General features: G+C 44.2%; 1 protein-coding gene across 1 annotated transcript; it reads right to left on the bottom strand.

Annotated features, from left to right (window-relative positions):
* Positions 1-64,091: 64,091 nt before the first annotated feature.
* On the bottom strand, positions 64,092-118,307 carry LOC138742119 (uncharacterized). The gene is made up of 6 exons (XM_069896305.1): positions 118,065-118,307; positions 116,858-117,018; positions 112,954-113,190; positions 106,841-107,083; positions 100,952-101,028; positions 64,092-64,279 (listed from the first exon to the last, which is right to left on the bottom strand). The coding sequence occupies exons 1-6, from the start codon at positions 118,305-118,307 to the stop codon at positions 64,263-64,265; spliced, it is 978 nt and encodes a 325-aa protein (XP_069752406.1). The 3' UTR covers positions 64,092-64,262.
* Between the last annotated feature and the right edge of the window lie 9,358 nt (positions 118,308-127,665).

The following is a 127,665-nucleotide window of genomic DNA, read 5'->3' as shown; positions in this document are numbered from 1 at the left end:
CTGCTTGAGTTTCCCTGGGTTTCCTCCCACTAAAACATACCAGAGGTGTAAGTCAATTGGGTGTAATTGGGTGGCACGGACTCGTAGGCCGAAATGGCCTGTTACTGTTCTGTATGTCTAAAAAAATTTTAAATCCTCCAAATGACTGTTAACTTTTAATTAAGGCTGAGCTTGAAAGTTTCTAGAGCATTCTTTAAATTGAGGAGTAGGGCAACTGGAAATTGACATTGGTGTGGAAGCTGAGATGATGAGACTTAAGAGAAAGAATTAGCTATTCAGCAGAGAATACTGGAAATACTCAGTGGGTCAGGCAGCATCTGTGGAGGAAGAGAAATCACATAAGAAATAGGAGCAAGGGTTGGCCATCTGGCCCATTGAGCCTGCTCCACCATTCAATGTGATCATGGCTGATCTGATGATAGCCCCATCCCCATATCCTTTAATTCCCCTTCTATGTAAAAATCTATCTTACCTTGTCTTAAATATACTTACTGAGGTTGTCTCCACTGCTTCAATGGACAGAGAATTCCACAAATGTACCACCCTCTGGGAAAAGCAGTTCCTCTTCATCTCCATTCTAAATCTACCTCCCTGAATGAGACTATGACCCCTAGTTCTGGTCCCTCCAACCAATGGAAACAATAAATCATGGTTCAGGTCAATAGCCTCTCATCTCTCTAGTCACCAAAAATCTTTCATTAACTAATTAGTGGCTGCTACAGGCAGGATGATGTGTTTTGAAAAGTTTGGAAATGGCCAGATATGGAGTCTGATGGATGATGACCACAAGGTTACCATAACTACTATTTGGATCACACCATGGACAGACTACTCATGCCGAGAAATTAGCTATTGATGAGTTGTTGTCTCAAGAAGCACAAGGACAAGGTGAATGGGGAGTATGTGGGGCATTATTTTCCTGTGTCAGCTGCACTAAACGTAGTTTGCAACTGATATTAGTGTAGAAGACAGAACGGTATGGCAGGAACAGGCCCTTGGGTCTGTGACTGTGCTGAATCTGATACCCAAATTAAATTACTGCAGTTTTCCTGTACATGGTCCTTATCTCCCCACTCCCCCATGCCTTGCTTCATACAATGCCTGTCTAAATACAGCTGAACCCCTCTAGTAGTATCTACTTCCAACACTACTCCTGGCAGCCCGTTCCAGGCAGAAAGCACTCAAAACTCCTTTGAAACTCTTCCCTCGCCTTGAACCCATGCTCCCTCGTTCATGACATGTCCACCATGGGAGAAAGACTCTCAGAATTTTATAAACCTGTCAGGTCTCCCCTTCACTTCTGATGCTCTGGATAGCATCAGGAACTTCAATGAGGAAAGTTTGGGAGAACACGATGCAGGACTAAGAAGGTGGAGGCAGAAAAGAGTGGGGATGAAAGCTCAACTCCTGTTTCCACCCTGACCTGTCCATAGTCAGTCAGCTCACTGCCAGGGTGAAGCCCAACACAGTTGAGAGGAAAAAAACCCTCATGTTCTACCTGGGTGGTCCACACCCCCAAATGGATTCTCCAGCTTCAGGTAACCTGCACCTCCTGTGTTCCGCGGTCTCCTCCAGATCCACCCAGGTTCTCGCATCCACCCCACCCCTTCTTCCTAACCAGCCCTCCATAACCCAGCTACTTTGTCTTCCTCATCTGGTTGTATCTGCCCATCACCCATAATCCTGTCTCCTCCCCGCTGTTCCCATCTGCCTGGCCCATCTGGTTCCATTTATTATTTCTCACCTTACTTTCTCATCATATTCTTGAATCTATGGCCTCCAACTTCACCTCCTAACTTCTTCCCCTCCAGCTCCATCTGCCCACCTTGATCCACCCATCACCTCACAATAAGAATTTATTGTCATGAATACCATAAAATTTATTGTTTTGCAGCAGTTTCACAGTGCAAACATTTTATATAAAACACCTTGAAAAATAAATAAAAATAGTGCAAAAAAACAATTCAAAGTAAGCCAGTGACTGGTACATTCAAGAATCTGATGGCAGCAGGGAAGAAGCTGTCCTTGTGCCACTGAGTGCTCGAGTTCAGGCTCCTGTTCCTTTTTCCCCGATGGTAGCAGAGTGAAGAGGGCATGGCCTGGGTGGTGGGGATCTTTGAGGATAGAGGCTGCTTTTTTAAGACACCACCTCTTGTCGATGTCCTTATTGTAGCGAAGACTGGTGCCCATAATGTTGCAGGCCGGGTTAACGATCCTCTGAAGTTTTTTCTTGTCTTGAGCTTTGGCACCTCTCTACCAGACAGTGATGTAACCATCCAGAATGCTCTCCACAGTACACCTGTAAAACTTTTTTGGAAGCTGGTGAGCCTTCTTCATGATTGCATCAACACAGAGGTTCCAGAACAGATCACTCGAGATGTTGACACCCAGAATTTTGAAGTTCTTGACCCTCTCCACTACTGAGCTCTTGATGAGGACTGGTTCTTAAATGTTAAAATTGAGCCCGCATTCACCACTTCAGCTGGCAGCTCATTCCACACTCCCATTACTCTCTGTGTGAAAAGGTTCCCCCTAAACTTTTCTCCTTTCACTCTTAATCCAAGTCCTCTAGTTTGTATATCACCTATCCTCAGTGGAAAAAGCCTGTCTGCATTTACTCTGTCGATCCCCCTCATAATTTTAAATACCTCTATCAAATCTCCCCTCATTCTTCTATGCTTCAGGGAATAAAGTCCTAACTTATTTAACCTTTCCCTGTAACTTAGTTCCTGAAGTCTGGGCAGCATCCTAGTAAATCTTCTCTCCACCCTTTCCATCTGTCGTCCAGGTGATCCAAAGCTGAGTGGAAATCCGATGATATTGCATCTGCTGTGGAGTGATTGCCAGCACCTCTCACCTTTACACAATCTAGTTTCCTTCCACGCTGCAGGATCTCGATCCAAATACCAACCATCCCATTGCCTCCACAAATGTTCCTCAATAAATGCTGCTTGGTAAGTTAGAGGTTCTTATTGCACAATTCTTCCATAAAGCATGAAATAAGCCTTGAAAACATTCTGTGAGAGATGACATGACTTAGAGATGAATTGGAGGTTCTACTGGGCAGATATTGAATCACGGTAGATTCATTTAATAAACCACTTTGTTAAATTTATATTAGGAATTTTAAAAATGAAAAGGTAAGATTAAATGTGGTTTGAAGTCTGCTGACACCTAGATATGATATGTTCATGTGGTGGCTGAATGCCGGCACCCTGAACCTCCTGTGGTTTGTAAAATTCTGCTTGGGATTTGAACCTGTGTTATTTGATTCAGCAACAAATGCCACCAGTTAAATACAACTGTCTTGATCTCATATCGAAGATATTCTGTATCATTGCAGAGCATTCACCATAACCGCACCTGAGAACAATGATCGTTCTCGAACCTGAGACGCAGAGGTCAAAGGGAGACATTGCTGAGCTGAGATTAATTGAAGAAGGTGAGGTAGGTGATGTGGTATAGATCACCAAAGCTCAAATAACCTGAGTGTATAGCACAGTGTATGAAATAAGTATTATCACATATAAATGTGGAAGAAAAAAAATATCCATTACATGTTGTCTATTTTAGGTCTAACACATCACTTAAGAATATTAATGTGAATACATCAAACACAATAAGTATTAAGCCTGCTCCACTTGGTCTTGTTTGAGTCTGATCTGGAATGTGTTTCTATGGCAATAATTGCACCAAATAAATGAGAGAAAGCTATTACCGAACATTGAGATGGCAACATAATTGTGGCACACACACTTAACAGGAAGGGCCACTCCACGCATAAAGTGTGACTGCAGTTCAGAGATACACACAATACAGATGTTCTACGTAATGCCAAGGTACTGACCCATGAGAATGCAATGTAGAAATAAATCAGTGAGAGGGTACTGTCGTTCAACTGTGAAGCGTTTCTGTTTCCAAGGAAACAGGAGACGCAAATACTATAAACCAGAGTGGTTAGAGTGTTCAATCCACAAAATCTATTTTCTGAGTGGAGGCTAAGAGATAAAATAATGCTTTGCTTTGGTTCATAATTATCGTTGGGAGGGATTTTTATTTTGAATCTGGTTTGTAATCTTGGGTAGAAGTTCAGTCCTTTTCAGCCCTGTAATCCCTGACGTGTAATTTCCAATGTCGTGAGATGGAATTATATGGTGAATGAGTGGCCAGGGGTGGGGTAAATGTCCTGGGTTTGCATTCCCTCTACAAACACTAGTACATAATTAAACCATGTCAATCAGGCCAAGGTAATGCAAATATAAAATATTACAATTTAGAGATGAATAAAATAACAAGATGGAAATAAGTTGTTCCAACCTCTACGTTTGTTTCAACTGTCGATTCTATTGAAGCCAAACCTGTTCTCACTGTTCATCTTTGCAAGTAATCCAGCCAGATAACAATCTGTAAATTCATCTCTGATGGCTGCAGTTGATTAAGAATGGAGTCCAGATTCAAGATCCAAGATTCCTTTTAGTGTCATGTAATAGTACGGAATATGTACTATTACATGGAATTGCCTTCTGCCTGCCATAAGGCAGACAGAATCACCATGTGTCACCTGGCACCCCTTACAGTAAGAGAGAGAGAGAATCAAAAGAAACTTTTTTCAGAGTCACTGAGTGTCCATGGATTCACTTCCAGTGCTCCTGATGCCGCTGCAGCCAAGCAGACTCCAGTTCAAACCTGAGCTCCAGATCCAAACCTCCGATACAATCAGGAAGCCTTCAGCTCCTGAGGCCCTCAGGAAACTTTGCCTCTGAGTTTCTTGACATCTGCCTCTCTTGTGTGCTACAGACTGCCAAGTTTGTGGTCAACACCAGTTAGTTCATCGCCTTAACAGTGCCAGCGATTAGGACTGGTGTTCAAATCCTGCGCTGTTTTTAAGGAGTTTGTACATTCTCCCCTGGTTGTGTGGGTTTTTCCCAGGGGCTCCAGTTTCCTCCTACTGTTCAAAATGTACCAGAGGTGTGGGTTAATTGGGTGTAAATTGGGCAGCATGGACTCATGATGTATGTCTAAATTTAAATCATCCATCAGCTTTCCCTTCCATTATTTCAAACAATTAAATCAAATTGTCCCAGCCATTTTCCTCATGTGAAAGGGTCCCTTGATTTGAGCTGTCAATGTCTATAAAGGACTTTTATCTACCTATTGAGCTAATGCTGGTCCTCTAACCCAGCGCCAGGGCCTCTGTGGCCAGCTACAAGGCAGACGAGAATGGACAGAGTGTTTTGTCCAACGTTAGTAAAAATGTACCACATCCCACAGCAAGGACCTGTCCTCGCGGTTTAATCCTGAGAACATTCCAATTCCCTCTGCAGTTTCCTGTATTGCACTATTTATTTTCTAAATTATCCACTTTTCCATCTGAACACAGGTGAGCACAATCCTCACTCTGGCATACATGGGACTGCAGCAAGTGTAATCCCTTGGGAAAGTAAAGTCTTCAGTCTAGGGCTGAAAGGTAAAACACTGAACTACTTCAGAAGACAAAACTTGTGGCTTGTTTTGGATAATTATTTGGGTTCCTTGAAGGTGTGCTTCCTTCAGTGCTGCCCAAAACTAAGCCTATCCACAGCAGGGATGGGCAGGCCATTGTAGCTTGGTGAATTTGTGGATGACACACTAAATATTGGAGCAAAGTTGGGTCAGATTACTCCCAGGGACACAGGCTCCTTTTTGGGAGCTGCCTGCACTTGCACTGAGCTCACTTCGATAAGTTTTTCAGGATATATGATTCTGTACTGGATGATTTGATTCCATCTCTGCAGAGCTCCCAGTGCAACCTGTCACTCTAATTTCTGTGTATTTGAAGACTTATTGATCCTTTAGTCTCAGTAGTTATATCATGAGATCTAAAAGGTTGAACTAAGCTGAAACAAGGCAATGGATTGGAATGAGAAAATGCGTGAAATTTTGGTACTGGATGGGTATTGATTCTTAGACCTAAGGATTGATCCTGTTCCTTATATTCCCTTCTTGTGACCTAAGCCTCAGAATTATTACAGTTCCTGGTAATCCTCTTTCTTTATGTCCATGTCTTCATTCTTTTCACTTTTGAATTAGAAAGGGTTAAGTAAACCATTCTGTGTACTGTGAACTTCCTTTATCAGATTATCTGTAGAGCAGAGATTCACTTGAACCATTTATTGTGATGCATCATTTGTCAAATTTCAAGCATACTTTTTGTTGTAAGAGCAGCAAAGCATTTGTAAAATGCCAACTATTGATGCTATTCTCTACGGGCTGTTCAAATATATTTCCTTCATACTCCAATGAGGAGCTGAAATGATGAGGCTGCAAGTTATTTTGGCTATAATTAATGATGTTTAGTCATTATTAGAATGTGTACAGTGTGCATGGTGGCTTATGTTCCATCCCTGCATCCCATGAATATAATTCAGTTGATGTTTGAAAAACTGGAATTGAGGGCTCTGGGAACTGGGAGGGAAGAATGAGCAGACATGGCTTGGTCCGATGTCCCAGTGCTTCTTCTGTAAACAAGCAGAACAATTTGTGCATGACAAGCATTTCCTGAAATGTCAAGGCTCTTCTGCACAACTAAAGGGCCGGCTAGATAGTGAACTAGTAGATGCCCTCGAAATAGCACATTACCCGCCACTAGGCATCCGACATGAGACCCAAAGACCAGAAAACAAAAGAATAGAAGTAGGCCATCCAGCCCATCGAGTCTGCTCCATTATTCTATCATAGCTGATTTACTCTCTTTTTCAACCCCATTTTCCTAACCTTCACCCTGATCACATGAGTAACTTACACAGAATGACATGAGAAACTTTCAGATGTGAGGGTCTCCGAAGGCCTGACCTTCCATCTCAGTGTGGAAAGAGAGGTCCAAGGCAGCATTTCAATGAAGGTTGGGCCTTTCACCCAATTCCCTGGTTAATATTTATCCATCATCATGCCAACACAACAACACAGCTAGTAGAGACATTACCTCACAGCACCAAGTGCTGTCTGTGTGGAGTTTGCATGCTCTCCACATGACTGGTTTCCTCTCATAATCCTATATTTGGCTACTGTAAATTTCTTCTAGTATATGGATCAGGGGTAGAACTTTGGGGAATTTATCCAAATGTGCAGAGACTAAAAGTGGAATTAATGTAGAGGTGTCGATGGGGTGGGACAAGAACCTGTTTCCCCACCAAGTGACTCCATGGGTACCAGTGTCACATTGCCAGAGCTTTCAATGTAAGCTGACAGCACCGTGCATCTGACAGTACCAAAAACAGCACTTGATCATCCAACAGGATGTCCTGAGGTGGAACACGAAAATGAAGAAATGCAATGCTAAAGTTCTTGCTGATGATCAGCAACCACTGATTCTTCAAGGTGTGGGAATGCCCAGCCAGTGGAGAATGGGGCTTGCCCTCCTCCAGGGCTCCAGCTTGTGTGAGGAATGTCAGGGACGGAGATAGCAGGAGCTGTGAATGCCACCGAATAACAGCCTGTAGCAAATTAATGCTGCAAGAATGCAGAATTATTTCACAATGCCTGGGGCCATAAAGTTATAACTGAATGATTCAAATTCCATTTCTATCTATGGTTTATGCACTGATTTCCAGAACGCTTGCATTTTTCTCAGAAAACCACAAATCAGCACCTATTATTACAGCATCTTCACCACAACATTATAAGACCTTAAGACAAAAGAGCATAAATAGGCTATTCAGCCCATCAAGTTTTTTGCTTCTTTTTCTCTGATGGTAGTAGGCACCCAGCAATTACAGCAGACTAAAGCAAATTTTGTATACTATTATATCCGTTTTATTACATGGCAATAAAGGAATTTTGAATCTGTCCCCCCATTTAATCATGAGCTGATTCATTCTCCCGCACAGCCCCACTGCCCGGCCTTCTCCCCATAACCTTTGATGCTTGTCTAATCAAGAACCTATCAAGAATCTCAGGACAAGAAAGGACTCCGGAAGGTTGTTAACTCAGCCTGCGACATCACGGGCATCAGACTTCACTCCATCGAGGTCATTTACAAGAGGTGGTGACTTAATAATGCAGCCTCTATCCTCAAAGACCCCCACCACCCAAGCCATACCCTCTTCACTCTGCTACCATCGGGGAAAAGGTACCAGGATTCTAAAGACAAGCACTTAGTGGCACAAGGACAGCTTCTTCCCCAATGCCATCAGATTCCTGTGCACATTAATTTCGTGCACTGTTTTGTTTATTTTTAATTTATTGTTGTAAAAGTGATTTATATTAATGTTTGCTCTGTGATGCTGCCTCAGAACATTGAATTTTGTGACTTGTTATTGACTTTAAATTCTGATTTTGATTCAAACTCTGCCTTAAATACACTCAATGACCTGGCCTCCACAACCGCATGTAGCAACAAATTCCATAGATTTACCGCCCTCCAGCTGAAGAAATTCCTCTGCATCTCTGTTCTAAGCAGATTCCCTTCAATCCTGAAGTTGTGCCCTCTGTCTTCGACGCTTTCTCCACCCCCCCCCCCACCCCACCCCCATGGAAAACAACCATTCTGCATCTACTCTGTCCAGGATAGAGCCATAAGAGCAAAATTATTGGGGAGATAAAATGATAATTTCCCCATTGTGAAAACCATAGATTGAATTGATGATCCCTAACACTGACTCTTGGATCATTAAATGGGTGAAATATTGTTCATCATTGTGGAAACTATGGGAGAGAGGAAGAAAGGATTCTTCTTGCACCTTGAACACTCTCAGCCAGAGTCTCATGGAGACAAACCAAAGATCCAGAGCAAAGTTAGTGTCAGAGGACATGAATTGTAAGGGTGCAGAAAGGAAAGGAGTCTCCGTGGAGAAGCCAGCCAACTCAATGCTTGATTCTACAAGTGTACAGCTTTGTCTTTAATGCATGGTCAACACCTCATACCATCCATTCTCCATCCATGTAGTCTCACCCATGAGCAAAGATTTCCCCACAGTGACAGCTCCCACCATCTGTGGGAGTGCACATCTCAGCGAACTAACAGCCAGGCTCCAAATCATTGTTGGGCTCCTTTATTAATGAATTATACAGCACAGAAACAGGCCCTTCAGCCCATCATCTGTGTTCTTCTAATCCACTTTATTCTCCCAACATTTCCATCAACCCCCAGATTTTACCAAGCACTGACGCACCAGGGACAATTTGCAAATGGCCAATTAGCTCATTGTTAGGTTATGGGAGGAAACTCAGGCCATCAAAGAGAGAATATGCAAACTCCGCACAGCACCGGATCAAATCCAGGGCCCTGGAACGCTGAGGATTCAGAATGAGTGAACCTTTGAGAGTTTCCCACACAGCTCGGTTACTAAACACTATCCCCAGACATCTACAAACATCATTTGATAATATGAATCCGTGTGAGGTCTGAGCATGTTGGGGGAGCAGAATCTGCCACAGCATCTACCTTCCCAACCCATTGGTCACCCTCTCTTCCCGTTCCCCCCACCAATGGCAGCTCCTGCAGGTTCCCACATTGGTCTCATCAGACTGCAGAGGAAGCAAGTTCTCTCGACCTCCAGCACTGTCCGACAAGGAGAAGTGAACAAAGTCCTCAGACACATGAGGGACCCCAGATACTGGATTCTAGAGCAACAAGCGATCTTTGGAGGAACTCAGCATATCGTGATGAAAGGTTCTGTCTCAAACTGTTGACAATTTTTTTTCTTTCCCACTAGGATTAACTTTATTTCAGTCTATGTTCATTTGTCTTAAGGTACCTACTCTAGTGAGAAAGGTTCTGCTCAATTCACTGAGTTCCTCCAGAAGATTGTTCTTTGGTCCAGAGTAACTCCTTGCATGGGTTAATCACTGATGGAAATCCCACAACAGGAAGTCCTGAACACTTTTCATTTCACTGCTCAAACATCATTTGAGAGTTTCATACCTCAATGAAAGGAATTTAGATAAAAATACACAGGAAATCAGCCAGTTTCACAGTGTCCACAGGAGGTAAAAGTATATTACTGATGTTTTGGGCCTGAGTCCTTCTTTAAGGTACCTGTACAAGCAAAAAGTAGGCGGGCATCTCAATAAAGACTGGGAGAGAAGGGTGGAAGAATTGTCATTGGAAGGGGTACAGACCAACAAACAAAAGGTGTTAATTGGATATGATAAGAGAAAAGGTGAGGATTGATTTTGTCTCTGTGAAAAGAGATAGAGGGAAAAGGGAAGAGAGAGAGAGAGGCAGACAGGCAGAACTAGAAGAAAGGAGGCATGGGGACTCTGGATGCTTTTCACAAATTTGTATTAGCTAACTTTCATATCTTGTTTGTTAGATGTTTCTTTGAACTTCCCTTCCCTGACACCCTCTGCACAGGGCAATGACAAGACTATGGGTTCAGTGTGACTTGTTCAACCTGGTCCCCTGAGCACCTTGCTCTGGACTGTAGCACAGAATTCCTGCAAGATCTTCAGATCTGTGTTGGCCAGTAGCCTCCGAAGGGAAGGGATTGAATTAGATATTTAGCCTAGTCTTTTTTTTATATGAGATTTGGTAATACTTTAATTCATTGTTATATATCTTTGGAACATTTATTTGATAAAACCAATAAAAATATCGAAAAAGAAGATCTTGGGAGAATCCCCGGCACAGGAGCTGTCTCGGAATATTCTGCTCCCCTTATCCATAGATATTGAGAGCTCAGCCACAGCACCCTGTCCCCACCCCGGCAGAACTGTTGGCTCACTTCAAACCTTGGGGGTAAAGATTTGGAAAGAACTAGTTCCATGTGCATAGAGTAATGAATATAAGCTGTATTTATACTTGGTAATGGGGAAATATTCCAGAGTCAAACAGGGATGTATTTTATAAAGGATCCAGTGATGGGAGTAATGGGAGATTTCAAGACAAAGTTTCTTTTGAGGTGCATTCATCTGGTAGTGGATATACTATGAGGGGGAGGGAGGGTTCAAGCAGCAATTCCGTTGCAGAGGAACTGCTCTGCTCCCTCCCACCCTCACCCCCCCCCCCCCCCGAGAGCTGCTCCCTCCTAGCCCCTCCCTTGGAAGCTGATGCAGTCACTGAGTGGGGAAGATGAGAACTACTCCTGTTGGTGGTTGAGGCTGGAACTAGCCCTGTTGAGGGGATGGGGGGAACTGCCCCTGTTTAGGGGGTGGGGATCTGCCCCTGTTGGGGACAGAGAGAGTAGGGAACTTCAATGCTTCAACGGGCAGCAAATTCAACAGATTCACACCCTATGGGAAAAGCAGTTCCTCCTCATCTCTGTCCTAAATCTACTACCATGAATCCTGAGGCTGTATCCCCTTTGTCTAGCTTCACTCACCACTGAAAATAACTTTCCTGCCTCTCTCTTATCCCTTCCATGATTTTATATCTTTCTATGAGATCTCAACTTGGTCATTTGAATTCTAGCGAGATTGTGCCAAGCGTCTCGCTCTCTCCTCAGCAGCTAACTGGCCTCATCTCTGGGGAAATCAACCTAGTGAACCTCCTCAGCACTGGCTCCAAAGCCAGAATATCCTTAATTCATGAGCTGAAAGAAGGCCCCAAAATCTGGGTGGTTATAGGCTGAGGTGATAGAAAGCAGCCAGGGAGCCACTGGAGCATGCAAGAGATGAAGGTGTAGGTGAGAAGAACAATGCAAGCATGCGCAGACCGGAGGCGAGATGGCAACCATTTCAGGGCCACACTGACTTAGGACAAGATGAAATGTCTGGCCCATTTCACTTCCTTGAGGCTTTGGAAACATTCAAGCATGCAGCATCAGGAAGTGTGTTCTCTGAGGCCATCAGTATCTGGAATGGGGATATCAGTAACCATTATCGAACTTAGCACATACACTGGTCACAACTGTGATGGCTCAGCAATCTTTATTTCAACGCCACATAATTCAAAATATACTTTTTTTTTAAAAATGAAATGCAGTGATGTCTATTTCCAGGAAGATTTGTGGCATCTCAGCAATTCCGCCAGGCTCTTCCTGGCTTTAATCTTGTCGAGTGTCTTGTAGAAGAAATTGGACTGTGTTGCCCTGTGACTGATCAATGATACAAGATTCAAAATTACATTTCTTGACATGCACAGAAGCAGGAAACCTTAGAAAATTTCAGAAATCAGACAATGCTGGCTGAGGGAAGAATCCAGACCATGGGTCCTCTACCGGCATCACCTACAGCTCCTAGAACGCTTCCACCAGCGTTGTCTCTGGTCCATCCTCAGCATTCATTGGAGCGACTTCATCCCTAACATCGAAGTACTCGAGATGACAGAGGCCAACAGCATTGAATCCACGCTGTTGAAGATCCAACTGCGCTGGGTAGGTCATGTCTCCAGAATGGAGGACCAGCGCCTCCCCAAGATCGTGTTATATGGCGAGCTCTCCACTGTCCATCGTGTCAGAGGTGCACCAAAGAAGAGGTACAAGGACTGCCTAAAGAAAGCTCTTGGTGCCTGCCACATTGACCACCGCCAGTGGCCTGATATCGCCTCAAACCGTGCATCTTGGCGCCTCACAGTTTGGCAGGCAGCAACCTCCTTTGAAGAAGACCGCAGAGCCCACCTCACTGACAAAAGGCAAAGGAGGAAAAACCCAACACCCAACCCCAACCAACCAATTTTCCCCTGCAACCGCTGCAACCGTGTCTGCCTGTCCCGCATCGGACTTGTCAGCCACAAACGAGCCTGCAGCCGATGTGGACATTTACCCCTCCATAAATCTTTGTCCGCGAAGCCAAGCCAAAGAAAAAGAAAGAAGGAGTAATAGAGAGACTGCTACATTCGGCAGGAATCGGCGATAAAAATTCATCATGCCTAAAAAATGTTGCAATTGACCAAACGTGACAGGTGTAGGAAAATCTTGACTCTCTCGCACTTCTGATTCATCAGGCAAAATACCATGTTGTGTAACTATGTCCTAAGAATATAAGATCAGCAGTGCCAAAAAACACATTTACTGGGATTGATCACAGTGCCAAACTCATCAAGCCTCTGAAATAATGAGATAAGGTGACGCTTGGTGCTCCTCTTCAACCACACATGCAACTAGAATATCATCAATATAAACAAGCACAAAATTGAGGCCGGCAAGTATGTGGTCCTTAAACCACTAGAATGTCTGAGCTGCATACCGTAGGCTGAATGGGTCTTCCGGTTGCAGCGCGGGCTTGTAGATTATCCCTAGACTGTCTTAAAATCATAAAATCAGAATTCGAACACATGCATAATCTGTAGATATGACACCTGCTGGGCCTCACCGATGTATATAGTTCCAAAAAAATCTCCTGGGGATTGGTGGCCTTGTGGTGATTATCATGCCCTGAACAATTCTACAGTGCCTGACTGATACAACATTCCCAATTTACAAGACTTCTCAGCAAACCTCCACAGCAAACATATATTTTTAAGAATAGATCTAGTACTTGCTTTCTATCAGTTGAGCCTTCCAATGTCGCAAAGACGACAGTGATTACTCTTTTTGCCACATTTGAGTTTCTGTGAATGCCATTCGGTCTACGATATGCAGCTCAGATATTCCAGTGATTTATGGAGTCTGTCTCAACAATGTATGATCTTGGTGTTTCAGCTTCTCTGATGACCTTTGCTGGGTGAATGGGGGAAAAATACTGGCAACAGTCCCTGTGTGGCTTGGACATAGCCCTGGGTATGGAATGCTTTTCCTTCCACACAGCCTGACCAGCCGAGTGCTATGCTCTCAATTGTCAGGCCTGGTCCTCACCCACACACATGCTGACTGGGCTCTCTGATCCGAAGGGGGTCTGGTGGTAAGTAAAACATGGAAGTCTACAGACACCTTTGTGGAAGTAAAGACACAATGCTGGAGAAACTCAGCAGGTCAAACAGTGTACTTAATATACCAAAGATAAAGATACATAACTAATGTTTTGGGCATGAGCCCTTCATCAAGGCATAAGCAAAATGTAGGTAGGCATCCAAATTAAAATGTAAGGGGGAGGGTAGGGGGAGGAGCATGGACCCAAAGGCAGGAGGTAATAGATAGAGAAGGGAGGGAGGAGAGAGAAGCGAGCAGGGGAGGAGGAAAGGCTGGGTGAATAGAGAGGGAAGGAGATGGCGAGGTGACGGGGGAAAGGAAGGGAGGGGGAAGAGGAGAGCAGATTAGCAGAAACCAGAGAAATCGATGTTAATGCCATCTGGCTGGAGAGTGCCCAGACAGAAAATCACCTGCTTTTCCTCCAATTTGCGGGTGGTCTTGGTGGGATAGTACATAAGGCCATGGTCAGACATGAGAGCATGGGAGTGTGATACAGAACTGAAATGTTTGGCTACTGGGAGGTCTCTGTCTCTGGTGCGGACAGAACGAAGGTGCTCAGTGAAGCGATGTCCCAGTGTACGCCCCGTCTCTCCGACGTAGAGGAGGCCACAAAGGGAGCACTGGATGCAGTAAATCAATCCTGCAGATACACACATGAAGTATTGCTTCACTTGAAAGGCTGGTTTTGGGCTACGAACCTATGGTGAGGGAGGAGGTGTGGACGCAAGTGTGGCGCCTCCTGCTGCCACAGGGGAAGGTGCCAGGGGATGGTGATTGGTGGGGAGGGATGAGTGCATGAAGGAGTCACAGAGGGAGTTCCCTACAGAAGGCAGAGAGGGGAGAAGAGTGGAAGATGTGTCTGGAGGTGGGATCATGTTGTAAGTTCTAGAAATTCTAGAGGATAATATGTTGGATGTGGAGGTAGGTAAGGACAAGGGGAATCCTATGTTTCTTGCGGTTGGGGGCAGAGGGGGTCAGGGCAGATGATTGGGAAATAGTGGAGATGCGGATGAGGGCTGAGTTAATACTGATGGAGGAGAAACCACATTTATGGAAAAAGGCAGACATTTCAGGTGATCTGGGCTGGAAGACCTCATCTTGAGAACAGATACGGCAGAGACGGAGAAATTGCGAGAAGGGTCAGGGTGTGAGGAAATGTAGTCTGCACAGTTCAGTGTTTTACTTACAAGGGTCTGGTTGTATCTGACATAGCGTTGGGGCACGATGAAATTTGCTGAAAGCACACACCCAATACCTGTGACTCTGGGAAGATTCCTGAGCCACAATGACTGGATTACAGTCACCCAGTAACCTGCTTCCTGCTGGAATGGAGTAATGCAGTCCACACATGGACTTAACGCTTCATGCACTGAAGGACTGCAGACCTCACTGTCTGTAGGTTGACTGCTCTCAAGTCAGAGACCTGCAGCTGGTTACAGCATCACTCTCCTGTATTGGCTGGGAGCAGCAAATCCTGCCCCAATGAGGCATAAAGACTCAAAGACTTTATCTCTTTGTGGGTGTGGGTGGGGGTGGCAGGTGGGGGGGGGAGGGATTGGGGGGAATGCTGTTCCTTCAGCAGATTGGCTTCAGATTCCAGCGTCCAGTCTCGTGAATATCTTCAATCAATGGGCTCTGTTTTCCTTTCCTGAGCATACCACCATCAGTAGGCTTGATGATTTATTTGGTTTGGCTATCAATTCAAATAAAACTGACTTCGACGTGAAGATCCCATTGAAATGATGCTGAGGATCCTTTTGTTGGCCATTTGATAAGGTGGGTTTCCTGTGGCCTTTTTACTCCAGGAATATTATTAGTACTACACAAAATATAAAAACCACACATGGAGAAAAAGAATGGATGTGTTCAAGGGAAGCCAGTTTGTCTACAAAACCCTCTGGTTGGAGTTCCCTAGTGCACCAGTGTAGTTTGACTCTTTCCTAATACCTATACCTTTGGCATTCTGACCTTCAATGTCACTGCATCTGGTGTAGTCTGGGGTATTGTCCAGAGTTCTCACTGTAGGGAGATGAAGGATGTAATAAATCAAAGTATTGAGTACAGCAGTTGGTAAAGTTGAAAAAGACATTGGTGATGCCAAATTTGGAGTATTGTGTGCAGTTTTGATCAACTAACTACAGGAAAGATATCAATAAGATTTTTTAAAAGTGCAGAGAAGATTTACTAGGATATTTCCCAGACTTTGGGAACTGAGTTACAGGTTAAGACTTTATTCCCTGGAGTGTAGAAGAATGAGGGGAGATTTGATAGAGGTATTTAAAATTATGAGGAGGATAGACAGAGTAAATATAGATAGTCTTTGTTTTTCCACTGAGGGTAGATGATTTACAAACCAGAGGAAATGGGCTAAAAGTGAAAGGGGAAATGTTTAGGGGAACATGAGGGGGGAAACCCCTTCACACAGAGAATTGTGGGAGTGCAGAATGAGCTGCCAGCTGAAGTGGTGGATGCAGGCTCAATTTTTACATTTAAGAATAATTTGGACAGATACATGGATGGGAGAGGTATGGAGGGCTGTGGACTGGGTGTAGGTCATTGGGACGAGGCAAAAAAAATGTTCAGACTAGAAGGACTGAAGGAGCCTGTTTCTGTGCTGTAATGTTCTATGGTTCTTACAATGGCCATGGCAGATGCCAATCCCTTTCAATGCAACAGATAAACTCTGACCCTGACAGTTCTGGGGAGAATGGACACTGGAGCCTATAGAGTGAACTTTCCAAGTGACACAACCCAATATCAATAAAGTGGCCCAAGGAGTTAGCAATATGATTGGTTTTCTCACATACCTGTCAGTCCACCAAATTCCGTCTAGTATTGCACTCAGAGAAAGACACGGAACAGAATCAAATTTGGCAATAATGATTTCATTGCAATGAATAAATCCAATGAGTTGGTGACAAGCTTGGACAGGCACCTTGCCCATCTGAACCTTAGGTTCAGTAATCTACTTGTAGTAAAAAGCAACAAGTGCAAAATCTTTGCATATTTTAACACAGGTCTTGCTGGGCAGTGTTCAGCATTGATCGTTGGAGATATTGCTAATGCAGTTGTTCCATTCAACAGTTTTCAATAACAGATGGAAATTCTTAAAAATTTAATTCTCATCTAAAACCACCCAATCTTAGGAGATCAAGTTAAAGACAAATACAAGGCAGAACTGCATGAGGCTTTGATTTTGTAAATTAAATATGAGGATTTATTCTTTCAGATTTTAACCCTTTTGTTCCTTGAGAAGAACTATTAGATCCTGCTCAGTACGCGTCTCAAAACATGATCTAAACTCTGCCTCAACCCACCAGGGAACATTATGGAAGCAATGCATTACTCCTGAAGAGAGGAAATGATGGACACATGTGCTGATATGAACTCATGCTAAGAATTCCTGCCCTCTGGCATTACATTTGCAACCACCTATTCCCATTCTAAATATCACATTTCTATGTTGAACATTTCATGAATTATGACTGTCACAGTTGGAAGAGATGGCTGGAAGGATGGAGTTGACCTCAAGGAGTGGGAGGTGATGTGTCAGGTTTCCAATGGCACAAAGTAGGTGGAAGGATATATCGTGTCCCTGAAATGGGGTATCAATAGATTGAGTGACTGGGTGAAAACTTGACAAATGGACTTCAAAGTTGGGAAGGGTGAGCTCTGATATGAGGATAATTACCTGGGTGATTGTGGTGAAGGGAAGTGCAGGGATATCCTTGGGCAGGAATCACAGAAACTCAGCAGACAAGTGCAGCAAATGGCATTTAGACTTCTTTTACAAAAGGGTTGACGTTTAGATAGATGGATGTTTTGTTCCTGTTGGTGAGGCCCCACCTTTGGTGTCCTTAACCATAAAAACATGAAACCAATAGAGGCAGTTGGAAAGAGATTCTCCAGGCTAATTCCTGGCATGAGAGGGTTGTCCAATAGCGAAAAACTGGTCAGTTTATGTCTGTATTGCTTGGATTTTACAGGAATAAGGGGTGACTTTAGTCAAACATAAAATTCTAATGGGGCTAGACAGAGTAAAGGTTGAGATGTTTCTACTGGGGAGAGTATCCAGAGTGAGGAGATAAGTGACAAGTCATTTAGGATTCAACATTTTTAGATTCTGGGCAGCACGGTTGGTGTAGTGGTTAACACCACACTGTTAAAGTGCCAGTGATCGAGATCAAGGTTCAACTCCAGCGCTGTCTTTAAGGAGTTTGTATGTTTTTCCCCGTGTCTGCGTGGGTTTCCTCTAGGTGCTCCAGTTTCCTCCCACCCTTCAAAGAAAACGTACCTGGTGATGTAGGTTATTGGGTGGTATGGGCTGGTGGACCGAAATGGCCTTATTGCTCTGCTGTAAGTCTCCATTTAAAATTAATTTAGATATAAATTTTAAAATTCCATTATTGTTTTGTGCACAAAATACACAAAAAGTTTTCCTTTGTCTACCCGGTAAAGGCACACACAGCGGCACCACTTGTCCAGCACCCCTCCCCAGATGAAATAAAGAATCAAAAGAGGCATCAAGTGTCTGTGCATCCCACCACCTCCTCCAATTCCCCCACCTCCTGTGCCCTCATAACCTCCGTGGCTGTAAGTCCTCCTGTCCCGTCCAGCGGTGACCCTGGCTCCTGGCATCTGAGTCTTCCTCCTTGGTCCCTGTTCCCAATCCCTGATGCAATCAGACTGTCAGAGCCTGAGGCCCTTCGGGAGCCCTGCATGTCCTCGGCACCCTCACCAGACCTGCTCCCTGGTTCCCAATGATCAGCTGCTCTCCAGCCTGGAATGAGGCCTTCACCTGCCAAGCCCTTCGCTGGTCTGCTGCTGTGATCTCCTTCCCTGTAGGGTCACCTCCCTGGCTCCTCCTTCTCTGCTCACCCTCCTCCTGCCTTCACTCCCGTTTCCTTCCCAGGACGATATGACTGGTTCCTCCCAGGAACACAGGATGCAGATCACGGAAGACATAGCCATGACCATCATGGGTTCAGACCCCCCCTGTCCATAGAATCTTTTTTTTTCTTTTGGCTTGGCTTCGCGGATGAAGATTTATGGAGGGGGTAAATGTCCACGTCAGCTGCAGGCTCGTTTGTGGCTGACAAGTCCGATGCGGGACAGGCAGACACGGTTGCAGCGGTTGCAGGAGAAAATTGGTGGGTTGGGGTTGGGTGTTGGGTTTTTCCTCCTTTGTCTTTTGTCAGTGAGGTGGGCTCTGCGGTCTTCTTCAAAGGAGAATACATAACCATCCAGACCTCTTCCATCCATGTATCTATCCAATCTATTCTTAAAACTCAAGATCAATCCCGCATTTACCAAATCAGAAAGCACGTTTTCCTCCTAAATCTCCATGACACTTGTTTGTTTCCCTTCCTTCCTTATTCACTATACCAGTTTCCTGAGTAAATACTGATGAAAAAGAACCATTGACGATATCCATGTGAGACGCTGCCTCAAAACACCCAATATAATAAAAGACCCCCCATTCCCCAGGTCACAACCTCTTTTCATTGCTACCTTCAGGCAGAAGGTACAGAAATCTAGAGTCTGGCACTTTTAGGTTCTAGGACATCAGGCCCTTGAACCTTTCCATACTACCCAACCATAAACTACTCTGGGACCACTCAAAGATCTATCAGCATTGCTGACTCATCACAAATCTAACTGACAAGTATGAGGAGTTGCAGTTTGAGGAACTAAACCAGGAGGACTTATCTGTTGAATGGCAGAACCCTGTACACAGTCCCCTGAAACTAGTGACGTAGGCAGACAGGGCGGTGAACAAGACATCTGGGCACTCTTGCCTTCATCAGACAGAACATCAAGTAGAGCAGGGCCACCATACTACAAATGTACATGATATCTTTGAGATGACTCCTGGAGTATTGTGTGCAGTTCTGGTCACCCAGCTGTAGGAAGGATGACACAAAATTGGAAAGGGTGCAGAAAAGATTTACAAGGGTGTCATTGGGACTAGAGGGCTGGATAAAGGAGGCTGAAGGGTTAGATTTAGATAATCATGAGGGATAAGATTACAGTCTTTTCCCCAAGTTTGGAAAATCTTAATACTAGAGGCACAGGCTTAAGGTAAGAAGGAAAAGATTTAGAAGAGATATGAGGGCACAGAAGCTGGTAGGAATGTGGAACAGAGGAGGTGGGGACAATTACACAATTTAAAAGACATTTAGGCCATTGGAATGGAAAGGTTTAGAGGAATATGGGCCGAACGCAGGCAAATGGGACCAGCTCAGGCATGAGTTGGGCCAAAGGCCTGTTTCCGTGCTGTCAATCTCCATGATAATAAAACAGGAAATGCTGAACTTAGACTTCTCTTCACTGGTGAATGCAGAATTTGGAGCATAGTTTCAGAATAAGCGGTCACCGTTTAGCTGGAGATGAGAGGAGTATCATCTCCCTGAGGACTGTAAATCCCAGGAATTGTCTACCTTTGGAGAGTAGCCGCAGTCAGGTCACAGAGAACATTCAAGGGCACAATAAAGGTTCTGAGACGATGGGAATTAATGATGAGATTGATGGAATTGAGGCCAAAGGTCAGGTTAGCTGTGAACGTATCTAATTGTGGAATGGGTCAACAAATGGACAACTCCATCACTGTTGAATGTGTCTGCATTTTTTTGTTTCAGTACAATTTTAATTTTTCATGGTGACTGCAATTCACAGTCCTCAGGGAGATGATATTCATCTCATCTCCGGATCAACTTGGGACAATTTCTCTGACTATTTCTAACATTTCCTATGTTTATTACAGATAGATGTGTTAACTACAGACATTACTAGATGATAACCATTAATGACAGCAGGGCCTGAAGGAGATTGTGGCATCTTCTTCCTCCAACCAATTGACTTGTTTTATTGTCGTGTGTCCTGCAATACAGTAAAAAGTTTTTTTGTGTGTCTGCTATCCAAGCACTCAACTCATACAAGGTTGAGTTGTATGATATACAGTAAAATCCCCGTTATGTGGAATTCAAGCAACTGGACAAAAATAAAATCACTGAAAATAAATGGATTAAAAAAATAAGGAAGTTTAAAATTGGCACCCTAGTGGTTAGTTCACCAATCCATGCAAAACACAATCTCAAGCAACTGGAAAATTCACTTATCTGGCATGTACCAATCCCCATAGTTGCTGGATACTAGGGGTTTTACTCCACTCATACAACTCAACAACAAATAAACAATTGTCGGGATTAGTGGAGTTAAATAACAGAGGGGATGGAGAAATGTGTGGTTATTAAAAGCAGGGCAAGGGCAACATCCTTTTCCTCGTGAGGCCCATTTAATAGTCTGATAATAGAAGGAAAGAAACTTCCCTTGATTCTGGAGGTTTGTGTGAAAATGGGGGCAGGAGTAGGCCATTCAGACCCTCAAGCCTGCTCCACCATTACAATCATTACCTCAGTACCCTATTCCTGCTTTCTCTCCATATCCTTCAATCCCTGTAGCCACGAGCCCTTCAATATTTCACCAGTTTTCCCGAGACAGATAGAATTGATTGTGGGTAGGGGGGTTTGTATGATTGTTTGTGCTGTGATCTGAACTCTGCAGTGTCCTGGGTTCTTGGGCAGAGCAGCTTCTGTTCCAAGCTGTGATGCATTGGATGGGATGAGTGAACTCGAGGACAAAGACTTTTGGGAATGTGATACTTTGAGGACATCATCTTTTCCACCTCCTGTGAAACCAAGGACCAATGGAGGTTCAGTAGCAAGGAGAAATGTAATCCTGAGACATGTCAGAAATATGTGGGTTCCTCAGGATGCCTTTCCAAAGTTTATAAAGTGTTTACCAAAATATTGCTAAGAGAACATGAGTTGTATAATGCAAAAATCCATAGGACTCTGTCCAGGAACACTTGCAAGTTCCTGGAATTTCACACATCTACAAAACTCAGAAATGAAAACGAGTTACCAATCATAAATGATGCAACTCTGCACCATTCCTGAAATTCCACTCAGAGCTGAAATTTCTGCCATTCTTCTCATTCCCAACACTCCAAATATAGTTGTCAGCACAGGCCTTGCATTGACTGGGGCAGAGAAGCAATTATCTGTGTGCTGACATGCATTTATGTCTTTCTGTACACACGTGTCTCTATGTGTGTATGTATATACATGCATATGTGTGTAAATATGGTGCATAGACACGTGTGTGTGCTTCATGTTTGTGTGTGTGTGCATGTGTGTGTGCACTTGCATGTTTGTGTGTGTTTGCATGTTTATGTGTGTGCATGTGTGTGTGTGTGTGTGTGTGTGTGTGCTTGCATGTTTGTGTTCACATGTTTGTGTGTGAGCTTGCATGCACGTATATGTGTGTGCATGTGTGGAGAAAAATCGCGAGTTACCAGTTTGACAGAATGAGGGTGCAATCTTTCCCAACCTCCGACAGATGAAACGGGATAGGTCTGTGGTGAATGTTACAGAACTTCCTTTATTCCGGGAAATGGGAAATCCTTGTAATGGTGACCTTTGCTGATCAATCCTGAATCATCTTCGTGGAATTGACAGACACTGAAACAACCTGTCTTCCACCTAGAGAAACAAAAGTAAATTTGCAAAGAGTTCAGGTGAAATCCCACCAGTGGTTTAAGGAGATGTAATATGTTCACAGTATGCATGCTGAGGATTTGTGTAATTGGAGCTGGATGTAATTAACAAAACAGGAGAGCCCAGCTTGTTCACCTGGGTAACAAGCCTCATTGTACACTCCCTGACTACTGACCATGCAGGGCCAGTTCAATGAATTAGCCACAGGTTCAGATCTGCATCACTGCTCTCTGACTGAGTAGGAGAGGATGAGGAAATGGTCAGTGCAGCAGCTTGCCAGACTGATGCAGTGTGTTCCACGTGGTCAATCAGCAACTCCAAGAGCATAAATTATTATCGTATTGAGTTTTGGGAGGTCTTGCTGTTGTTCTAAAGTTACATTCCTTGTTGTGTGATTGAAATGGCAGGTTAAAACATAAGCCTTTTCTTCAAAAGTAGATGTAAAGAGTTAACTCTCCAAAGTGTGATGTATGTGTAATGATGTGGTTTAGTGTATGTACTGGCCAGTACAGGCACGGGCTGGCCCACCCTCCTAATGACATCTTCTCCTAGACTCCTCCTTGGACTCCTCCCATGTGACCCAAGCCATAAAGGTCGAGTCATCTCTTCCTTCCCTGGCACTTCCCTAGCTTGGACCTGGGCCAGCAAGTCTCGTGAGTAATAAAGCCTATCGTTCCCCTCAGTCCTTGATTTGTGATCATTGGGTCAACTGGTAGTGCCCAACAATATGAAAGGTGTCTCCTTTAAATCCAGAGTAAAGGGCTCTAGCCTGAACCCACTACCATGGTATCACTGGCAAATTTGTAGATGGTGTTATTGTCATACCAAGCTACATAGTCATAGGTGTAAAGCGAGTAGAGTAGGAGGCTAAGAACACAGCCCTATGGTGCTCCGGTACTGATGGAGATTGTGGAGGAGTAGTTCTTACCAATCTTCACTGATTGTGGTCTGGAGGTGAGGAAATCCAAGATCCAATTACACGGTGGGGTGTTAACTCCCAGGTCTCGGAGTTTGCTGATCAGTTTTGAGGGGATGGTGGTGTTAAATCCCGAACTTTAGTCAAGAAAGAGCATCCTGATGTCTGCATTTTTGCTATTCAGGTGTTCCAAGTTTTTGTGTAGAGCCAATAAGATGGCATCCATGATAAGGAAACTGGAATGGATCCATGTCACCGCTCAGACAGGAACGGATATGCTTCATTACCAACCTTTCAAAACACTTCATCACTGTTGATGTAAGTGGTACTGGTTGATAGTCATTAAGGTAGGTTACTACACTCTTCTTGGGCACTGGTATAGTTGACCTCAGTTTGAAATAGATGGGTTCCACGCTCTGCTGGAATGAGATATTGAAGATATCCATGAATACCTTGGTAAGTTGGTCAGCACAGATATTTAATACTTGGCCACGTATTCCATCCAGGTTGGATGCATTCCTTGGATTCACTCTCCCAAAGGGAGCAAACATGTCATCCTCAGATATGGACAGGATGGGATCATCAGGAGACATGGGGATGCGGAGGGGTAGTTCTTTGCTGATACTGTCGTCAAATCAGGCTTTGAAAGCATTGAGTTCCTCTGGGAGAGAAGCTTTGCGGTCAGCTACTTTACCAGATTTGGTTTTGTAACATGTTATGGCATTTAGGCCCTGCCACAGCTGTCGGGTGTCCCTCGATGTTTCTATTTTCATCCAAAATCTCCACTTCACCCAAGAGATAGTTTTTCGGAGGTCATACCTGCTTCTGGTATACTGATCTGGATCTCTGGACTTAAATGACTGCGATCTGGCTCTCAGCAGGTTCCGGATTTCATTGCTCATTGAGGGCTTCTGGTTGGGGAAAACACTGAATGATTTTGTGGGGACACACTAATCCACAGCTGTTTTGATAAAGTTACGCTTTGTCCTGCAGGTGAAGAGAGAACTGAGAACATGGCTTCTTGCCAGCATTTCTTCTGACAGTACTCCCTCGTGTTCAACAGGCAGTTTGGGCAATAGGCAGAGAAGCCTGCTCCAATCACTCTCAGACATCTCAGGTGCCAAAGCAGGTACAACCCCGCTGTGATATCCACTTCATCAGTAATGTTCCAGTGAAAAGGTATGCTTTCTTATCGCATTCCTTTTGTAGGGTATGTGTGTAAAATCCTGATATTATTTTCACTTTAATATTTTTAAATGACCTCTCTAGCGTGAAGCTTTATTAAAGACTGGGGACTGCAATTGGCAATCCAGGAATTTAAGCCTTTATAATTTTTTTTTTTAAGAGAGGCCATGAACTGGGTGCAGGTTAATGGGAATAAGTTGAAAAATGGTTCGACATAGACTAGAAGAGCTAAAGGGGAATGTTTCTGTGCTGTAACGTTCTAATGTCCTATAGATGATGCACCAACAGTTCTTGTTTTAACAAGACAAGACTTGGGTTCAAGATCCCTTTATTCCCATGTACATAAATAAATACAAGTATATAAATAAATTCCCTTTCTTTGCCTTGCAAGGGTGCCACTAGTCCAGTGCCTCTATCAAAAAGGGAAAGAAGTAAAAGAGAGTCACTTCAGACATATTGAGTGTCCATGGCTCCCACCATCTCCTCCAATATCATTGCTTCTTGCACCCCCAGAACCTCTGTACACTCACAGCTTCCTGTCTAGTCCGCCAGTGATCCCCGAGCTCCAGGCATCCGAGTCTCTTTCCTTGACCGCTAATTCATAATCCCCGACTGTCAACACAAGAAAACTGTCAATAAGAGGCCCTTTAGAAGCCCTGAAAGGCATTGCCAAGTTTGGTGGTAGAGGCTGGTACAAGAGGGACATTCAAAAGACTCGGACAGGCACATGAATGTGAGAAAACTAGAATGTGTGAGGTTGGAAATGATTTATTTGACGTGGAGTAGGTTTACATAGAATGCCATTGCATGGTGGGAAGGAGGCCCTTGTACTGATCTACATCAGGGGTGGCCAAACTTGCTTAACGCAAGAGCCGCATACCATAAACTTCAGATGTTTGAGAGCCGTAGCAATCACGCGATCGCAAGCCACACCCACTAACACTATCGTTATCCCCTTTCAGGTGGTCATAATACCTGAATATAAAGGTGCCCCTGCTCCGATGTCCCGTGCCAGCCGCCCCAGCCCCAGGAGCTGGCATTTGCTCTGTGGCACCTCTCCCCACTGCGGACCTTTCAGGTGGCAGAACAGCACCTTCAGCTCTACCACCTGAAAGGTCTGCACCCACACCCGCAGCTGGCTCTGGAGCTGCATTTCCCAGGGAAAACCACCTGAAAGGGGCTCTATTCAATGGCACGTAAGGTATTGCCGTGAGCCGCACATTACACATCAAAGAGCATGTGACTCGCGAGCCGGGGTTTGGCCACCCCTGATCTATATCCTAATTCAATCTATTGCACTCTATGGCTGTGTATTTCCAAACCCAGTCGCTCACTAGGTCTGCATCACACACACAGAGCAGACATTGCACTGCTTGGTCTGCAGTTCACCACAAAGTTTCCAACCCTCATGACCTGACCACAGTCCAGATTGAGCTGACCTTCATAAATCTCCTCCTTATCATCTGTTAGCTGCACTTGGAATACTGTGAGCAATTCTAGTCACCTTATTACAGGAAGGAATGTGGAGGCTTTGGAAAGGGGTCAGAAGAGGATTCCCAGGTTGTGGCCTGAATCCGACGATCAGTTATGGGGAGAGGTTGGACAAATGTGGGTTGCTTTCTCTGTAACATAAGGCACTGAGGGAAAACCTGATAGAAGTTTACAAAATCATGATGCAATAAGATGGACAGTCAAAATCTTTTCCCCAGGATAACAGTGCCATCCAGGAGAGGACATGTGTTTGAGATGAGGGGGAGGAGGTTTAAGGGAGATGTGTGGTACAAATATTTTGCACAGAAAATGATGGGTTGCCAGGGGTAGTGGTAGAAAGATACAGTAGTAGTGTTTAAGAGGCTTCTATATGGATAGGTGAATATGAAGGGGGTGGAGAGATAGCTACCAGACAACATGTTCAGCACAACACATGGGCCAAAGGCTAATTTTCTGTGCTGGATGGTTCCATCACCTTGGTGAAGTATGATCTGCCCTGAACATTGTTGTGTGAGAAGGGAAACAAGTTTGATAGGTTTATAGAACATCAAGTCAGGACAAAGGCTGACCACAGGAAGGATCTTTATTAAAATACAAGTAAGGGGATCACAACAGGGATAACACACACTAGTATTCTCAATCACACAACAAAGTATAATCAGTCACATTGGACTCTACACTACCAACACTAGCATCTGCTTACACTCATACAAACATGGTACAACTCAGTCACATTGATAACAATGATTACCAATACTAGCAACTGTCTATACAGACTTATATCACAACCAAAAACTACAATACTCTACCTGCCATTCCTTGTCTTGTGTGAGCACAGCTCATCAGATGCTTATGAATGACTCCTCCAGTGTTGTCCACAGTTCATGACCTAGAGTGAAGCAGGATTCATCTCAGAGCCAAAGAGCTGCCTCCGTGTGATGGGCTTTATAGTATAGACAGCTGGAAAGTTCAGCCTAGGTAATCACTAGGTGATTAAAAGGGCCATTGGTCAGATGTGGACTAATGAGTGGGTGGAGTCCAACCTTGATTGGCAGGTGATTCAACTTCCAACTAGCTATTTGTCGGTAGAGTCACGTGACAGATGAGATTCTGTACACTACAGCATACCCATTTACCCAGTCCAGGGACACCTCGTTCCCTTTCCTTTGTCCACATCATATGCACCTCATAAGGACATGAACAACAGGAATAGACTATTCAGCCCTTCGGCCTGCTCCTCCAATCAGGATGCTTGGGGTGAGATTTTACCTCAGCGCCATGTAGCTACATCAACCACATGTCCCTTTTCCTGATAAAAACCTAATAATGCCCTGACCAGTCCTTGGATCTGGAGCTGTTGCAAACCTTTAAAGTTTAGTCATGAGATTATTGAAATTTCCACAACACTGGTCAATCTACAGCTCCACCTGGCCTCCAGTGTTGTCTGCCTGGGGTTTGCACGTTCTCCCGCATGGGTTTCTCCCAGGTGCTCCAGGTTCCTTCCCTATCCCAATGAAATGCAGGTCGGTGGATTAATGGGTCACTGTGATTTGCCCCCAGTTTGTGGGTGTAGAGTAGAATTGGGGGAAGTTGATAGGAATGTGGGGAGAATCGAATTAGATTAGTGTAGGATTGCTGTAAATCAGGGCTTGGGATTGTTGGATGCAGGTCGAGCAGCATCTGCAGAGAGAGGAGTTAACTTGTCCACTTGTGGCATTTCATCTCCTCCCAACATGTGGTCAGTTGAAGAAAAGAACACTACTTCTCAGCTAAGGTTATTTCAAAAGTTAAGAACTACCAGTAATTTGGCAGCTTATTGTTTTATATATATATATATATTTATATGAAATTAAATGACATGTTTTTGTGTGGGTGGTTGGCCCGGAACTCTGTAAAGGTGAGAATGTTGTCAGTGATGTCAATGTATTCTCAACACTGGTACAGCCAAGTTGGACCGACCCTCAGTGCTGACAATGCCCGTTCTGTGGGATCAGCCCTCACCACCGACATTGCCCACTTTGTGAGTCTGCCTCTCATCACTGGGATTGCCCTTTCTGTGGGACTGGCCCTCAGCACTGGGATTGCCCACGCTGGGACAATCCCTCAGCACTGGGATTCCCTGCTCTGTGGGACAATCCTTCAGCACTGGGGTTGCCTACTCTGTGGGACAATCCTTCAGCACTGGGGTTGCCTGCTCTGTGGGACCGGCCTTCAGCACCGCTCTGCGATACTGGCCCTCACCACTGGGATTCAGAATCAGATTTTATTGTCATGAACAAGACATGAAATTTGGTGTTTTGCAGCAGCATCTTAGTGCAAACATTCATAATTATGAGCTATCTTACAACAATAATGTACGAAAAATAAAAAATAGTGCACAAAAAGTCTTTGGTTCATTGATTATTCAGGAATCTGATGGCGGTAGGGAAGAAGCTGTCCTTGTGCCACTGAGTGCTTGTCTTTAGGGTCCTGTACCTTTTCCCCGATGGTAGCAGAGTGAAGAGGGCATGGCCTGAGTGATGGGGGTCTTTAAGGATAGAGGCTGCTTTTTTAAGACACCACCTCATTTAGATTTCCTCAATGGAGTGTAGTCTGGTGCCTGTGATGTTGCAGGCCGAGTTCATAACTCTCTGGAGTTTTTGCTTGTCATGAGATTTGACACTTCCATACCAGACAGTGACGCCACCGGCCAGAATGCTCTCCATGGTACAACTGTAGAAGTTTTAGAGAGTCTTTGGTGGCATACCGAATCTCCTCAAACACCTCACAAAGTATAGCCGCTGGCGAACCTTCTTCATGATAGCATCAACATGGAGGTTCCAGGATAGATCATCAGAGATGTTGACACCCATGAATTTGAAGTTCTTGACCCTCTCCACTACTGAGCCCTTGATGAGGACTGGGCCGTATTCTGCCGACTCCCTCCTGAAGTCCACAATCATCTCCTTGGTTTTGCTGATGTTGAGCACAAAGTTGTGGTCATTACACCATTCAATGAGCTCGTCTATCTCCCTCCTGTACACTTCCTCATTGTCGTTTGTGATTTTTCCAACAACTGTGGTGTCATCAACAAACTATTAGATGGCATTGGAATTGTGTCTGGCCACACAGTCATGGGTGAATAGTGAGTAGAATAGTGGGCTAAGCACACATTCTTGGGGTGCGTCTGTGTTGATAATCAGCGAGGAATGACTGGGGTCTTCCAATGAAAAAGGATCCAGTTGCAGAGGGGGATGTAGATGCTGAGAGTTTCTAGCTTCTTGACCAGCACTGAGGGAATAATGGTATTGAAGGAAGAGCTGCAGTCTATGAAGAGCAGGTGTATGTATGAATTGCTGTTTTAGACAATAGACAATAGACAATAGGAGCTGGAGTAGGCCCTTCGGCCTGTCGAGCCAGCACCACCATTTTACAGATCATGGCTGACCACTACCATCAGTACCCCTTTCCAGCCTTATCCCCATAACCCTTAACAAGGTGATCCAGAGCTGAGTGGAGAGCCAGCGATATTGCATCTGCTGTGGAGCGATTGTGACAATAGGCAAATTGCAGTGAGTCCAGATCTTTGCTTAGGTACAGTTAATTCTGGCCATGATCAGCCTCTCGAAACATTTCATCACTGTAGAGGTTTGTGCTACTGGGTGACAGGCATTGAGGCAGTTCACACTACTCTTCCTGGGCCCCTGGATAATTTATACCCTATTGAGGCAGGTGGGAAACTCTGACTGTAGCAATAAGAGGTTGAAATGTCCGTGAACACTCCGGCTCTGTGGGATCTGTCCTCGTCTCCGGGATTGCCCACTCTGTGGGACCAATGATGCTTCATTTATGTGGCCTCTGTTCTCTGATTTGCCCATTACTGCTCCTACAGTTACCTCCCCCTCCCCCATATACTCCCCCTCCCCTTCTGCTGATCCCCACCCCCAGTAACTTACAGATATTGGTGGTGTTGCTAAGAGAGGGGACATCAGAGACAATACTAGGTTAGCAGTGAGAGTGACCAGCCCCCCCCCCCCCACCCCATTTTGCTGCCTGCACACTGGCTGTGGAATGCAAATACATGTCACTTGAATGCAGACGTTTCTCCTCTGAATTTGCCTTCATTCTATTGGCTTGCGTGTGGGTCAGAGCAACTGCGAATAAATATTCTCCATCTGCAATGGTTCAAATTACCAGGTCTCCTCCCCCCACTGAGAGCACAATGAAGCAGCAGGGGATTGGGGTGGGGGAAGGGAGGGGAAAGTCTCTGGGGTCCATATTAGGGCAGTCCTGGCTTTCACAAGCAGGTAACTCTCCCCAACCTTGGAGACTAAACTTGATTGCAGGCACAACAGTACGAAATCTTCAAAGATCAGATCCCCTCCCCCGCCTGTTCTATTCTCCATTGCTCCCTCCTTCCCCCAACCCCCTTTCCTTTCCCTGAGGCAGCCTTTCGTGGGACAGCCCCTCTCTCATTCAATTCCTTTCACACAGATGCTGCCCCTAGCCTCCAGTGACAGTAATTTATTGGTCACTGAGTTGAGAGCAGGGCTGTGCTGGGGCTCAGAACCCATGGCTGCTTCATAGGGGAACAATGCATTGGTGCTGTAGGGCTTGTTGGCAGGTGGCAGCTGCCTACCTCTTCCTCAGGTTGTTCAGAAGGCACCAACAAGGCAGGTAGAGGAGACAGAAAGGATCACAAGCTGCTCCCCAGGGCTGCCTCCCACTGGCTCTGCTCAAGTGAAATGAATCTCCTGCTCTTGCAGGACGTTTTTCAGGGGCCCTGGTTCCAAGCTTCCAGCCTAATGTTTCTCAGCCAAATCTGCAAAACATTTGTCCTTTATCCGAAACTCTCACTTCCTGTGATGACGTTGTGTTTGTTGTGAGTTGGCCTGGTGTGCCTTTCCTTCCCATCTGCCTCTGCAGCTGCGTTGCCATGGTGGGAAGTGGTAGCTATCGAAGCTGACGGTTCCAATGACCTACTTCTTTTTGAATTTATTTCCTTGTGTTATGTATCACAGCCCCTCCCCTCTGCAACTACAGGCTCAGCAGCCATTGCAGGTCCATGCTAGGCCTCTGTACCCTCTCTGCAACTGGGTCTTTGACTTTCTCATCGGAAGACCACAGTCAGTCCTCACTAATTATCAACACAGGTGCATTCCAAGAAAGTATGGTTAGCCTGCTGCTCTACTCATTATACACACATGACTGTGGCCAGGCATAATTACAATACCTATCTACATATATGCCGATGACACCAGAGTTGTCGGCAAAATCACAAACGGCAATGAGGAGGTGTACAGGAGGGAGATAGGTCAACTTTTTGAATGGTGTATCGACAACAACCTTGCACTCAATGTCAGCAAAACCAAGGAAATCATTGTGGACTTCAGAAGGAAGTCAGGGGAACACGACCCAATCCTCATCGAGAGCTCAGTAGTGGAGAGGGTCAAGAAATTCAAATTCCTGGGTATCAATGTCTCCAAGGATCTGTCCTGGAGACTCCATGGTGATGCAATCACAAAGAAGGCTCTCCAGCAGCTATACTTTGGGAGGTGCTTGAGGAGATTTAGTATGTCACCGAATCTCTCGAAATCTCCTAGAGGTGTACCGTGGAAAGCATTCTGGCTGGTTGCATCACTGTCTGGTATGGAAGTACCAAATCTCAGGTAAGAAAAACTCCAGAGTGTTGTTAACTCGGCCTGTGACATCACAGGCACCAGACTCTGCTCCATTGAAGATATGCACATAGACAGTCATCTTAAAAAAGCAGCTTCTATCTTCAAAGTCCCCCACCACCCAAGCCATACCCTCTTCACTCTGCTACCATCGGAGGTACAGGAGCCTAAAGACGAGCACTTAGCGGCACAAGGACAGCTTCTTCCCCGATGCCATCAGATTCCTGAATAATCAATGAACCAAAGACACTGCTTTACTTTTTGTGCACTATTATTTTAATTTTTTAATTTATATTAATGTTGTAAGATGGTTATAATATGAATGTTTGGACTATGACGCTGCCACAAAATATTGAATTTCATGACTTGTTCATGGCAATAAATCCTAATTCTGATTCTGCTGAAGATGTAAAGCAAGTCAAGCAGTGTTGGCCAAGGGAGAATGCAGCTCACGATTCAATGTCCGGATTGTCTCCTAGGTGCATGTGGAGAGGGTGATTCCAGTTGTTCCAGAACTGAGGCAAGGAGACTCTTTCAAATTGTCTTCCTCCAATGGAGATGGAAGCAGAATCTCTAAGTATTTTAAGTCTCTAAGTAAATCCAATAAAAACCAAAGCACTCAGGAGGTATGGTAAAAAGGAACAGGGTTTCAGTTTAGAGACCTTTGATAGACCCTTGTTGAGCAAGGAGGTCGTCAGCAGAGGAAGCTCTGCTAGTTGTCATTCGATGTCCATTCATCACAGATGGTTTGACACCCAGTGTGAGATAGTGGAAGGTGGCAGGCAAGGTCAAGAGCCAGCTCTGCCCACTCTGGGTCACAGGCTATGCTTTCACTGAACCCATTACTGCCACACTGACGTTTCAGGGCAGTTTTACCTTAGACTTTGCAGTTTAATTTTAACATGCCAGATGCTGCATCTGATGCATGCCAGCGATACAGTATACAGACAACAGATTTCACTCACACAGACCATAGAGAAGAAGACACAAGTCCTCCAGGTAATTCTTCTAATGGATCACAGTTAAATTCTACAGTAACACAATTCTCCTTGAAGGGGCTCAAGCTCAAAACGTTGATTATGCTTCTTTACCTTTGTTATATAAAGTTCACTGTTGGACCTGCTGAGTTTCTCCAGCGTTGTGTTTTTATTACTATCGGAATCTCCTCGGCCTCTTGCTTTCAACTGCAATCTCCTGAAGTTTGGTGTCAAACTGACTGTGATAAGAGGCGCTAACCTCAGCAGGGTCCTTGACTGGACAATGAGTTCTGTCAGCAGGCATCTCCAACATCTCATGTCAGTAAACACTACACTGCAGAGGATTTGCGAAACACCTGTCCTCAGGTTCGCCTGGACTGAACCAGTGCTGTGCAGCTGATGACAGCAGCTTGTTCACACCTCTGAATGCAGTACTAATTGTTTTGTATCCATTTAGAGTTGCCTTCTTGAACATTTCATTCCACTTTTACATCCAAAATTATTTCTCCCTTAACCTTTCCCTGTACACAATTTTGCTGCCTGAATCCTGAAGACTGATCATCTCTAAAAGCTCAAAGTTGTTACCCTGAAAGGTCATCACGCTGTCAGCTCTCCTGTACGTCAGTGAATGGAGTGGTCAGGCCTCAATCAGACAGCCTTCCTCAGCTCTCCATTTTACTAATGGATAATTTCATTACCGTGCATACTGTATAAAAGTTGACCCCGCCCAGCCATCAAAACTCCTGACACCTCAAACGATGCAGGTACTTACTGCAGTCAAAAGTAGTAGGCAGGTAAGAATTGACCCCCTCAATTTAAAGTTTAAAAACAGTCTGAAAAACTTGAGTTTTACATGAGTATATACGGTATTTATTTGATACATTGTTCATTTTAATCCAGATACATGTTTGGTCGTCAAAGGGTTAATCCAGATTCATGTGTGGTTATCAAAGGGTTACAGCAGTCTGGCACTCACAGGGTTTGTTTGCAGATGCAGATTAGTCTACAAAATATGTTCCAATCAGAATTAAAAAGGTTTGGAAGCTGGGATAAAAGGGATTAGTTTTCTGGGTGTTTCTGTGCAGCACTGAAAAACATCAGTTAACCTTATTATCGACAGTTCTGGACTTTGTTTACAGACACTGAGAATAATTCAGCATCAAATGACAGCATTCGATTGACTTTGCATTGTGGATTTTGCGCAGCTGTGTCATTTAATAGAAGTGAACCTATTTGAGTTGCTTGATGAGGGCAGTCTTTTGCTGAAAAGCTGTCCAGCTGAAGAAATGAAGACCCACTGCCCAGGAAAATGCTCACTGGTTGGTGTGCTGGCACTCTCTGGATGTGCAAGCACTCAGACTCAACATACTCACAGCCCACAAAGACGCTGGAGTCCGTTCAATTCAGGGGCAGCAATGGTCCCAATGAACTCAGCTGCTGTCATTGAGAATTATTATTCATATTGTGGGTGGCACGGTTAATGTAGCAGTTACAGCAGCAGGGACCCAGACCGGCATTCGAATCTGCCGCTATCTGTACGAGTTTTTATGTTCTCCCAGTGTCTGTGTGGGTTTCCTCCAGGTGCTCTGGTTCCTCCCACCCTTCAAAACATACAGGGTCTTGGTTAATTTGGGTAAAAGTACACAGAAATGCTGGAGGAACTCAGCCAGTCTTGCAAAGTCCATTGGAGATAAAGATATATTACCGACGTTTCGGGCCTGAGCCCTCCTTCAAGGAATAAGCAAAGAATAAGTATTTTGATGTGTTTTTAGTGCAATCCTAGCATCTACAGACTTTCGTGTTTCATTCAGTTAATTGGGATAATTGGGTGGCACGGGCTCATGGGCCGGAAGGGCCTATTACCGTGCAGTATGTCTAAATTTCAAAAATCAATAAAAATAAATATTGAAATACTGTTCTATGTTATACCCGAGTTCCAGCTCCCTTGTTTCCCAGCTGTGAGAACTTCAGGGAGGTCTGAAGGGTGACATGTGGGTGAAACAAGAGCTAAGATGTTGATCCAGCCATAATCTTCTCAGCTAAGATGACAAATGTAAAAACATCTCTCATTCAAATGGTCTGCACACTGTCACTATCTCCCTTCCCGTTTGCAAAGGCTGCTTGGAGCTGCTTCCTCCCCCATTGGGATGTCAGGGCACCTTCTGCATGATGTGGACATGTGGGAAAGGGAAGCCACAGGCACTGGCAGACAGCACCCTGCCTGCTCTGGTCCCTCAGCTCTCCAGCTGTCACACCAAGACAGACACATTGCAGATGGGCAGTCTCCTCTACACGCCTCCAGAGCCGGTTGATAGCAGGCTACAGTTACACTATTGTCCATAAACCTCACACGATTATTAAAGCCTCTGCTCCAGATCAGGTTCCAAGAGCCTGTTGCTGTCTTATTAATCACTGATTCCTTTTGTTGCTTCATGAATCATTTACGTTAGTATGTAATTTCTCTCACTCTTCAAGCTGTTGAATCTTTTTCCGGACATACTGTATTAGTTGCATTGTAGAACTGATTAAATTTGAAAAGTAAATGATGCTGATGTTACAATAATGTCTCCTTAAGGCTAGAATCTATTTACTGACTTTCACACATAACATATCTGAAGGTGCATTAAAAGATGTAATATTATGCTGGATATTAAAGGAGAGACTCAGAATACGAGGGTCTTTATAAATTAAGTGACCTACCGCTGGCTTATAACAGACGTAACTTTGTTTTCATCTGCATATCATTGGGGCTTGATCTGTCTTGGAGTGAAACAAACATCTCAAGTGAAGTCAAGTAAAACACAAAAATCTGTAGGCACTGTGGCTGAAGTAAAAACACACAATGTTGGAGAAACTCAGCAGATTAAACAGTGTCCTTTATATAGCAAAGATAAAAAATACATAACTGACATTTCGGGCTTGAGCCTTTCATTAAGGTATGGATAAGTGTCGGCAGGCGTCTGAGTAAAAGAGTAAGGGGGGTGTGGCCACAAAGGCAGGAGGTGACAGATGGAAAAGGGAGGATGGGGACAGCAGTGATCAAGGGGAAGGGAGGGAGGAGATCTGGAAAGGGGATGGGAAGGGGAAGAGGAGAGCAGGTTAGCAGAAATCGGAAAAGTTGATGTTGATGCCATCTGGCTGGAGAGTGCCCAGATGGAAAATAAAGTGTTATTCCTCAAATTTGGGAGTGGTCTTGGAGGGATAGTACATAAGGCCACTTAGATAGTACATAAGGTGTAGGGGAGTAAGGTAACGAGTAGTGAGGTGGGTGATTATGTGGGATCCAGCAGTGAGGTTGGGCCTATTGTTGAAGTCTATATTGGGAGACATGTGGATGAAGTCAGTGTGGGAAGCTGTGGCCCGAGATGGCATCAGCATTGGGATCTCCTGCAGAGTTAATGCTGGAGTTGGCGGTCAAAGCAACAGGGGCTGTTGGGTCAGCAGCTGTAGCCATGGTCTGGGCCAGCGGCTATAGTGTCAGGAACTCCGGTTAGTCGGCGGATAGGGATAAGGCTGGAATTGGTGGCCATGGTGTCGGATGCATCATTGGGTCGGTGACCAGAGTCAATGTTCATGTCGGTGGCCATGGCATTAGGATCTCCATTAGGTTGGCGGCTGGGGTCAATGTTTATTGGGTTGGTTGCCTGGGTCAGTGTTCGTTTCAACAGCGTGGAGTCGGAAGCTCTGTCAGATTGACGGCTGGGGAGAGGGCTGGAGTTGGCAGCTGCGGTGTTGGGAGATCTGCTGGGTCGGGGCCAATGTTCAAATTGGCAGCTGAAGCATTGGGAGCTCCGTTGGGTCAGCAGCAGGGGCCAGTGTTTATGTTGGTAGGCAAAACGTCAGGAGCTCCGTTGGGTCAATGGCCAGGGCTGTGTTCAAGTTGGTAGCTGTGGTGTCGGGAGCTCCATTGGGTCAGTGGGAAAGGCCAGTGTACGGGTCAGCAGCTGAAGCATCGGGAGCTCAACTGGGATGGCAACTAGGTCCTGGGCTGGAGTTAGCGGCTGAAGCTGAGGATCTGGCGGGCTGGTGGACGTGATACCAGTTGGAGGGAGCGGAAGCATAGAGAGATCTGGAGGGCAGGAGACCAGGGCCAAGAAGGGGACCCACGTTGAGAATTTCAGAAGCCGTAGTCTCTAGAGAGTGAAGCTTGATGGATTGCACAAGTACAACCTGATGGTGCAGCGTTCTCCAGTCCTCGGTGCAAAATATGCAGATACACAAACAGACATAACACACATACAGACAAAAATACACAGGACAAGTATTCTTCCATGCAAACAAATAAATAATGTTTTGTAAATATGAGAGTCTTGAATGGTTAGTGAGAGCTGTTCCTTTGGTCCGTCAGCATTCTCACTGCCCATGGGAAGAAGTCGTTCCTCAGCCTGGTGGTGCTGGCTCTGATCCTCGGTATCTCTTCCCTTACTAGAGCTGTTGAAATATACTGTGTGCAGGGCGTAAGTGGTCCTCTACAATTTTGTGAGCCCTCTTCAGACAACAATCCCGGTACATCCTGTCGATGGTGGGGAGCGCGATGTGGGAATATGACTGGGCATGCTGCCTCTGAGTCCCACCGACTTTCTGGAATACCTGTGTCAGACCCGAAACTAGATGAAGATATGGAAACAGAAGTAGATATTGTCCTTTCTTCCAATGATTGTAAATAGCTATTTTAGTAGTGAATGGGTAGCTGTTGTGCTAAATCACCATAAAGCTTTTGTGATTTATCTTGCTTCTGGGATTGTAAAGGGAAGAAACTCACATTCACAGCAAATTCCCTTTGATCTTCCTCTGCTCAGGTGGCTAAGAGGTTGTGAAGCTGAGGAAATGACTGATGGATTTATGACCAGAACAGTCCACAATGGTTCCCAAATCTCTTGCCCATAACCACTCCTCATAGACAGTCCAGCTGGGGTTGATCTCCTCCATATCAGGAAAGCACAGCCCTGTGTGAGCAGTTGAAAGACTAAATCAGCTCCCAGGTTTTCTCCTCACCCTTGCCCTGCCCCATCCCTGGAAGAACCCATGGCCTCCTTCCTGTCCTCATCATTTACTCAGTGCCCACAGAACCAGAAAGAGCATAAGTCAGCTGTAATGCTGACAGACTCCTGAGAAATTGGCTTGGTGTTACCAGCATTCCCAACTTAGGGCATTAATCAACTGCAGCTTTCAATCCTATCAACATAAATTGGAATGGATTTAATTTGTCAGATAAATATAACATTTGTTGTTTGGGGTTTTTTAACCTTCTTGGTAGCAGGCTTGGAGAAAGGTTGTTCACCTGAATAACATTTGTACCTTTGCATAAATTAACACTGTGCTCCTGACTGCCCCTCATTTCCCCCCTCCAACCCCACCCTCACACTGTCCTACCCCATTTCCCTCCACCTTTGTCCAAAGTCCCATCTGTTCAGCCTGGCCTCACCCTCCATTCATATTGAGATGCCTTTAGCAAAGATTGCCAGGAGGGAGAATTCTTCTGGGTTCCGCCTCTCAGACCAGAATTCCGAATATTACAAGGGATGTAGATGAGATAGATATGGCCAGGAGACCAAAACTAGAGGTCACAGGCTAAGGTGAGTGGCGAACGATTTGGAGACTCTCTAAATATTTTTGACAGATGGTGGTGAACATCTGGAGTGAGCTGCCAGATGATATGGTGGCGGCAGCTATAATATCAATGGATAAAAGGTAAATCGAGTGATGCTATCTCCAAGACCCAAAGACAACAGGCACAATATACATTTCTAATGATCATATAATATTTTGTTTGATATCAGAAGTTTGTTCTCACAAAACAAAACACTGCAAGAGCAGTAAATCTGAAATAGAAACACAAAGTTCTGGAAGGACTCAGCAGTTGGGCAGCATCTGAGGAGGAGGAAGCAGAGTGATGACTACATCCATGTCTCTGATGGGAGGTCAGGAAGCTGTTTCTCCCTCTATGGATGCTGAGACCACATCTGGAACATGATCAGCAAAATATAGGAAAGACATGATCACCCTGGAGATAAGTGTTGAGGAGATTGACCAGGATGTTGCTGGCATGGAGTACTGTCAGAATACATTATCAACAGAGCTCACCAACAACTCTGGAGACCTTGCTTGGGTGGGATTTGGGAAAAATCTTTGGTAGATTTCCTGCATACTTGGAGTCACATCACTGCCCTCAAGACGGTTGTGGTAGGGATGAGACAGTAGTTTACCCTTTGTGAATTGCGTGTTTGTCAGGGGTATGTGGCAAAGAATGCAAAGGTATTGACTACATTTGCTCATCCCTTCTGTCAGCCATCATTCTGTCCATCTGATTTTTAATTCATAAATTGTAACAATACTGAGTGGTAGAAGCTGATTCTGGCCATTGAAATCCATGCCGCCTAATTACACCCCCACTTAACCGTCCAACCTAAGGTTTTGGAGGGCAGGAGGAAACCAGAGCACCTGGAGAAAATCCACACAGGTTAAGGAGAGAAAATACACACTCCTTGCCCTGTGAAGGTTTGTTCCTGCCCTTCAGTCTGCTTACCTCCCTCAATGACACCACACAGACACACAGACCTTGGCTGGGCTGGCATTCCTGAGGATCATTTATACTCAGAATTCTCAAGGATGCATCAAGCAACAGCGTTAACTCAATGTGATTATTTTTTCCTTCTATCAGGTGGAGTGTGAGCCACATTGCGTCTTGCAGAAATGTCACTAAGTTGCTTGTTTATTCCATGGCTATTGCCTCTTACTGTGGCGAAGTGAGGCCTGCCTAATGAGAACATCTCTCTGTGCAACAGATCAGGTCACGTAGTGCTTGAAAATTCCAATCAAATCACAAGTCAATCTTCTTTGTTTGGGAGTCTCAGACAAATTAATATCAAATAACCCATTCGAGGATCTAATTTCAGTAGAAGAATAACGTGATGCTTTCCAGGGATGCAAAAATGCAGTGCTGACTTAGGTCCCAACAGCTCAATCACCCAGTCAATATGGTTTGAGCTCCTACAGTGGGATGTTGCCACTCCAGATCCTGCATGGTTTCAAGCTCAGACCCACCATCTGACACAGAGGATCCCTCTGGATGCTCCACTCTAGGTGTGGAGTGTGTTTAACTGTACCCAACGTGTCCATCATGAGCAAGGTCAGTACTTGGAAAACTCTGTTCCAAGATTTGAAGGGTAATTGAGTTGATAACTTTGTATGTTTTCCAGGTGGTGTATTGACCAAACCTCGCTCAATGTCCTATAATTTTGAGATTTCAGAACACCAATGACCAGTTTTAGGTTTGCAATTTCTCATCACCTCTCACTGGTATTGTACTGGAGAAACACAGTACCACCCTGATACTTTCTATAAAAACATAATCTGAATAGAAAGAGAAAGCTTTTCAAGAATCTTCCATGATCATTGATTGCCAATTCCAGATTGAATTTAGAAGCAGGGAGATTCTGCTGCAACTGTATAAGGTACTAGTGAGACTGCATCAGTAGTTACTGCGTGCAGTTCTGGGCACCTTTCTTGGAAAAGAATGTACTGGCTTTGGACATGGTTCAGAGGAAGTTCCCCAGGTTGATTCTAGAGATGAGGGGGATGGTCTATGAGGAGAGATTAAGTCAAATGGGATGATTCTCAGAGAATTGAGAAGGAAGAGAGGGGATCTTATAGAAACTTGTAATTATGAATGAGATCGACAAGATAGAGGCAGGAAAGTTGTTTCCACAGATAGATGAACTAGAACTCAGGGACACAGCCCCAATTTTCAGGGGAGTAGATTTAGGGTGGAAATGAGGAGAACTGCCTCTCCCTAAGAGTGATGAATCTATGGAATTCTCTGCTTAACAAAGCAGTAGAGGATCATTAAATGTATTTAAGATAGAGTTAGACATATTTTTGCTTAGCAGGAATATTAATGTTATGGGGAAAAGGCAGGTAAGTGGATGAGTTCATAGCCAGATCTCCCCATGTCTGCATGTGTTTCCTCCGGGAGCTCTGCTTTCCTCCTGACCTTCAAAAATATGTACTTGGGGTTGTAGGTCAATTGGGTGTAATTGGGTGGCACGGGCTCATGAGCTGAAAGGGCCTGTTACTGCTGTATGTCTAAATTTAATGGCAGAGCAGGCTCGACAAGCCAAATGACCAACTCCTGTTTCTGTTTCTTATCTCAGTGAATCTCCTCTGCACTCTCTCTAGAATCCTTACATCCAGACCAATCTAACCAAACTTTTATAATTCAAATTAAGTCAAGTTTATTGTCTTCTGATTGCACAAGTACAACACGATGAAACAGCATTCTCCGGTCCTCATACAGACACACAACCAGATATAACACACAAATAGACAAACAATACATAAATAAATAAATATTGTTTTGTACAAATGGGTGTCTCAGATGGTAAGTGTGAACAGTTCCTTTGGTTGTTTTGCATTCTCACTACCCGTGGGAAGAAGCTGTTCCTCAGCCTGGTGGCTCTGATATGCCTGTATCTCTTACTGATGTGAGTAGCTGAAAGATGCTATCTTCAGGGTGGAAGGGTCCTCAATGGTTTTGTGCACCCTATTCAGACAGCGATCCTGCTAGATCATTTTGATGGGGGGGGGGTGGGTGGAGGGAAACTCCAGTGACCCTCTTTGCCACTCTTATGGTCATGTGGATTGACCTCTGATTCAATTCTTTGCAGCAAACATACCAACCACACTGTGATGCAGCCAGACTGAATGCTCTTGATAGAGCTCCTGTAGAAGGATAACATAATGGTGGCCAGTACCCTTGCCTGCTTCAGTCTTCTCAGGAAGTGCAGTCACTGTTGCAACCTCCTGACTCCTTCAAGCTCTCTGGTCTTGTACTCTGACCCCTTGGTTCATCAATTTTCCATGAGACTCCGCCATTCATGGTGTACTCCTTGACTTCACCTCATATTGATCAGCATTTCTCAGCCCATTTTACCAGCACACAGGCATCACCCCACACCCTCTGACTGCCCTCCACACTATCCATGAGTCAGCCAATTGTTGAGTTATCTGTAGACTTGCTCTTTGTGCCTCTCACACCCACACCATTCATGTATGTAACAAACAGCTGTAGCCAATGGAAGGAATTTTGAGTGCAGATTTCCCAAAGTGCCTCTCTAGCAAGTGCATAAAAAACAATGCCAATCAGAGATTAACTTGGAAATATAGTAATTCAAAATTTAAATTTTATATTTTAAAATTCTCTAAGCACTGAAAGAGTGTTTGAACAATCATTGAACTCCACAAAGTGGGCAATGGTTTCATGTCTCTGCCACATGTCACACTGACCACAAGTCAAATTGCATCACCCCCGTCCGTGCTCTGCTATCAGGTTTATTTTATGATTTTTCAGTTGGCTTACGTAGGTCAGCACAACATTGTGGGCCAAAGGGCCTGTACTGTTCTGTAATGTTTTATGTTCAAATGCTACTAGCGGAGAAAAGGCTTTGTCTCACTGGGAACAGATAAATAGGGTGTGTATTATTAATTACTGCTCTTGTTAATCTGACCATTCATTTTCTCATGAAACTGGTCTCTGTGAGCACAAAGCAAGGGTCAAGAGTGGGCCGAGCTCAGGGTCTTCCCATCTCCAACAGCACTTGTTTCTATTAAAAGAAAAGCTTTAAGGAAGACAACCCTCGGTTTGCCCCAAGATTCGACTTGCGTGGTGGATGGTGTCAGTCCCTGCAGCTAAGAGAGGGGTGAGGACAAGGAGAAAATCTGGGGACTTTCAGGACTTCTGAAGAGATGTACCTCTCTGGAATGACATTGCCAATTACTTTTTGTCTATGTACTTTTACTGGATAGTCATATCAAGAAACAATAGAATAGTTTTGTATCATTTTTATCTACTACCACAAATCACTTCTGTAATTTCCCCATTTTAAATTTGAAAATACCATGTTTCAAATGAATAATTTCAGCTTCATGTTTTGAAATTAAATGAAAGACTTTCAGAAAATCTGCTCCAGGGAATTTATCGCACAACCAGCTGATTTAAAACAGGTAGCAAGTGGCGGTTGTCGCAAGCAATTGACTGCAGGGTTTCAGTTAACACATGGTAACTTACAGCTAGGCCAGTGAAGGCAGACTCAGACACTCTCCTGGCACAAATTGTTCAGATAGCAGGAGGAAGTTTACCACAGCAACCTCTGCAGAGAGTGAGTGAGGTATGTGAGGAGAGGATCTCAGGGAGCTAGAAGCAGAGGCAGAGAACACAGGACAAGTGTAAAGCCTAGCGCGGATGACTGAAGGAAGTACAGATAAGCTGGCAGCTGGAGGGTTGGAGGGAGAGGGAAGTGATTGGAATGAGAAGGAGAGAGGGAATAGCAGAGGAAAGAAGCAAATAAATGAAGAAATGAGGGAGAGGAAGAGAGGAATTGAAGGAGTGTGAGAGGTGAGGAAGTGAGAGGGCAAAGGAGTTGATTTTGGGAGAGGAGTGATGGAGCGAGGGTGTGGATTGGTATTAGGGAGTGGAGTGAGGGAGAGAGGGTGTGGAGTGGTATTAGGGAGTGGAGTGAGGGAGAGAGGGTGTGGAGTGGTATTAGGGAGTGGAGTGAGGGAGAGAGGGTGTGGAGTGGTATTAGGGAGAGGAATGATGGAGTGAGGGTGTGGAGTGGTATTAGGGAGTGGAGTGATGGAGAGAGGGTGTGGAGTGGTATTAGGGAGTGGAGTGAGGGAGAGAGGGTGTGGAGTGGTATTAGGGAGTGGAGTGAGGGAGAGAGGGAGTGGAGTGGTATTAGGGAGTGGAGTGAGGGAGAAAGGGTGTGGAGGAGCCTCCCTTTTCACCAATTGCTAACGATGAAGCAAATATTAGTGAAGAATGAAGTCATTTTATTTTTAAATCTCAGATAAATTAGAATCGTTTAGCATCGATTACTGCGGAACTTTGGTTCTACAACGTTTAGCAATGGGAGCTAAGTGTTGCTGAAAACGAGCTATAACACCAAAATTGCTAGACTGCCTGCTCTTGTAGCCTTTCACAGAGACCATTCACGAAGCTGCCAGCATTTGCTATGTCTCTGGGATCCCCTGCATTCCTGGTAAAAGAATAACAAACAATGACAGGTAGCGAACTCTCCAGCCTTTGGTTCATTTGAATTTTTTTGGAGGAAACATCACAGTAATGACATGACTCAACCAAAATCAACCTGTCTGGTCTTGTCACAATCCAAGGTCCAACTTTCAAATGCAATTAATCAAACGTCTGGTTCATACGGGGAGCTTCATTAAAAATCTGGTAATACTCATTTCTGTCTAGGCTGTTTCACCTGCCTTGTGTTCTCCTGAATGTTCTAACTCACCACCTTCAGCATCCCTGACTGTGCAACTTGCATTTTTGAGTACAAATATTCATTAATTTGTCTCTAAAATGTCCCAACACTGGCAAGCTAGTTCGCCCTCTTCCTGCCTTAACCAGGATTTCCCAGTCCTCCACCTCCATTCCATGCCCAGGGAACAGCGGTAGGAGGTGAGACAAGAATCAGCAACTTCCATACCTGGAGCCCCAGCCTGTCCCATTTCCGGACAAGACTCCTTAAGTCATTCCTTCCTGGCCAATTGCACTGCAGATTTGGAAAGAGAATAAAAACATTGAGTTTTTTTTTCAGTGGGAAAAATCTCCAGCCTCTTTCTTGCGATAAGATCTCACTGGCATCAACATGAAGTATGCTCACGTTCTCATGCTTTCCCTGATGTGACCATGCAACATGCCAAAAACATGAATGTGTGTCACCAAAAAAATGTTCAAAACTAAAACCTTAAGAGGGGAATGAGTTTGGGTGAGACAAGAGCAAAATGACATGGGTTAAAGGTGAAATGTTTAAGGGGAATATTAGAAGGAACATCTTCACTCAGAGGGTGGTGAGAGTTGACAGCAGAGGGATGGATATAGGGTCTGATTTTGACATTTAAGAAGAGATTGAATAGGTACATGAATGGGAGGGGGATTGGAGGCTGATGGAACTAGGCAGAATAAATAGTCTAACACCAATTAGATGGACTGTGCCATAGTGCTCTATGGGTCCCTCACACTGACTACAAGTGCCAGGTAAGGTGGATCAGGTTCAGGTTTGTAATGAGCAGGTCACCTCGGGCTCTGATTGGCTGAGGGCCATGTTGGGTTCAGATTGGCTGCGGTTGAATTTTAACATGGAACAATGCCGCTCAGGAGCAGACCCTTCGACCTCCGTACCTGTGCCAAATGTGAAGTGCAAAATCAAACGAAACTCTGCTGCTACATCTGATAGATATTCTTCCATCTCCTTCATCTTCATGTGTCTATCCACGAGCCTGCTTCCACCACTACCCCTGGGAGCCCGTTCCAGGCCCCCACCACTCTCTGTGGAGAATACCTACCCCTCACATCCACTTTAAACTTTCTCCCCTCACCTAAAACTTCTGTTCAGATCCTGGAAGGTAGTCACATCTGCCTTGTATTTACTGCTAGGGATTGAACGGAGAACATAGAACATTACAGCACAGTACAGGCCTGTCAGCCCACCATGATATGCTTAAATATATACCTAAAAAAAATGAAACCCTCCATGAATTTATTATAAATTCCTGGGCATCTGGCTGAGAACCCATTGAATATTTAGGCAGCTGATGATAGAGCAGCAGTTAAAGGGTTTTGTTGAATAATCCAATCTTCATTCAAGGAATGAGAATAGTTTAGGAAACCCATTTATCCTGCTTGTTTTTAAGTGTAAATAAGATGCAGCTGATGACAGAGAGAGTCATGAATATTGGGGCAAGGATTGAATTCCTACCTTCCACTGTCAGATTTCAGAACGGACAATGAATCACAGACACCACTTTCTGTTCTTTTAAACTAATTTGCTTATTTTTTTAAAAATTAATTTATCGCAAAATTGCACTTGTAAAACAAATTTCATGACATGTTCTTGACAATAGATTCTGATTCTGGTTTTTATGAAATGTTTTCAGACTAAATGTTTGAAGATCTTTATCTTCCCTATGATAGAAGTGCCAGACTGGTATCAACAGTGTGATAGAAAATCAAATTTACAACTCTGGTTCTTCAATTAAAGAGTATTTACCATCCGGGATTGACAAGATCCCAATCCAAAATAAGATTGTATTCACAGGAAAGTAAACTCCTTAAACTCATCATGACAAAATGAATGTTTTTAAAGTGTCTTCTTCTCATTGTGTTATTGTCTTGCCTTGTTCTCTGGTGTGTTAACACTCTCAGTGCAAATACTAAATCTGAGGCCATAAACTAACCAGACCATAGCCCCTACACAAATGTGCTGGAGAAAGTCAGCAGGTCATGCCGCTTCTGACTTTCTCCAGTACATTTGTGCACTTGACCCTAACTTCTGGAAACTTCTTTTCGAATCAGAATCAGGCTTATTATCATGAACATGTTACGAAATTCATTGCTTTGCGGCAACATTACAGGTACAAAATATCCTATAAAATAAGATTTGAAAAATAAATAAATTAGTGCAAAAATAAGAGAAAATGAGGTAGTGTATATGGCTCATTGTCTATTCAGAAATTTGATGGTGGAGGGTAAGTACCATTGGGTGTTCGTCTTCAGGCTCCTGTACCTCCTTCATGTTGGTAGCAGTATGAAGAGGGCATGGCCTGGATGGTGGGGGTCCTTGAGAATAGAGTCTGCTTTCTTAAGACTCCACCTCTTGTGAATGTTTAAGACCCTGGGCCCTGCTGGCAGAGGGGCTCTTGGTTTCGAGATACTTGAGGGCATGGTGCAGCAGTGGTTTCCAGTGTAGTCTGGGTAGCAGATGAATGATCAATGGTAATGGTGACACCACATCTCAGATAAATGTCTGAGCTCTTTGGAAACTTCCTCAACATCAAGGTAAATGACCTGGATGAAGCAACAGATGGATGGGTCAGTAAGTTTTCCGATGATATGGTTGGAGGCTATGGTAGGTTACAAATGGATATAAACAGGATGCAGAGTTGGGTGGAAAAGTGACAGATGGAGATTAGCTGGTAAAGTGTGAGGTGATGCATTTTTGAAGGTCAAAATCCATATATCTCTCAAGGTTGTCGCAGGGAGGGAGTGTGGCGTGATGGCGTAGGAGAGAGATGTGAGTAGTCATCTCTCCTGACAGATTTGTGAAAAATCCGCTTTGAAATGCACTTTTAAATATATACATTTTAATAGTGTATTATTGGAACAACCTGAAATAATTATGAAAAAATCTAGGGCTCAAGCAATGAAAAAAAATATTTTAAAGCAAGCGTTGAGCTTGGAAGAGGTGAGGCCTACCTCAGAGTTGGATCCAGGTGACTCAGGTAATATTCCTCCTTGCTCCCAGCGATGACAGCTGGCTACTCCAAGGATAACGCCAGCACCTGTCCCGGGCAAGGTGGCGCTGACATGAAGCGACATTCTTCGACAGAAGCTGAAGAGTCTTCATGCATGCGCACAATTCCTAGTATTTTTCTCCTGGGGGGTGGCTGGTGCTTGCTGGTCCAGTGAGTCTGGATCAGTGGAGGATCGGTCTAAGACCCGAGGGGCGGGGGGAAATAAAAAAGTAATGGTGGTGGAAGCAAAATAACCGGGAGCAGGAGCAATGGAAGAATCTCAAGAGTCATGTGCAGAAGAAGAATTGCAATTTAGTGAACAAGAAGAAATGCAAGAAAAACCTGTTGCAGCTCAGGGTAGGCATTTACCTAAACGTAAAGAATATTTTGAGCAACAATTCCAAGCAATCTCTCAGCAGATTTCTTTGGATTTTACATCTGTTAATAATAAGCTTTCAAATGTGATGGAGGACATTGCAACTGTTAAAGCTGATGTTGCAAAATATGCAAAGGTTGTTGATAAAGTACAAGAGAAAGTTAATAAGCTGGAAGATTGTATTCATGATATTGATCAGTGTTAACAAAAGTTGAATACTTTTGATAATTCTTTTTCTGGATGGAGGATAGATAAAAGTGATTTACTGAAGAAAATTGACTCATCAGAGCTGGAGGAATAATGTAAAGATAATGGGTCTGCCAGAAGATTTTGAAAGCTCTGAACAAGTAAAAAATTTTCAAAAATGAGTACCTGATGTCTTAGGTTCAGATTTGTTACCGAATGGATTGGAACTCAATGGAGCCCATAGAGCACTCAGAAGGAAACCTCTGCCTGGTCAACCACCTCAACTGTTTTGGTCAGGTGTTTATGGTAACAGGGTAGAGAACTGATTTTAAGATTGGCAATTCAAAATGCATGGCAACATGGAGGCCCAATGATGGTTCAGAACAGAAGAGCCTTTTTTTTATGCGGATCTTAACCAAAATATTATTAAAAGGCACAAATAATTTAATTTGGTGAAAAGAGTCCTCTGGCAGAAGGGTGACAAATTTGCTTTTAGATTCCCTTCTGTTTTAAAAGTTTTTTATGGGGAATATGAATCTCAGTTTTTCGAAGATGATGGTGATGCATTTATTTTTGCTAATTATTTGCCCGATCTTAAAAAAGGTCGATCTTCGTGCTCTCAAGGACGATGAATGGAGTTGTTAAGAAGAATGGTAAGGGGGAGGAGTCACGTGATGGAGTAGTGGCCGGACGGTGAACTCCAGCCCTCTCCAGAAAAGTCGGGAAAAACAAAGGAAAACACAAAGGCACAGAAATAAAAGTTACAGAAAAGTGAGTATAAAGGTGGAAAGAAGATGGCGACAAAAAAAGAAAAATCGAAAGCAACGGTAAGAAGAGAGGAAAAGAAGACAAAGGAGGAAAAAGGTGAAGGCCTTACCTGTCCGAAGAGGCCAGCTGCAGAGAGAGAAACCTGCTCCCTCAGGTCGGTAAATAATGGACTACAAAAATGGCTCGCAGAGCCGAGTAAAAGTGCGCAACCGCGCATGCGCGAAGTATCGCGCATGCGCGATGCGAATGGGAAAAAAAAACACACCGACGGGAGGGGGGACCAGCTGGGGAGTCGATCTCCACAGCCGGCAACGACAGCTGCAGAACACCTGCAGCAAGAAGAGACCACAGAAGACAATAGAAACAAGAAAGAAGAGTAGGAAAGAGCACCAAAGAAACAACAGATGGCCAACCCAGAGGAAGAAGAAGAGGAAGAGGAAGAGTACAGTGAAATAGAAGAAGAAAAGAAAGGCAAGGTAAAGGATATACTTGCTCTTATTAAAGGATACATGGAGTCATTTAAAGAATGGCAAACACAGGAATTTAAGGATTTAAGAAAAAGAATAAACAACACAGAAGAGAAAATAAATAAAATGGAGATGACCTTAACAGAAATGGGAAAGAAAATGGACAAGATGGAAGAGCGGGCAGTAGCAGCAGAAATGGAGGTAGAAGACTTAAAAAAGAAATTGGAGAAATCTAATAAAAAAACTAAAGAGACACAAGAACTACTAGCTCAAAAAATAGATACAATGGAAAACCATAACAGAAGAAATAACATAAAGATAGTGGGCCTTAGGGAAGATGAAGAAGGCAAGAATATGAGGGAGTTTATAAAAGAGTGGATCCCTAAGACCCTAGGATGTCCAGAACTACAGCAAGAAATGGAAATAGAAAGGGCACATAGAGTATTGGCCTCTAAACCACAACCACAACAAAAACCAAGATCTATTGTAGTAAAATTCCTAAGATATACTACAAGAGAAAAGGTACTGGAGAAGACAATGGAAAAAGTAAGAGAGGGCAACAAACCACTGGAGTATAAAGGGCAAAAAATCTTCATTTATCCAGATATAAGTTTTGAACTCCTAAAGAAGAGAAAAGAGTTCAATACAGCAAAGGTGATTTTATGGAAGAAAGGGTATAAATTTATACTAAAGCATCCAGTGGTATTGAAAATATTTATTCCAGGACAACAAAACAGACTATTCTCGGATCCAGAAGAAGCACGAAAATTTGCAGAACAATTACAAAAATAGACTGAGGGAGGAAGACGGGTAATGAGAGTTAAAATGATCACGATTGATATGTATGTGGGTAAAGACAAAAATAGACTGAGGGATGAAGACGGGTAATGAGAGTAGAAATGATCACGATTGATATGTATGCGGGTAAAGAGGTATAAGAGTGAATAGAGACAATGAGCATACATGAATGTATCTGTACTTAGAGGAAAATATAGATAGTATAGACAAGAATTAATAAGGGAAGGTAATGGAATAGAGAGAATAAGGAGGGAATTAAAAGAGTGACCTTTGTGACATATGAAAAGTGAAATCTTTTCTGGGGGAGGCGGGGTGGGGGGAAATAGCGGTCACTGCAAAATCAGTTGACGCTTGCGAGTGGATTCGCAAATCCAAATGGAGAGGGGAGATGTGGTTGTCCGACAAGGGATAAAGGACAACTCAGGAGGTGAAGGGGAGATTGGGGATAAATAAGATAGAAATAGGAGAATAAGGAAAATGTTGGATGTTGTAGGAATGTTGTCTTATAAAGAGTTGAAAATAAGAAAACAGAAATGGAAAAGGAGGAAAGGTAATGATGGAAAAACGGAAAGAGAAGATAAACAAAATATAAAAGGGCTACGCTGAACTATATGTCTTTAAATATTAATGGAATACATAACCAAATTAAAAGGAAGAAACTACTAAATTTAAATGAATAAATGTATTCCATTAGAAAAAATAACATATCTTTTCTTTTCTTTGGCTTGGCTTCGCGGACGAAGATTTATGGAGGGAGTAATGTGATTTATGTTGTGAAAAATAAAAAAATTTAAAAAAAAAATAAAATTAAAAAAAAAGAAGAATGGTAAGGGTGTTCAGTAGGAGAAAAAAAGAAGAAAATACAGAAAGATCGACTGGAGAAGGTGCAAAAAAAGGAATCAAGTGATTCTGAAGAGATCTTGATTGATGATGAACAAATGAATAGAGACTTGGAAGAAGTTTATCAAACCTGAACTTTTTGATTATATATTTTTATTATTTCTGTTCGGGAGAGATGAAAAATCTCATTGTAGCTCAACCAACACCATTGCTCACTTAGTGGCTTAGCCCGCTACCCGTTTTTTAGATGAGAGTAGTACTTTTTGTCCTTAAGGAGGGGAGGGGGGGAGAGGGTTTTTTTAAATATATTTTGAGTATGTTTTTGGTTTTATTTTGTTTTTCTTTCATTCTTTTGAGGAGATTTGGATTAATTTTATAACTTCTATGTGGATGGAGACCCTGCTGTGCAGACTGAGATCTTTATGAAATTAGAGAGCTAATTTAAAATTTGCTAAATTTAATGTGAATGGCTCTATAATACGATTAAAAGTAAAAGAGTGTTAACTTATATTATGAAACTAAAAGTTGATATTGCATTTTTACAAGAAACTCAACTAACTGAAATTGAACATCAAAAGTTAAAAAGAGACTGGGTGAGTCAAGTTTTCTATTCTTCTTTTAATTCTAAAGCTAGAGGGATGGCAATTTTAGTTCATTAAAAATTGCCATTTAGTTTAGAATCATTATGAGTCAATAGAGAGAGTCTTGTTAGTAAATTGTAAAATTTATTCTGAATCTTGGACTTTGGCAAATATTTATAAATGTGGATGATGAGATGTTTTTTTTCAGGATTTTTAAATTAATTTATCATATTCTCATGATCAAATTATTATAGGGGGTGATTTTAAATGTTGTTTGGATCCTTTAGTCGATAAATCTGTTGAGGTGATGCCCAGAACGAAGATGGCTAAAATATTATTTTGATGAAGGAATTTAATTTAATTGATATATGGAGGAAATTAACCCTGAAAGAGAGGGACTATTCTTTTTATTCAACTCAGTATGATACTTTTTCTATAATTGATATTTTTTATATGGAGAATTATCGGGGTATAAAGTGAATTGGAATAAAAGTGAACTTATACCATTGCCTGAAGCTGATTATTCTGTTTGTAAAGGAGTAGTACGTTTTAAATGAACTGATCAAATTAAGCATTGAGGCATTAAAATAGATAGACATATAAGTCATTTATATCCTTTAAATTATTTGCCATTATTTTCTGTAATTAAAGAGGGTTTAATTAAATGGAAAGACTTACCAATAACTTTAGTTAGTAGAGTGAATTGTATAAAAATGAATATATTTCCTAGACTTCAGTATTTTTTTCAAAGTATTCCTTGTAAAATTCTTAAAAAGTTTTTTTTAAAGATTTGAATACAGTAGTTAGGACATTTTTATGGAAAGGTAAATTGGCAAGAGTTTCTATTCATAAGTTAACATGGAAATATGAAATAGGGGGAATTACAACATCCAAATTTTTTAAATTATTATAACATTTATTAATCAAATGTTTGATCTTGAAAGTCCTTTGACTTGGGCGGATGTAGAATCAAATAGAATTAGTGAGGATAGAAGGGATAAATTTGTTTATAAATGGAATGTTAAATTGTTAAGTTCTTACAAGTCACCAATTTAATCTCATTTGATGGATATTTGGGATGGGATAAATAAAGAAATTGGTTCTCAAGGTAAAATATCTAGATATACTCCTTTGTATCTGCATAAACTTTTTACTTTTATGGTCAATAATTACCTTCTTAAGATTTGGGATCAGAAAGGAATTAAAATGAGAAATAATTGTTTTGAATTAGGCCGATTTCTTTCATTTGAAAGAATGAAAAAAAGATATCAAATACCAATTCAGACTCTTTTTTGTTATCATCAAATTAAATCGATGTTGTATGATTTCTTTGGAAAAAATTTGTTTCTTCCAAAAGAATTGAAATTTGAAATATTGGTTTGTGATGGAGGGAAGAAAGGATTTATTTCTGAAATGTATAAATTATTGCCACAGAAAATGTCTAAAATTGATTTGCATAAATCAAGACTTAAGTGGGAGAAAGATTTGGGAGTTGATTTAGATGGAGATCATTGGAAAACTGTAATGACAAAAATTATAAATGGCCAGTATAGACTTATAACTTACAATTTTATACATCAATTATATTGAACTCTGGAGCATTTAAAAAGATTTAATTTGAGTTTTTCTGATTTGTGTTTTCGATGTAATGAGCAGAAAGGTAAGTTTTTACATTCAATATGGTCTTAGGATAAGTTTCAGCCTTTTTGGTCTCGGGTTAAGGATTGTTTACAGAATATTTTGAAAATAATTTTTTCTTTTGACTCAAAAATGTTTTAAATTGGTGACATAAGTGGACTTTGTTTGGTAAATAAATTGGATAAATTTCAAATAGCTTTTCTGAGACTGGCACTAGCAGTGGCAAGGAAAGGTATAGCAATTTCATGGAAAGATCAGATAGATCTTAGTTTACAGAGATAGCATTCAGAATTAAGGTTTTGTATCCCATTGGAAAAGATATCATATAATTTGAGGGATAAATATTATATTTATTTGGCGCCCATATCTGGATTATTTTAATTGGAAATTTGAAGATTGTGATCCAGATATAGTGGGGTTTCCTTATTCCACGATGTATTCATTTTTGATTTGGTGTTCTCTTCTTTTTCTTTTTCCTTTTCTTTTTTAATTTTCTATTATGGGTTAGTTGGGTTATGTGGGGGTAGAGATGGGAGGAGGGGGTGCATTATTGTCGGGATTAGGTGTGGTTAGAAGGGTTTTTTAATATATATAAAAACCATGTTAAATTTAAGGATATATTTGTATTATTGGTGTAATCATGGTTGATTATATTTTAAATGAAATATTTTTAAAAAAAGGTCACCACACAGGTTAATAGGATAGTTAAGAAGGCCTATGGGATGCTGGACTTCATTAATAGGGGGAGAGAGTTCAAGAGTCAAGAGATCATGTGGCATCTCTACAAATCTCTGTGAGACCACACTTAGAGTATTATTTTCAGTTCTGGTCACTTTGTTATAGGAAGGACGTGAAAGCTATGGATAGGGTGCAGAGGAGATTTACCAGGTTGTTGCTTGGATTGGAAAGTAAGCTTTTTGAGGCAAGGTTAGCAGAGCTGGGACTTTTCTCTGGAACGTAGAAGGATGAGAGGGGACTTAATAGAGCCCTACAAGTTTCTGAGAGACATAGATAAAGTGGACAGCCAGCACCTTTTTCTCAGGGGGGGAATAGCAAACACCAGGGCACATCTCTATAAAGTGAAGTTAAGATGAGACATTAGGAGTAAGTTTTTACACAGATAGTTGTGGGTGCCTGGAATCCCTTGCCAGGGATGGTGGGGTGGAGGCTAAACATTAAGGAGATTTAGGAGACTCTTAGACAGTCACATGGATGGAAAAAAAGAGTTATGAACTATGAAGGGTTTAGATACCTTTTTTGGTAAGAATGTATAGGTCAGCGGAACTTTGAGGGCCGAAGGACCTGTACTGTGCTGTAATGTTCTATGTTCTAAGTCCTTTAGAGTCATGGAGTCATGCAGGATGGAAGCAAACCTGACTCCTCATGTCCATCACACACCCATTTTACTCTCCCCATATTCTCACTAACTCCCCCGGGTTCTTCTGAATATTTTGGCCAAAGTGTTTGCCCAACTTTTCATTGCAGATTTCGAATTGTCTGATTCTCAGCATCGAGGGATAATATGGCTAAGCAGCAGGTTCAGTGTTAGCTGAGTGTGAGCCAAAGGCTGCTAGGCAAATTAATGATCCATTCCTTATAGCAAGCCCACATCAGACACTGCTAATGTTACAGCCCACATCTCAACATTGGCATATATCCTGAAGTGCTTGATTCTTGGAAATTTAGAATCAAGAGGTAGATAAAGGCACACAGCAACTGCCCACATGCATTAAGAAGCAAACCCACCCCCCCCCCCACTCCGCCCCCATGCACCTCACATATGGACATATGGTCTGCGAACATTCTGGTCAATCTGTCAATCTCCTTAGCATCCTTGCAGCTGGTTGATGACTTTCCTCTAGCCGAGTGCCCAGACCTACCCATGAAGCGACATTGCTCAGTCCCTTAGAGTGGTGGAAGTTCAGTTTTACTTGTGGTATTTGCTGTCTCACAGGGTGCACAGAATCATAGCAGGTAGTGCAGCTGCCTCACAGGTGTGGTGACCTGGATTCAAGCCCGGCTTTTGGTGCTGACTATGTGGAGTTTGCACCCTCTCTTGTGACTGCTCGGGTTTCCCCTGGGGGTTCTGGCATCTCCCCGTCCCATACTGATTAATTGCTGCTGTAATTTCCCCTTGGTTGTGGCCAGAGTTGTGAACTCGGCCAGTGCCAACATGGGCATCAGACTTCACTACATCGAGGGCATTTTTTAATGTAAAAAAAATGTTGATGTACAGGCCCTTTCGGACCACAAACCTGTACTGCCCAATTACACCCAATTGGCCTACAACTTCCAATTCGTTTTTTGAACATTGGGAGGAAACTGGAGTCCCTGTGGAAAAGGGGAGAATGTACAAACTCCTTACAGACAGTGCAGGATTCAAACCCTGGTCCCAATCACTGGCGCTGTAATGGCACTGTGCTAACTACTCTGCCCACCGTGCTGCCCCTACATCTACAAGAGGCGGTGGTGGGTGGCTCAAGAAAGCAGCTTCTATCCTCAAGGACCCCCACCATCCAGGCCATGCCTCTTCACACTGCTACAGGAGCCTGAAGACAAACATGAAGCACAAGGACAGCTTCTTACCCTCCGCCATCAGATTTCTGAATGGACAATGAACACTACTGCACTTTTTTTCTAATTTTGCACTAATTTATTTTTAAAAATGTTATTTATAGAAACATTTGCATTGTAATGCTGCCACGAAACAATGAATTTCGTGACATGTTCATGAAAAATAAATTTGTTCTCCTTGGGCATAATTCGGAGAGTATGAGGTAGACGCAGGAGTGAATAGAGAGAAGGTGAGCAAGGCTGATGGAATTGTTTCTCTGGAAGTCAGCATGAACCTGTTGGGCTGAATAGCCTCCTTCTATGCTGTAATAACAGCCTCCTATGTTCGTATGGCATTGCTGAGTTATCAAAGCCACAGGAGGATACCTTAGAACTGATAATTGATAGATTTTCAGGAGTATCCGCTCATCACTTTGAGGACAGGAGGCAACAGTGTGCCTTGGCCTCTGTCTCATGGGTGCCTGATTCTGGGAGCCCTCTTTTTCATCGTCAAACCCCCTTAAGAAATGGTGGCTGCCGCTGCTGTGGACTTGGGGAGAGCAGGGAACAGAGACACAGCACTCCCTCTAAGGTTCCTACCGCCCAGTCCTACTGCTAACAGCTATATACAGGCTTTAAACAGGCTGGTAAAAGAACCAACTTTCTTTTATTTAAAATCCTGCAGCTATGGGGTCTGGGCCCAAGATGGTGGCACCTGTGTTCAGCAGCATCCTTGAGGGGTTGAAGACTCTGGGGGAGCAGTGGATCAGCACAGACCACCCTCCCCCGCCCATTGAGAAGGAGAAGTAGAGATGACAACCCCAAGGACGGTGAGCATGGTGGCAGACCAACAAGGGGCTCTGCTGTTATTAAAGGACACACAATGAGCTGTTGGCACCTTGCGGATGAGGATCCCATGCAAATTTGTGCTGCTGATAACTTGAGGTCAAAGGACTTGCACCAGGATGCTGGAGACTGGCTCATGGGAACCAGGTATCAGAACCAGAAACCGCAAGGGTGCTGAGAGCTAGGAGGGCTCCGTAAGGGCCCTGGGGCTGAAGGCTTCCTCCTTGTGTCTGGATCTGGGCTCAGATTGCTGGTGATTTGAACTGAACAGGAGGCGGTGAGGCTGCCGAAATGCTGGAGGCAAATCCACAAACACTCAGTGACTCTGAGGAGGGGTGCCGAGCAACGCTAAAGGCAAATCTTTGTTTGGCTTATGGCAGACTAAAGGCAATTTAGTGTAATATTACATTTCAGTTTTATTACATGGCAATAAATAGTATCTGCTCTGACAACAACAAAGCTGATGCCAGGATATATGAACCAGATGAATCTGTTGAGGAGGAATGGTTGCTGGATTGGGCACATTCCAAAGTTCAATTTTGCTGAGTTTGGGGTGGAGTGGAGGGTGTTTGTATATCTGCCCACACAATGTTTATCTTACAGACAGTGGGGAACAATAGCTTGGTTCAGAGCACAGCACTCCTTGGTCCTTGACCTGGTGTTGGAGCCACAGAGATCACTTCCCTGCTTCCTCTGTGCTTTTGCTTTGATTTCTGATCCAATTACATGACAAGAAGTGACTTGTTTAAGAGAGGAGTGAGAGAAACACATCTATGATGCAACCAGACGGTTTCATTTTCCATAATGAGCATGCCACATTTGTCAACCCCAGAGTGCATTAGTATTGATCAGCATGCTAAACTGATCCAAGTTCATTCATTCATGTGTCTGCTGTATGTGGGGGGAGGCTGAAGGTTAACTACAAGTCGAAATGGTAATGCTCTCCCTTGTTGGGTGGCTGGGTGGGGGAGGTGGGGTTCAGACTAGTGACCTCATGAATTAGAGGCATTGATCATGAATCACTGGTGTCACTGAATATTCGACTGGTAGGAACCGGAATCCTCCTCAGCTACAACTCAGCAAGAACATTGTGCATAGGTCTAGTTGTGTGAACAGTTGTCATCACTGTTAGTGGACTTGGATTAAATGCAGAAATGTGAAAGAAGGTTTTGAACGGCAGATTCCAATATTCAGGTTTTAAATTTAGCCCTTCTAGCCTGACAGTTCCTGGATGATCTTTGCTAAAATTGCAATTGTTGGTGCAGTCAGGCAGTGTGCAATGTGACCTGATAGATCAACACTATCAGACTGCAGTCTACTGTGAAGGGATGTTAGATGCAGTATGACTCCATAACTATGTCACAATTTAACGTGTTCACCCTCTTACAAAACTCCTGGCATCTCTGGGTCACCTGTGGGATGATCCATCAGAATTGGTCAATTAAATCCACCCCTACGTAATCTTGAGGGACATATCCACTCTACTTTCTCAGAACCCATGAGATCTTCCTTCCGATCCCTCAAACCACATACGTAGAACAGATTTTTGGGCACCATCTTTGTGGTCTTAGTGAGAAATATCTGGGCACAGATGTGAAGTTCTGAAGTTTGTAAGCATCTTGCAAGTTCAGCATTTATTGTCCATCATGAATTAACTTTGGGGTTGAGTCTCTATCTTCAATCCCCACAGACCCGCTGGTGAATGTGCTCCCACGGTGCTGATGCAGAGAGAATTCCGGCAACAGTCCTGATGGTGAACATTCTCCTACTTTGTAGCCATGTGTACCTGTAGCTATGTGTACCTGTAGTCATGTTTATCTGTAGCTGTGTGTACCTGTAGTCACATGTACCAGAACCATGGTGTACCTGTAGTCATGTCGACCTGTAGTCGTGTGTACCTGTAGCCACGTGTACCTGTAATCATGTGTACCTGTAGCTGTGTGTACCTCTAGTCATGTTTACCTGTGGTCGTGTGTACCTGTAGCCATGTGCCTGTACCCATATACCTGTAACTATGTGCACCTGTTGTCATGGCACCCCATCGGTGCAGAGGAGATGAATGATGAGGGTGCTTCTCAAGCTCTGTTAGACCTTCACTCATCAGGCAAGTGGAGAGGTTTCTGACACGCTCCTGACAAGTGCAGCAGACAGGGAAGAAGCTGTGTAAAAAGTGGACAATGGGATATTCCGAGGCATCAGCAGATGTCTTCTGATATTTGGGAAATTTTAGAATTCTTGGGCAAATCTCAGCACAGCTTTTCCAGCCTCACCATTTTGAGATTGTTTTTGCTCGTTCTTTTTGTGTGTCGAGCAATGGAATATTGATCCAATGCAAAGGATTTGAGGTGAATATTCAGGCTTTTCCCCACAGGAAGCACCCTCCCAGGAACCTGGACCCAAGTTTTTTAGAAATATAAGTATTTATTTTATTGAATATTGTATATACTTGTGTAATCGTTGATCCCGTGTATTAGTTGACCCCCTTTTTGGCCCAAAAATTGGGGATTTTTGTCTGAACCATGTAAAAATCGATCCCGCTATTTTTGGCCCTGACTGCTCACCCGGTCGAGCTCATAATAACCTGACTGCCTGGCCATCCAAGCTCCCAACACCCATAACAGAGCTCCAAACACTTTGAACATTGTAGGTACTTACCGCAGTCAAACGTTTGACTGTAAATGCTGAAACATTGGACCAAAACAGTGGTCCAAATTTTTTTTGACGATTACATGACTATATATGTTATATATAGGTATGTGGGCAGTGAACATGTCTGATCTTATAATATATTTGAATTTTAGTGCTGGAGTTATATTTGCATTTTTGAGCCACAAAGTTTTTTTTAAATCAACAAAGACCAAATTTGACAATATCTGCTTTAGTGAGTTCAATGTCAGCGCTGAGGGCATTCAGTTGGATGGCAGATATGATCCCACATGATAAACTCATTGCCTGCTACCATGCACACTATGCAAACGGACAAACTTCCTGAGTGCATGTCAAAGTACGTGGCACAAGTTGGCCCTCCAGCAGCTCCTGGCTGTTCACAGTTGGGTTGAGGTTACTTTGCCCTCAAACTGTGCAACCTTATCACCGAGATGGTGAACAATTTTGAGATACAGTAAAACACGGTATTCGGCATCTATGGGGATTGGTAGTTGCTGGATAAGTGAATGTTCCTTTTGCTTGAGATGAAATGTTGCATGATTGGTAAACTAATAGCGAGGTGGGCCAATTTTAAACATCTTCTGCAATTTTTTTGCCGGTTGCTTAAATTTAAGAAAACAGGGGTTTATTGTATTAAGAGGCTGCAAATTCCAAAGAGTAATTTATAGAAAAGAAGATCTCTCTCTTTGGCTTGGCTTCGCGGACGAAGATTTATGGAGGGGGTAAAAAGTCCACGTCAGCTGCAGGCTCGTTTGTGGCTGACCAGTCCGATGCGGGACAGGCAGACACGATTGCAGCGGTTGCAAGGGAAAATTGGTTGGTTGGGGTTGGGTGTTGGGTTTTTCCTCCTTTGCCTTTTGTCAGTGAGGTGGGCTCTGCGGTCTTCTTCAAAGGGGGCTGCTGCCCGCCAAACTGTGAGGCGCCAAGATGCACGGTTTGAGGCGTTATCAGCCCACTGGCGGTGGTCAATGTGGCAGGCACCAAGAGATTTCTTTAGGCAGTCCTTGTACCTTTTCTTTGGTGCACCTCTGTCACGGTGGCCAGTGGAGAGCTCGCCATATAATACGATCTTGGGAAGGCGATGGTCCTCCATTCTGGAGACGTGACCCATCCAGCGCAGCTGGATCTTCAGCAGCGTGGACTCGATGCTGTCGACCTCTGCCATCTCGAGTACCTCGACGTTAGGGGTGTGAGCGCTCCAATGGATGTTGAGGATGGAGCGGAGACAACGCTGGTGGAAGCGTTCTAGGAGCCGTAGGTGGTGCCGGTAGAGGACCCATGATTCGGAGCCGAACAGGAGTGTGGGTATGACAACGGCTCTGTATACGCTTATCTTTGTGAGGTTTTTCAGTTGGTTGTTTTTCCAGACTCTTTTGTGTAGTCTTCCAAAGGCGCTATTTGCCTTGGCGAGTCTGTTGTCTATCTCATTGTCGATCCTTGCATCTGATGAAATGGTGCAGCCGAGATAGGTAAACTGGTTGACCGTTTTGAGTTTTGTGTGCCCGATGGAGATGTGGGGGGGCTGGTAGTCATGGTGGGGAGCTGGCTGATGGAGGACCTCAGTTTTCTTCAGGCTGACTTCCAGGCCAAACATTTTGGCAGTTTCCGCAAAGCAGGACGTCAAGCGCTGAAGAGCTGGCTCTGAATGGGCAACTAAAGCGGCATCATCTGCAAAGAGTAGTTCACGGACAAGTTTCTCTTGTGTCTTGGTGTGAGCTTGCAGGCGCCTCAGATTGAAGAGACTGCCATCCGTGCGGTACCGGATGTAAACAGCGTCTTCATTGTTGGGGTCTTTCATGGCTTGGTTCAGCATCATGCTGAAGAAGATTGAAAAGAGGGTTGGTGCGAGAACACAGCCTTGCTTCACGCCATTGTTAATGGAGAAGGGTTCAGAGAGCTCATTGCTGTATCTGACCCGACCTTGTTGGTTTTCGTGCAGTTGGATAATCATGTTGAGGAACTTTGGGGGACATCCGATGCGCTCTAGTATTTGCCAAAGCCCTTTCCTGCTCACGGTGTCGAAGGCTTTGGTGAGGTCAACAAAGGTGATGTAGAGTCCTTTGTTTTGTTCTCTGCACTTTTCTTGGAGCTGTCTGAGGGCAAAGACCATGTCAGTGGTTCCTCTGTTTGCGCGAAAGCCGCACTGTGATTCTGGGAGAATATTCTCAGCGACACTAGGTATTATTCTATTTAGTAGAATCCTAGCGAAGATTTTGCCTGCAATGGAGAGCAACGTGATTCCCCTGTAGTTTGAGCAGTCTGATTTCTCGCCTTTGTTTTTGTACAGGGTGATGATGGTGGCATCACGAAGATCCTGAGGCAGTTTACCTTGGTCCCAACAAAGCTTGAAAAACTCATGCAGTTTGGCATGCAGAGTTTTGCCGCCAGCCTTCCAGACTTCTGGGGGGATTCCATCCATACCTGCTGCTTTGCCACTTTTCAGTTGTTCGATTGCCTTATATGTCTCATCCAGGGTGGGAACCTCATCCAGCTCTAGCCTTAGGGGCTGTTGAGGGAGCTGGAGCAGGGCGGAATCTTGGACTGAGCGGTTGGTACTGAAAAGAGATTGGAAGTGTTCTGACCATCGGTTGAGGATGGAGATCTTGTCGCTGAGGAGGACTTTGCCGTCTGAGCTGCGCAGCGGGCTTTGGACTTGGGGTGAGGGGCCGTACACAGCCTTTAGAGCCTCGTAGAAACCCCTGAAGTCGCCAATGTCCGCGCTGAGCTGTGTTCGTTTGGCGAGGCTAGTCCACCACTCATTTTGGATCTCCCGGAGTTTGCGCTGAAGATGGCTGCATGCGCGACGCTGCTTTATAATAAAATGAAGCTATTCTTGATCTCTCTGATTACTTTTTCATAACTTTTTTTTTGTTCTTTCTTAAGTGGTTTCTTGTGTCGGAAATGCTGTTGACATATGTCCCCCTCATGGTGCCCAAGAGCATATAACATGAAAGGATAAATTGAGAGCACACCCATCGTGTAACTGCTTCACCCAGGACCAGGTACTATCCTTATTTCCAACCGGAGCAGCCACAGCAACACGAAGACAGACTCATCTGTGTCAATCAGCTGCTCACCTCTCTGCCCCTTGGCGCCATTTACACAGCTCAAACCATGGGTGAAATGGAATAATTAGCCCTGTAGCATCTGTGAGACCTACAAATTCATTGAATAGTACAGAGTCAGAGCCGTCTGACCCACTCCTCCGTGTCAACTGTGATGCCTATGTTTGGCCTATATCCTTCTATAGGTCAATTGGACGTAATTGGGTGGCACAGGCTTGTGGGCTGAGATGGCCAGTATGTCTAAATTTTTAAAAATATTAAATTAAACAAAATAATTAAAAATAACAAAATAAATTAAAAAATAAATAACATTAAATTATATTTAAAACATTTAAATTAAAAACATTAAAGAAAACATCTTAAAGAAAATATATTAATTAAATTTAAATTAAATTTAAAAATAAATTAAAATTAACAAATTAAATTAAAATAAAAACAATTAAATTTCCTATCCCCATCCAAAGACCATTCAAAGATCGCACTAGTGCCTGCCTCTACCAACTCATTCCAAATATTCATCAGAGATGGTGCAAAACATACTTTTCATCTCCATTAGATTTCTCCCATCTCATCTTGAACCTGTGGCCTCCAGTTCTAAACCTCATGCCCTGAAAGAAGGATTCTGACTCTATCCTACCAAATGCCCCTCTAAATTCTGCAAATCTCCAAGAGGTCCTCCCTCAGCCTTGTACATTCCAGTGAGAACAGACCCAACTTACCCACTGTCTACTTGTAACTACAGCTCCCCATTCCAGGTAAAATCCTGGTGAATCTCTTCTGCACCCTCTCCATTGCTGCTGCATCCTTCCTGCAGCCTGGTGCACAATATTCAAATTCTGGTCTATCCCTCGACAGAAGCAGACAACTTCTGCATTGAGGGGTGAGGTCACTGGATAGATTCTGCAGTCTTCTCAGACCATCCACTCATCGGAATTTACAGCACAATGGGAGGCCATTCAGTTCATCACGTTGGTTTGGACAAAATGGATGATTCAGATTATTGATGTGTCGGCACTCTTTTGTCTACATTAGCCTTACGAGTGTTGAGGGTCAAACCCCACCTTCCACCAGTGAACATAAACTTATGGCATCTGATTACTGACCCTCTGCTGGGTGAGAGGTAAGGTCAGAAGGAGATGTATGGAAGTTTTGGGGAAAGACAGACAAGCTGAGGGAACAGGGGAAAACATGCAAATGGAGTATCATGAGTGAAATGTTAGGTCATCCACAATGTTGACAACAGAAGAGCTGAGTATTTATGTTCCAAGGTCACCGAGACCAGTGTGAGGGTGAAGCAAGTGACCTGGATGGAGAGTGCCTTTTGGCCTTTAGGATGAAAAGGTACACCACAGGAGTTGATAAGGTTCTCTGCCATTGCAGAGAGCCTTGGTCACATCATTCCGGAGCCTTCTGGACAAATTTGAATTCATCACCCGAGAAATGACATTTCCCACAGACTTGGGACAGTAAAAATTCAATTCCAGGGATGGAGAGGAAAGATTATATCGACTGGGATGACATTCTTCAGTTTAGGTGGATGAGAGGAGATCTACTAAAGTCAACAAACTCTTCAAGTGCTTGAACTGAGGGTTTGGGACATAACCATGGTTTAAGAACAAAGGAGTGTAGCTCTGAAATGATGATAAATTTCTTCACATCAAGGAAGCAATTAATCTTTGGGAGTCTCTGCACATGAGGGATGTGGAGATTCACTGATGAGATTCAGCAACTTCTGAACATTCAGGAAACTATAGGATATGGGACAGTGTGGGAAAATGTCCCTGAGGTAGAGTATCAGCCACGATTTTGGAGATTGGTGAAGCAGCAGCATGAACTGTATTAAAAACACAATGAAATGCAGGAGGAACTCACCCAGTCTTTTCAGTGTCGAAAGGAGACAAAGATATATTGATGACTTTGTCTCCTAAAGACCTGAAAAGACCAGCTGAGTTCCTCTAGCATGGTGTGTTTTTCTACAATCACAGCAGCTGCTGACTTTCGTGTTTCCCTCAGCATGAACTGTATGCTCTCCTCCTACTCCCTATGGATTCAGAAAAACTCATGAGGACTACAGTAGCAGATCAGCCAGGGCTCAGCTGCTGGAGACTGGTATCGGGACCAGCATCCGTGAGGGTGCCGAGGGAGATCAGGACTCCCCTGATGTTGGTGCCTCGAGCGCTGACCATATCAGGGGTTGGGAACCGATGGCCAAGGAGGGAGACTCAGATACCTGGTGCTCGGGGTCACTGCTGGACCGGACAGGAGGACATTCAGCTCCAGAGGCTGTGGGAGGGCAGGAGGTAGTTACATGGGAGGAGGTGGTGGGAGACATGCACACTCAATGACACTAAAGGGACTTCCCTCTCTTTCTAGTCTCAATGGGCACACTTTGTGTGCCATTACAGAACAAACAAAGGAAAGACATTTTGTGTATATTGTGTACACATCAATAAAGGAACTTTGAATCTCAATTTTTAATTGGATAATACACGAAAAATGGCTTTTATCTTGTATCTCAGGAAGGTGACAATATCCAATGCATTTCAGTGGGGAACGGCTTGCAGTGAACAGCTGGGCAAAATGTTCACCACGATGTGTCTCTGCCTCTTGTGCTTCTCCTGTCTGTCTATTGGAGCTGCCAACCTGGGGAGAAGAAAAGGGAACATCACCTGCTGACCACGGAACAGCTAGAGCAGTTCTGCTTTCCCTGTTCCTTCTCTCAGACTGTGTGGCCTGCTGGCTCTGTTACAAAGCCTAACCAATGGCAGCACATTGCAAATGCTGCATCTGCTTTTAACTCCCACATATAGAGACCAATCAGAAACATCCCCCATGTTTCATCCCTCACATCCCCCTCCCCACCCATCACCTCTCTGTCTTCTACCCCACCTCTCCCCTACCCCTCCCCCTTCCCATCCTCAACATCCTCCCCTCCCCACCCATCCCCTCCCCATCCTCTACCCCCTCCCTTCCCTACCCTTCCCTCCCTCCCTCCCACCACTCCACCCTTCCCCAATCTGCTGAATGTTTCCAACATTTTTCATTTTTTTTCAATTCCATTTGCCGTTTTTGTTCCATTTCCATGGAAATGATATAACTTCCTTATTTTACCTCATCAAGTCCATGACAGGAACCCTGTGTGTAATGATGACCTGGCTGTCCCAGTGCCAGGTCTGGTTGGCCAGGGTTTGAGAGGCAGACAGCCAGCTAATATTCACGACGGAGCCCGATCTTTATCCGATGCAAGGTGCAACAGGAGGAATTGGATTACCCAGATCTGATGAGAGAGGGTGGGACACAACTGATGTCCATGTGCAGCTCTGGTCACCACACTGGAGGAAGATTGTGGTGGCACTAGAGAAGATGCAGAGGAGATTCTCCAGGACATTGTCAGGACTGGAGGAGTTCAGTTGTGAGGAGAGGCTGGGTTTTGTTTTACTCATGGAGTTTGAGGTTGGGGCATGGGGTTATTGGGAGGGGTATATAAAGTCATGGAAGATGATCACGACAGCATGAAGATGTGTCTGGATAAACTTGAATTGCTTTGAAAGAGAAGGCAACAGTCCAAGATGGAATACAGCATCCATATAGAATGGTGCCACTGGATGGTATTGGGTGGATAGCTGGTTTCCATACAGAATTAACCGATTAGATAGAGTAGATAGCAGGAAACTTCTCCCTATGGCAGAGATGTTGATAACTTGAAGACATGACTTTAAGGATTAAGAGGTTCCAAGAGGAACTGAGGAAGGATTCTTTTCACCCTGAGGAGGTGGTGGAGGCAGTGCTTCTCACAACACTGATGCAAGTTCTGGACGAGCTCCAGAAGGCTATGGGCCAAGTGCTGAGAAATGGGAAGACAGTAGATGGCTAGCATGTGAGCATTGGGTGAAGGGTCTGTGGTGTAGGACTCCAGAAAATAAAAACTGGTTCGAGTGTCAGTCACTGACAGCAAATCCTGTCGTGTTAGGCTGGTAGAACCTGATGCTATCCCAACCAGACCTCCCCTACTGATTGGGTGCCTCGTTCCATGGTATACTGTAGATGTCACAGTGAAAATGCACATGCTTTATTCATGATAACAGGAAATGATATTCATTCAATTATATTCAAACTTATTCTGAGTTATTCATTTCTTTTATGATTTTAGATTTCCTCTTTGTCACAGGTGATTCATTACTGGGGAGGAACCAAAAGTTAATTATTTTCTTTTTGCATCATACAGTCAGGACCGGGAGATGTGGTTATCACCCAGCAGCAAGTACTCCCCCCACCAAGAATGCCAACCTTAGCACACTGCATCACCATGCTCAGGCATCTCTGGCTCTAAAGCAGTGCTCTCCTCTGCTCCTCCCCCTCCAATCCTCCTCATTCACCCAGCTCTTGGCTTCTGTTCTCTCCAGGTCAATGCTCCCGGTTTGTCTCAGATTCTTGGCTACTACATTGTTGTGCTACAACTGCTGGCAGCACACCATCACTCTCTAGCTTTAGAACCACCATTCAATTCATGAAAGCTGGAATGAGGTGGCATTGTTGGCCTTAATCCTCCTGTTCATGAACACTGATGGACAATGACAGACAATGATTTTTTACATCAGTTATACCTTACACTACAAAAATTGAATACAATAAAAATCAGAATTGTCAGATCAATGCTTTAGGTATGGAGAGGAGATGGGAATCTTCTTGCATTCAACTTGATCATGTTCCAAGGTAAGACCTTTCTGGGTGGACTTAGGGATTTTTTTTACAACAGGATATGGGTATTGTTTTTCTACAAAATCTAGATTTATTTTTTATTGGGGAATAAAGAAGGAACAAGACCTAAGTTGAAATTATCAACATACTAAATGAAATTTGTTAAAATAGCATTAGTGGTGGCAAGGAAATATATTGCAGTGACTTGGAAATCAGACTCACACTTGGATATGGGAAGATGGAATGCAGAAATTCATAGCTGTATTCCCTTGGAGAAAGTTACATGTAATTTGAGAAATAAATATGGCATATTTTTGCAAATTTGGAACCCATATATGCAAATTTTAGGTATGAATATTTATTAGTACCCATCCTACTCTTCAAAACCTGTGTTAATTTTCCTCTCTAAATTATTCATATAAATATTGGTGTAATCCTGTGTGTTAGATAGCAATCTACAAGCAATCCATGAAGTTTTTTTTCTTTTTCTCTTTCTTTATATTACTATATATTATTTTCCTTTTTATATATAAATTCTTTGGGTGTGTAGATTTAGTGAGGAGGGTATGGGGAGGAAACAGAAGGGACTATCACCATCATGTAATGATTGGAACTCTTTTAAATTTAAATGAGTATTGTATATTAATTATATGTATGGAAAAAAATTAAATAAAATATTCAAAAAATCATGAACACTGAAGGACAATAATGGACAGTGATGGACAATGATGGATTTGCGGAGGCTTCCTTGGTTCACATGTTTTTGCTTTGCCCTAGAATGGAAAAATATTGGAAAGATTTTTCACACACTATCAGTGATTCTTAAGGTTAAAGTTGAACTTTGCCCTTTAATTACTCTATTTGGAATATCTGATGATGCTTTATGCCTTCATCTCAAAGCCGAATTTTCTCTTTTACTTCATTGATAGCCAGACGTGCAATATTGATCAAATGAAAAGATAGCAATCCACCTCCACACACACAATGGTTAAATGATATATTGTAGTGTCTGCTATGGCAGCGCTACGGAATAAAGAGACGTCCACACGTTGTGACGGTGAACCAGTAACTGAATTTTATTATTTGAATTACTCACACTGCACATAAGGGAGCATCCACTTTCGGTGATGTGTGTGCCGGCTTCTGGAAGTGACGTCAGCGTGTTGGGGCATCACTCCCTGGCTGGCAGTACACCACCCGGAAGCAGGGAGTTCCCCTGGGCAACATATTTTCTCAACCGTGGGCTTCTCCTTGGAGTGAAGGAGGACCCGCTCCATTCTGAGTCAGCTGATTGTGGTGGTGATTCAGCCCATCTAACCGCTGGTTGCTCGGCCCACCACTCCCCCCTCCCCCCCAGAATCGCCGCTGGCTTCTGAGCAGGTTACCGTGCAGTCTCTGGGCAGTTGGCCTCAGTGCCTGACCTGGGGTTCCGTGGCCAATGGGTCTGTGTCCAGGTGTGCTGTCTTGAGGTGGTCAAATGTGAATCTGTCCTAATGGCTGCCAATGACACCATCTTTCCACCACAGCTTGACTGGTCCTTCGTAGCGACACTGTAGGGGTGTTTCTTGTTGCCCTCTCCACACGAAGACGTCGGTGGACTGTAGTGGACGAGGTTGGTAGATCTTCCTTTGGTGCTGCACGGATGCCTAGGAGCACCCACAGGAGCTCGTCCACCCGATCAGGGCCTTGTAATTGAGGATTCAGGACTGCCTTAATGTGGTGGTGGAAATGTTTGACCAGGCCGTCTGTGGTGTGGGGCAATTGGCTGCTACAGAACTTGGTTAGGTTAGTCCGGAGCGAGGAATTGAACTGTGGCTCTCGATCCAAGGTAATGTGGGACAGGACTTCAAAAGGCGCAACCCAGGTGGATAAAAAGGTTCTGGCACATGTCTGTGTTGCACGTGGGTAGGGGTTGGCCTCCAGCCAATGGGTAAAACAATTGATTGTTGTGAACAAATACCGCATACCCTTGATCACGGGGAGTGGGCTGACAATGTCAACATTGATTCGGCCGACTGGGGCGGCGATTTGGCCCATTTAACCACGCGGTCGCTTGGCCCGCTATAATATCTTGATTAAGCTTAGAAAAACATTAGATATGCCATTAAACATTCAAATATTGATTTTTCAAAGATATGTTGCCCTTTTATGGATCATTATTATAATATAAACCTTTAAGACTGTTGAAAACCTTGATGTTGAGTTGTTGGTTTCCAAGTTGTCGTCACTTGATACCTACTTGCTAGATTTTTTTCTAACTGTATAAAATGGAAGGGGTTTTTTCCTCTTTTTTGTCCCTTTTAATTAATTGATTACTATATTTTAAATATAACTACGGTTTAGGGGTCTTGCTAAATTGAAATATATTATGTCCTTTTATTATTATGGCTGTGCTTTTGAATTCATTTGTGTGATCATGTTTGCAGGGGTTTTTTAATCTTTTTTCCGTGGCACATCCTACAATTGTACTGTACAAATTTATTGTTATTGAACTAATAAAAATATTTTAAAGGACAAAGATGGTCAGTGTTGGACACTGGTGGACACTGATGGATTCTGTTGGACACTAATGTACAATGAAGCCCACTGAAGGAGATTGGTTGACACATAGGTTCTGATGGACACTAATAGACATTGACGGATACTGATGGACACTGTTGGATTTTGATGAACAATGACAGACATTGACGGACAACAATGGACTGATGAACAATGATGGAGAATAGTGGACACATAGGTTCTGACAGCCACTGATAGACATTGATGGATGCTGCTGGAGATTGATGGAAACATAAATTCTGATGAACTTGAAAGACACCGAAGTACAATAATGGCAATGAAGGACACTGAGGGACAATGAGGGTCACTGATGGACAGTGAGGGACACTGATGGACAATGAGGGACACCGATGGACAATGAGGGACACTGATGGACAATGAGGGACACTTATGGACAATGAGGAACACCAATGGACAATGAAGGACAATGAGGGACACCGATGGACAATGAGGGATGATGAGGGACAATGAGGGTCACCGATGGACAATGAGGGACAATGAGGGATGATGAGGGACAATGAGGGTCACCGATGAACAATGAGGGACAATGAGAGACACTGATGGACAATGGGGGACAATGAGGGACACTGATGGACAATGAGGGACACATGGACAATGAGGGACACTGATGGACAATGAGGGCCAATGAAGGACACCGATGGACACTGATGGAGAATGAGGGACACCGATGGACAAAGAGGGACACCGATGGACAATGAGGGACACTGATGGACATTGAGGGACACTGATGGACAATGAGGGACACTGATGGACAATGAGGGACAATGAGGGACACAGATGGACAATGAGGGACACTGATGGACACTGATGGAGAATGAGGGATAATGAGGGACACCGATGGACAATGAGGGACACTGATGAACAATGAGGGACACTGATGGACAATGAGGGACAATGAAGGACACCGATGGATACTGATGGACAATGAGAGACACCGATGGACAAAGAGGGACACCGATGGACAATGAGGGACACTGATGGACATTGAGGGACACTGATGGACAATGAGGGACACTGATGGACAATGAGGGACAATGAGGGACACAGATGGACAATGAGGGACACTGATGGACACTGATGGAGAATGAGGGATAATGAGGGACACCGATGGACAATGAGGGACACTGATGAACAATGAGGGACAATGAGGGACACTGATGGACAATGAGGGACAATGAAGGACACCGATGGATAGTGATGGACAATGAGGGACACTGATGGACAAAGAGGGACACCGATGGACAATGAGGGACACTGATGGACAATGAGGGACACTGATGGACAATGAGGGACAATGAGGGAGACTGATGGACAATGAGGGACACTGATGGACAATGAGGGACACCGATTGACAATGAGGGACACTGATGGACAGTGATGGACACTGATAGACTATGAGGGACACTAATGGACAGTGAGGGACAATGAGGGACACTGAAAGACATTGTTGCAGATTGGACTTAATACAAAATGTTCAGTAATGAGGATGGTAGAGAAATTTTTCCGTAAAGATGTGGCACTGGGGTTTGGTGTATCTGGACTTTTCCACTCAAACAGGCAATGAGCTCTTCCTCGAAAGAGCCTTTGTTGCTTCTGACTGACGGCCTAAAACAAAGAATCCACTCTATTCCTGAGAAGAATGCATGCATAATAACATTTGTTTAGGAAAATATTCAAAAGTAACATTTGTTAAAAAAAAAATAAGTGATGCCAGTTGCAATGAATCGTGAATTGTTGCAGAGTTACAGGAAGTGTGTGAGAGGAGAGAATCAGATTCACTCTGCACTTTGTGGATTGACTGAGAACAGGTGGACAGGAACCAAACAGTAATTCACATCTGGCCTACCCCACCTGTTCAGGAGCAGAGCAGATCATTGGAACCACTCTCATCCCCTATCCCTACCATGGGTGCATACAAACCTCCTCCCTCAGAGGCGCAACAAGTCTCAGCACAATTTCTCACTGGAAACATGTCTGCCATGGACACCAGATGCACGTTCCCTTTGGATGCCAAGAGAGTGTGACCGGGTGGGACAGGTCATTTAATGTGCTGCCTGCTTTCCCGAGGCTGTGAAAATGTGGATGAAGTTGATGGAGGGGAGGGGGATGGGTATAAGATGTTCACAACCTCTGTAATTTCTTGCGGTCTTGAGCAGAGCAGTTCTGTCCCATGTAGTGATGTACCCGGACAGGATACTTTCTATGGTGCTTTGTGAACATTGGTAGGCAATCTCAGGGACATGCCAAAATGTCTTTAGGCTTCTGAGGAAGTAACAGTGTTGGTGCACCTTCAGTACTGATGTCATCGACAATCTTGTCGATAGCATCAGCCTTCAAAACCATTATTCCCTCAATGCTGGTCAAGAAGCTACAAACTCTGGGCCTCTGTACCCCCACCCCTGCAACTGGATCCTTGACTTCCTCATCATAAAACCACAGTCAGTATGAATAGGAAGCAACGTTTCCTCCTCAATGATCATCAACACATGCACACCCCCAAGGATGCGTGCTTAGCCCACTGCTCTACTCATTATACACCTATGACTGTGTGGTCAGGCACAATTCCAGTGCTATCTACAAGTTTGCTGATGACACCACAGTTGTCGGCAGAATCACAAACGGCAATGAGGAAAAGTACAGGAGGGAGATAGATCAGCTCATTGAGTGGTGTAACACAACAACCTTGCGCTCATTGTTATCAAAACCAAGGAGATGATTGTGGACTTCAGGAGGGAGTCAGGGGAACATGACCCAGTCCTCATCGAGAGCTCAATAGTGGAGAGGGTCAAGAACTTCAAATTCCTGGTGTCAACATCTCGAAGGATCTGTCCTGGAACCTCCATGTTGATGCAATTGTGAAAAAGGCTTGCCAGCGGCTATACTTTGGGAGGTGCTTGAGGAGATTTGGTATGTTACCGAAGATTCTCGAAATTTTCTACAGGCGTTCCATGGAGGGCATACTGGCTGGTTGTATCACTGTCTGGTATGAAGGTGCCAAATCTCAGGACGAGGAAAAACTCCAGAGGACGGTTAACTTGGCCTGCTGCATCATAGGCACCTGAATCTACTCCATCGAGGACATCCACTTAGGTGGTCATCTTAAAAAAGTACTCTCTATCAAAGACCCCCACCACCCAGGCCATCCCCTCTTCACTCTGTTACCATCGGGGAAAAGGTACGGGAGCCTAAAGACGAGCACTTAGTGGCACAAGGACAACTTCTACTCTTCTATCATCAGATTCCTGAATAATCAATGAAGAAAAGACACTGCCTTACTTTTCGTGAACTACGAATTAAAAAAAAATTATTGTCGTAAGATGGTTTATAATATGAACGTTTGCTCTGTGACGCTGCTGCAAGCACTGAATTTCGTGACTTGTTCATGACGATAAATTCTGATTCTGATCAAAGGTCCACTACAGCATCCACCTTAATGCCACACCCAACACAACAGGTCAAACGATGGACATCCCATGACAAATGACTTTCACACCACCCTCCATGACCCCAAACCCTTTCCATTATCTCCAGTCAAGTGGACAGTCTCCACCTGAGTGACTGCAGTTCCAACAACTCTGCAGAAGCCAGCGCCACCCAGGACAAAAGTAAAAGCACAACGCTGGAGAAACTCAGCAGGTTAAACAGTGTACTTTATATAGCAAAGATAAAGATACATAACCAATGTTTCAGGCTTGAGCCCTTCATCAAGGTGTGAGTAAAATGTAGGCGGATGCCTGGCTGGGTCGGTTATGCATCATTATCTTTGCTATATTAAGTACATGGCACCTGCCTACATTTTCCTCACACTTTGATGAAGGGCTTAAGCCTGAAATGTTGTTCATTCATCTTTATCTTTGCTATATAAAATACCCTATTTGACCTGCTGAATTTCTCCAGCATTGTGTTTTTACTTCAATCACGGTATCTGAAGACTTTCATGTTTTACTCCACTACCCAGGACAAAGCAGTTAACTCAGTCTGCATCCTCTCCACCGGCTGAAACATGACCTCGCACCACCACTATAGTACAGAGGCCACATGTGTTCCACCCACACAGTACTCTGCAGGCACTGCACCAGACCTGTGGCCTATGCATTTAAGAGCAAAGGCAGTGTGCACAGGAACTCCAACACTTATTGATTCCTCAAGCACTTGGAAACGTCTCACTGGACTGTCAGCGTTATTCCCTCCCCAATTCAATCTCAACTTCCCCCTCCTCTCTCTCCCCAGAATCTGCCTCCATCTGCCTGTTTTTCTCTCACATCAGTCTCTACCCTCTCCCACCAAGTTCCATCTGTCCATCGCCCCTTTCTTCACAGGGCTCCACTTATTATTTGTCACGCCCCACCCTCTCCCCTTCCTGCAGCAGTTCCACAGACTCATCCGACCTCCCCGCCCACCACCATCTCAAGGTCAACGAGGGATGGCTGCTTCGGAGGGGCCTTGAATTCAGGTGGTGACAAGGCTGCAAAGGAACACATGGGGGGGGGTCCCCGGTCCTGGTGCTAATTTTCATTGCTCAGCCGGAAGATGATTGGATGACTGACAACCTCAGAGCAGCTTGTAGGATTTTGCTGTGCAACCATGTCCAAGATAATATCAGTTCATGAGACTTGTCTGGATTTGGTGTAACCCGTAATGCAGGTCTGTCTGTGCATTTAATGGAGCGTGACTATGGAGGAAGCCCCAAATGGTGTGCTGCCTTTCTTGATGAGTCAGCCAATCCCACCAGCAACATTTAACTCAATCAATAAACTTTCCTGTCAGTGGAATTACAAGAACCAATTAACATGAGATAATGCTCTAAGGGTATACTAAACAGTAGTCATTAGTCACAGCGAAAGATTATCCCACACTGATTTAACCCCAAGCTCTGACCTGAGCAGTCAGCCCCAAAGTGGCAGGCAGTGATCCTCTGCACCCAGGGAGAGTCTAACTGTCTATCCCTGATGACCCACCATCCACTCCCTGGGGACACTGCCGACCAGAAACTCAGCTGGACCACGTGTGATTCTTACATCAAATGACTCACCTTCTGACACCCTTAAGCCACTCTAAGTTGACAGGGGACCTTACAAATGTTTATAAAATCATGAGGGGCATGGATAAAGTGAATGCTCACTGTGTTTTTCTCAGGGATTCTATAACCTAGGTTGAAGGTGAGAGGGGACAGATTTAAGAAGGAACTGAGGGGCAACGTTTTCACTAAGGGGGTGGTCTGCATGTGGAACCAGCTGCCAGAGGAAGCTGTAGAAACAAGTATAAATAGGTATAAATATAATGTTCAAAGGACATTTGGACAGATGGATAGGAGGGGTTTAGAAGGATACAATACAATACATATCTGTATGCAGGACAAGTATTTCATCTATATAAATAAATATTGTTTCATGAATATGAGAGTTTTGAATGATTAGTGTGACCTGTCCCTTTGGTCGTCCAGTACTCTCACTGCCTGTGGGAAGAAATGTTCCTCAATCTAGTGGTACTGCTCTGATCCTCCTGTGTCTCTTCCCCAACAGGAGCAGCTGAAAGATGCTGTGTGCAGGGTGGAAGGGGTCCACAATGATTTTGTGCTCCCTCTTCAGATAATGTCATTGGTAGGGAGAGAGACTCCAGTGATCCTCTCTGCCACTCTTATGGTCCTGAGGATTGACCTCCGATCCATTTCACTGCAGCAACCATACCACACTGTGATGCAGCTGGCCAGGACACTCTTGATAGAGCTTCTGTAGAAAATTGACAAAATGGTGGCCAGTACACTTGCCCAGTTCAGTCTTCTCAGGAAGCGCAGTCATTTTTGTGCTTTCTTGACAAGTGAGGAGGTATACAATCCAGTGATCATTGGTGGATCAGAGGTGGAGAGGGTGAGCAAATTAAGTTCTCGGGAGTCACTATCTTGGAGGATTTTTCCTGGACCCAGCACACCAATGGCATCGTGAAGAAAGCATGTCAGGAGTTTGCTGAGGTTTGGTATGACACCATAAACTGTGGCAAATTTCTACAGATGTGTGGTGGACCGTGTGCTGACCAGCTGCATCACGGTCTGGTATTCGGACATCATACCCCTGAGCGAAAAGCCCTTCAAAAGGTAGTGGACACAACCAGGAAATCACAGGCAAAACCCTCCCAAGTATTGAGTACATCTACCAGGAACGCTGCTGTCAGAGGGTAGCAGCAATCATTCAAGGATCCACACCACCCAGCACAAGCTCTGTTCTTGCTGTTGCCATCAGGAAAGAGGTAGAGATGCTACAAAACTCGTACCATCAGGTTCAGGAACAGCTTCTACCCCTCCACCATCAGACTCCTCAACAACAAACTCAATCAGGGACTCATTTAAGGACTCTTACTTCTGCACTTTCTTGATTTTTTTTGTTCTCCCTGTATTGCACAGTCAGTTTGTTTACATTCATTAACTGTTTACAGTTCTTTTGAGTGTTTACATGTTCACACCGTGTGCAGATTTTTTTTTGCACTACCAATTAGTGGTAACTTTGCCGAGCCCGCAGGAAAAAGGAATCTCATGGTTGTATGTGATGTCATGTACGTATTCTGACAATAAATCTGAAATCTGAAATCTGAGAGCCAAATGAAGGCAGGTGGAAACTTTGTCAGCAGGGAGAGTTGAGTCTAAAGGCCTGTTGTATTCTGACTGGGTGCCCTAGTTTGGAGTGAGGCCAAAGGATGATGAACAGGGTGAGTGCACGGAATGGACTGCTGGAGGAAATCAGTGGGTCAGGCAGCATCCAATGAGCAAGAGGGACAGTCAATGTCATTGGATCAGGATACTGCATCAGGATGAGTGGGGAGGGGGGGAGAGGGGCAATGTAAAGGACGAATCAGGTGCAAGCAAGGTGGGTGGTACTGGTGAAGATGGAGATGGCCAGATGGGGAAAGAGGGAGTGCTTGGTGGGTGATAGGTTGGGACTGATTGATAGATCAGATGGAGTCAGATTTTTGGAAAGGACAAGGGAAGGCAAGGTTGAGACAGAGACTGGAAGTTCATGTAGAAACAAAAGACCTGTAGGTGCAGACTGAAGTAAGGAAGAGAAGGGGATGAGGAACCAATGGAACCCTGTGGGGGTGGGGAGAGGATCGCATTCCGCAAATGGGTGGACTAGTCTGTGATTGATCTCATCAATGTAGGGGAGGCTGAAGGAAGTGTAGGCGGATCCCTGCCTTACGTGGAGTTGTCTGGGTCACTAAATGGAGGTGAGGGGAAGGGTAGGTGTAAGCGTTCCAACTTTTTTGGTTTCAGGGGAACATTCTTGGGGATAGGGAGGAACCAGTGCACCAGGGAGTCATAGTGAGAGTGGTCCCTGCAGAAAACAGATAGGGGTGAGGAATGACTGGTGATGGGATCTCATTTCAGCTAGGAACAGTATGGGTTACTGTTTGGAGAGAGAGGGACAGAGGTAAGAGTGAAGCAGAGAGAGGGTTATGATCTGACATTGGATAGGGGGCCAAAGATGGAGAGGGATAGGTTTGTGAACACTGGATACCTGCCAGAAAGTGCTCAGAAAGTGCCTTGCCAACTCACATTCTACAGCAGGGGTGTCAAACTCAAATTCACGGAGGGCCAAAATTTAAAACTTGGACTAAGTCGAGGGCCGAACTAAATATTTATTGAAAATTTTCAACAACATCTGCATGTTTTCTCTTCTTTCAACATATGTAATGTTAAACTTTAGGATATAACTTTAGGAGGATAATGTCACAGGTCAGGAGTAGGTAGCTCAAGTTCACCCTTTGCTTGACCTGAGGGAAACCTATTTGGTCCCTGTGGAGATGTAGTCAGCATTCACAGGCTGTGTCCATTTTGGCCTGCATCAGGACTCAGCATTTCCAGCTCACTCCTCAGGCTCTAGGCCTCTATTCACCCTCGACCCACCATCCCTCTACCTGACCAGTCCTTTACCCAACCTCTACTCACCCCTCACTCCACTCGCTCTGCCTCTATCCACCCCATCCTATACATGCCCCTCTACTGCCTCTCCCTTCAACCTGTTCCTCCCTCTACCCATCTCTCACCCTCTAATCACCCTTCCCCTATTCGCCCTGCCCTCCCCTTTTACCTCTTCCCTATCCACCCCTCCTTCTACTCATCCCTCCCTCTAACTGTCCCTCGCACCACCATAACTTCCCCTGCCTATTACTCCTCACCTACACCCTCTGCCCACCCCTGCTTACCCACCCACTCAAGCCTAGCGCGCTGCCGATCAGCCTTTGCGGACAGCCACCATCTCTCTCTTCATGTGCAGGGCCGAACCAGCCGTCCCTGGGGTCCGCGCGGGTGCAAGCGCTGAAGGCCATGGCGACCGGGAGAAGTGCGCTCGTGCTGTGGAATGGCCGTCTGGTGCCAGTCGCGTGGGGCTCACGCTGCCCAGGGGCTGTGCGCAGCCTGCCATGCCCGTCGCGCCGACAGGAAATCACAGGCGCTTGCCAATCCGCCGCACCGCTCGACAGGTGGGAAAAGTGACTGGTTGTGCGGAGAGCCTTCCAACTGGCTTTCCGGCTGATGACATCGACAGACTTCTCGTGTTACAATTTCTCGTGTTACAATGGGGAAGGATGTGCAATGAAGGGGGAGGATGGTGGGGGTGACATTACCAAAAAACAACATTGGCTCTCGCTGTAAGGCGGGCCACCTCTAATACATTTTTGAAATGATCTTGCGGGCCAAATATAATTATATCGCGGGTCAAATTTGGCCCGCAGGCCAGAGTTTGACATGTGTGTTCTACATGATCAGTGCCCAGTAACATTATAATCCATGGTCCCTCTCAACTGATCTCCCACAATTCTACAAGAACATCCTGATGTGGACTTTGATAGAAACCTGCTCGATGCAATGATCTGGAGTCTTTAGGGATAAGACGAGAGTAAGATGGTTAAGTCCAGTGGGATTGTCATCACTGTCTTCCACAAGTAAACAGAATGGTAGAGCTGGTTGACAATGAACTTGCTGGAGTCAATCACGTGCTCAGTGCTGTGATGTGATTTCCTTTGGGTTGCCCTTGCTGTCACTGTGAACATTTACACAGAAGTCCCTGCAAAGGGTGTTAGAAAGATCAACACTCCCGCACTGCCTGCTGCTAGAGAGTAGAGGCAGCAATGATTCCATGTCATCACTCTCCAAGCGACGTTCACAAAACAAATCACAGCTCTGACAGGAACATAACTTCTCAGACACGAGATGAGCATCCATGAAGAACAGAGGGTTTGCTGGGCAGGACTCACCCCGTCCCCCACTCCATCCCTCAGCCTGTCCCTGCTCCACCCCATCCCTCATCCCGACCCTTACCCCGTCCTTCACCTTATCCCTCATGCAGTCACTGATCCCATCCCTGACCCATCTCAGCCCTCTCACCTCACTCCTAACCCACCTCATTCCTGCAGGTTAACCCTGTCCATGCCCTGTGTTCACCCACCCCAGGCCGGTCCATCAGATGGTGCAGGTTAACCCTGCCTGTGCTCGCAGCTCCATGGGCGCTGACCATGGCCCACCTGGGAGATCAGTCCAGGCACTAACCACATAGAAGAGGAAGGAAGGGAGGAAGTTCCTAAAGTTTTGTACCGTGGATTTGTAGGGACAGAGCCTAGGCCACACATCTCTGTCATCACTATGTAAACTCCACCTCTTCTGAAGAAGAGAAAGATCTGCCCACGAGATGTTCAATGCAACATTCTCAAAGGACTAGGATTCAGCAGGAACTCTTCTCTACCAGAAAAACCATCAACGTCCACCACTAACAGTGGGAGCTTTCTACGTGTGAACTGTTTCTCATGGGTGAACACAAAGCATCGCTAACATTGAGGATGAAGAATTGATTCCAAGCCCCAGAGGTGTTGGGTCAACTGACTAAAAGCTGATGGAAGAGTGAGAGGAAAGGGGATCTTAACAAGTTAGAGGGAAGGGGAAATTAGAGTAGAGCTAGTCTCAGAGAAAAGGTCCCAGGAAACCTTGAGTTTCATTAGGAATTTCGAGGACGACTTTCATCATTGAGGTTAGAGTTGTCACAGAACCAAATGGTTTTTCAGGTTGGTTGGGTTTTTTTGTAACTGAAGCTTGGCAGACTGTTTGTACAGGATCAGCCTGTTGTGGCAGCACTGCCTTCGTATTATGGCTTTTGCAAGACAGAGAGGCTTAGCAATGTCATATGTTACCATGATGACATATCTCCTTGTAAATATTCATGCTTGCCTGTTTTCCAAACGGAGATTGCTGAAACAGGTACACCCCTTCCACTGCTGTTCACCCCCACCCCAGCAGAGAAGAAACTACATGTGGGAACGTGCCTGCTTCAATTGTCTGCAGTGAAACACTGATCACTTCCTAACCTCCATATCAATCAAATGTGAATCAGGGCAGCAAGTCCCAAAAGACCAGGGGGTCTCTCCAGCCCTTGGGCCTGGGGAGGGAAGATCAGCAGAGCAGCTTCTGCTTTCAGAGTTACTTATTTGTGGTCTGCAGGGCAAACACCTGGGAAGTTTCCCATACATGTCCAGCATCTCACATGCACAGGACCCCTCAGGGCACTTGCTGTTCCACTGCATGTCCTTGCTGCTTCACTGAGTCATCTGAGCTGTATCACTACTGCCTCTATCATGGTCTGATTCAGAGGCAGAAGTTCTTCCACACATGCACACCTGCCACAGAATCTACACTTCCGAATGAAACATCATTAAATACTTTGAACCATAATGATGCAACAGTCATTAAATCTACTTTCTTAATAGATTAAGGAAGTTCAGCAAGTCCCCAAACTTTCACAGGAACACCATCAAGAGCAGACTTGCTGGTGCATCACAGCGTAGGATGGGAACTTCTCTGCTCAAGGTCGAGAGAAGTTGCAGAGGTGTGAATGCAGCTCAGGACATCACGCAAACCTTCCTCCCCTCCATCTACACCTGGAAAGGAGGCCGATGTACTGATGGTCCCCATCACACCCACAGGATACACTCTCCTCTCCCTCCTCCCATTGAGGAGAAGGCTCAAATGTGTGAAAGCATGCATCAACTGGATTAAAGACAGTTTCTTCCCCACAGCCATCAGGCTCCCAAATGAACCCCACCACAGTGCTCTCACTCTGTCCTTGTTTGGAGCTTATTGATCTTCCCTTTCTTTGTAAATGTTCACACTGCAAATTGTGTCCTTTGCACAGCTGCATGAATATTAGCGATAACCTGTAATAGGTATTTTGAAACAAATAAATTTAAACTTAATTGAATGGAGAATTTATGAAACGACTGGTGTAATTTAGAACAGTACTCCCTCTCCCTCACCCACATAGCGCTCCCTCACCTGTCCAGAGTTCCCTCACTATATCAGCGATCTCCCTCACCAAGACACAGAGCTCCTTCTTCATCTACAACACAGAGCCCCCTCAATATCCCTGAGCTCCCTCACCATTTCCAACACAGAACTCCCTCACCACTTCCAGCCCAGATTTCCCTCACCAACTACAGCCCAGAGCTCCCTCACCAACTACAGCCCAGAGCTCCATCACCAGCCCAGAACTCCCTCACCACCTACAATGCAGACCTCCCTCATCAGCCCAGAGCTCCCTCACATACCAGCTTCCAAACGTTTCCCTTGCCACTCCATTGAGTGAGCTTAAGCTGATTCACTGCAGCCTCCTTTGGGCCTTAAATCCACGATGATCTGATTCAAAGGCAGGCATTCTTCCACACATGCATACCTGCCGCACAATCTACACCTCTGAATGAAACATCATTAAACACTTTTATCGTTCTTCAGTGTCTTAAATACAACCTATAACATTGTCGGAATTGAACTGGGCAAATTTTATCCATTATTGCGGGCACTGAATAATTAGTTTCTCCCTCATACTTTAACTTTTAGGAATTGCTTCAGAGATCGTGACAAGTTGACTTCTCACAGTTAGGTCATGTCCTGCCCCTTGTCTTTGTGAGGCTGGGGTTTAGGTTCCACAGTGACTAACACTTCACCGATGCAGTACCATCATAACCTCACAGGATGGTAAAGAGGGCTCACTAGTGATTGGCCTCTCCAGCCCCACCTCACGACGATGATGGTGGCTTCCCCATGGTCAGATCACTCACTGAGCATCAGCAGAGAATCGTCAGACCAGAGATACTGCCTGTCCCACCAGTTCCACAGACGCCAGCACAGGATACAGAGGTTGTTCACATTCAGCAACTCATGACCTTCCACCCATACCTACACACACACGTGCACAAACACACCCAGACACACTCACTCACATGCATGCACACACTCACATACACGCACACTCACATACAGACTCACACACACACACAGACACACACACACACACGTGCGCAAACACACCCAGACACACTCACTCACATACACGCACACACTCACATACACACACACTCACATACAGACTCACACACATACACACATACTCACACACACACACACACACACACACGTGTGCAAACACACCCAGACACACTCACTCACATACACGCACACACTCACATACACACACACTCACATACAGACTCACACACATACACACAGACTCACACACACACACACACACACACACGTGTGCAAACACACCCAGACACACTCACTCACATACATGCACACACACACACAGACACACACCAACAGGCTTACTCAGCAGCTTGGAGCTGATAAGCCAGCCCCAGACTCCTCCTGCCCTTCCCCCACTTCAGGCTGTTAGCAATAAGGCTGATGAAGTGAAAAGCTTGGTTCAACTGCACTCAGGCTGGAACTGTTCCCTTTTCGTTTACTCCTTGTTTTAGTAGATACTGTGTAAAGAGACTTGTTTTTATTAAGTGCGTCCCCTGCATTTTCCCAAAGGGCCTGCATCAAAGAAATAATATTGGATTTGTTACTGTTGGAACATAGAGAACAAGGGAACTAAGGCGCTCGGAGCAAAATCCAGGAAACACCAGCAAGTACACGGTCGCTTTTCACCTGGTTGATAAACGTACTGTATTTTAATAGATGGAGTCACCCAACCCGATCTATCCTGTTACAGTCATCTGTAAGCAAATAACCTCTCATTGCTACACCAAGTGTTTACTTCGGAGAGTGCTGAAGGTCTGTGGTCTCATTGTTTACATGAGGCGGATCCACCTGTTCGCCTGGAACCTGCGGTTTAACTGTTCATGGGTTGCTTTGCTCTTTCTGAGATCCACTTTGCTTCTGAAGGCTGCAGACTGATGATTAACAAAGCATAATTATACTGACAAACGAAGGTCAGGGAGGAGTTCCAGGCTGCAGTATCTGAGCCAGGATGGCATGGAGCACATCTTCATCCATGACCTTATCAATATTAACCAGGTGCAATGTGAATTCTGAGGAGGAACTAGAATTGAAAATGTCCTTAGTGACAGAGTGTTTTCGCACCAGTGTTATGTTTTCAGCAGACACCCTTACACATGAATGAGGTGTAAAAAATGAAACCAGTGGGAGCCCACTCCAGTGGGTGAACCCACACCCCTTCTCATAGACATGCACTCCTAGCACTCAGCTCTCATGGTGGGACGAAGAGGGACCTTTCAGCGCCTCCCGTTACTTTGAAGCCCTTTCTCATTGAGATGAATATGAAGCATCCCTAGTGCCTGGATCAATGTATATCTGGATATACAATAGTGGATCCGATCTGTGGGTCATTATCACACGGTTGTAAGAGCTGCTTCACACTTTCCCTGAGACTTGAACGCTGCTGGCAAACACACAATGTATGTCATTGTGTCAGATAATGCAGCCCTTGTACACACATGCTGAAGAATGCAACCCTTCTACACACGTGTGAATGAATGCAGCCCTTCTACACGCTTGTTCAAGGTGTTCAAGAATGCAGCCCTTGTGCACGTGTGCCAAAGAATGCAGCTCTTCTACATGCTTGTAACAAGGAATGCAGCCCTTGTAAATGCATGTCACAGAATGCAGTCCTTCTACATGCGTGTCAGGGAATGCAGCCCCTGTACACGCATGTCAGAGAATGTGGCCTACATATATGCCAAGGAATACAGCCCTTCTACACATGTGTCAGGGAATGTGACCCTTGTACATGTGTATCAGGGAATGTAGCTCTTGTACACACATGTCAGGGAATGCAGCCCTTGTACACGTGTGTCACGGAATGTGGTCCAGTGCCTCGTTATCCAAGATCAGCTCAGGAGAACAGGCAGAGAGATGGAGCCCTGAGAAAAGTAAAGATCATCTCTGATGTGAAGGAACAGAATTTCTGGTGGTCAGGAGTTTTGCTGTGTGCCGACCCCCTCGGGCAGTGAGAGACTCCGGCAGCACCACTGACTCTAACAGTGTTGAACCCTGAAGGAGCAGGGGGACATCAGCTGAATGGAGTAGTGCAGCCCAGTGGCTTCCTGGCTCAGGATGAGCCTCGTCACCCTAGAAAGTGCAGAAAGACCCTAGCAGTTTCAATGACAAGACCATTGCAGCAAGTGATGCCATTGCTGAGTCAGTGGTTGTGACCCAGTGAAGGAAGCTGACATGAAACATTCTGCTTCAATGCCGCTGCTTTGAGTCGCAATGGTTTCAGTAACGAGGCCCCAAGCTGGTTGCAGTGCAAACCTTGGTGCATGTCGTCAGCTCCACACACCTTTCGGTTCAAGATGAAATGTGTAACATATAGAACTGTCCGCTAATGCTACAAAGCAGCCCATACAAAATTATGTTGAACATAAGGGCAAGAAAGATATCTCCCCTCATTGGAGGTGATTTGGAAATGTGCAGTTCATTCGAAAATCTCTTCACATGGCAGAAACTGTTTCTTTGAGCAAAGTGGTGTGAAATTACATGATTATTTGAGAGGTTATGAGGTGTGTGAGTTTGGAACCAGGAACCAGAAGTTGGTGAAGCGATTGGAGGGGATGATATATCACTGAAGGACCAGTCTCATCTCCACACCTGGACCACTCAGTGTGACAACGTTGTCGCTTCACACTTCTCCAATGAGTGAAGTCAGAGTTGGAAAATTGCCGCAAGCTCATATTTGATCCGAGTGCAGAGGGATGGTAAAGAAGCCCGTGCAACCTGAGGTACAAAGAGGGGGAAAAGGCAGGTGTTCAGCTCGGAATCTATTGCTGCTTGGATGGACGCATTTATAAGCTCATTGTTAGCACTTCCGAGATGAATGTTTGTAAATAGGAACTTCCTGCTGGCTGGAGTGGCCTGCCCCAGCCATTGTGTTGTTGAATGAGGTGTATGGATTGTAAAGCTTCCTATGGAAGATCTCAAAGGAATGTTTATCCAACTGATGGTACATTAAATGATGTTGGTCTTTAGTTGAACATGTTTGAAAAGGAAATCCTGCAGAACTCAGTGAAGACAGAGATGGATGAGGCTTCCAGCTGGAACACGACCTGAGAGCCTGCAGTTCAGTTATCAGTTCAATCTGTAAAGGACACAGCCACAGATACTGCCATTAATATCTTTCCTAATGAGTGAGGGATTAGTAATCCTGTGCATGAGTCTCTCTTCATTTGATCTGCCTGCCCCATCCATAGAACAAGTCTCCAAAACTCCACCTGCTTCAACACCCAAGAGATGGAGTGCAGTGTTGTTTGTGACTGGGTATTTAAATGTAGGGGCTCTATCTCTGGGGGCACTAGGCGCACATTGAAATCATAATTTATTCCCTAATATTGAGGATATAAATCCAACCGTTAACTCTGCTTCTCCCTTCACAGATGCCACTGTAGAGTTTTTCCAGCTTTTTATGTTTTAATTTCAAACATTTGATCGAGGTATTTAAAATGATGAGGGGGATAAACAGAGTAAATGCAGATAGGTTTTTTTCACTGAAGGTAGGTGATATACAAACCAAAGGTGTGGGTTAAGAGTGAAAGGAGTAAAGGTTAGGGGCAACATGAGGGGGAATGTCTTCACATTGGTGGGATTGTGGAACAAGTTGCCATCTGAAGTGGTGAATGTGGACTCAATTTAACATTTAAGAAGAATTGGGACAGGTACATGATGGGTGAGGTATGGAGGGCTATGGACTGAGTGCAGGTATATGGGATTAGGCAGAAAAATGGTTTGGCACAGGCTAGAAAGGGCTGAAGGGGCCTGTTTTTGTGCTGTAATGTCTATGGTTCCATAGAACACTTCAGCACAGTGCAGCCCTTTGGCCCACAATGTTTTGCCAACCTATATACTCTTAAAAAAGTTCTAAACCCTCCCTACCCTGTAACTCTCTATTTTTCTTTCATTTCATGAACCTATCTAAGAGTTTCTTAAATGCCCCTAATATTTCAACCTCCACCACCATCCCGGACATATATTCCAGGTACCCACAACTCTCTGTGTAAAAAATGTACCCCTGATATCTCCCCTAAACTACCCTCCATTCATTTTGTACACATCCTCTGGTATTTGCTATTCCTGCCATGGGAAAAAGGCATTGGTTGTCCACCATGTCTATGCCTCTCAGAATCTTGTAAACCACGTTTGTGGAGGTTTGCTGCTGGATTGAAGTTGCGCTGTCTCTGATAGACGGAAGTTGTTTGAAGTTCATCGGCATCAGTGAGGGGAGCAGGACAAATAGTGGCACTGGCTGGTGCAGATGGAGGGCTGGAATAGTCAACCACCAGGCAGTGGGTGAATCACAGCACACACCTACGCTGCATCTCCTGCACTCAGCTCCATGATTAGTTCCCTGAGAGCACATCGCAGCAAACTCTCCTCCAAATGAACTGAAGGTAGATTTGGTTTTGGTGTTACCCAATAGCACTGTTGACGTTGATCCCGCATTGTTTCAGGTGGTTCCCTGTCATGGATAGTGGGGCATAACCAGAACACTTTAATACATTTTTTTTTCAAATTTCCTGCAAACCTTTCTTTGTGTTGGGGGAGAAATGACCAGAATGCAGTTTCTCTGAGCAGAGCCAACTCTAGACAACTCTGTTGACTCAATGATCTGATATTGTGGTGTTTTAATAACCACTTTGTACAGTCTTTGTTCAGACAACAATTTGAGTTAATGTGGCAACTCCAATAGCAACTCCCCTTCACCTCTCCCCCCAACACAGTCACACCTCCACAGCGCTCTCCTGTTCTAGCTGTTATCTCTTTTCCTATCTCATGGCGTATTGTGGGAACTGAATGCATATTATTGTAGCACATCTGTGTGACTGCAGTAGTAACAATTTTGGTGCACCCTAACCTTGGAAATGACTGCCACCATCACTGTCTCACCTCAACAGAGCAGTGTTTTATGTTGATTGGATTTAAAAGGTGGGCAAGACATTTTCAGCCGCATTTTTGATGTTCAAGTTCAAGTTCAAGTTTATTTATCATCCAATTATATAAGTATAACCCAACAAAACAGTGTTATCCAGTCTTCAGTGCAAAACCGTGCAATCATACACACAGACAAATGATATATATGTAATACATATATACATAAATTATATATAAATATATATTGTTTAATATATAGTAGAGCCTCATAGTGTTTGTGACAACTGCTGGGAATGAGAATGTTGGTGATTGGTGGAACAGGAAAAGCTCAGTGAGCCATGGTCCTCCCACCCTGTCTCCCAAGATGGATTTCAGCCTTGGTGGTGTGCACTGAGATATCTGCTGTTTGTTCCTGTCTGTGTCTTAGAGTTCTCCCACTACTCATTGCAGATCAACAGAGAACACCTAATCAACACAGGAAATGTAGGAGATCCCAATTACAACTGTCGCCACTCCTCTGCACACTCCTCTTCTCTCTCTCTTTCTCCCTCTCCCTCATTCCCCCTTACAATCCTCTCCTCCTCTCTTCCCATGACCTCTGTTCCCAGTGGTTCTGTTCTCTCCAGAGTCCTCCACCGATCTCTGTGTCTATTCCTCCTGTGTCTGTGGGAGGCCAAACACCAGAGGTGCTTCCTGCTCCGTCTGCACTCCCACAGGTGAAAGAGGGTTTGTTGACCTCACCCAAGTGGGGATGAGTCAAACCACTCCTGCAGGGTGGCCTCAGCTGGGTGCTGCCTCATCACCAAGTCCCCACTCCCTGGCCATGGATTTTTACCAACAGTCTAGATATAATTGGCTTTGGTAAATTCAGTCTCTGGCCACTGGTTCCAAAATATCAGGGCCACTCCAATCCTCCTCTGCATCTACATATCCCTACACAAAGCCCACCAAACCTCTGGGCTAGATAGATTGGATGTGGGCAGGATGTGGACTCCATCCACATCCAAGGAGACCAGGTACAAGGACCATTGCCTCAGACTGAGATGAGCAGAAGTTGTTCTTTCAGAAGGTGGGAAATTGATTCCTTCAGAAAGACTCAAAAATCCAGATACTTTTCCCACATCAGTCAACAGATAAGGTTTCCAGACACTTCTGGACTGAGACAAAGATGCTAGACACATCTGGGCTCAGACAATGTCCCAACAGACAAGGCTCCCAGATACATCTGGGCTGAGGCAAGTTCCCAGACATGTCTTGGGCCAAACAATCCCCCAGCAGACAAATCGCAGACACATCTGGGTTGAGGCAAGGATCCCCAGTACAATTAGGCCGAGGCAATATTCTCAGACACATCTGGGCCCAGACATGAACTCCAGATACTATAACCCTAACTGCAGGAGAGTTTTCCAAACCTGAAGTGGGATACAGTTGGAGGAAGTATTGCCTCAGCTGGATCATAATCCCATCAATTCAACTGCAAAGCCCTCCTGTGGGCTTTGTCTGAAATCGGGTTGTTCATAGCCAGTGGCAAGCCTTCCCCCTTACCTCCCACGTGGGGAAGGTTCCGTTCCTGGATTAAAGACAGACTCCAGGAGAGTGGAGCAATCAGTGAGTCAGCAATGACTCGCACAACAACCAATGACAATAAAGCCAATTTGGAATTGTCAAGCTACCTGGTTTCTCTGATTCAGATTTTACCAATAGATACTAGGCCTGTTCAACACAGGGATCAGCTCACGGCGCAAAGAGCCAGCTGGAGCCTTGATAAGTCACTTGCAGTTACCACCACTGTTGCTGATGAACCAGCTGAGTTTTGTTTCAGATTCCAGTGTCCACACTTTTCATTGTTTTGCATTGGTCAGTCTACCCTTGTTCACATTTTCTCAGGATGATGGGGAGCAGAAACATCAGCAGATAGAGCCCTGATTTGTTCAGGGAGTGAAGGCTAAATGCACAGAAATGCTGGTGGAACTCAGCCAGTCTCACAGGAGGTACAGATACCCTTATATTACCGACGTTTCAGGCCTGAGCCCTTCCTCAAGGTAAAAGCAAAGAACAGGAAGGTGACAGATTAAAGACTAAAGACTGGCAGGGGGAGGAGTCCAGACCAACAAAAGGTGTTAATCGGATGTGATAAGAGGAAAGGAGAGAACTGATTTTGGCTCTATTAAAGAAGAGAGAGGGGAAAAGTGAAGAGAGGGGGGGTAGCCACAGTATTCCCATAGGCATGACCTGCCTTAGGAAGCTGGCTTGCATGCTGACGCAGAACTGAAAAAAGCTGGCTCCGTGAGTCAAATATGCTCCAGGTTCCCAGACAGAGGGTGAGGTGTTGTTCATCCAATTGAAAAGGACTGCTCTTATCTTCAAACCGAGCAAGAACAATTCCAATGTCCCAGAAGAGAAGGAGCAGTAATTTAACTGTTAACTCTTGGACCCCTTCACCCCACCAGAATCCTGCCAATGACAGTGATATTGCTACGGTAAGAGGACATGAGTTTGTGGTGAAGTTCACTGCTGTGTGACATCATAAACCTAGGAGGATGTTTGTTACTTGGCTGATCATGGCAAATGGGACCGTCTTTGGTTGACAGCTGAGTCAGCATAAAAAGTTGGGCTGAATGGCCTCTTGCATAAAGTCCATGGCCATAAGTTCAGGGAATTAAAACTTGGTTCTCTAGTGGAATTTGCCCAGTCACATAAATATCCTCATGGAACAGGAAATCACTGGCCATTTCTGACAAACTAATGGGATTACAAGCAGGGCTTGGTGTGACATCACAGCTTCATAACTCAGAAGCATTCTGTGTAGTCACTGATGTAATACAGCCAATTGTGACAACAAGTTATACAAAGCAAGATCCCACAAACATCAAGGAGAGAAACAAATCGTCAAACGTTTCACTGGTGCTGCTGAGATGCTAGGAGAACGTCTGGACCCCTTGGTGCTATGCAATTGTATTCTCTACCATTTTGAATAGACAGTTAAGGTCTCAATGAGAACCTTGAACCCTTCAGCACAGAAACAGGCCCTTTGACCCAAATAATCTATGCCAAACTACTTATTCTGCCTAGTACCATCCAGTTATCTATCCAATTCTCTCCTAAACGTCAACATCAGACCTGTATCGATCACCTCCACTGGCAGCTCTTCCTCACCCTTAATACCCTCTGACTGTAGAGGTTTCCCTAATGTTCCCCATAAACATTACCCTTAACCCTCATCCAACCTCATAATTTTGTACACCTCTTTCAAATCTTCCCTCATTCTCCAACGATCCTCAGAATAAGGACCCAACCTATTCAACCTTTCCCCATAACTCAGTTCTTGAAGTCCTGACAACAGCCTTGTAAATTTTCACTTGACCTTTTCAATTTTGTTGAAAAGTGCATATAACACTCCAGATTTTGCCTCACTAATGACTTATGCATTTGGACAATGCAGACATAAGCCTGGAGAAGGTGGAGAGGAAGTGCCTTGTCGAACCATTTCAGACCCCAGCGTGAAGGCACTCCCACAGTACTAGTGGGGAGAGAGCGGAAGGATTTTAACCAACAATGGGGCATGACTAACAGGATCCTGCTGTGCTTGTTGCCCTTGTTCTGGTTGGTGGAAGTCACAGGTTTGGAAGGAGAATCAGTGCAAATTGAGCTGGGCAGGATGGCCATGGCACACACTTCCTTCAGCAGACTCCAGGGCTGGAACAAACATTTGAGGTGGTGAATGGAGATCGTTGGCTATGATGGGATTCATTGTTCTGCACAGTTGTAAACAGTGTCAGTGTTCTTGTAAATTAACTCATCCAGGTAACTGGCGAGCATTCCATCTCTCTTAATAACTGGAGAAGCTTTGTTACGTTGAAATCTCCACAGTTTGACCTCTTGTTATGAAAGTATTTACACATTTGCTCCAAATAAGTGTTTGCTCAAGGTGACCCTGTAAAGCTGGAATAGTGGGTAAAGGCAGTGCCATGACATCATTGAAATTTGAGGAGAGATGAGCTGCACTTCATGGACACCCTGGAAGTTCTCGCTGCTCCTGCAGGTCCTGCCACCTGTTCATCAGGAGGCTGGATGTCGTGTTTGAAGCAGGTTAGCTGTGCCAATGGAGTCTGCTCTCCATCCGAGGCTGATGTCTTGCCTCGTTTCCCTCTAACCAGGTACATCCATAAAGAGCTCATCCACAGGCACACAAGCTCTGGTCTTCGGACCGATTCCTGCTGAAGTGAGATCTTCATCAGGTGAGAAAGGGACTAGTGTACCTCAGACTCTCAGTGATCCCAGCCATGTCTTAGGTTTTCCCAAAGGGATATGGAAGTGGAGGACATGTTAATGGTTGGGAGGAAATGAGCAGATGAACTCCGGGACTGACGGGAAGTTTGCAAAGCCTGCAAACTTGATTGTTTCTGTATTCAATCGGAATGACGCATTTCTCTTGGACATTTGGGAACAAGCCCACAGGAAGTTGAAACTGTGAAATCCACATATTGTTCTTTATCATGATTAGCGCTGATGCTGGGAGCTGAACTGCTTCCCCTGGAAGTACCAGTGTACGCATCATCTTTCATTCTTCAAGTTACTTCCTTTGCATAAGATGAACACTCCTCAATCCTGGGTCACAGGTTCAGGACTCATCGACAACTGATGCCTGGCAAACTCAGAGGGATTCCTCAGTCAGAAGAGGAACAGTTCCCTCTGCAGGAAAGAACCCAGAGAGAAAATGCTCTGGCTGTGCAGTGACCTTCCCTCCAATCTGTGATGACCACATCCCAGGCCAGCAGTGTGACCTCTGCTCACAGGCCGAGGATCTGTGGATGTGCTGTGGAGAGTTCTATGGACAAACCTTGAGCTGATGGCAGACAATGCAGGATGGATTCACCTTTCCCCATTCAGTAGCCAATTGGTTCCCTTACATTGATGGTCAAGCTGGGGGCGGAGAGTGGTCCAAACCTAAAGAGGGGTCACCATAGTACCAGTAAAAACACAATGCTGGAGACACTCAGCAGGTCAGAGTACTTTATATAACAAAGATAAAAATCATCACCAACATTTCAGGCTTGAGCCCTTCATCAAAGTATGAGCAAAATGCAGACAAGCGCCCAAACAAAATAGTGGGGGTGGGGCAGGGGGAGGAGTACAGGCCCCAGGAAGGAGGCAATAGGTGGACAAGGGAGGGAGGGCACACCACAAACAGGAGGAGGGGAGGATGACTGTAAATTGAGAGGGAATTAGGTGGAGAGCTAGAGGAAAGGAGACAGAGGGTTGGGGAAGAGAGGGAGAACAGGGAATGGGCTAGCAAAAACCGGAGGTCGATGTTAATACCATCCAATTGGAGTGGCCAGACAGAAAATTACCTGATGTTCCTTCAATTTATGGGTGGCCTTGGTTTGGCAGTGCATGAGGTCATAGACGGACATGTCAGCATGGGAGTGTGGCGCAGAATTGAAATGGTTGTCACTGGGAGTTCCCCATCCACTAATGCAGACAGAGCAAAAGGTGATCAGCAAAGCAATCTCCCAGTCTGCATCCAGACTCTCTGATGTAGAGAAGGCCACAATAGCAGCACAGGATGCAGTAAATCACTCCTGCAGATTCACAAGTGATGTGTTGCTTCACTTGGAAGGACATTTTGGGGGTTTACTCACTGTACAACCAGATCCCTGCTTCAGCGAGATGCAATTGAAAGTATTGTGGAGGGTTATGTTTATTTGATCCATTATCCTGTCATTATCCAACAGGAAAATAAATACATAGAGCATGGAATATTATAGCACAGTGCAGACCCTTCGGCCCACGATGTTGTTCTGACCTATGTAAACCTACTCAATCTATGGTAAATATCCTTTCTTGCTGGGGATTTAGGAATCACACTGAGATCTCGACGCTAGATGCTAGCCGTGTTACTGCCACTCAGATCCTGAAAAACAAATGGCAACACTGCTGTAATGGCAACACTGCTGTAATGGCAACACTGATGGTGGTGCTGACATTGGGAGAGTAGGGAGAGTTGACACAGCGGTACCCTTGCGGAGTCCGACTGCACAGTTTGACTGCTGTTGGTTCCATACAGGCCCTGTTAAAGCAGCTGATGGTGGCTTATTTTAAGATCCTGCATTCAGAGGACTGGGACAGAGCACCAGAAAACAGGGAAAACACCCCTGGTTTGTAAAGGAGAAGCAGAGGAGACAACCCTATGGGATGGTGACCACAGCGGCATACCAATGAGGGGCTCTGGGCTGATAAACACACAGACAATGGACTCACACTGGCTGTGGGCTGCTGGAGACTGTGGTCGAATGACTCACACCAGGCTGTGGTCTGCTGGAGACTGGCTCAATGGGCTTCCAGGTATAAGAACCGGGTGGATGTGAGAGGGTGCCGAAGGTGCTGGAGGCTTCCTGATCGTGTCAGAGGTTTGAATCTGGAGTTTGGGTTGTTGATGGTTTGGACTAGACTCTGCAGCTGCGGGGGCTGCAGGAGCTTTGGAGGTGAATCCATGGACACTCAGTGACTTTCTTCTCTTTGACTGTAAGGGGTGTTGGACAATTTCTGCTGATGGTGAATCTTTGTCTGCCTTAAAACAAAGGAAATTTGTATGATATCACATTTTCTGTTTTATTGCATGACAATAAAATAATCATGAATCTTGAAATAATGAAACGTTCCTTTGCACTCTTCGAGCTATGTACCAGCTGGGGTAAAATGTCCAAGTACTATGTAAACAGGAACCACCTACAAATTAAACAGTTGAGAGAAAATCAGTAAGAAAGCCTTGCCCTGGACGTGATGCCATGGCACTTGCTGGTCACCTCTGCTCCATTTCACTGGCCTCTCTGCCTCCCTCTCACAGAGCTTTTGCTTTGAGGCCACTCATGCTTCAAGTGTTGAATGACTTTTTTTGTCCACCTGCTTTATCTCCCACTTTGACAAACAGCCTTTCAACAACCTTGTAATATTGCCTCTTCTCTTGTCATGTTTAACTGTGCTTGGCCTTTGATAAGAGACAGGGAGATATTTTGCCTTATTAGCAACACTTTAAATAGGGCATTTGTTTCAATCATTTTCACCCCAATATTTAATGACAATCCCAGAGAGCATCCTGCAGGTATTGAATCTTCAGAACTCGTCAGAAAGTCACTGAGTTTTTCAGCACAGAAACAGGCCTTTCGACCCAACTTTCCCCTGCTAACCAAGGTACCCGTCCCTTTTCCTGCATTTGGCTAATATCCCTCTAAATCTTTCCAGCCTAGGTACCTGTCTAACTGTCTTTTAAACATTTCAATTGTACTCACCTCTGCCACTACTTCTGGCCCCGTATACCCATCACCCTCCATGCAGTAAAAGATTCCCCTCAGGTATTTTAAAAATCTCTCCCCTCACCTTCAACCCCTGCACTCCAGTTTTGGACACTGCATCATATTTTTATCCAGCTGCAACTTTACTTCCTGACTTTAATACTCAATGCCCTGACTAATGAAGCCAAGTGTGCCATGCATTTCCATTCCCACTCTATCTGCTTGTGTTGCCACTCACAGGAACTATGGACATATCTCATGATCCCTTAGTACATCAGTGTTCCTGGGGTCCTGCCATTTACTCTATACTCTCTCCTTACATTTGATTTCTTAAAATGTATTCCTTCATTCACACTTGTCTGGAGTGGACTCCACTTGCCGTTCCTCTGCCCCAACTCCAACTGCTCTATATTTAAATTTAAATTTAGACGTGCAGCATGTTAACAGGTCCTTCTGGCCCACAAGCACGTGCTGCCCACATACCCCCAATTAACCTACAAGCCCGTATGTTTTTTTTTGAAGGGTGGGAGGAAACTGGAGCCCCCAGGGAAAACCCATGCAGACACAGGGAGTACATACAAACACCTTACAGACAGTGTGGGATTCAAACCCAGGTTCCAATCGCTGGCGCTGTAACAACATTGCACTAACTGCTCGGCTAACCATACCACCCTATATCCTGCTGTATCCTTTGACAACTTTCCACAACTCCACTAATAGCCAGCATTATTCTGGCAGTTTGGATTCCAGTTTGGGTTAAAATAGCAGCAAATATTCCTTCATTGAACACCAATCTCTAGGTCACACCAGATGCTGGGAGGTTCCTGCTCCTGCAACATGCCAGTACACTTCAGAGAACCATTGAACCATCAAAGCATTCATCAAAGCATACAGCCTGTTGAACTGCTGCAATCCATCTGAAAGCCAGTGTCCCTGCTCTTCCTGCAAAGTTTTATACATCAGATGTTTCTCTTTTGGGTATTCCCAGCACAAGTCACAAAATCCTTTTCCTTCCATGGTCTGAAATCTCCTGGAACCAAGGTGACAATTGGATCTTGGAAACAGAGGCGCCTCCAACATCAGGGTTTACCTGGAGTGATGTTCTCATTACATTTGGAAGTTTAGGCCTTGTGGAGCAGAACAAACAAATGTGATAAACCCCAGGTTGCTGTGGCAAGCAAAAGAAGAGATAGCTGGAGCAGTAGCTATGATCTTTGAGTCCTCTTTGGCCACAGGGGAGGTGCCAGAGGATTGGAAGATGGCAAATGTAGTCCCTTTGTTAAAAAAAGATAATAGGGAGAATCCTGGGAATTATAGACCGGTGAGTCTTACATTAGTGATCGGCAAACTATTGGAGAGGATTCGTAAGAGCTAGCGTTTATGAGCATTTGGAGAAGTACTGTCTACTCAAGGATAGCCAGCATGGCTTTGTGAAGGGAAGGCCATGCCTCACGAGCTTCATTGAGTTTTTTTGTGGAGGTACAAAAAAAAAATTGATGAGGGTAGGTCGGTAGATGTGGTCAATTTAGAATTAAATAAGCCATTTGACAAGGTTCTGCATGAGAGACTCATTCAGAAAGTTGTGAGGCATGGCATGGAGCCTTGGCTGTAAGGATAAAAAATTGGCTTTGCAGGTTGAAAGCAGAGAGTAGTAGTGAAATAAAGGTAAGTATTCTGCCTGGAGGTCAGTAACTAGTGGAGTACCAGAAGGATCTGTTCTGGGACCTCTGCTCTTTGTGTCTTTGTAAATGACCTGGATGAAGAAGCAGAAGGATGGGTCAGTAAGTTTGTGGATGACATGAAGGATGGAGGAGTTGTGGATGGTGCTGAAGGCTGTCGAAGGTTTCAAGACATAGACAGGATGCAGAGAAGCAGATGGAGTTCAATCCGGATAAGTGTGAAGGGATACATTTTGGAAAGACAAACCAGAAGGCTGAGTATAGGGTAATGATAGGTTACTTAAGAGTGTGGGTGAACAGAGGGACTTTGGGGTTCAAATCCATGCATCCTTAAAGATTGATAGGATTGTTAAGAAGGTTTAGGGGCTGCTGGGCTTCATAAATAAGGGGATTGAATTCAAGAGTAGAGAGGTCATGTTGAAACTCTACAAATCTCTGATGAAACCACACTTAGAGTATTGTGTTCAGTTCTGGTCACCTCATTATAGGAAGGATGTGGAAGCTATGGAGAGGGTGTAGAGATTTACCAGGATGTTACCTGGGTTGGAAAATAAGTCTTATGAGGCAAGGTTATCAGAGCTTGGACCGTAGAAGAATGAGGGGAGACTTAATAGAGGTCTACAAGATTATGAGATGCATACATAGGGTGGACACCCAGCACCTGTTTCCCAAAGCAAGAGTAGCAAACACGAGAAGACATGAGTACAAAGTGAAGGGATGAAAGATTAGGGGAGACATCAGGGGTAAGTATTTTTTACACAGAGAGTTGTGGGTGCCTAGAATTCCTTGCCAGGGATGGCGGTGGAGGCTGGAACATTAGGGGCATTTAAGAGACTCTTAGACATGCTCATGGATGGAAGAAAAATAGAGGATTACAAGGTAGGGAGGGTTTAGTATTTATTTAAGGTAAGGAATATATGGGTCGGCACAACATCCGGGACTGAAGAGCCTGTACTTTGCTGTAGTGTTCTATGTTCTAAACTTCATTCTCCCACTCACCCTGCGTTGATGGTGTTGCCATGGCAAACCTCTCGCACATGGAGGCCGACTTCCTGCACATGTTTTTTTGGTGTAAAAATTACTTTTGGCAAAGAAGCCTGTAAAGTGTTGCTGCTTGGTCCCTTTTCTGTTACAGAATGTCATCATAAAACTCATACCAACATTAATGAACATTGCCACTTAATTGGATTTTGTCTGAAGCTCTGCCAATTTAATATTCCTCTAAAGTTTAAAGAAAATCACTGCAGGGTGAGACAGAATAACATTTCAGTGATGGAGGGTTCAGTGAGTGGTATATGGGTTGGAGGTGAGGTGGGAGGGCAGGGTGTGCTCAGACGCATTCTCAGCCAAACACTGGCTCGGCAGCCAGGGGGAAGGTGAGGAAAGATCGAGGCCAGTGGAGGTGCAGCAGGAAGACAGAGTGCAGAGAGACCTCCAGGAACCTCCTCTAACCCTGGCCCAGGGCCAGGCTATTACACCAAAAGGCAGTTCTCCCACATGATCCCAGGCTTCCGCTCGATCCCAGGACCTGCTTGATCATAGGATTATGCCCGATCCCAACTCTCCTGCTCGATGCGAGGACTCCACTTGCCCTCTCGATCCAAATTTTCCCACTCGATCCCATGCCTCCCGCTTGATCCCAGGACCCGCTCAATCCCAGGACTCCATGCGATTCCAGGAACTATTCAAATCTCAGGACTCCTTTCTCCAGTCAAGTGCAAAGATGCATTTTGCTTGCGATAATTAAAGTTGCTGAAAATGCTTAACTTTTAAAGAGGAATGCTTCCGAAAGGTAGAACCAAAAAGACAGATGTGTAAAGCATCTTAGGATCTGCCTGACTGCCAGTGTTTTCCTCTCTGTGTGTTTCAGACAGTCCAAACGGGGTTCCTTGTGCTGCAGAGGCCTATGTGCCGAAGCTGTCAGACCTGTGGACCAACACATCAGGCTCCTGACATGGTTGTCTTTCACAGGATGGTGTAAGAATGACTCTCTCTCCAATCAACTGTGCTGATAAAACTTAGCTGCATCAAACTGGACCAGTTCAACAGAGAAATCCATCCAGCTGCTTTTGGGAGAGAGATCAGAAACTGGGAGCTGGAGCAACTCCTGTCTATGTCACGACAGAACCCCTCAGCACAGACACAGTCCCTATGGGCCATCACGTTCACACTGATCTATGCTGATCCATTCACCAGAATATGGGGTGTAGCCTTTTCTCTGCCTCACAACACAGAACATTGAAACAGTAACAGGAGGTAAACAAGAAATCTGCAGGTGCTGGGGTCTAGTGCAGTGCATAAAGGTGCTGGAGAAACTCATGCAGCATCCAGAAGAAGTAAAGGGGAACCAGATGAGTTCATTCTGATTTATAATTACTACTATCAGTCTACCAGTTTTATACAACAGTACAGAGGGAGTGTGATTCTCCCACTGCTCCCACACCCAGCAGCAAGAATTCCCTGAGACAAATGATTGGGAATCTGGCCAGAAGTTTTATGCTTCATTTGGAAGAGAGTTTTTCTGAACTCTTCAAAACACAATTTTTGTCACAGATGCAAATGTTCCAAACGGTGGTATTCCAGGGCCCATATAACACTGAATGATACTGAGTGGAAACATGAAAGTCTGCCGATGCGGTGATTGTAATAAAAACACAGAAATGCTGGAGGAACAGTGTCCTGGCTGGAAGATAAAGATTTATTTCTGTCATTTCAGGCTTGATACTGTTCCCTTGTTTGGTGGAGAGCTGGAATGTGTTGTTACCAGTTTCAGTGGCCTGCACAATTGATCTGGGGCATGTGTTCAAATTCCAGAGGCAGCTGATGAATTTAGCTAGTTCATTAAATAAATATATAATTAAATTTTAATTGTCTAGTAGATCCTTGTGTAAAATCCTTTTGCATATTATGAGACAATATCCCTAGGTCATTGCATAATGCAGGCAGGTGTGACCCACATGTAGCCTGAGGGAATGTTTGTGTCATCATCACACTGGGTTACATCACTCCTGTACAATAAACAAAGGTAAAGGAGGCCATCCGGCCCCTCACGCCTGTCCCACCATTCAATACGATCATGGCTCTCTTGTCTCAGGCCTGTTTCCCATCACCATCTCATTCAGAACCCATTCTATCTCCTATAGTCATGTGGACCTCACCACAATGTTGGAACTTATTGGCCATTGAACTAAGGAGGCAGCCAAGAGTTACTGAAAGGATTGCAGATGAAACCATTTCCCTGCAAGTACTGACCCTTGGTGACATGCCTCTATGACCAGCAGCAAGTGTAGAGACATGGCAGAGATCTGGCAGACCCTGTGGCAAGGAAGCTGAGAGTTAGGCCTTCAAAACGAGAGCAGTCCCAACACAAGGTCTTCCTGCTGAAGGTCACTCATCTCAGAAAACCTTATCCTGCAAATAGATTGTTCAGAGGTCCAGGCAAAATGCCTAATTTTAAAATTATTTTTTTAAATTAAGATGTACGGCACAGAAACAGGTCCGTGCCACCCAATTGTACCCAATTAACCTACTACCCCGAGTAAATTTTGAAGGGTGGCTGGAAACCAGAGGAAACCCATGCAGACACGGGGAGAACATACTAACTCCTTACATACACTGCCAGTTTCAAACCCTGGTCACTGGCACTGCAACAGTGTTGTGCTAACCACTACACTAACCATGCTGCCCATTTCCATGCTACCCATCTCTGAAGAATATTCGGAAGAGAGACCTTTGTGCCTCCTGTTCCAAATTCTTTGACGCCCCCCCCCCACTCCCTGATACCTTCATTAGCTGGTCAACCAGGGCCAGGTGACCAGGTGATAGCTGCAGTGAAAGAGAGGTGCAGGTTGGGACAGTCAGTGGTGATCCCTTTGTTGTTGGAGATGATCCTTGCCACCTATCTGCCTGAGCTTGAACATTCCCCAGATCTTGCTACCTGGTGTGGGCTGCTACACTTGCTGTGGAACTGTGAATTGTGCAGTCACTAGTAAACAGTCCCACCCAGTCGCCACTGAGACCACTCAGATGATGGAGGTGTCTGAATTAAAGCTCCTCATGTCGATGTGGCGGTTTTCAGGCTGGGAGCCTTTGGCAGTCTGCAATGGGTGTTCCTGGGATGGGGAAATGACAGTCACACCTCTCCTGGTCAGAGTGGGCCTTCGATTCACACGTTGTAGGCGTACGTGTGTTGGACAAGCCTTCCGATGAGGATGATCGAATGTGTCCTTTCAATAATCAATAAATCTGTTTGCAAGATTGTTGAAAGGAATGAAGCCTGATCCATTTGCTCTCCTTGTGTGTGAAGTAGAGTCAACTAAAAAGTCCAGAGAAAATTTCAAGTACCACTGAGGAACTGTTATAAGAAGTGATCAGCACAGCCTCATCCTCTGCGGACCTTGGCAGCTGAGCCGGCAGCAGTGGTGAAATCACAGCTCACTTGTTCAGTCCCAGGCCCTTCAGCCTTGCCAACCATGGTGCCTACCTGAGCTAATCCCACCTGCCTGCATTTAGCCCATATCCCTCCAAACCTTTCCTATACATGTACTGTCCAAATGTCTTCTAAATGTTACAATTGTACTCGCCTCGACCATGCCCTCTGCCAGCATGTTCCATGTACCACCCCCTGTGTGAACAAAGCATCCCTCTGGACACCATTAAATCTTCCCTCAAGTCTTAGATTTCAACATCCTGGTACTATGTGCTGCATCCATGTCCCTGATGATTTTCTAAACATCAATAAGGTTACCCCTCAGGCTTTGACACCCCAGGGGAAGGTCCCAGATTATCCAACCTCTCCTTTTAATTCAAGCTCTCTAGTCCAGGAAAATCCTGGTGAATCTTATCTGCTCTTGATGTCGATGGGTGTTTGTTTGTGCAGTACCCCAGCATACCCCACTACGCCACCTCAGGAATATGTCTTCAGTGGAGAGAGGAGCTCTCAGCAGATGATTACAGGTGGGATATTTGAGTCCAACATCAAGTGCGTTGGACATTTACTTCCCACACCTGTGGGCTCCATTTCACTGATTTCTGTCTATCAAAAGCACTGAGCCCCTTCCAGCCCGATCATTTTTGTTCGGTTTCCTACAGATGGAACCTAATATATACAATATCTATTTCTGTAACAAATTACTTTACCCAGAGTCAATAAAAAGTATTTCCATCTGTTACATGGGATTTAAATCCGGTTCAGTAGGTTCACAGAGAAGCAAGTCCAGACACAGGGCAACAATCAAAGAATGATCTTTATTGTATACACCAGGAAATTGTAACGGGAAAGTCACAAAACAACCCTTGATACTAAAACTACATAGGCATTCACATTGGAAACAGCAATCTCTGATACCAGTGACTACTTACTCTCTCTCTTTATTGCACACATACAGTAATAATCAGTAACCTACTGATTCAAGACAGGGACTTCAACACACACTCCTGGTTCCCTGTTCCATTGGGGTGTGGTTCACTGCTAAGTATTCCCACACAATAATATGGTTTTGTAGTAAGTGTAGCACACACCTTACCAACAACTCATCCAGCGACATCCACAGTTTGCGACCTAGCATACAGCAGCATTCGTAGTCAGGACCAAGGAGCAGAGAAACTGTTCAACTACACATTGTGGGCTTTTAAAGTGCAGTTACCTAGATAGTCACTAGGTGATAAAAGGGGCCATTGGTCAGGTGTGAACTAATGGGTGGGCAGAATCCAACCTTGATTGGCAGGTGATGAGATTTCTGACAAGGTTCCAGATGGAGCGGTGACGTGACCCTCCACAATCCACATTCCCACCAGGTTCCAGATGGAGAGATCACAATACTAGAACCTTCCACCCACATGCATATACTCATAGTTAAACATTTACCTGTGCTCCTGCGGGAAAGGCCAAATAGTTTCTTTGACTGGTAATCTTCTTTGAGCTTCTGCCAGCGATACTTCCAGCTAAAGGTGGGAGACAGAGAAATGGGGTTTAGACAGATCCTAGCAGTTCTTATTGCTGGGACTTTGATCTTCCTCAAATGAGGAGGTGTAGCTCTCCTGCAGTCACTTCTCTGAGAAATTATGTCAGTCTTATTATATTTAAATATGAATTTTATAGAACCATAGAATTGTTATATTTAAATAAGAAATTTATTAAACCATAGAACATTCCAGCAGTCAAAACAACCCCTTCAGCCCTTCTAGTTAGTGCTGAATTATTATTCTGCCCAATCCCACTGACCTGTACCCAGTCCATACCCCTCCATACCCCTACCTTCCATGCACCTGTCCAAATTTTTTTAAATGTCAAAATTCAGCCCGCACTCACTTCACCTGGCAGCTCGTTCCACACGCCCACCACTCTCTATGTGAAGAAGTTCCCCTTCATGTCCCCCTAAACTTTTCCCCTTTCACCCTTAATCCATGTTCTCGAGTTTGTATTTCATCTAACTTCAGTGGAAACAGCCTTCTTCCATTTACTCTGACTATACCCATCATAACTTTGTATATAATTTTCAGATGACAAATATTTATCACCGGAGAGCATCAAACAACATTTCCACACTGGAGCTCTTTGCATTACATCTGATTCAAACCCATTCGTACTTGCCTATAGAGATATTGAGGATGTAGAACTGAGGAACAGGTCCATCACGGTGGGCAAGGAACCCTGCAGATGGATGGACGGCAGCACAGAGTGTGGCTCGGGGGGGACAAGAGCCTATAGTGAGAGGAGTAACTGATCTGTGAATCCCTTCCTGCAGAAATAATGCAGAGGATGCCAAGGGGCAAGCTGACCTCTGACCTGGAATAATACCAATGCCTGAACAATGGCCCTGCTGTGATTTAATCAGCGTGGAGCTGGCTCGATGGATGCATCTTGGAACATGCAACAAGCTTGAATAGAAAGAGTGAAAACACAATACTGGAGAAACTCAGCAGGTCATACAGTGTACTTTATAGAGCAAAGATAAAGATACATAACCAAAGTTTCGGGCTTGAGCCCTTCATCATGGTACGAGAAAAATGTGAGCAGGTGCCAAAACATCAGGCTTAAGGGCTCAAGCCTGAAACATTGATTATGTATCTTTATCGTTGCTTGCTAAAGTACACTGTTCGACCTGCTGAGTTTCTCCAGCTTTGTGATTTTTATTTTAACCACGGTGACTGCAGACTTTCATGTTTTACTTTTGAACTGGTAGAGTTTACTTTTTCTATTCCCATTGAAATGATCTTCACCCCAGCTGGGGCCAGGGTGATGAGAGTCGGTTGCATTGTGAAGCTGAGGGCCTTTACAGAGGAAGAGAGGACATTTACTGAGGAGGACCTCTACTTATGATTTCTGATGTTGACTAGCTGTTATGATGTCAAAACCCAAGAGAAATTAGTGTTGTCATCTAGTCAGGATTCTGCTGAGATCTCTCCACCCCCATTTCCTCCCTCTCCACCCCTATACACTCTCCACCCCCTTTACCCTCTCCACCCCCTTTACCCTCTCCACCCCATCGCCTCCCTCTCATCCCCTTTTACCCTCTCCATCCTCTTAGCTCTCCCCACCTCCACCCATAAGATCATGAGCAGAAGTAGGCCATTCAGCCCAGTGAGTCTGCCCTGCCAATCCATCATGTGCTGATCCATTCTCCCACAGCCCCACCACCCTGCCATCTCTCCATAACCTTTGATATCCTGACTATTCAGATACCTATTAATCTCTGCCTTATTAATCCACCCAACGACCTGGTCTCCACAGCCACCTGGGGCAGCAAATTCCAGAGGTTCACCACTCTCCATCTCCATTATCCATCCAAGGGGGTCCTCTGCACTGATCCCTTCCTCAATGACTTGGAGTTCATCCTTCTTCGAAGACACCCACCATCCATCCCTGGGACTTTTTGCATTGTTAATCAAAATCACAGAAGTATAATTTATTGATTGTTCAGTTAATTCAGAGGACTTGAAGGTGAAATTTAGATAAGTTATTGGATTTTTGAATGGCTTCTTGTGAGCTTGATGCTTCCATTTATATTGTGTGTGATTTTTGATTCAATTTAGAAACAAATTATTTCAAAGATAGAAACGGGAGAACAGTGCCACAGGGTGCGTTGGGCATAGGAATGGAACATTTTATTACTGACCCATTCAGAGTGCAGGTGTGAGGACATTTGCTAGTACTTATTGCCTATCCCTCATTGCTTCTGATTGAGGGATCACATTGTGAGTCTGGAGTCTTGCTTTAGAGAAGGAGCTGGTGAACGTGAATGATTTAATCTAACAGACGCCAGAAAGGTTGCCTTGATGACCTGTGCAGCTGAGAGCCCAAAGCCAGGGGCAGAGTTAGAAGTAGGTGATGTATATGTTTCACCCGGACTCAAAGTCCTTCTGTTGAAACATAACCTGCATGACGGCATGTTCAGGATATGCTTCTACAGGGTCAGAACCTCTGCATATGAAAACAAATCAATTAATGAACAACACTGCCCAGTCCAAAGATTCCCTAGACATCTGAAAATCCCAGTCACTTTCCAGCATCAATATTACTAACAGACAATAGCACCAACTCATTATTATTTTGTCAGTACATAAAATTTTCAAAATAATTCCCAGGTCTCCCAGTCTCTTGAAATGAAATCGTGGTGGCTGCACTGTTGCATTTTTAAAGATTTTGTGTCAGGGGATTGAAGCATTAAACTAGGGCTCAGGTCCCTCACACATTCCAGTCCCTTTCTGTCAATAAACTAGGGCTCAGGTCCCTCATACATTCCAATACCCTTCTGTACATAAGCTGGGGCTCAGCCCCCTCACATAGCCAGTTCCCTTCTGTACATAAACTGGGGCTCAGCCCCATCACACACTCTAGTCCCCTTCTCTACATAAACCTGGGCTCAGCCCCCTCACACACCCAGTCCCCATCTGTACATAAACTGGGGTTCAGCCCTCTCACACAATCCAGTTCCCTTCTCTTCATAAACCTGGGCTCAGCCCCGTCACACACCCAGTCCCCTTCTCTACATAAATTGGGACTCAGCCCCTTCACACACCCAGTCCCCTTCTGTACATAAACTGGGGCTCAGCACCCTCACAAACCCAGTCCCCTTCTGTACATAAACTGGGGCTCAGCCCCCTCACACACCCATTCCCCTTCTGTACATAAACTGCAGAGTTTACAATGCAGTAAAAAAGGAATGATTAAGTGATAATCCAGTGTTTAATTGATAACCAATGGTTTAGTGTTTTGTCACAAAGCAAATTTTCACTGATGTGATTCAGTGTAAGTTGGGCTTGGTGTGTGATGGGAAGTTCAATGGTAAAATTGGCGATGTCAGAGTGGTTAGTGACAAGTTTGTAATGACTGGAATCGATGAAAGCAAAATTGGTCCGGAAGTTGTGAGGCAGCAAAAACAAGAATAATTATGAAGCACCTCAGTGTTGCAGTGAGCTCCACCACAGGACACTGAGGAATGTGGTAGATCAGAGGGACCTGGGAATATAGATACATAATTCCCTGAAAGTGGCATCACAGGAGGATAGGGTTGTGAAGAGAACTTTTGGCATATTGGCCTTCACAAATCAAAGTACTGAATATAGGAGCTGAGATGTAATGGTAAAGTGAGGCCATTTTTGGAGAATTGTGTGCAGTTTTGGCCTCCTAACTACAGGAAAGATATCAATAAGATAGAAAAAATGCACAGAAGATTTATTAGGACGTTGTCTGAACTTTAGGAACTGAGTTACAAGGAAAGGTTAAACAGGTTCAGATTTTATTTTCTGGAGCATAAAAGAGTGAGGGGTGATATGATCAAGGTATTTAAAATTATAAGGGGGATCGACAGAGTAAATGTAGATAGGGTTTTTTCCACTGAGGGTAGGTGAGATACAACCAGAGGACATGGGTTAAAGGTGAAAGGGGAAAAGTTTAGGGGGAACATGAGAGAGAACGTTTTCACACATAGAGTGGTGGGAGTGTGGAACGAGCTGCCAGCTGAAGTGGGGAATGCGGGCTCAATTTTAACATTTAAGAAGAATTTGGAGAGGTATGGAGGGGAATGAGACTGGAGTCAAGGGGCATGAGAGAGAATACATTGCAGGGACAAAGTGACATCAATGGTGATGAATGGTGGGGTAAACTTGATGGGCTGAATAGCCTATTTCTGCTCCTATGTCTATGGAATGGCCTCCTTCTGTGCTGCAGTAAATGTGAATGAGTAAGTGAGAGTTTTTTTCAATGCACTGAGAACTTGCCTTCAGCAGGGGATTATAATAAGGCCCTTTCAACTGTATTTGTCTGAGCCTTGAATTAATTTCCTCCCAAATTAACACGGGTAATGTCTGTGCTTTGCAGATTGTACAGGTCTGGACTCCTGCATTGTGAGAGTGACTTTGTTTGCCCCGGGACAATTTATCTCTGATCAATAGTGTTAAACCTGCATCACCCTTCCCCCAGTTCTGTTGAATCAATGGACTGAATTTTAAAGGCACATTGTAGGTAATTGGTGGGTGTGTCAGAGCTATTTAACAGCACAGTGGATATTAACTTCCATCACTACCGATGACCCAGAGTAAACTGACAGGACAGTCATTAACTGGATCGACATGTTCTGCTTATTGTGACAGGACAGAGACGTGTTCCACATGACAAGGTCGATGCCCCTGGTGTATCTCCAGTAGAGCCGCTCGGCTAGGGACACAGATAGTTGTGGAACAGGCCTTCAGAGCCACACCTGCTCAAGGTGAGAAAAGTCAGTCACAATTCCTCTGTTGTTCTGGATCCTTGCTAAAGTGGTGAACTAATGTTGCGAATCCCAGCATCCATAAAAAGTCTCCGAGAGCAAAAGAGAGGCAAGTTTTGAGAACCTGGGGAAGGGAAGGATTCTGCCCACACATGGTGAAGAGCAAACAGATTGCTTGCTGAGCAGCGGAAGGCTTTTGGCTGCTGCTGAGGGGCTGGTGGTCGAAGGAAGGCTGACCCTTCTCTCTCCACACTCAGACCAATGGTCTAGGCTCCACAGTCTATGATGGCTGATCCCTCTCTCCACACTCAGACCAATGGTCAAGGCACTGCATATGATGGGTGACCCCTTCCTGAAATGCAGACACCAACATTAACCAACCATTTCTCAACATGGGATATGTGGGACAGATGTCCCAACTGGCCATGGACAAATGCGATACAGCTGAAGATTTTAAACAATTGTGGAATATAGGGCAGAGAGTGGGGAACAGCGAGGCATTGGTGAAGTGGTAGATTTAAGTGGATGAACTTGCAAGGTGTTAAACATCTTAAAAGTTCTTCCCTCTCCTCAGTTTTGCTTGCAGCAAAGACTCCTTTAAATAACAGTGGAATGATCAGTGATATCATTTATGCAGACCAAAACTGCACCTGATCTCAGAGTATTGTCCAGGAAAGATTAATGAGCCCCTGACTGTTCTCGAGGCCAAGCTCAGAGCAAACACGCATGACTCTAAAACTGCACCAGGGCAGAGCTCATCCACTGAACCCTTGACCATCTCCTAACCTGTCGCCAGCATTACTCAGCGAGGGCTGAGTGAGAACATTATCCTCTCAACATATCAATCTCATCCTGATATTCTGAATGGGTCAAGGATGGATTTGACAGCTACCTGTAATAAGGAGATGCTGCAGAGCAAAACTCAACCCAGTCACAAGATTTCAAGTTCACATATGCAGCCAAAACTCTGGATGATACCTAATGAGCAGCTAAATTTCAGCAAGGGGAACATCTCTGCCTGTTTGCTCCAGTACTCCAATACTCACATTAGTTTATGCTTGTAATGGCAGAAGCCTGGTTTTATGGTGGAGTCCACATCCGAGATCCCAGTGTTTCCTGGTAATATCAGCAGATGTTTCCTGGTGTCACGTGAGACAGACCCAATGTGATAGGCCCTCTGTGGATTGGTCCAGTAATCTTGGAGGCCAAGGCGACTTCGTCGGAAGGTATCCAGCATAACCTTCCCCAGGTTAGGACGCCATGTCCTCGCCAGGACTGGGTACTGGGCTCTGCAACAAACAATGTGATGGGTGGAAATGATCCCAGGTATAACCATTTCACAAACCATGCTTCAGTCAACCTAGTCATTGGACACGCTGTATTTTGTGGGATAGAAAACCACTTTCCTTTTGGTGGAAATGTCCTTTTCAGGCCCTTTGAACATTTAGAAGATTAACATTTAAATTTGGGGGAAAAAAATCTGTATTTGCATTTTGAGTTTTACTTTTGCTTTGATACAAAAAGGAACAAAAACAGAATTGAAATCAAACTGCGCCAGAGATCTAGAAATAATAAGCATTCCACCAAAGTGTTGGAGAATGTTTCAATGGAGGTTACTGACACAGACTGACCATTACAAGTAATCCTTCCCAGTCACCTTGGCCACAGTGGATCCTGGAGTTGTGGGAAGCAATGGCCAGGAGATCCAATTTTCATTCTTGTGTAGTGTGTACTGGTGCTATTGGCTTAAGAGTTTCTGGTGTAAACTGCTGTTGGCTTTTCCTGCAAGACCCAAGGCTATTTCCCAGGAAGAGGAGATTGCCAATGCAGTACAGTAATCTGTGGACCAAACTAACTGAAGGCATTGCCTCTAGCGAGGAGAAATGATCATGCATTGTTTTGGAAAAAGGGTGCTGTTGCCTGTCCAACAACAGCTCCTTCGAGAAGTAAAGTCAAAGAGCAGAAATGTTCAATTCTCACTTGGAAAATTACTTGCTCCCAGAAACAGATAATGGGGAACATTGTTTAGTAATCAGGATGAGGGAAGAATGCGACATCACAACATACAAACCATTTGGAAAGAGCACAGGAATTATTTAAATATCAAATATTCCCAAGTCAAAGAATCTTGAGCTCCATTCATTTTTTCAAATTGAATTCAGAGATACATCATGGCCCTACTGGCCTACGAGCCAATGCCGCCTATATATACCCATGTGACCAATTAACCTACACACCAGTATGTTTCAAACGGTTGGAGAAAACTGGAGTTCCCGGGGAAAACCCACACAGACACGGGAGAGTGTACAATGCAGGATTCGAAGCTGGGTCACCATCATGCTAACCACTACGTCACGACACGCTAATCGTGTCACCCATAATTTCAGGAGTTTGAGGGAGAAAAAGAACAATCTTGTTCCAGGCAATGCCACTGAAGTTCCCTATCCCAAGCATAGGAAAGGGAGGGAGGCAAAAGAGTTGAGGGCATGGGATTGTTAATCAGAGATAGTGTCATGGCTGCAGAAAAGGTGGACATCATGGAGGGATTGTCCACGGAGTCTTTATGGGTGGAGGTTAGGAAAGGAAGACACTAGGTGTCTTTTATAGGCTGCCCAGTATGAACAGGGGTATCGAGGAGCAGATAAGGAAACAGATTCTGGAAAGATGTAATAAAAACAGAGCTGATGTGATGGCAGATTTTAATTTCCCAAATATCCATTGGCGTCTCCCAAGAGCAAGGGGTTTAGATGGGATAGAGTTTGTTAGGTGTGTTCAGGAAGGTTTCTTGACACAATATGTAGATAAGCCTACAAGAGGAGAGACTGTACTTGGTTTGGTATTGGGAAATGAACCTGGTCAGGTGTCGGATCTCTCAGTGGGAGAACATTTCGGAGATAGTGACCATAATTCCATCTCCTTTACAATAGCATTGGAGAGAGTGAAGAACAGACAAGTTAGAAAAGTGTTTAATTGGAGAAAGGGGAATTATGAGGCTATCAGGCAGGAAATTGGAAGCTTAAATTGGGAACAGATGTTCTCAGGGAAAAGTACGGAAGAAATGTGGCGGATGTTCACGGGGTATTTGTGTGAAGTTCTACATAGGTACATACGAATGAGACAGGGAAGTTGTGGGGTACAGGAATCCATTATGTACAAAGGCTGTAATAAATCTAGTCAAGAAGAAAAAAAGCTTACAAAAGGTTCAGAGAGCAAGGCAATGTTAGAGATCGAGAAGATTATAAGGCTAACAGGAAGGAGCTTCAAAAGGAAATTAGTAGAGTCAGAAGGGGCCATGAAAAAGCCTTGGGGGGCAGGATTAAGGAAACCCCCCAAGGGAATTTACAAGTATGTGAAAAGAAGGAGGATAAGAAGTGAAAGAATAGGACCTATCAAGTGTGACAATGGGAAAGTATGTATAGAACCAGAGGAAATAGCAGAGGTACTTAAGGAATACTTTACTTCAGTATTCACTACGTAGAAGGATCTTGGTGATTGTAGTGATGACTTGCAGCAGACTGAAAATCTTGAGCATGTACATATTAAGAGAGAGGATGTGCTGGAGCTTTTGGAAAGCATCAAGTTGGATAAGTCACCAGAACCGGATGGGATGTACCGCTGGGCTACTGTGGGAGGTGAGGGAGGAGATTGCTGAGCCTCTGGTGATGGTCTTTGAATCATGAATGGGGACGGGAGAGGTTCCAGAGGACTGGAGGGCTGTAGATGTTGTTCCTTTATTCAAGAAAGGGAGTAGAGATAGCCCAGGAAATTATAGACCACTGAGTCTGGTAAGATGATGGAGAAGATCCTGAGAAGCAAACCGGCATGGGTCAAAATAGAGATGGGTAAAATAGGAGAGAAATTAGCAGAGGAATTTATATACAAATGGGATTCAAAGTTAATAACTGGTGTGAAAGAAGCACCATTGTTGAAACATTTGATTACTATTTGGAACAAGATAAATAATTATATTGGAACAAAAGGAAGTATATCACCTAAGACGCTCTTGATTCAAAATTATCTTATGCCTTTCACTAAAGAAAATTGATTTTTAAATATTTGGTTTCATAGAGGTATTAAAAATATAGAAGATTGTTATGAACAAGGCCAATTGATGTCATTTCAACAATTAAGGAATAAATATGGAATAACTTGGAATACGATTTTTATGCTATCTTCAATTGAGAGGAAACCTGTGGGAAAAATTAGCTCCAACAATGTTCTTAGCGGCTTGCAGTGAGTTGGAAATTCTTATCAGGAGAGATAATACTCAGAAATTTATTTATTCCTTTTATTACAAGCTGACACTATTAAACAGGGAGTTTTTAAATCTAGACAGAAATGAGAGGCAGGCCTAAATATTGCAATTGATGACAAAAGGTGGTTAGATCTCTGTCAAGATTGTATGACAAACATTATAAATGTAAGGTATAGATTAGTTCAATATAATTACCGACATCAATTATATTTAACACTACAAAAATTGAATAAAATGAAATCAGATTTATCAGATAAATGTTTTAGATGTGGTGAAGGGATATCAATGTCCTGCTGTAACCTCTGACAGCCCTCCATACTATCCACAACACCCCCAACCTTTGTCAGCAGAAAACTTACTAACCCATCTCTGCACTTCCTCATCCAGGTCATTTATAAAAATCACGAAGAGTAAGGGTTCCAGAACAGATCCCTGAGGAACACCACTGGTCACCGACCTCCATGCAGAATATGACATTCTACTTGGTCATGTTCTAACGTGAGGCCTTTTTGGGTGGATTTGGAAAATCCTTTAGAGCAAATAACAGGTACCATATTTTCACAAAATCCAGACTTATTTTTTTATTGGGAAATATAGAAGCAACAAGACATAAGTAAAATTATCAATGTATCAAGTGAAATTTATTATGTTTTGTCATAGTGTTAGTGGTGGCAAGGAAGTTTATTGCAGTGACTTGGAAATCAGATGCACATTTAGATATAGAAAGATGGAATGCAGAAATTCAAAGTTGTATTCCTTTGGAGAAAATTACATATAATTTAAGAAATCAATATCCTGCCATTTTGCAGATTTGGAGCCTGGATATGCAATATTTAGGGTGAATATGTGAAAATGTACTTCCAGCCTCTTAAGAGCTGTGTTAATCTTCTTCCCTAAGATGGCTAAACAAATACTGTAGGATCCCAGTGTGCAAACCAATCCTTTGTGCAGTTCAGGAAACTACTTTTCTTTTTTTCTTATTTTATATAACTATTTATCACATTTATATCTTATTATATGTTTTTTTTTTAAATAGGAAGGGTGTAGAAGGAGAGAGAGAGGGGAGGGTAAGGCTGGGGCAAAACCAACATGTAATCATTGTAATTAATTAATATTTTGTCCATGTAAAAGTTACTAATTACATGTATGGAACATTTTTAAATAAAATATTCAAAAAAAGATCCCAAGAAGCAGGATTTATAAACATTTAGAGAGGATTAATATGATTAGGAATAGTCAGCATGGCTTTATCAAGGGCAGGTCGTGCCTTACGAACCTGATTGAATTTTTTGAGGATGTGTCTAAACACATTGATGAAGGGAGAGCAGTAGATGTAGTGGATGTGGATTTCAGCAAGGCATTTGATAAAGTTCCCCATGTAAGACATTAAGAAAGTAAGGAGGCAGGGGATCCAAGGAGACATTGCTTTGTGGATGTGGAACTGGCTTGCCCACAGAAGGCAAAGAGTGGTTGTAGACGGGTCATATTCTGCATAGAGGCCAGTGTTCCTCAGGGATCTGTTCTGGAACCCTTACTCTTTGTGATTTTTATAAATGACCTGGATGAGGAAGTGCAGGGATGAGTTAGTAAGTTTTCTGCCGACACAAAGGTTGGGGGTGTTGTGGATAGTATGGAGGGCTGTCAGAGGTTACAGCAGGACATTGATAGGATGCAAAACTGGGCTGAGAAGTGGCAGATGGAGTTCAACCAGATAATTGTGGAGTGATTGCGGAATATAGTATTAACAGTAAGACTCTTGGCAGTGTGGAGGATCAGAGGGATCTTGGAGTTTGAGTCCATAGGATGCTCAGAGCAGCTGCGCAGATTGATTCTGAGGCATACAGTGTATTGGCCTTTGATCATGGAATTGAATTTAGGAGCTAAGAGGTAATGTTGCAGTTATATAGGACTCTGGTCACTTGGAGTACTGTGTGCAGTTCTGGTCGCCTCACTACCAGAAGGATGTGGAAGCCATACAAAGGGTGCAGAGGAGATTTACAAGGATGTTGCCCGGATTAGGGAGCATGTCTTATGAAAACAGTTTGAGTGAACTCATCCTTTTCTCCTTGGACTGACGGAGGATGACAGGTGACCTGATAGAGGTGCATAAGATGATGAGAGGCATTGGTCATGTGGATAGTGACCCAGGCCTGAAATGGTTGCCACAAGAGGACACAGGTTTAAGGTGCTGAGGAGTAGATACAGAGATGTTAAGGGTAAGTTTTTTACGCAGAGAGTGGTGGTGAGTGGAATGAGCTGACGGCAACAGTGGTGGAGGCGGATATGATAGGGTCTTTTAAGAGACTTTTGGATAGCTTAGAAAAATAGATGGCTATGGGTAACCCTAGTAATTTCTAAGATATGGACATGTTTCAGCATAACTGTGGGCTGGAGGACCTGTATTGTGCTGTAGGTTTTCCATGTTTCATGCCAAGGTGAACAGAGACCTACTTCAGGAATATCTGCATGGCCAGCCTGTGTAAAACACAACATTGATTGCCATCTCAAAACATTCACCTGTTCTTTTTCCAACGACGCTACCCAGCCTGCTGTAAAATTGCCTCACTTTATATCAATAAAATTATTTTTTTTATTCTGGTAGGTCAATTCCAGAAGCTAATATTTTGATTTAAGGAGTCTTAGGCCAGATCTATTGGGGAAAAATTCACACTGCCCTTTGGGAACATTGAAGACATTCTTAGATACCAGTGAGCAATTCAAGTGCTCCACTGTAGACACCACACACAACAATCTTTGGGAAGTGAGCTTCTGCTATTGTGAGCCCCAATTCTGCACATATGCTAATCATACATCCCTGGACATCCACTTGTCTGAGTCAGGTTTCCAAATACAAAAGCTTTTTAATTGTTCAATATTATTACTTCAGACTGGGAAAGTACTCACAGCATTCTGCATTTATAATCATCATAGTTGGGATACGTGAGAGCTGCCAACTCCAAGCTCCTGGTGTGTCTGGGTAATCTCAGGTAATAACTCTGGGACATGCTGTGAACTGGACTTGTGGTGGATATCCTCTGCTGACCCATCCAATAATCACTCAGCATTGGCTTCCTTCTCTGGAGAGTTGCCCCAGCAAACCTCTGGCTTGGTCTGGAGCTGAACATCATTCTTGGTTCCTGCCTAGGGATTCAGGAAAAGGAAAGGAATATTATTACGCACAAAACATTTTTAGAACCTAACACAGAAGCCACGCAGTGGGTTTAACACAGAGCAACCTCTATCAGAGTGAGAGGCAAACAGAGGCTGGCCAAGATCTGGAAGTTGTGGTGCCGCCTATGGAATGGGAGAGCTTCCCTGGGGCTGCCAAACTGAAAGCAGAAGCAAGAGTGCATGTATGATCCTTAGAGCCACTTCCACTCCCAGTCTGAGAGCGAGATCCTTCCCACCTCCTTTTATTTACAAGATCAAACAAACTCCTCTCATAAAATCAAACGTTAATTAAGATGTTTAACATATTAACCATTGGTTTGTAACAATATTAATTACACACATCACAAAGGTTTAATAAGTAGAATGACAACAAAGGTCTTGATTCTGTGGTTATGGAGGCATACTGTGTATTGGCCTTCGATTGTGGAATTGAATTTAGGAGTCGAGGGGTAATGTTGCATTTATATAGGACCCTGGTCAGACCCCACTTGGAGTACTGTGTGCAGTTCTGGTCGCCTCACTACCGGAAGGATGTGGAAGCCATGGAAAGGGTGCAGAGGAGATTTACAAGGATTTTGCCTGGATTAAGGCTTATGAAAACAGGTTGAGTGAATTTGGCCTTTTCTCCTTGGAGTCGTGGAGGATGAGAAGTGACCTGATAGAGGTGTATAAGATGATGAGAGCCATTCATCATGTGGATAGTGACAGGCTTTTTTTCCAGGCCTGAAATGCTTTTTTGACTACCTACCTTTGTTTATTGCCAATTTTTAATTTAAGATATACTATTGTAGTTTGTTTCACGAAGTATTGACTGGGATTCCCACACTGCATCCCTGTTGTTCTAAGTGGGTCAATGCTAAGTGAAGAACAGTGGCAATAGCATCCACAGTAGACCTATTAGCCCTATAAGCACACTGGTGTGGGTCAAAGGTGGATGGGAGACTGGCTTTAATGTGCTGTAAAACCAGCCTCTCAAAGCACTTCATAACGACCGGTGTTAAAGAAACCGGACCACAGTCATTGAGGCACTTCTTAGGCAGCCTTTAAGCACAGTGGGATGCTAGATTTCGACAGGAACCTGTTGAAAATCTTCATGAAGACTTCAGAGAGATGATTCACACCCTCCTTCAGCACCCCGCCTGACACCCCATTGGGGCTGGTGACTTTCCTTGGGTTCACTGCTTTAATCACCCGTCTCACCTCATGTTCTTGCACAGTGAGAACATGACCATTAGGGACCAGTTGTGTGTTGCATCCATCTCTTCCGCTTCCATCTCAAACCGAGCAAAGAAACAATTGAGATTCTAAGGGTCAGGATATATCTAGATTTGGAAAGGCAAGGGCTGATTTTTTTTTAGACTTACTGCATGGTAACAGGACCTTCGGGCCCATGAGCCCGTGCCACCTAATTACACCCAATTGACCTACAACCCTGGTATGTTTTGAAGGGTGGGAGGAAACCAGACCACCCAAAGGAAAAACACACAGTCACAGGGAGAACATACAAACTCCTTACAGACAGCGCCAGATTTGAACTAGGTCACTGGTGCTGTAGCAGCGTTGCACTAACCGCTACACTAACTGTGCCGCCTCATTTGGGATGAGGGATAGTCAGCAAGGCTTTGTGCATGGGAAATCATTTTCACAAGTTTAACTGAGCTTTTTGAACCAGTAAACTTGGCACAGGACCTCTCTGCATGATGGATCAACTTCTATCCAGATGTCTCAATATTTCATCCTTAATGATAGCTTCAAGCAATTTTTCTGAATACAGACATTAAGCTAACTGGCTGATAATTACTTAGCTTTTACCTACATCCCTTTTTTAAAGAGTGGCATGACATTCACTATCTTCCGATCTGCCCAGACCTGCCTAGAGTCCAGGGAATTTTGTTAAATTATTACAAAAGCCTCAATGATCATTTCTGCCACTTCTTCACTCTCCTGTGATGGGTTCCATCAGGACCAGGGGACTTATCCACCTTTTTGCCCTCTAGTTTTCTCAGCATTGCCTCTTTAGTGAAAGCGATTGTATCAAGGTTCTCACCTCGCATCTCCTTGGCACGTGAGAAATATCTTCCACCATGAAGATCAACACAAGATAATCATTCAAAACCTTGACTGTTTCTCCATTACCCAGTTTTATCTCCCTTCCCATCTTCCAGGGGACCTAGGTTCACTTTAGCCACCTTTTTCTACTTTCAATAATTATAAAAAATTACTAACTGTGCTAATTTATTTTCATAATCTATCTTCCCTTTTTTCTTTGCTGCTCGCTTCGTGGTTCTTTGTTGCTTTTTAAAGTTTTCCCAATCTTCTCAGTTCCCACTACTCTTGGTGACTTTGTACAGATAAGCTTTAGTTTGATGCTTTCCTTTATTTATCTAGTCCAGTGAGAATCATACACTCAGTTTGACTTTTGGAAGAGGTTTCTGATGACCAATATCACAAGGTAGAGGTTATAAACCATGTGATGCTGGTTGTACTCTCATAAAGAATACTCATGAAACCCACCCCTTTTTTTCATAACCCTTTTTATCCTGAATTCAAGCAACTGGCAAAAAAAATTGCAGAAAATAAATAGGTAAAAAATACAGAAATTAAAGATTGGCGATCCTTGCCGTTAGTTTCCAATCATGCAACAAGCAATTTCAAGCAACCATAAAATTCATTTAACCAATCAGATACCAGGTGTCAGATACCAGGGGTTTTACTGTATTCTTTTTCACTTTGTAGTTTATCTACGAAATTAATAAATTCTGTTCATACAACATTTTCAAGCATTTTACTGGACTAAAAAAAATTCAGAATCAAACACATTCCTGGTGGATTATTTACATAACCTATGCTGCAAAATAATACCAGAATCATTGAGTTTTACAGCACAGAAATAGGCCCTTCATCCCATCTTGTCCATCCATGCCAACTAGGGTGTCGTCCTGACCTCATCCCATTTTCCTGCATTTCCCATATTCCCCAGCATTTCCTGTACAGGAAACTGTCTAAATGTCTTTTAAATGTTGGAATTGTATCTGATTCTACTGCTTACTCTGCCAGGCCGTTCCACACACCCACCACCCATGTGAAAAAGGGGCCGCTAACTCAGCAGGTCAAACCGTGTACTTTAAACAGCAAAGATAAAAATACCTAATAACGTTTTGGGCTTGAGCCCTTTATCAAGGTGTGAGCAAAATGTTCATGTTCTCATAGTAACCGCCCAGTTGGCCTCATTGGAATACTGCCTTGTTTGCTAAACAAAATCCATATAAATGCAGGAAAAACACACAGAAATTCTGGAGAAACTCAGCCAGCCTCGTAGAAACTATTGAAGATAAAAATACATTACTGTTGTTTCAGGCCTGAGCCCTTCTTCAAGGAATAAGCAAAGAGTTCTTTTGTCAACTTGAAAGCACAAATCTAACTGTGCTATTTCCAATGGCTAGAAGTCAGGCTGGGACAGCATAAACAAATGTTCAACCTAACACTTTTCCAAAGCAACTGTACAGAAATTCTCCCTCACTAAAAAAATAAAATTCATGGAAATTTTTTGGTTCAGATTTAAATGATGTGAAGCTTCTCAATGTACTTCCTGAGAGTGTTCCAAAAAGCTCCCAATGCAAAATATTGAGAGACTTACCTTTCTGAAATGTAACAAAATGAAAGGTCGTTGCTGTTAGCAAAAGCAATCCCCTCCCTCCAGCTCAGAGCAGTCGGCAATGAGAGTCCCCACCACTGCGCCAAGGAATATACACTTCCCAAAATAACAATTACACGAGGTATGCAGCAACTGGTGAGGAGCTGAAAGAAGATGACAAGTGTGAAAGAATATATTCCCCTAGCACTCTACAAATTCCAGGCTCCAGGATATAATGGGCTGGCAATCTTATTAACCAATCTTTTAAAAAGGATATATGCTCTCACTAATACTGTCCAACTTAGTCAATATCTAAAAACGGCTATACGTCTCCTGTAGGTAATTGCTTGGGTCCAATTCCCTTTAGTGTTAAAAGGTCCTGAATGCAATGCAAGAATATTTATGGCATTCATAATGATTTTTCTTAGAACTTGTGCTGCATTGTAAAAATCAGTGATATAAGTAATGATATTATTTCTTGCCAACTTCCTCAACCTTTTAACCAAAGTTTTGAAGTTAAGAGATCTCAGGCATCAGTGTAACTGAAGTATACCATAGAATGGGAGTTACACTCAATATCCAAACAATGAAGGTTCTCCATTAACCCATTCCTGAGAGTAAAAGTAGATGAGCTCTTGGAAAATTCGCACAGCCTCCCATATCTCAGAGGACTGCGCCTCTCAACAAATGGTGTTGAAGTTCACCATCATCCTCAATGTGCCAGCACTGCTTTTGGTCAGCTAAGGTAAGGGGTGTTGGAAGATCATGGCCTTAAAACAGCAGAAGGACATGGGCTACTGGGCAAAAGTGGCCCCTTTCAAACCTGCAACACCTACAGCAGGCGAGGAGCATCACTGCTGGAGAAATTCAACGCGTTAAGCAGCATCAGTGGGAGAAAGAGAACGATTAATGTTTCAGACCAGAACCCTTGGTTCTATCCTCTGCAGTCTTTTCTTCATGGGGGTGGACTAGAAAACACCAGAGGACTTGTACAAAGTGAAGGGAGGAAAGTTTAGAGGAGACATCAGGGGTAAGTTTTTTACACAGAAAGTTGTGGGTGCCTGGAATGCCCTGCCAGGGATGGTGGTGAAGGCTGGTACAACAGAAGCATTTAAGAGACTCTTAGACAGGCACACAGATTAAAGTAGGAGGTTACGAGATAGGAAGGGCTTAGTTTTTAATTTTGGTAGGAATATATAAGTCGGCACACCATAAAGGGCTGAAGGGCCTGTACAGTGATGTAGTGTTCTATGTTCCTGAGCAGCAGCTGTATCACCAGCACTGCTTCTGCACAACTCTCCAAACCAACGGGCAGGATGTAAAGTGACATGACATCCTCTCCCAGGCTGGCAGTCCCAGCTCGTGGACTCTCATGACACTCAATTTCCCCCTGTGGGTGCCCAGATCTCTTGAATGCCTTGCATGAGATTGTGACCAGGGTGACGGGGGTCATTTATGATGTTAGTTGCCTTCTTGGTTAAATTATTTGGCAAAAAATACAATGGGAATGCAAGGAAGTGCTTCTTTTAAACAAAGAGTGGCAGCAAGGTGGAATTGCTGACAAAGATAGAAACAGACTCAGCCAGAATCAAAGGCAGAGAATTAGGTGGTCAGGAGTGAGAGGGTGGGAGATTAAGGGATGATGGAAAGTAGAGGGAGAAAATCGGTGATGATGGACAAAATGGGGATTGAGGAAGGGAGTAGAGGAGTGCAGGGTTGGGAACAGGGACTGGAAGAAGAGGGGTCGGGAAAATAGGAAAGAGGTTCGCCCTGTCAGCACCAATTCTGCGCCCCACTCTTGCGCTGACATGTCTGTCCATGGCCCCATATACTGTCAAACCAAGGTCACCTGTAAAATGGAGAAGCAACACCTAATTTTCTGTCTGGGCCCTCTCCAACCAGATGGCATTAACATCGACTTCTCCAGTTTCTGCTAGCCCACCCCCTGTTCTCCTTCTTTCCTCCATCTTCCCTCTCATCCACAGAGCCATTCCCTCCCCCCCACCCCTATTTACTGGTGCCCTCTTTCCCATATCCACCTACTACCTCCTGCCTGTGGGCCCGGGCTCCTCCCCCTGCCCCTCCTCCCCACCATTTTGTTTGGGGGCCTGTCTATATTTTGCTCATCCCTTGATGAAGGGCTCTAGCCCAAAATGATGGTTTTGTATCTTTACCTTTGTTCTATAAAGGACACTGACCTGCTGAGTTTCTCCAGTACTGTGTTGTTACTTCAACCACGATGTCTGCAGAAAAGCATTGGTTGAGTGAGAGACAGGGCAAAAGAAAAAGAGGCATCTTGTACGCTTCACGGTGAGTGTGTCAAGAGGGAAGGTTATGTGTGGCTTGTCATATTATTTTAATATTTATTTGTCAACAAAATTATATTTTATTATTAATTTTACCTTCTCCGACATCAGCTACTGAACTGAAGATAGATCTGAAAGATATTGTACTTCAGAGTCTCCCCTCCTGTGGTCATACAGACCAGAGAGTAGAAATTTGATTCTACATTTGAGTTTCAGTTCTGATATCCTGGCTGGCAGTGTAAGACTCTATGTCTGGCAGGACCCAGGTATTATTTTGCTGATGCAGACAGCTGGGCTTTCTACAAATTGTATGAGACCCCATCACAAAGTGAAATAAGTGAAAATAAACTAGGTGGAGAACAGGAACAGTGCATAAAGTTCTGCATATGCCACAATCCCATCATCTCCGTCTCCATGCACAATTCTTCCACCAGGATTCTCTATCCTCCAGACCCTTTCTCCCACCTTAAACCTTTTCCTCCTCTTGGACTCTTTGTTCTGGCGAGCTGCCCACTTTGGATCACTTTCTTTCCAACTGCCACCGGGATATCCACCGTCTGTACTTCACCAACCCCCACCATACTCTAATCTCCCCCCTCGCAACACTCTGTTCTTCACCCTCTCTGCAACAATCCTAACCTCACTATCAAATCTGCAGGCAAGGGGGGTGCTGTTGTGTTTTGGCAGAGTGACCTCTACCTTGCTGAGGCCAGACTACAGCTCTCAGACACCTTCACTTTCTTACTCTTGAACAGGATCAAGTCACTGTCTCACACACCATCTCTGACCTCATCACTTCCAGTTATCTCCCTTATTGTTTCCCACCCTGCAATGCTGGTTCTACCTCTTACCTAGGATCCACAAACCCAATTGTCCCGGTAGTCCTATAGTTTCCATGTGCTTATGCCCCACCAAATTGGTCTCCGCTTACCTCAACTCCATTTTGTGCCCCCCTGGGTCTAGTCTCTCCCCACCTACATCCATGTAACTTCACATTCCCTCCATCACTTCAACAACTTCTGGATGCCTGAACTCGACCACCTCATCTTTTCCATGGACATCCAATCACTATTCACCTCCATCCTCCCTACCGAAATCCTTAAAGCATTTCATTTCTTTCTCAACAACAGACCTAACCAGTCCCCTTCCACCACCACCACCCTCCTCCGCCTGGCAGAACTTGTTCTCACTCTTTATAACCTCCTTTGACTCATCCCACTTTCTTCAGGTCAAAGGAATGGCTATCAATACCTGCAAGAGTCCAGCTATACCTGCTTTTTTTGTTGGCTATGTGGAGCAATCCATGCTACAAGCTTACACTGGCAAGACCCCTCAACTCTTCCTCCACTACATTGATTATTACTTTGGTGCTGCCTCATGTACCTATGATGAGCTTGCCAACTTTATCCACTTTGCTACCAACTTTCACCCTGACCTCATATTCATTTGGTCCATCTCTGGTAGCACTCTCCCCTTTCTTGATCTCTCTCTGTATCCATAACGAGAGATAAACCTATAGACATTTTCTACAACCCCAGCAACTCCCACAGCTACCTTGACTACAGCTCTTTACAGCTTGTCTCCTGTAAGGAATCTATTCCTTTCTCTCTATTCCCTGTCTTCATCGAATTTGGTCCCAGGATGAGGTCTTTCATTCCAGAACATCCTAGTTATCCTTCTCCTTCAAAAAATCTGGCTTCCCCTCTACTGCCATCAACTCAGTCCTTCCCCTCATCTCCTCCATTTCCTGCCCATCTACCCCTCAGCCCCCACGCACAAGGACAGGATTCCCTTTGTCCTCACCTACCACCCCACTAGCCTTCGCATCCACTTTCTACATCTTCTACGTGATTCCACATATCCCTTTCTCTGCCTTCCGCAGAAACCATTCCCTCCATGACTCGCTTGACCACCCCTCCCTTCCCACCATTTGTCCCCTTGCTGCCTACCGCTGTGACCACAAGAAGTTCCCACTAGCACCCACACCTCCTCCTCCTTCACAACCATTCAGGGCCCCAAACCATTCTTCCAAGAGAAGTAACAGCACTTCTGAATCTGCAAGGGTCATCTGCATTTTATCGGCATTGTGGTCTCTGCTACATTGAAGAGATTAGATGCAGACTGGGAAATTATTTCGTTCAGTATCTTAGCTCTGTCTGCTGCAATAACGGAGACCTACCAGTTGCCACCCATTTCAACACCATACCCCATTCCCTTATTGATATCTTTGTTCATGGTCTCATGCACTGCCAAACTAAGAACACCTGCAAATTGGAAGAACAACACCTAATATTCTATCTATCCCACTGGTCACTCTCCAACCAGATGGCATTAACATCGACTTCTCTCGTTTCCATTAGTCCCCTCTCTCTTTTTTCCTTATCCCTCTGTCTCCTTTTCTCCATCTCCCCTCCACCTTCCCTCTCCATTCATAGAGCTACCCCCCCACCTATCATTTCTCAGCTTTTTGTCTCTTCTGTCCTCCCATCCAATTTCACCTATGACCTCTTCTTGCCGATGGGCCTGTGCAACTTTCCCTGCTCCTTCCCTCCTCCCTCCACCTTTTTATTCAGGTGCCTGCCTGCTTCTTGCTCATATCTGGATGAAGGGCTCAGGCCTGAGACGTTACTGATATCTTTTTGCTTCCTGCGTGACCTGTCGAGTTTCTACAGCATTTTTGTGAATTGCATTACAATCACAGCATCTGCAGGTTGATCTTTCAGCTGGATGACGAATGAAGTGGCTGCATTTCAATAAACACAAAGGGTCCATCACAGAGATCTGTCTGGCAATTAGCTGCCACGTAATTGATTCCTCCTTTAGAGCCACATTACTGTTGATACTTCCTCAGTGTTGCATTGGGAGAGACTGAAATTGATCACAGTCTCATGTGAAGCTGGACTGAAGGTGGTGATCACTTCAGGGAGGATACTGCATGGTTATTAAAGGTGAGATAGACAACAGACTCGCCAAGGCAAATAGCGCCTTTGGAAGACTACACAAAAGAGTCTGGAAAAACAACCAACTGAAAAACCTCACAAAGATAAGCGTATACAGAGCCGTTGTCATACCCACACTCCTGTTCGGCTCCGAATCATGGGTCCTCTACCGGCACCAGCTACGGCTCCTAGAACGCTTCCACCAGCGTTGTCTCCGCTCCATCCTCAACATCCATTGGAGCGCTTTCATCCCTAACGTCGAAGTACTCGAGATGGCAGAGGTCGACAGCATCGAGTCCACGCTGCTGAAGATCCAGCTGCGCTGGATGGGTCACGTCTCCAGAATGGAGGACCATCGCCTTCCCAAGATCGTGTTATATGGCGAGCTCTCCACTGGCCACCGTGACAGAGGTGCACCAAAGAAAAGGTACAAGGACTGCCTAAAGAAATCTCTTGGTGCCTGCCACATTGACCACCGCCAGTGGGCTGATAACGCCTCAAACCGTGCATCTTGGCGCCTCACAGTTTGGCGGGCAGCAACCTCCTTTGAAGAAGACCGCAGAGCCCACCTCACTGACAAAAGGCAAAGGAGGAAAAACCCAACACCCAACCCCAACCAACCAATTTTCCCCTGCAACCGCTGCAACCGTGTCTGCCTGTCCCGCATCGGACTTGTCAGCCACAAACGAGCCTGCAGCTGACGTGGGCTTTTTACCCCCTCCATAAATCTTCGTCCGCGAAGCCAAGCCAAAGAAAGAAGAAAAGAAATTAAAGGTGAATCAGAACCTATAGCCACTTTCAGGTGGCATAGCTGGGAGAATGCAGCTCCGGAGCTGGCTGCAGGTGTATGCAAAGCAACATTTAGGTGGCAGCACTGAAGGCACTGTTCTGGCACCTGAAAGGTCCACTGTTGGGAGAGGTGCTGCAGAACAAATGCCAGCTCCTGTCGACTGTGGCCATAATCCTGCCTGCTTTCAGGTGCCTAAGGGGAGCACTCAGAAGCGGAGAATACACCTACCCAAGGAGGATTGGGTAAATACTCCTTGGGTCAGGGTTCTTCGCTTTCAGGTAGCCTCCCAACAGCTGCATTCGGGTATTTTAGGTTGGGGTATTCTGGCCACCTGAAAGTGGCTTATAACATCCAAGGCAAATCTTACATCCTCTTCTCAAAACTTTGATTTTTTTGCCTTGATTTTTCTTTAATTTTGTGCCAGATTCATGACTAAATGCCATGACTATTTTCCTTTATAGTCGACCAGAGAGACTAGAATGTCATTGCTGTTTATGACTCATTTAAAAAAAAATCCATACTAAAGTTGAGTTGAGTTTTCCACAGTTTATTAAACCTTATATTACATGGTACTAAAACTATGATTAAATGATGTTAAAACAATACTTAAAATGTTCAATAAAGGTTTTCAGACCATTTCAAGCTTCTCAATCTTCGCAGAATAAAAAGGAATGAAAACTGACTGTTTATCTTAATCAGAGAGAGAGAGAGAGAGAGAGACCTTGGCTAAGAAAATGTTTCCATGGAAGCACTCAAAGAACCTGCTTGCAACTTGCATTTTAACCCTTACAATAGCAGGCCCTAATTATTATATCTAAAAAAATATAATAATAATTACCATTACAAAGAAAAAAACAAACTTATTAGTTTATATTGGGTAAATATTCAAAAGAGAGTAAAAGTCAATTATCAAAACTTTCTAATTCTTGTAAAAGACAGATTTTGGTCATTGGTCTGTTCAGAAAGCCAGTTTTAGTCTTAATCCAAACTTGACATTCAAGTCCTCTTTTGCCCTCGATGATATCAACAATCTTCCCCATCAACCAGGAATTTCAAGGCACTGAATGGTCCATGATGATCACAACATCCTCAGCCATGAAATTGCATCTTATCTTCAATCATTTCTGTTGCTCCTGCAACAGTGGAAGATATTCTTTCACCCATCTTTTCCAGAACAAATCTGATATAACTTGCACCTGCTTCCATGTGAGGTGCGCATATATGTCTTCCTTCTGAAACTGCCCCAAAGGCAATGAAGGTCTACCTTTAAGAAGCAAAAGATGGTTCAGGGCAAGTGCTTCAAGATCATTTGGATCTGTTGAAGTCTTAGTGATTGGATGAATGTCGAGGACAGCTTCAACCGCATAAAACTGTCTGAAGACCCTCCTCATTAAGATTTTGTCCATCTAGGATTGAAATAAGAATTTTTCACACTGATCTAATCAATCTTTCCCATACACCTCCATGATGTGACCCAGTAGGGGGATCAAAGATCCAATTAATTTCTTTCTGAACTAGTTCATTATGGATTCCAATCTGATTCCAGTTTACGATTGCTTCTCCTAACTCACGTTGAGCTCCCACAAAATTAATGCCATTGTCAGATCGTAGTTCCTTCATTTGTCCATGTCTGCCGATAAAATGCCGAGGGGAATTGATGAAAGAGTCTGTATCAAGTGATGATACCACTTTGATATGAATTGCTCTTATGGATAAACATGTGAAAATGACACCATAGCACTTCACAACACTCCTTGCATAATCAACTCCAACATATTTAAATGGAAGTTCAACTGGAGGGTCACTGTCCAGAGGCAAATCTGCCATCAAATGTTGACCAGAAGGAGTATTCACATGATGACAAACACATTTTGTTTCTTAAGCAATTAAGCAAGATCACAGCAGCAGTAGGTCTGGATCTCAGGACTGTTGTAACTAACAAGTAGACAGGCAGTGTCTACTGGATGCGACAAGAGTTTTCAGTGAAACACATTGAGTCTGGAATTGCAATCTGGGTTGCCAAACAACAAGTGGATCGCTGAGATGAAGCCACAAGGTTTGCAGATCGACAGTTGTGGAGTAAAGACTACTGAAGAGACTGAGCTGTGGGGTAGCATGGTGATGTGGCCTCAGCCTCCCAGTGGTGCCTGCTTCAATGGTTGAGGGAATGGTGTAACGTTGTGGAGACTGAGGTGGTGTCCTGATACGACAGGAGCGATGGAACAGCGTTAGCCCTGAGAAATCCCAAAGGATGTGCTGGTCATGGTTGATGTTGGCCTGAGGCGCAAGGCCTCAAGGCGTTCGGATCATCTGAGGTCGGGGTTGGGGGGGGGAGCTTTGAGGTGAACCGTTGCTTTACCGCCTCGAGAAATTGTGACTTGCTTGGAAGTTTCCCATTTGAAGCTGGCAGACTTTAAACCTCTATGTCCTACTGACACCAGTAAACCAGCCATAAGATGGTTACAGTTGGACTTTTGGTAACATCCAAAAGGAATTGTGACTGGCTTATTTGTGTTCGCTGCTTGTTCTTTGCAGTCTGGTATTTGTAGCACTGTTGTTCATTTGAAATTGGTAAATTGTTCATTGCTGCAATCAGGAGGAACGGGTTAGGGTTTAAATAATTAATGTTCTATGTAAATGTCTATGTAAAAACATCTCCGCACCAGTGTATTTTGGCTGCTTGTAGTAACTAATTTATTCTTAATTGTATGTTCAATGCTTTGGATCAACATGTGCTGTGTTAAATGCACTATATAAATAAGCCACTACTACTACAATCTTTTTTCCTTAATCTAGTGGAACCATCAGTCCAATATTTTTCTCATAATTTGTATAACATATGGTTGCAGCCACCAAGACCTATCTCTTCAAAGAATTAGATTTGAAATGTGAAAACTTTCGCCAGTGTGACAGGATGTTTTGTTTCTTCTGGCATTGCTGACCTACTAAGACATCTGCCAACTCTTAAAACACCATTCTTGATAATACGGTTGAGTTTACAAATGTGGCTTGTTCTCTTGACATTCATTCCTTTTTTCAGATTTGAAATTTCACCTACAAATCTCTTCCTCAGGTAAAAACAGATACTCCATCTCAGCTTTTAATCAGTTCTTTAACTGTGAGATGCCCCCTTTCTTGAGTCTCAAGGTCACCTGCCTTCCTTTGCGGTCGAGCTCTTTGATGGATGTTATCCGATTGACAATGAGCAGGAACATCATTTATTTGTTCGTTTTTTTCTGCTACGAATCAGAAACCATCTTTTAAATCGCAGCATCTATGCTGTGCCCTTTTCAAACTATTCCAGGATGAGAAGTAATGGATTAAATGTGTAACTGAATCCATTTGTTCACATATTATCTGAACAGCATTTGTAGTCTTATTTTTGATTTCAGGCTCTTCTGGTAAATTTTCTTTTAATTTAGCGGGATTTTGAGGCTATTCCTTTTGAGATTGCAGAAGAAAATGACTTTCAGACCTCGGGAAGCCAGATCAGCAGGATTGCTAACTGTATTAACAATATCTGTATTGTATTGGACGTGAGACTTTACCAATTTCAGTGATTCTGTTAGTCACGAAAGTTCGAAACCTTGTGGTTTTATTATTGATGTATTTGGGCACTGAGGTGCTATCAGTCCAAGATATGGAGTCTGTTAGATTTATCTGCAACTCTTTTCTCGACATTGTGACCATTCTGCTCACCTTGGTAGAAGGTGTCAAATCCTTCATGGGCTAATGACTGGTTTCAGTGGAGCCACTCTGGCCTTTCCCATTGTAAATCCACAATGTACCTGATCCTTGTTATCATGCAGTAATAGGTAACTTGCAGTTCCTCAACCATCTTCACGAGTATCAGCAAAATTATGCAATTGAGCAGATGTCACAGTTCTAAAATTTGTAGGTTTGAAGCATCTGTAAATATTGAAGTCTTCAGTTTATGAAGATCCTGTATCCAACATGTCCATTTTTTGTACAAGGGATTCTGGTATCTCATCATCCCAACCAATCTTCTTCCCACACAAATCTTGCAGGATCTTCTTGGCAGTCAGGACAACTGGTGCCAATATTCCTAGAGAATTACATTATCGAACTGACTGTTGATAGAATCCTCCTTCTTGTGAGAGGTTGGTTCTTCAAAATGATTTTGAGCTTAAAAACATCACACTGAACACACCATTGTACAGCTGACGCCCTCTCCACAGGAAGATTGCCATGGTCTAAGTCCAAATTCTTAAGTAAAAAAATCCTCCTTTGTTGCAGATCACTTTTAGCTCACGATAAAGAGTTTCTTTAACTGTAGATGCAGAAGTGAGATATTCATCTACATAAAAGTTATTCCTAATGGTGCTTATTAGCTTGAGAACTAAATTGCTCCATATTGTCCTCAGCACATTTCCTAAGGGCAAAATTTGCACAACTTGGTGATGAAGTCGCTCCAAATAAGTGCCCTGTCATTCTGTATTCCACCATATTCTGACCATAGTCTCCATCAGGTCACTAAAGGAATCATAACAAGTCACACTCTTCATTCAGTACTTTCACCTGATGGAACATTGCTTTAATGTCTGCCGTAATGACGACAGGTTCTTTACGGGATCTAGTTAAGACTCCTATCAATGTATTGGTCAAATCTGGACCCTGTAAAATTTAAGAATTTAGTGAAATTGCCCAAAAGATTGCTCCACAATCAAACACCACACATAAAGTTTTTCTTCTATGGATGCAAAACCCCATGGTGAGGTCATTACCATTTTTTGCCATCACCACATTCCAAGATAT

The sequence above is a fragment of the Narcine bancroftii genome, chromosome 8 (assembly GCF_036971445.1).
Source record: "Narcine bancroftii isolate sNarBan1 chromosome 8, sNarBan1.hap1, whole genome shotgun sequence".
NCBI classification, from domain to species: Eukaryota; Metazoa; Chordata; class Chondrichthyes; order Torpediniformes; family Narcinidae; genus Narcine; species Narcine bancroftii.
The sequence above is the reverse complement of the archived record's forward strand: the minus strand, read 5'-3'. Positions and strand labels throughout refer to the sequence as shown.

Bases quoted from the DNA above. Each gene is read 5' to 3' on its own strand.
- LOC138742119 (XM_069896305.1), bottom strand. From the start codon at position 118,307: ATGACCCCCGTCACCCTGGTCACAATCTCATGCAAGGCATTCAAGAGA. The intron at 107,084-112,953 runs GTGAGTACTTTC...TGTTTGTTGCAG, and splicing joins GATTATAAATGCAGAATGCT to AGCCCAGTACCCAGTCCTGG. The intron at 101,029-106,840 runs GTGAGTATTGGA...TCCCACCTTTAG, and splicing joins CATTACAAGCATAAACTAAT to CTGGAAGTATCGCTGGCAGA.